Source organism: Sceloporus occidentalis, unplaced genomic scaffold, assembly GCF_023333645.1.
Source record: "Sceloporus occidentalis isolate IW3139 unplaced genomic scaffold, rSceOcc1.0.p SCAF_2, whole genome shotgun sequence".
Taxonomy (NCBI): domain Eukaryota; kingdom Metazoa; phylum Chordata; class Lepidosauria; order Squamata; family Phrynosomatidae; genus Sceloporus; species Sceloporus occidentalis.
Genome location: NW_028316982.1, coordinates 49,325,245 through 49,426,909, shown reverse-complemented (window position 1 = coordinate 49,426,909; position 101,665 = coordinate 49,325,245). Strand labels below are relative to the sequence as shown.

General features: G+C 41.1%; 1 protein-coding gene across 1 annotated transcript; it reads right to left on the bottom strand.

The window, feature by feature from the left end:
- Window positions 1–2,456: 2,456 nt before the first annotated feature.
- Window positions 2,457–95,555, bottom strand: SNED1 (sushi, nidogen and EGF like domains 1). The gene is made up of 33 exons (XM_089509299.1): window positions 95,340–95,555; window positions 58,207–58,494; window positions 56,354–56,494; window positions 53,968–54,130; window positions 51,561–51,686; window positions 50,592–50,705; window positions 47,703–47,816; window positions 45,397–45,510; window positions 45,097–45,213; window positions 43,133–43,258; window positions 40,614–40,718; window positions 37,653–37,766; window positions 36,884–37,003; window positions 35,537–35,653; window positions 35,339–35,455; window positions 34,732–34,845; window positions 33,581–33,754; window positions 33,136–33,249; window positions 28,813–28,926; window positions 24,537–24,650; window positions 24,213–24,389; window positions 22,312–22,608; window positions 18,798–18,981; window positions 16,611–16,723; window positions 15,000–15,278; window positions 13,814–13,958; window positions 13,591–13,673; window positions 13,407–13,505; window positions 10,646–10,762; window positions 8,341–8,428; window positions 6,957–7,040; window positions 5,881–5,911; window positions 2,457–4,740 (listed from the first exon to the last, which is right to left on the bottom strand). Exons 1-32 carry the CDS (start codon window positions 95,553–95,555, stop codon window positions 5,890–5,892), a joined length of 4,410 nt encoding a protein of 1,469 aa, XP_089365425.1. The 3' UTR covers window positions 2,457–4,740; window positions 5,881–5,889.
- Between the last annotated feature and the right edge of the window lie 6,110 nt (window positions 95,556–101,665).

The following is a 101,665-nucleotide window of genomic DNA, read 5'->3' as shown; positions in this document are numbered from 1 at the left end:
ATATATTTTTGATTTTTCCTAAGATCTGTCTTGTCATTTTTTAAAAAAGAACTTGTTGAAATTTTCTTGATTCTTCAACCTTAGAGTTTGAATTACACCTCAACTTAGTAGATATGCTTAGTATTTTGTTTTAATACTACCTGGGTATTTAGAATGTTAAGATTTTTTTAAACTAGCGTGGATGCTACATCAAGTTGGAATTTAATTTTTAATATATTTTTCTTTATGTACCATTTATATATTGCAGTCAAAATCCAGCACCATCGGACATAGCTACAACAACTCTGTCATCATAGCTACTTATGCTGATGCCACCCTGCAAAAACTGACCTCTTAAGTCAGGCAAGACCCCAACAAAAGCATTTTGGAAATGCTGCAGACTGGAGTATTGGGAAATGGTAACTGCAGTGCTTCTCCCAGTCGTGTGTGTAAAGAGGGCAGATGAAGAGGCCCCTTGGGGTGCTGTCATGCCAATGGGGTATGCTAATGGGGTGTATGACAATGTCTACAGGGCCTTGAAACCTTTTGGTTGGAGTACTGCTTGGCTTGAGAGGTAGGTTTTTGGGGGTCACATTTTATCATCAATGATCATAAATATGAATCCCAAAAATTACAAGAGCATAAGTCCAGCTAATGATCTTGTAAACACTGAACATGATGACAGCCATTTACTCTTTGTAAACTTTACTGTTTCAATTAATATTTCATTATTTTCTTTTTGGTTAGTCACTGGGTTAGGTTATTATGTCTTAATCATTGTCATCATCATCACCACTACAATATATTCTGTATTTTCATTTTTTTTTAAGTTCTTTTGCTTTTCACCATTCTGTTTGTTTCAGTACTTGGATGCTGGAATGGAGGGCTTGCTTATCAAATTTGCACATGACACCAAATTAGGAGGGGTACCTAATACCCCAGAGGACAGAGTCAGAACTCAAAATGACCTTAACAGATTAGAGAGCCGGGGCCAAACTAACAAAATGAATGTTAACAGGGACAAATGTAAGGTACACTTAGGTAATAAAAATGAAATGTGTAGATATAGAATGGGTGACACCTGGCTGGACAATAGTACATGCAAAAGGGATGTGCATGTTATAGACCACAAGGCAAACATTAGTCAACATTATGATGCGGCAGCTAAAAGCCAATGCAGTTCTAGGCTACATCAACAGTAGTATATTTATTTAGAGTCATAGACCAATAAATCCTGCATCAATAGGAGTACAGTGTCTAGATCAAGGGAAGTAATAGTAACACTCTATTCTGCTTTGGCCAGACCTCATCTGGAATACTGTGTACAATTCTGGGCACCCCAAATTTAGCAAGGATATTGACAAGCTGGGATGTGTCCAGATGAGGTGACCAAAATGGTAAAAGATTTGGAAACCCTGCCCTATGAAGGGTGGCTTAGGGAGTTGGGTATGCTTGGCATACAGAGGAAAGAGTTAACGGGTATCATTTTGAAGATGGGACAAGCTTGTTTTCTGCTGCTTCATAGACTAAGGACTTTATCATGAGGCTAGAAAAGCAGAACTTTAACAGGATAAAATGAAGTACCTACACTTCATGTCTGCCCTGCTGCCGCCTTGCATTCCATGCATTACTGTAGTGTATCTTTTCATTGATAGGTAAAATCATCAATAGGCTTTCAATCTTGCTGCTATTCCATTATTGGGTTTATGAAATAGGTCCCTTCTACTGCTTCTGAGGCAGTATGTGGTGTGAGTGGGCACGATTATGCTTCTTTCCACCTCTCCATGATCATGGCAGCCACCTTCATGATTGCCAACACCTTCTCAACACATTCACACAGTAGTGGGCTTTCAGGACAATTGGCAGCCAGGATTGTTCACCCTTCCTCCCGGAAGGCAGCATTTGGCAGTGCAGAAAACAGATCATGTGACTATGAATCACCAAAGTACTGTCGGGGGGGGGAAATGTGATAAGAAATTATACCAAACCAGTATTTTTTCTTCCCTAAACCAGCTCAGTTATGGCAGGATAGCAGGCTGGGGTGAAGTCATCCTAGGACTTTTTCCTACAGGAACAGAGAGTCTACCTAAAATTTAGGAAGAACTTCCTGATGGCAAGAACTGTTCAGCAGCGGAATACACTGCCTCAGAGTGTGAAGGAGTCTCCTTTGGAAGTTTTTTAAACAAAAGCTGGATGGCCATCTGATGGGGATGTGTTGTGTATATCTGCATGGTAGGAAATTGAACTGGTATCCCTTGTGGTCTCTTCCAACTCTTATTCTGTGTGTAATTGATTTTATTTTTGTTGTTTTTCTGGTTTTAACCGTCACTCTCCATAAGCTCTCTGGAGCAAAATATATTAGTGGTAAAAAGAACCCATTTTTCAATTTAAGTTTGTGGATAAGAAACTGGCTTTCTGAGCCAGCTCCTGGAACCCCATCAGTCTTAAAGAAACAGGCTGGTTTTAAATACATTGGATTTTTAATCTAAAATGCAAGACAAAATAACGTTGACAGAATAAAATCTTTCTTAGTTTATTGCTGCATTACATATGCCTCATTCTGGCAATAAAATACTGGCTTGATATAGACTCTGTGCTACTTTAGATTGTACTTGGGGAGAAAACCAATATGATTGTGTGACAGACAAACTATTGAAGACCTTCATCTGGTTTTTAAAGCTCATACTGGGCTTGGAAAAGTAGGCTATTTCGCTGACCGTAATTACCACCCTTTTACTCCCTTTTTGCAACTTGGGAGCTCTATCTGTAATAGACATTACCCTGCAAGCCAGTTTACTTTAAGTGCTTGTACGGAGTTTGCAGTATCAGAATTTCAGCAACTTCATTCCATTTCTCCTCCTCCCCCCAACACTCAGTATTGTGTGACAACTGACCATGTTCCTTCCTCATTGAGTTGTTCGTGGTTTTCTCCTCTATATGTTTTTGCTCTCTTCCTAAACATGTTTTATTGTTTTGCAAGACTTCACCTGCTGATGTCTCTTCTTTGTGTGAATGATGGTGTTTTGGCTAAATAAGCAGCAGCACCCACAGTCTGAACCTAAGAAACAGAGGCCGTGATAAATTTTCTCTTCTTGCTAATGGGATGCGACAAGACAGATTTCTCTAACACTTATGCTAATTTGTTTTAACGTGGAGCAGTGGAAGACAGGCTCCTTAGAGAGAGCAGCATACAGTAATTTAAAACAAGTTATAATCTATGTCTAATAGAATATGTGATCCTTGGGGTAGTACCTCTGTCCCATCCCAGCAATTCACCTAAGCTGTCTTTAAAAACTCCTCTTCTTGTTCTTTATCTTTCTCCTGCAATGGGAAATCCACATTTCAGAGCGTTCCATTAAATAATGGTAACTAACAGTGGGGAAAATTCAAAGATTTGGTGTCAATCCTCCTTTATCTTTCCTTCTTCTGTCCCAAGAATAGTCCAATTTTTAGGACTATAGTAAGAGTGCTATAGTAAGAGCACCAAAAGTTTAAAATCCTCAGTAGATACGACTTTCCCAAACATATCAAAAATGTGTAATTAGCACCTAGGAATGAGTCTAAGCATTTTTTATGTTGGCCTTTCAGAATAGGGATATGCAGAACCATTTTGTGCTACTTCTGGAAAGTGAGGGTTGCCATTTTTCCCTGCTGGAAATGATATTCCTTTTGCAAGGAATGCTCCCCACTTCATTGAAGAAACTATATTTACAACTCTCAAAGTCTGCCAGGATACAGGGTTGATTTTCTGCAATAATCAAATGGCCTGTCAGAGCCTCATTGCTACTGAAGGAATAGTAGTTTAAAACTATAAATGAACCCCTGGCTGTATTAATTTATAAAATATACAGTATGTATATTAACACAATCTTATATTTAACTAGTCATACAAACTCAAAAGCTAAGAAACAGTAATGCTCTTTGAGTGGCTGACCATCCTTAGGTACTATAGGCAACAAACATTTGGGAAGAAGAATGGAGAAAAATGTTTTACCCTTTTTCCTCTATTGGCATCACAAGAAGATGCTTTACCCATCAAAGAAGCAGAGGCAGAGTAGAAGGGTTTTAGACATGTCTATTAATCAATGCATGGTATCCTTGCAGTTTTATAAAACAGCATGACTAGAAGCTGTACAACTAAAAGTCTGTTTTGATCTTTTTTAAAAAAGGTAGACATAGACTCACTAGCATAACTTTTGAAATGTTAAAAATCTGCTAGCAATAGCACAACTTGCTTGATTGCTGGCTGTCTTGCAGTTAATGGGAAAGACAATAATAACTACATAATTTTTAAAAGTCACTGTTTGGAAATGGAAATTATTTTAAACCTGAAGTTGGCATTGAACACGAAATATTTGTGGCAGTGAGGTTCTCCTTTTTGGTTTTAATCTAGAACACAGGTGCCTCCCTCCAGACTACTTTTTCATTTAAGGTGGCTCATTAACCTCAGACTACATGATGAGTATCTCAGTTATTGGTAAGCCTGAGCTATATTCTTGTTGCAAGTGGCCCACTAAGCACAGCAGTCCTGAGAAATTTTTCTAACATGTCATTCATCCTGTACAAAAAAACAGGTGCTATGAAGAAAAGGCATCTGAAAAGGCAAGTGAGTCTTCATGATCTTGCCAAAGAGAGGGAGATATGGCTATCTGGTGAACACCTCCTGAACAAGACAAAGGGAAAAGGTCCAGAGCTCATGCTAGTGCAGTCACCCCCCTTCTTTTTCAATCCAGTTTGCAGAAATGCTGAAGATTTTGGTTCCTGTGAAGGAAAAAATGAATCATGAAGACAATCAAGGTGGTATGTATATGTACAAACACCAACATAGCTATTTCTCTGCATTCCAATCCAAAAACATTTTGCTTAGAGGGCAAATCCTACACTGTGCTTGCTCAGCATAAAGTTCTCCCTACATAGATTTCTGTTACTACTCTTTCTATCACCTCCCCCAGAAGGAAGCCATCAATTGCTGAAGCTCCTGCTGCAGCAATACAATGTCCAGGGAAGCCAGAAGGCTCCTAGACAGCCTCCAGCTTCAGAAGCCAGATGAAGTGAGCAGATGCCCCACTCTTGAAACTCTTAAGCATGCTGGCTGACTGTGCACTTAGGAGTTGCCTTACACTGTGGTGTTGCAAAATACCGCCTCCTCCATATCCTCAAAATGGCATACACTGCCATAACCCCAATGTATATTGTGAACATATATGCATATTATGGCATAATCAGCAAGTGGATTAAGCCTGTGCCCTTGCTCACTTACAGTTGAGCCCAACAGATTCCTTTATTCCTGAAGGAAGTAAAATGTTGGCAAAGAATTCTGTTGGTACAACCTTTGAAACCAATCAAATAAGAAATTGAAATGGTGGTGGTAGGGTGCTCCATTTCTGTTATGGACTGAGACAAAGGCTGCTTTCCATGAGTAATATCCAAATAAGCTGCCTGTGGGCATTTCATTTCTCTGCTCAGTGTGTGCAGGGGAAACTAGCTGGAGAACACTGTAATGTTGGAATGGTCAGACATAAGTATATGATACGTATACGGAGAATGGAGATGTGCTCAATAATTTTTGAGACGTTGCTTACGTAGTAATGTCTGACCTTTCTGATACTGGAGATGTCCAATGTCTGCATCTAATAAAAGAATTCTAATGTTTTTCTGTCCCATTGAAGAAGTCTGGGCATTCAATGAACATAACTGTTTTTCTCTTCATACTAGACCAGTCATCTAATCTTTTAATGCCTCCTTCACAAGGGAAATGCAGCTATTATTTCCTCCATGATGAACCCACCATATTCCCAACTGTGAGGAATAACTCATAGAGAGGGTCCTATCTAGATTGTGTATCCAGCATAGTGACTAATGGAACCCTTATCCCATCTACTTTCCCACAGAGATACTTACGACAAGGCTTCAGTGTCTATTACTTTGTTTTCTGAAACAAGAAGAGAAGATTTAACGTGTGAAACAAACAAGACATTGCTGTTTGTTCTGCAACAATTAGTTTTCTTTTATTTTTTAAGAATGTCATTGTTCCGAATATTACTTAGCTCCCACAATAGAACTTGAGTTCCATAGGACTCATGTGGAAGCAACAGTATTGACTGAGGTTCCCAGTAGGAAGTGTTCATATAGTTAGAGTACAATCTATAAGCATTAGGATGTAGGTTTACTCCAGGGTAATTGTGTATAGTTCTGCAACCTTAGAGTGTAATCTTAACCCATGAAGATGACCAAGGATAAGCTGAGCTATCACTAACCCAAATAAAGAAATGTTAATTTCAAGCTTTGCTCAGACTGTGGTAAATTACTTAGGACTACCTTTGCCCTGCCCTAAAGTTATGGTATGATGGGTGCATATGGGTTGGAGGAGGCTTGAATATGATGTAACTGTTTCTCCCTCACCCACCTTTTAGGCTCTTCTACCAGGAGATCAGCAAAAGGGCATTTCTGCCAGCAGCAGAGGGCTGTGTCTAATCCCATCCCCTAAAACTGGGACATCTTTGTGCTAGGATTACACTGTTAAGCACCCAAACTAGGAGAATTCCTCCCAAATTAAAATTCAGTTGGATGGTTTTTTATGAATGAATGAATGAATGAGATTTTATTTATATAGTGCCGTTCCTTCGATCACTGCGGTTTACAAGATACTAATAAAATACCATACAGTACAAAACAAATTACAAATAGAAATTAATACAGCAAAAATCCCCCATATTAAAACCGTGCAATACAATACATCATTAAAAATCCATCATTCATTCCTAATAATTAAAACTAGTTAAAATCAGTAAAACAATCTAATAATACAACACACAATACACAGGAGAAGATGACAGTTAGGACATGTGGGGGAAGGCTTGGTGAAATAGGTGAGTCCTCAAGAGCAAGTTAAATTAGAAATAAGGGGCTGCATTTTGAAGTCTTTAGGATTTTCCCAACAGTGATTGTTTGACATAAAGCCACCAGGGGCACATTACCTGCTGAGTGCCTTATTTGTAACAGTGCTTTCACAGCTCTCCTTGTAGCAGACATCCTGGTGCACTTTGTAGACCCTCTTGTATCTATCACAACAACAAATAGGTGAAGAGAACAGGCATGATTGTGAATATATAGAAACTGCAAATGCATAACTGTAGGTTACATATTTGCAATTGTCCAACAGGATTCTGGCCTACACTTGTGACAAGACCTGGAGAATCTAACAAGCCACACTGTCATTCACAGTTTTTACAAGAGTGTGCTATGACAAAGATGCTGTTGCCTACTAATAAATATTAGATTATGCATGTAATCTGGCCTCTCTCAGTCCCTCTCTTCCCCATACTGCTCAGAAAAGGTTGCTAACTCTAGGATTACACGTTTGAAATCAAGTATGTTAACTTCTGAGGCTACATCTGTACATAAGAACATGACAAAATAGGTTAACAATTATTAGTATTTCATTTTCGTTTCTGGTTGAGGTTACTGCATGCCTACTAACTGATAGGTTGGCAGAAGCTGGGATTAGTGATAGGAGTTCACCCCATCATCCAGCATTTGGGCCTTGAACTGTCAACCTGCCGATCTTCCGATCTTCAGAATTGGCATCTTAACCACTAAGCCACCACATCGCTATATACTAGCTTATAATTAAAGGAAATCACTCCTGAGCGGTGTGCTCATTAAGCCCACATTGGATTGGATGCATTCACTTCTAGGATACAGTAATAAGATGCAATAAGATCTGCTATAATTCTGAGAGTTAGTTGGAGGAGAAAATGTTCCCAGGTGCAACTTCTCATCCTGTAACGGTGAGGTTTAAGAAAAACTGTACATGCCAAATTTCCTACTTCTAGGATTGCTATTTTCTCTAACATCTTGCCTTCTTAGTAGAGTTAAACACAAAACCAACAACTTGCTGCAAGGTCTCTTGAGTAAACAATTTCTTCGAATCATGAGCTTGCATCCTAAAATAAGTTAAAGTGCAATTCTGTATGTAGTTCTAATTCACTAGGACTTACTTTTGAGTAGATCTGTATAGAATTGTACTGTTAAAAAAGTTCAGTGTTGGAACTTCTGTAACAGTATGATTGTGTCTCATTTCATAATGTGAAGGAGGGACTCCTGTCCCTGTAGAGGGAAAGGGGTACAGATAGCTACAGAGCAGAGGAGAGCTCAGAAAATTTCAGGGTCTTTTTAGATGTTAATTTATCTTGGGATCCAAGTCACATTCTCCTGTTATATAAAAATTTTGGATAAGATTAATGGCCCATTAAGGTGTGCTAATCTCAACAATCATTCATATGCAAGCCAATAATCTATCCAAGATGGGCCAAAAGCTAATTTCGGCTATGAAGTAAAGGTCTTCCAGATAGTACTTACAGATAATGACAAACACCTCCTTCCCAGACCGGAAAGGATTTGGTTTCTGAGTAGAGCCGAGTACAAGACTGAGGCACTTTCTTGCAGGCTGAAGAGAGACATTGGGTTGGTAGGGAAGAGAGATTCGACTGTTAAAAGTGCTGTAGTATACCATAGCTCTTCGGATGTCAATTTCAATTTATTATTATTATTATTATTATTATTATTATTAAGCTTTATTTATATAGTGCTGTAAATTTACACAGCACTGTACATACAATCTTTTAATTAGATGGTTCCCTGCCCTCAGGTTTACAATCTAAGAAGGGGAAGGGAGTGGAGGATGGAGCCAGAAGCCTTCTGGGAAGGGCTCAGTTCCTTTGGGGAGGCCTGATGGGATTGGCCCACCCCCTCTCTCCCTCAGAAGCCAAATACATAATTTATATTATGTATTTGTGCAATTTGCTTCCAGGCACTAAGAATATGGTTATGACTCAGAGGAAACTGGACACTAGAGGACCAATGCTTTGTCGGTTCAATATTTCTCAGTTTTTATCCTTCCAGATATTTTGGATGTCAGCTTCTCAAAGCCCCAGATGGCATGAGCAAGGGGAAGAGATTCTGGGAGTTGAAGTCTAAAACATTTGGCGGGACAAAGGCTGAGAACCATTGCTTTAGGGAGTAACACAGTAATGGCTACTGCAATACACATTACTGCTGCCTGCTTCTTGAGGCAAAGTTCATGGAACCTGGAATACAAATAAGCATTTATTTAATGTGTCACAAAAAATAATAATATAGGGTAGCTGGTTCAATACACTGTCATAGCACATACAGCCTCTCAATTAATCTACTCTGAACAGAGACAGCAGTGACTGCTTCAGCCTCTATTTCGTTTTTTAAAAAATATTATTTTTATTAAATATCCGAGAACATATCAAATATACCCATCCAACTGAAAAGTATACAAGCATACATACATACATAGATACACAACAGACTATGTACATTAAAAAAAAAGAAAGAAAACTAATCAAACAAAAAATAATCACTTATCCATGAATCTTCAGCCTCTATTTTCAACTGCAGGACCACCTGTGGGCATTCAACTGAGGAAGCAATTTCTGCCACTGTTTTACTCCTGTTATGCAAACATCCTCCCTATTCTGCCCTGTTTTCACACTATAGTGTGGCTGTTCCACTTAATAAGGTTTGCAATAGTTCAAACCTGGCTCATATTTTATCTTTCTCTTAATGGTACTATAACTATACAAACGAGCAGCTATGAAGTAGAGCTATGCTTTGAATTTGGATGACTCTTGAAACAAGCCAATTTGGAGACATTCCAGACATTTGGAGACATTCAGAGATGTCTGAATTGGAGCATGACTCCTGTGAAGTGCACTGAATTTCAAACCTTCCAAAGCTTTATTAGAAAGCCATAGCTGGAGGGACATGATGAACCAGACTCCTGCCATACTGCAGAATTAATGTAGTTTGACACTATTTTAACTATCATAGCTTCATGCTATGGAATCCTGGATTTGTAGTATGTTGGGTCACCAGATCTCTCTGACAGAGAAGGCTAAATAGCTCACAAAATTACAAATACCAGAATTCCATAGCACTAAGCCATGGCAGTTAAAGCATAGAATCATAGAGTTGGAAGAGACCGCAAGGGCCATCCAGTACAACCCCCTGCCATGCAGGAACTCTCAATCAAAGCATCCCTGACAGATGGCCATCCAGCCTCTGCTTAAAGACCTCCAAAGAAGGAGACTCCACTACACTCCCAGGGAGTGTGTTCCACTGTTGAACAGCCCTCACTGTCAGGAAGTGCTTCCTAATGTTGAGGTGGAATCTCTTTTCCTGTAGTTTCAAGCTGCATTATTTCTGCAGTGTAGTTGCAGCCTCAGAAACTATGCATGCAATAATGGATACATTTCTTTGAAAAGTCTTCATGTAATACCATGACAAGTTGGGGGGGGGGCTAGTTTTATGATTGACAGTTGTAGCTTCTAATCACAGTAGATTTTTTTAAAAGTTCTCTCCAATCCTTGTGCTTGGGGGAGAAGAAAATGTTGAAATAATACAGTATAATATATTATAGGACTGTTTCAGTGCCAGGCTGTGGGAAGATATGTAAACAGATTCCAAGTTACATTGTAATGAAGCAGGCTGAATTTTATTTTTGCTTGTTAAACCTTTCATCCCTCTTAAAAAGGGAAAGCAACAGTTGAATTTACCTCACTGTGTATTTGGATGCTTTTCCGTTAATCGTATGTTTTCCTCATAGATGAGAAAGCCAACATTCCTACTAACTCACCCAGTTCACATTGTCTGCCCTTGAATCCAGGATTACAGTCACAATGGTAAGTATCTGAGCCAGCAACACATGTCCCTCCGTTCTTGCAGTAGTTCACAGAACAGTTCTGCCTGTCACCTGGTGAGGTAAAGGACAAGTGTGAGATACTTTGGGCTTAGCACATACCACACTTAAAATGTTGTTGTTGTCATGTATCTTCATGTTGACTCCAACATATGGTAACCTTAAACGTAAAATATCAGAGATTTATCCAGATGTTTGCCATGGCCTTCTGCTGAGACTTGCCCAAGGTCACCGAGTGGGTTCCCATGCCTGATGAAGGATTCAAATCTTCATCTTCTGTAGTATTCAAATCCCTGCTCAGCTATGGAAATCTATTGGGTAACCTTGGACAAGTCACAATCTCTCAGCTTCAGAAATCCAACACTCAAATGACTACAATTACACTGCATCTCCCCCCAAGGTTTAATGCAAGTATTTCTGTCCTGCATGAGTCTGTAGGATCCTATGGAAAGCTTATTTGATGGCTTATCATAGGGGCATTCATATTTTACACTGTACATATGTTCACATTGTATGTACACAGGTTCACGTGTTTCGGAGAATATCTGTATCTGTGTTCATTCCTGACTTGTAACCAACCACAAGAATACTTTTAAATTCAAAGTACATATCAAACATACAGCTGTATCTGGATAGAACTAACACTTCTATGTTTATATGACTAATATATTCTCACTGTGTAAGCTGTAAGTGTAGGGCCCTTACATTTTGCTTGGAGCACAACTGTGTTTGTCACTAAGCAATTACTACAGAGAGATCTGAGGGGGATACTTTGTGTGAAAAATTCTGGGTGAGAGGCAATTCTGAAAGAGATTCTGAAGATACGAAAGAGAAAAGAGACTAAGGAGAGCATAAGGAGGGTGTGTGTTTTAAAAGTACCAGTTAGAGGACAGAAAATACAGAACCGCAGCTAAACCCTCAGCACTGCAGAATGAACACATGTACATTCCAGTGTATGTGAATAACTGTAGCACTGTACAGATCAGCAGTATTTGTCAACCATATACATATTGAATGTACAAAATTCTCTATCTGTGCACAAATCAACAGACTGTCTTGAATCAAATGCAATATGTGAAGGTCTTTTGTATTAAATTTATAGGCAAGGTGGGGATTGTCAACTGACTGCAGCTGACAACTTCAATGATTAAAATACGATCATGGATTAGACTACTGAGGCAAAGCACAACCTGATGCAGATGTGTTAACAGGATTTCCCTCATATGATGGTTTGAAATAGCCTAAAACAATAACATTTTAGAGTTTGACGTTTGCTCGTACCTATACATTTCTTTTGCCACCTACAGTTTTTCAGACACAGAAACCCTTTGCCAGAGACAAAAGTCAGTGTTTGATCAAACCAATCCTTCATTTAAATTTCCTTCAAACATGTGAAAAAAGCTATTGTCTTCCTCCTCCTAAAAGTTTAGATAAACAATTTAACTTAAGTCCACATTACAGAATGCCCTGAAACACAATTCTCTTGTAGAAAGAAAAAGCTTGCAGCAGCCTAGTATACAAAATGTGCACTCCACCACACCTGTTTCATTACATATGTATCTGTTATAACACAGGGGCCAGTTATTTGAGGCAACACTGACAGAGACCAGAAAGGGAGACTTCTTAGAGCCTTATTGTATGAGAAATTAAAGTTGAAACAGAACCAGAGAGGAGTGGCTTTCTCCTTGCTTGTCCACATGCCATCAAAGCACTTTCTTTCTTTTCCTGAGGGAGATGGTCATAAAAACATGCCTTTTGTCACACTGGAAAAATCCATTTGACAAAAGACATGCTTTTAAGACCATTTCCTTCAGGAAAGAGAACAGAAATACAGTTGTCCCACCACTTTTGTGGGGAATCCATTCCACACCCCCCCCCCCCCCATGAAAATGGAAATTTGCAAATATTCAAGCCCCATTGGCTTGAATAGCCATGTGCTCCCACGGGCACACATGCTATTTTAATAATAATTAATAATTTGTTTTATTTATATACCGCTATTCCAAAGATCATAGCGGTGAACAGCAAGTAAGCTAATTAGCAAGTAAGCTAATTTGCCCCCAACAATCTGGTTACTCATTTTAGCGACCTCGGAAGGATGCAAGCCTGAGTCAAGCTTGGGCCCTTTTGCTGGTCTTGAACTCGCAACCTTGTGGTTTCGAGTGAATGGCTGCAGTACAGGCATTTAACCACTGTGCCACCAGGGCTCCGCTTGCCGGTCCACAAAGGACTGAGACCGCAGACTTGAAGTCCGCAAAAATGGAGGAACGACTGTACTACTACAGCATGTGGTGAGGCACGGAAAAGTAGCTTTTCTCTAACTCCATTTTAGCTTCCTTTTATCATGCAATAAGGCTGTTAGTGGTGGATTTTGGAATATCTTCCTTGTGAGATCCACAGGTTAGAATAATCTCCATGACATATGCAAATCTAAATCCTGGTTGTAAACACACTATGCAGGACTGATGTCAGCTCACCCACAACATATACAACATAATCAGAGTGGCCAGATGCAAAAATGGACAGTTGTAAAAAACCTGCATCTCCTGAAATCCCATTGTCTACAACCCTATCTTTTTCTTCATCTTGTCAAACCAATATCTTTAATCCTGTTTTGGATACCTGAGGGGATCACTTCAAATTAGGGCAACTTATGTACACCCCACAAGGTTACTCTTTATCCTCTCTTCAGACTTACTTTCTTTCTTATTGTTCTCTGATTCTGGTAGCTGCAGTGCCAGGTTGGCCTTGGTTGATTCCTCTGTATGTTCTTCCACTTTCATGGGAGCTTCAGGTTCTAGAAAGAAGCATCAACACTATTAGTCCAAGGTCTTGTGCCATGGTAGTGAACAATACAAGTGTGGAGACTGAAGGGCACCTACGTGTTCTTACAGTGACGGATCTACTTGGTGAGCTGTTGAATTTAGTGGTGATCCTCCCTCTGCCATCCACTAGCTCTGTAAACCTTTAAAAGGAAAACACTAGGATGTTCCTCATTGGTGATGTAATGCCAGCTGAAGTGATGAGTTCAGAGTTCAGTATTTTATGAACAAAGCCTATTCACCTTAGGTTTATTCTTACTGGCAACCAAGCTCCTTTCTTTACCTGGGTGCTAGGGAGGGTTCCTCAGGGGTGTTGTGATCTGCAAGCAGACGCAGTTCTGGCAGGAATGCTGGGGGGACTCTGTTTCTCAGCACGCGAGGATGCCCCGTTTGGCTCCAGCGTCTTTCTGGATTGCCATCCTTCTGCACTGCAGACCAGGGAGGATGAGGTTTAATGGAACTGAGTGAAAGCAACTTATTCCATAAGTTTTAGACAGCTACACTGGCTCTTGGTTTGCTTCTAGGCACAAGTCAAAACCGATATTGAACCATAGAGCTCTGAACATCTTAAAAAATAGGTACCACAGGGATCACCTCCTCCCACACGAACCTTCCTATGAATTAAGATCTGCTTGAAGAAATTGTTAACAGAAACAAGGGGGCCTGATCAGATCTTGGTACTGCAAAGGTTATGGTATTAAACCCTCCTTCAGTGCCATTTCCCCAATGAAAACACCACTACTCAAATAAAAGCATCACTGAATGGGCATTTTTCAATGAGAAAATAGCACTGGGAAAATATTAACTCCTCTGAGGCCACAATTCCCACCAGATTCAGAAATTCTATCCCTGAGCTTGGCTGCTATTAAAGATTTAAAAAGTTATAAGTTAGTTAATGCAACTTCTAAAGATGAGCCTAATATCTTGCAAAGACACATTAAATACAAAGGGATGAACAAGTTGAATACAAAAGGATGTGCTCTAACATGGAGCCCCTTCCAGCTCTATGTTTCTATGAAGATATCTGGCAATAGGGAGGGCCTTTCTGGTTTTATAGTTCCTTGCATCTTGCTGAATTATAATTCCAGAAAAGCAGGAGACAAAAGGTGAAATCTCAGTTCCTGTTAAGAAAATTCCACCCTGCTGTCATCACCATACCTTGGGAAAAGTTATTTATTTGGACTGTAGATCCCCAAATCCATTCAACTTAATGGCTACTGGCCATGTTGGCTGATGGGTTCTGGGAACTGTAATTCAAAAAAAGGATTTTTTTCAAGTCTGCTCCTCCCAAAAAGTGATAGTGGGACAACACATGATGTGTAATAGTTGCGCAATAGACACAGATGTTTCTGTCACTCTCATAACATGTTGAATATGCTGAATATGTCACCCTAAACTGACTTTCCACACACCATATCAGAATACAAAAGAAGGAAGTCACTTTCTAGGAGATAGCAGTCTACACTTACAGGCTGTAATGTAGAGATGCGCAGGTTCGCTAGTCAACTGTCCTTGATCCGTGTTTTGGACAGCCATTACAGATAAGCGATACCTTTGACCTGGGTTCAGGTCACGCACTGTGTAGGAAGACAACCTTCCATTGGGCACATAGCGACTCTTCATATTCTGACTGGTGGTGACATTGATGATGTAACCATCACCAGAACCCACCAGGGGCTGTTCCCAAACCATCTGAATAGAGGTGGCTGTGACTCTGGATGCAGTGAGGTTTCTAGGAGGAAGAGGTCCTGTTAAGAGAAAAGAAGGACAATAAATCAGGAATTTCTCCAAATTATTATCTAACTGCTCCTTCACCTGGAGAATTACTACAAGGGAGAAAGCCTCTCAGGAATGATAGGGAACATTCTTCAAGCCACAGGCAAGCCTTTTATTTTACCTCATTGTTTGGAGGTAAGATACCCTATGGAACTGAGCTGTGCTTTACAGCCAGAAAAGCTGTATCATGGAATAAAGTTGTGCTTTGCAGTCAGGAAAGCTGTGATACTGAATCAGTTTTACCCCTGGATATAATATTTGCACAAAAAACATGCAACATGGTTGTCATTTTGAAAGGAAGTTTCAGAATTTAGCAAGAATCTTGTAAAGTAGTTTTGCAAACTTCAGGGGCAGAGGTTGCTGTTGCAAATATACAACAGAAAATTTTAAAATGGACATACAGTTGGTCCTTGCCATCCATGAGGGATCCATTCCGAGGCATTAACCCCCCCCCCCCATAGCAAAAATGTGGATGTTCAAACTCATTCTTTTCAATGCATTCATAGATATTGAAAAAGCGAGGGCTTGCCGTTCACGGAAGCTCAAATCCATGGATGGCAAGTCTGCGGTTGGCATGGGCACACTGAATACCTCAAGGATGAAGAGGAAGAAAGGATTTCCCTCCCCCCCTTCCCAAGATTTGGAAAATGTATAAATGAAAAGCAATTTGGCTAAGGAAGCTTTGGTTGAGACTGGACTTTTGTAGGGGCTACATAGGTCTTTTCCTTCAGCATCTGGCCTAGGCTCTAAATTTTGAATTGTGTACTTAGACCTATGTACCATATTACATATTGTACATTTAAATAAAAGTTGTTTCAGTTGGTTCATAGAGACTAAAGATGGGAATACAATGTAGGTTACTGGTAATGATGGCAACCTTCTTTGAAAATGGGTTTGCTGCTCCCTTTATGCTAAGACATCAGGTGCTCAAGAAGTGAACATGTTGTGATGGGTCAGAAGTGGATGTTATGCTAGAACACAGTTTCCTTTTCTGTGGAAAACTAAAACTAATCACATTGGATGTGGTTGTAAATAAAGAGTGAGGAGCCCTTGAGACGCAGTGGTTAAATGCCTGTACTGCAGCCACTCACTCACAAACTACCAGCCAGGGGCTCAGGGTCAACTCAGCCTGGCATCCTTCTGAGGTCACTAAAATGAGTACCTAGTTTGTTGCAGGCAGTTAGCTTATATATTGAAAACCACTTAGGAAGTGCTTAAGTGCACTGATAAGCGGTATAGAAATGTACTTGCTATTGCTATTGCTAACACAAGAACCAGGTGGGAAATATTCCTGTCAAACTCACGAGTCCAGACATAGACGGGTGCTGTCACAAAGCTCTCAGTAGGATGGTCTTCTGAGCTGAGGCCACTCAGAGTCCACATGTGGAGAAGATACTTCTGTCCTGGCTGAAGGTCCCTGTTGGAAAAAGGGTTAGAAGTGTTAGGGCAATCTCAGCCAGATGCTATGATTTTGAAACAAAGAACAGGCTATTCCTTATTGACTGTTGCTGAGTCAGACTTGCATAAACTACCCACTCAGAGAGAAATGTGAACAAATATCTACTGCACACAGAGAGCTGTTGAGTAGATGAGGAAAATACCTGAAAGCATGTCAATTCCAAATTCCTTACTGACCTGTCCAAGCCTCAACTTTCTTTCTAATTTGAGGAGTTGCAAACTGTATTTCAGTGGAATTAAGAGAAAGAGGATTTAGACAGTGTGAGGGTGTCAATTTAAAGCTTCCTAAAAAAAAAAGAAAGATACTTGCTGCCTTGCTCTCACTGTCCCAGTTTATCCACCATGTTTCAGAGGTTGGGAGGTATGACCTAAAAATACTGGCTGGAATTCTACATGGGCTGCTTAGTTGTGTTTGCAAACCTCCAAACCACTTTACCAGACATCAACTACACTAAGCTAAGGAGGCCCATTCTGCTGGCATTGGAGATGTGGGTAGATGACATTTTCCCCTCCTACCAGTGAGCCAGGCCACGACAGTCAGAAGCAGACTACTGTCTCATGTTCTGGTTGCATCCTTGCTCACTGGTGGGAAAGGGGTGGAAACATCATCACGTGCACCTCAATCACCAGCAGAATGGACCTCTTTCTCTTGGTGTGACTGATGCCAGTAAAGTAAGTTGGGAGGGGCTCAGTTACAATGGCAATAGTGCCATAGTAGTGACTACATAGGGATTATGAATATGGATCAGTTACAGATGCATAACACAGGATTACATATGCAGAAGTGTGATACTGAAGTTTGGGCACTGTAATAGGCGGAGTACAGACCACCCCGTTGGGACGGCCTGCAGCCACTCCATTGAAGCACGTATTGGGGCCAGGGCAGCCACAGGGACAGCCCAAAGGCCCCAATCCGGCGCTTTTCAGGACCAGGGAGGAGCGGCAAAATGGTCCCAAAAAGGGGTGTCCCTGGGGCTTCATGCCCAAGGACACCCCGGGAGCCACCTGGGAGCGGCAGCCAGGAGAGAAAGGGGCCGTTTGGCCCCTTTCTCCCATCTTCATTCCCGCAGCTGTTTGGTGGCTGCGGGAATGAGGTGTTCCCCCAGAAGGAGCTCTGTTTTGGAGCTCCTTCCAGCACTGTGTCTAGGCTGCCGTAAGCGGCCTGGGACGGCACAAGGGTGTCACATGTGTGCCGCGCCATTTGGAGGCGGCGCGCGTGTGATGTAATCATGGCGGCCCCCATGTGGATGGGAGGCTGCCATGATTGCGCCCTCGTCACATGCTAGGGTTAGGCCTCATGTGGGCGGAGCGCCCCGAGGCAACACTAGCACAGGATGAGGATGTCACCTAAGGCCTGTCTGGAAAGGGCCTACTTGTAACAAATTAACACCCACCCCACCCACAGGCAATGAGGATATAACAATGTCATGTTTCAAAAAAATAGTATAAGGAGTAGGGGTGATTTTCTTTTATTGGTGTAACACCTAAATTTTCTAGTTACTTTTACAGGCATTTTGACAGGAACTGGTGAAGTTTCATGCCTAACTCATATTAATCCAAAAATAACTTTCTTTTTTAAAAAAAATAACAAAAATTAGCAAGTAATTACTCAACAAGTAATGCACCAAAACACTTTTCAAAATGCACCGAATTACCTGATAAACCCTATAATGGGGGATCACTATGCAAAGGGATCTTGCAGTAACTTTGAGACTAACTGAAAGATATAATTTGGTAGCATGAGCTTTTGTAGACTTAAGCCTACTTCTTCAGATGCATTGTAATGGGGAGTGAGAACATTCTTAGACCAGGAAATAACATGTGGGAGAGTAGAAACTACAGATGCCTGGCTTAAGAACAGTCACGTGGTCTGTTCTCTGCTGGTGACAAAGACTCCACAAAACAAGTCTGTTCTCTGCTAGTGACAAAGACGCCACAAAACAAGGCTGACCAGCTAAATAGCAGATGACAAGCTGAGTTTATTTACCATCACTGCCTTTCCATCATCCCCAAGAAATCTTCTTTTTGCTCACCAGAATGTGTATTTTGTTACAGTGTTGTTTAGTTCCACTGCACGATCTTCCACATCCTCCGGCTGCCGGATGGACACACGCACTTTGCTGACTGTGGCGTGCTTCAGCTTATGGAGAACCCACTGCACAGTAATGGTTGTGGCAGTCACATTGGCAATTTCAAATCCTTCCACTGGCTGGGGTCCTGGCAGGATGAGAGGGGTGAAAAGAGGTGGTTACCACTCACCCCACTTGACCGTGGCACACTCACTCCATCATCTTGGTGAGCAATATCCTATTGGAGGTATCCTCCTCATTTTAGTAGTTTCCTACAGAAGAAAAAAAAAGTCAGGCTGGGCTTTTAACAGGACTTCTACAACAGGATATTCCCTTCCTTACTGACAATACAATGTAGGGCTAGGGCATCTTGTTAACCTCACAGGATGTTTCTGACAACTGCATTTTGTTCTATTGTCAAGAGGATCCTATAAGACACTATAGACAAGTCACTTAGCAAACAACTAAGAACAGAGAACATCTGATGAAGATTTGAGTCCGTGAAAGCTTATGCCACAAACATCTTTCTTTCAGTTAGTCTCAAATGTCCCTTTGTAAACCAAGAATACTGTATCATTTCAAAGATTAACATTTTTATTTTGCACAAACCTCCATGTACTGCAACCTATTTCATTAGATCAAGACCACTTACATATTTCACATGGCTGGGGATACCTTGCACACAAGAAAAGTCATTCATGCTTCCCATCTAGCACAGTTCATGTCTGCTAAGAAATTCAAAGCTCAAAATGAGTCTTTTAAAAGCTTACCAAAAAGAATGTGATGTAAAATTACATAAATCCACAGGCATAGGCCAGGATTCATCCAAAGTTTACAGAAACCACAGAGAAGCCTAAGTCCAAGGTAGGCTCTGTCAAGATTACTATGTGTTTAACTAGATGCATGCAATCTCATAGTGATAATGTGGGAGATGAGGGGGTTGCTATATATGAACCATGTAGAGTGTAAATCTTTTTTTCGACAGGAAACAGCAAGTTGCTCCTACAAACATGCTAATGATTTGTCTAAACAAGATCAGCTGATGAGCTGGGACCAGCTAATTGCATAAAAAAGAGCATGATGAATATTAGTGTGTAAGTTATCTACATGGTAGCATGCCCGATACATGAGTCGGAAAGTATCTAAAGGAAAGGGTACTAAAGGACATGGAACTTGTACATATCATGTATGCTCATATTTTCTCCAAGATGTAGGAAGAGTTGGAAATCTACAGAGGAATTCAATCTACAATGCTGATCCTGAAAATACCCATTTACCAGGATATTTAAATCAGCGTTGCTAACCCACAGATCCTGCTACTTCCTGCTCTGCTTCTTGGAACAGGAATAACTACCACATGGATATCTACAGTCCCTATGTGGTTAACCCTTATTAACATGGATTCATTTTTTTCACTGAGTACTATCTGGTGTATTTTCTAACTCCATGGGAATTCTGATGTATTTCAGGGGCTAAAAATACTCAGCTGAATTCTGGTTTCTTTCTTTATTAAATAAAGACCTTTTCTAGGCCTACAATGGTGTAGGAGGGATACACAATGTAGCAAAACTGCCCTAAAGTGTCTATATTGGGGGGTGGGGGTGGTGGTGTATTTTTTGCATCAATTTTTCTTTTAAAATCCAAGAAAAGGCAAGCAAGAATGGGGACAGTTGGTCTTCACAATGGATTTTCAGGGATGGAGCTAATACAGATCTCCAAAACCCTGGCAATTTGCCACATCAGTATCTCTGGACTCCAAACTCAACAGCTCACAGAATACACATATTCTACTGCAATCAGACCTTTAAGTATGACATTAGTCTTGATATTAAGGCTCATGGCCCAGCTGACTGATCCAAAACACAGCACAAGACCAAATGCTTAGGGGAATTGATCAGAGCAATGTCTAACTGGTCCTTTTTCTAAGTGAATATCACCAATGCCTTTGTAGCAAAACAGTAACAGCTATTTACTGTATGTAACAACTGCTCTGAAGGTGGTTCCTTTGGAATTCTTATTTCTTCATACCCTTAATGAAGGAATATTTCTTCTTCTAGCAAAGAAAGTCTGTTGTTCACGGTGTCCTTCAAGGCATTTTCACTACCTAATGCAAAAGCACTGTTTCACCTCTATTCTTGGTTTCAATCATTATCTTTTCCCCCCAGTTAGGATATAATATCCTCTTCTTTCAACCCAGCTGTTACACACTGTCCAGAGGCCATTACTGAGTTGTCCAAAAGGAATGGCTCTTGGTAAGTTTGCCAGATATCAAGGCTTGACCCTGAATCTCCAGTATCCATGGGTCATCTCCAGGCAGGAGATAAGAGTGCAAATTCTCGTTTTGAGAGGGCTCAGTTCCAAGCAAAAGGAAAGGGCTGAATACAAATTTCCAACTCAGGTAGGAGAGCAGCAGTTTGCCACAATTTGCAAGTCTTGATTGATCTGCTGCTGCAACTTGTGAAGATTGTTTGGGAAGGGGTGTCTATGTATTAATTTGGTTAATTTCTTCCATTCCTCCCAGTCATTGTTGCACCAAGCTCAACTTTGACCCTGCTCCACAGCCACCTTCTGGGTAGAAGCAAGGAGGCTAGAAGATTAAATGTTCTTTGTTTCATCTACCTAATGTCCTAATAATTCCCTTATTTCACATTGAATTAGGAACAGCAACTTTAGCTAAGTTTTCTGTCTTAATTTCCATAAGGACAATATGACAAGCTGTGAGCAACTGTGGTTGGTGCTTAATGCATAACATTTAATGACATCAGCATGGGCCATCCATAGGTCTCAGGTTTTGGTCCAAAAACATGAACGTTTGGGATGATCCTGAACTAGCAACCCTAGCTGTAGATTTCTCCTTTTAATTTTCATTTATTACAATTAAAGAAGCTCAGTACTATAATGGATCATGCACTTTAAAAACTTCGGGGGAAGGCATTTCAAAAATAGTCTGAAATCCCAAACAGATTAGCTCTATGAACTCTATCATATCAACATACACAAAAATAAACACATTCCTCCTTCACAATGTTTCTTGAGCGATCATGGCAGCATTTTTGTTTTTGACTTATTCTGCAAACTTAAATTACATCTTATTTACAGTGACATTTCCTTTTCACATTGTTGCTCCAAGGGAATAAGCATTTGGAAACAAAATGAAATTTATGTAGCATACTTCCTTTGGACATCATTTCTGTTTGTTCCTACATTATTTGGTCTATTTCAACTAGCTGTTGGCCCATAGTTCTTGTGATACACTTATAAACATTTAAGTTGTGCTGTGACAGTAACAAGCTTCCATAGGTGTGGAAGAAATCCCTACCATAGATAAAAGAAGCAGTGCTCCACTATTCTCATATTAGATTTGGAAACCTACTATGTGCTCTATAGGTCTGAAAGGCCCCTGCCAAGATGATGGCCTGACTGCTACAGCCAGGCATTTCTGCACCCACAATTCTCTTTCCCTGCAGGAGCTACTCACTAGTACGAGTGACGAGCATGACGGGCCTGCTGATATCATTCTTGTTGTTCGATTTGCGTTTGACTGAAAAGACAGAAATATTGTAGGCTTTGCCGGAGGCTAGTGCCCGCAAATGGTGGGCAGCACGGCTTCGGTCCACATAATCAGTCCAGCGGTAAGAGCCGTCGAAGGATACGTACGTCACGGCGTAGCCATCAATCATATGCCTGGCAGCCTGGTCCTTGGGAGGGTGCCAAGAGATTGACAGCCCAGTCTCTTCCACCTTTTCCACCTTTAATGACGTTGGTGGCAGCAGCTCTTCAAGGTGGCAATGCAAACAAGAAGAAGGAAGCACACAGCATCAGTTTTCATGCAACAGAATTATCTTCCTCCCTTATTCCATTATCAAATCTTTCTACAAGAAGCAGCAGGAAAGCAATGCTGGCATAAAACATACATTCCAAGTATCTAATAGGTATAATTTCTTTTTCTCAATTAGAAAGAAGTTTGTAAAACTAGACACCCCATGGAGCAGCTGGTGATTCTCAGGCCTGCTTCAAATGCTAAGCTGGTCTTAATAACTTGTTCCCATAGAAAAAGAGAGCCTGAGTGTATCCACATCAACTGCACTCATATTACATACGCAGATGCTCTTCAGAAATATCCACATGCACTGAAAGCCAAAGTGAAAGATCACCCTACCCCACAGTCACACACACTTTGTTTGTAGGGTGGAGAATCACACAATTCAGACTGCTGTGGATTTTGATACCTGCACAGAAAATCTACATCATATCAGAACTTGGAAAAGTTATCCTTTTACTCTGCAAGCTCCAGAAGCCTATTGGTTAATGATGGGGGGGGGGGGAGTATTTTTCTTCTTTCAGGCTCTGCATAACATGTTGCATTCTAAACATGGTTTATGGTACCTTTTAAAAATGGGAACAGATCATCAGCTCACACAAACATTTGTACATGGCCTTAACTGAATTCTGTTCAAGACCTTAACATTTGTATACAGCCTTAGCAAGATTCTGTGATACCTCTACTCCTATGAATTCACTGATCAGACTTTGAAAGGCTTAGTTGGTTTCAATCCAACTAATCTGGGCAGATCCCTGCAAGTAACATTACAATAAATATCAATTTTTCATATTTGGGGGAAAAGATTGCTTTAATCTCTGTGTACAGAGTGAAGGGGACTGAAATAACAGAATGGGCACACCTACGTTTGGGATAACTCATGTGGTCATATCTTACAACAAGCCTAAATTCCATTGGAAAAGTAGGTTAGATAATGAAATTATGAACCCCTATTATCTGAGAAGCAACTACATAATCATAGAGGCTGAATGGAAGCACTGGATTGGGGACGGGGCAACCGCACACCACGCCCCCAACCCAGCAGTTCTGTGGTGCAAAAAAAAAAAAAAAAAAAAAAAAAAGCCACAAAAGTGCTCCTTTTTGCACTGTGGAAAGGACACACTAGCCACTGCTGCTGTGGCTCTTCCACATGTAAACGCTGTAGCAAAGACGCAGCATGACGCCTTCCGCCATGTGGTGGGGCGCGTAGCATCACGCCGGTGTGGGACAGAGTTGGGGTGCACGGTGTGAAGTTGCCACGTTCACACTCTGCCCCATGCCGGCATTTATCGCCAGTCTGTTTAGGCCTTTAGTTAATATTTGCGCCAATACACAGGAATGTCCATAAAGACATTTTCTTTAACAACTGCAATCTCTACTTTTATGTGATGAGATCTTGAAAGCGAGTTTTCCCTGTCCCAAGTGTGAAAAAACAAACAAACAAGTTAAAAGGGGAAGCATAGCATTTAGTACCTAGTATGCAGGGGCAGGAAGACCAGCATGGTTAACAGCATCTCTATTCTAGATGATTATGGGAGTGGCTTTTTTGGTCTAGTTACCTTTCTCACAGTTCTTGCCAGTATAGCCCACTTTGCAGGTGCAGATGTGAGATCCGTTACTGGGCAGACAGTAGCCTCTGCTCCCACAGGGGTTGGAGAAACAAGGGTCACTAGCTGAGGAAGATGTGCACAATGAACAGTTCAAAACAGTTGTTCTTAAAGGTGGCACAGGCCTCTCTAGGAAAGCATGGACATTTGTCAAGGAAGACTCAAACTTTCTCCATTAAAATATTTATGTACTTATTTTACTGCATCAGCCTTTCCCAAAAGGCTAACGAGACCTTTTGAACTGACTAAATTCCTTTGCATTTTATCTCAACTTACCTATTTCACAGTGGTAGCCAAGGAAACCTTCTGGACAGACACACAGGTATGAACCACTATAATTTTCACAGTCTCCTCCATTCCGACAAGGATTTGATTCACAGGCATCCACTTCTGGAGGGCAGAAATACACTCACTCAGATATCTGTAGGAGGTGTCACATGGAATTAAGAGGATGACTCTGCATCTGGTGGAGAATCCCTTGCCTACTTTAGATGCTTGACATAGAGCACTGCCTAAGTTCTCTGCCCTTGATCCATCCTCAAAATGTGTTTATCTCCTCAGTAAGCATGAAATCAGTGGATGAAATTAAAGAGAGGGAAGGCCACACTTCCTACAACCTATTCAACTGGGGTGTGCATGTTGCTTATAGCATCTTAGAATCATAGAGTTGGAAGAGACTACAAGGGCTACCAGTCCAACCTCCTGCCATGCAGAAATGCACAATCAAAGCACTCTCAACAGATGGCCATCCACTCTCTGTAGAAAAACCTCCAAAGAAGGAGACTCCAGTACACACTAAGGCAGTGTATTCCACTGCTGAACAGCTCTTACTTTCCAGACATTTTTTCCTAGTGTTTAACCCCTGGATCATCAGAAATCAAATCTGCTCCATTCTCAATATGACATCCCTTCAAATATTTAAACACGGCTATCATGTCATCACTTAATCTTCTTGACCCCAGTGTCATGCCTCCAGAGCATCTTTGATGCTCTTGAGGCATATATTTAGTTGACATTATATTAGCTTTTCTATGTATCAGTTTAGAAGGGGAAATAGAGATCTACAGCTTTAAGAAAGGCAAGGATTGTGGGAAATCCCAGGGTCTTATACTGTCTCCCTCTAGTTATTTTCTGTGTGTAGTAAGATTTCAGCCAAGTCAGACCTGGAGAGAGTATTTTCCTTTGACAAAGAGATAAGTCCACAAAAGAAGAAAGATAGTCCTCAGACAAAAAAAGATAAGTCCACAAAAGAAGAAAGATAGTCCTCAGAAGAAGAAAGATAGAATCCATCAAGAAGAGAGCAAGGTATTTAGGAAGGACTATTGAGAAAGAAGAAATCAGTTTCATGTTATTTGTGTTTATAACCAGTAAAACTTTGGAAACTTAAGAAATTTGTGGTCAAGTCTTTTGTTCTGGCTGTGATCCCAAGAGCCAGAGGCCTTACTACACCCAAAGTCCATAGCATCGCTCTTGGGACAAAACACCCAGTCTAAACACACCTAACTCCCTAAGCTGCTCCTCATAGGGCATGGTTTCCAGGTTTCCTTTGACTCCAGATGAACTGGCTGTTTGAAATGTTGGAGGGGGGAAAAAAGGAAGCATCTCTGCTCAGTTCTTGTTAGGCACATATTCATGTATATTCTTCAGTAAGGAGTGCACTGGAAATAATTTTTCCTTGCACTCATTTTGCAGGAACAATGTGCTTAAAAGAAGCACAAGTGATATGGTTGCTGACGTGCTCCTTCATCATGTCCACATCATGAAGCACATGAGCCTTCTCTGTCATGCTTATTTCAGCAAGACTAAGTGTTTGGATATATATCTTTTAATATCATGAAGATGTGCATCTGTGTGCAGGTTTTTTTAAAAAAGAGGACCAAATCAAGAAATATAAGTTGGCAAGCATGCCAAAGGACTATGCCTTGTGGCCATCATGGAGCATAACTATCGAGATCTCTCTAGTTGTATTGTGGGGTTGGGTGGAGGGAGGAAATCAAATCTATCCCTGTTAAAGCAGAAGGGGGCTAAGTGTAGCCCAAGAGCTGTATGTGGCTTCCCAAGGTTGTGGCTTCATCCATCCAGATGCCCAAAGTGTACTTTTTCTGGCAAAATAACAAAATTAGGGGCATCCATGAACAGTAATTCACTTTTAAATTGGTTATAGGGGGTCCTATACTATTTAACAGGGGAAAAAAACCAATCGATTCCTTAGTGGATGACTCTGGGTTGGGTTTTTTCCTCTCCATTTTTGGTATTTTTGAGCACTCTGGGCAACTCCTAGAGAGTTGACAGAAGCTTAGCCTCAGGCCCTTCTGTAGTTGCCCACCTCTGTGCAGAATAATTTATGGATTATTTACAGAGAGTTCTATGTGCTCTCCTTTCCTCTTCCTCTTACTCATGAAAGTATATTGTCAGGACTGATCAGTATATGAATGCTGCTCAAGTCTAACTCTCATTAGCTATAGCCAGTGTAGTCAAAAGTGAGGTACAATGTGAGTTATAGTCCAGAAACATTAAGAAAGCCACACATTCTCCATCACAGAAGGGGATCATTTTGTATAATTCCAAAATTACTCAGAAGAAATCTAAATTTAACAACAGATGGTTTAAATTTAAAACGTTTTCAGGTGATAACCTGAATTTTGTTGCTTAGTCTCAACAAAAGCAGACCCACTGAATCAACTGATGAAAGGTGTGAAGTTGAAGGCTTTCATGACTGGCATCCATAGTTTTTTGTGGGTTTTTCGGTCTATGTGGCCATGTTCTAGAAGAGTTTCTTCCTGATGTTTCACCAGCATCTGTGGCTGGCATCTTCAGAGAATGAAGATTCTGAAGATGAAGTCTCTGAAGATGCCAGCCACAGATGCTGGTGAAACATCAGGAAGAAACTCTTCTAGAACATGGCCACATAGACCGAAAAACCCACAAAAAACTACTGTTGAAAGATGTTTCAACACATAGGTAGATTCACTGATTCTACTGTGGTCTAGTCTAATGATAGGCTTCACACCACAGTGATTTCATTAATGACAATTTTCTGATCACTTAATTAAAAGTTTGCGTGGTAGAAAAAAAAGGCATTAGAATGCATTGGTCAAAAAAGGAGGATGGCTGAAAATGGAATGTGGTGGGATATTATCAGTCAGAAACAGCTGCTTATAACAGATCGTTCTACTGACCATGTGAAAATTTTATTATTTAAAGTGAGAGGCCTCAAGGCAAAGCCTGCCTTACCAATATATAGCAGCCTAAAACTAATAGCATGTCATTAAACTTGCTGGGACCATAGCTGGCCACTACAGACAAGACCCAGTGTGATGCCTCCCGGAGGGGTTCAGTTTGCAGCTGCTTGCTCTCAGAGTAACAACTCAGAAACCTTCAAGACAAATCTTGTGAGGCCAGCTGCCCCTTGAGAGGTTTTAAGAGAGATCTGTGCAAAATTCACTCCAAATCACAGAGAAGCCTTGCAAAATTTGTGGCGGCACTTCCAGCCCTTAAATAGGCTTGCACATGTGGCTTCTGCCAGTTGAGGCCGGGCCATCAATCATAATTGAATTTATGACCCAATTATGATTGATTTATGTGTATCTTATGATTGATTTATAACAACATTTATGATTGATTTATGATGGCATTCACGATGACATTTATGACCCCTGTATAAGCATTAAAGTTGTGGCCATATTTAACCCAACACACAGTGTCTGGTCCCTGATCTCTCCTGCTGCAACTGCCTTCTATGCCTTCTATTAGTTGATTACTGCAAGGCACTGTGCCACCCAAAACCTCTCTGGTCAGAATGTAATGAGACTGCAGATCAAATAGTATTAAAACTGTTTTTTTAAGGTTCAGAGAAGTGACAATTTTCATTTTACCACTGTAGTTTTTGTGACTTGCACAACCCCATGGCAACTGAATTGGTTACAGAAAGTAACCCCTGCCTTCCAAGCCAAAAATAATAATCTCCATATGTGCTTTTAAACTTTGATAGTAAGCAGCATTAAGAAATCAGTGCCAAAACCAGAGGGGTCAATGAAGGGGATAAAGTAATTTAATGATTACAGTTTCCATGTTAAATATGGACATTATCACATGGGAGGGAAGCACCCAAATCCCATGGATAAATGGGGTTTAAATCTGGGAATATCCCACAAAAGTGGGTTTGTTTTCAGACGATGTCAGGCTAATTGAGCATTAATGTGACATTAACCTGTAGAGAAAGTTGCAAAATCGTGCCACTTTTAATTTTTGGGAAAATCCCCAAACTAAAAAGTGATGTGATTTTGCCCACTGTCTGCACAGGTTAATCTCACATTAATGCTCAATTAGCCCGACATGTCTGAAAACAATCCTGCTTTTGCAGGATATTCCCAGGATCTAAACCCCATTTATCCACGGGATTTTGGTGCTTTGCCTCTTGTGTGATAAGGTCTTATGTTAACCACTTGCAGAAAAATCAACAGAGTCTTGTGGCACCTTAAAGACTCTCTAATTCTTAGCAGGCAGAAATACTAGTGCCCCCAAGAATGGTCTTCATCAATACATTATTTACCCGTTTCACACTGGATTCCAATGAAACCCTCTGGGCAATGACAGATAAAGGATCCTGGGTGATCTTTGCAGGTCCCACCGTTCTTGCAAGGAGCCGATCGACATTCATCAATCTCTACAGAAGCAAAGAAGAAACAAACACTTAAAATGACTTCATCAGCACAACAGCAGTATTGAAAGTAGAAAACTAGCAGCATCAGATTAATAGTTGTTGTATAAAATTGAGTCAGCATGTTATGCCTTTTGGGAACAGTTAAAGGTAGTTAAAAGCTCTTGCTACTATTTCCGTTCTCAAAACTGCACTTTATGGCCACAGCAGCTCTGCTGTATCACCCAGAGCTAACACAGGGTCATTAGAATTAGATGGTACCGTTGGCCCTCCATATCCATGGATTCTGCCTCCATAGATTCAACTATCCAAGGCTTGAAAATATTCTCTCCTTAGACCCCCCCCCCCAAAAAAAAAAAAAATTCCAAAAAGCAAATCTTGATTTTGCAATTTTATATAAGGGACACCATTTCACTACACTATTGTATATAAAGGGAACTGAGCATCCATGGATTTTGGTGTCGATAAGGGGTCCTGGAACCAAACCCCAATGGAAACCAAGATCCCATTGTACATTTGCTATTCACAGTTAATAACATCTATTTGAAATTAGGCTTGTCAATAGTTATTGGCTCACTAAGAGGTACTTTACAGTTAATACCTAATTTAAAGCCTGGTCCATATTCTCTTATGCAGAAGTGAGAGCAGCATATAGGATTGGACCATAGGTTGTACTTTGTTATTGCCTATCAAGACAGGAACCACTCAGGGAGGGGCAGTAATTCAATAGTAGAGCATATAGTAATTTCCTAGGCAGAAAAGAAAAAGAACAGGCCACCACACATTGTAGCACTGTATTCTAAGAAATGCTACTGTATTATGGTTAAAATCATGCTATGGGTTAAATGGTAAAGCAGCATCGCCAACAGGTAGGCCCCTGAAGAAGGCAAGAATGGGCCCTGCTATGAGGTCTGGAAAAAGTTTTTTGCCACCTTGAATAACTACAACACACTATCTGATCAAACTGCAACCTGAAGGAATGTAGGCACAGCTTACTGACCATACATTGCTTCAGTGACACTTTGAGAGACTGCTTGGATTGCTTCTGTAGTGAGATTCCCCTTGTGAACTAAGCATGCATAAGCTCTGTGCACCTTTGCTTGCCTACAGAGAGTCAAGAAAAATATACTATACACATATCAGGTTACGAACTTGGTAAAACTTAAATAATAATGAAGTTCCAGCAACAATTACCTGGAAACAATGACATCACAGACAGTATTTAGTTTTGATGTGGGAAAGCTAAATGCAGATCTGAAGGCCACCTATGAAAGTTGGTTTTAAACAAATCCCTGTCCAAAGAAAGCCTGAAGGCATAGACACTTGTCTACAAGCAATGCCTGAATGGGAGAATACATGGGAAATACATGGAATTCTACTTATAAAGGAAGAAAAGGGCATGAAGTGTAATTAAACATCTGATCTTGCAGCCTAATGTAACTGCAATGAGAAATGAGAATCTGAAAGTATTCTGACACATTACAATTTCTGTAAAATTTATTTATCAACTTGATTGTTTTAAAATAATGAAAGAACTATGTTTTCATTCAGTTAACATAGCTTTGTCTAACTCTAGTGCTCTCCAGATTAGTTGGGCTACAACCCTATCATCTATAGTCAGTAAAGCATGGAGGTTGGGGATAGTGAGAGCTGTAGTCCAACACATCTGCAACATACCATATTGGGAAAAAACTAATTAATGGATTTGCTACTTTCATGTGGCACCTTCCTCTCTATGTTAATAATGGCATTACTCCCAGTCTATATTGTTCCATTCTTTGATAAGCACTCAGCTGTGTGTTCCCTGCAGTTCTTTCCATGTCTCTCAAAGGAAAGAATTTTTGTGTCAATTGTACTAAGGCTTCCTTTTCTTGGTCTTCATTTGTGTTATCTGATAACATCATTTTTTATATCTAAAAATATAAATATAATGGGAAGTTATGCTCCTTCCCCTGTTTCTCAGTTCAGCAAGTTTAAAGAAAACATTCTCATGAAAGAGATCACTGATCATCCAAAGCTTGTTTTTGCCCATTTCTCCTGCCAGTGACACAGACACTCTACAGAGAAAGAAGACAATGCTATTAAGCAATGCAACTGAACAATGGTTACATGACAGATAAACTTCCCAGCTTTATCCAATTGTAGCAGAATAATAGTGCCGTAAGTGTGCAGTGTGAAAAGGCACCTAAAGCAGGCAGAAGACATACCCCACTGGTACCCAGTAAACGTAATCTCCAAATAAATTTGTGTCATTCAAAGAGATTTCTTTTAGTCTCATTTTATTTTGAGATTAATCTTTTTCTTTCAGTTTTTAAAATACAGTTGTCCCTTCCAATTCACGCGGGACCTGTTCCAGACCCCCCACCCCTCATGAATAGGGAAAATTGCCAACACTGGAGCCCCACTGTAATCAATGGGGGCACGTGCCTGTGTGCGGCATGGCACACACACACACACACACACACACCAGTATGTCCCTCCTGGCTTGCTGTCCATGAAAGACCGAGGGACATGAACGGCAAGACCGGGAATCGGGAGGGTGACTGTATATATATAGAGGTTGTTCTTAAATGAGCTGCTCTGTTTAGTACTGTTCTGGATTTACAAGACCAAGGGACTCTTTCAGTGGCTGCAAGTTGAGGTCTTTTCTTTAATACTTATTTTAGAAACAGTCACATGTTTAGAGTGTTTGAAGCATTAACTTCAAACTATCCAAGATCCATATGGAAACACTTAGAACAGATGCCCATTGGCACCCAGATTATCAGAATAGCAGATTTCCACACAGAGTGTATCTATACTACACAGTTATACAGCTAGTGCAGTTTCACAGTTTGTTTAGAATTCTTTCCCAGAGAGTTCTTGTGCTATAGTTCAGGGGAGTCCACTAGAGTTTTGTAGCAACGAATTCTGAGCACCGTATAAAACTGCAAATTCCACATTCTCACAGGATGGAGACATGGGAATTAACAGCGGGACCAAGTTGCTATAATTGTGTGGTGTGGAAACATTCTTAGGCTGCAGAATTAAGGTGGTGTCAAACTGTTAATTCTGCAGTGTGGCAGCAGCCTTAGTTTCCCAGCACACTAACTCTGTATAATTCATAAGTCTGGCAAAATTCAGTGGGCCACCACAACATAAATGCTGCAACCTCAAGAACAAGTAAATAGGTTGCTTTTCTCCCTGCCCCTCTCCTCTACCCCATCCCCTGAGCAGTGCATATTCATGCTTGTTGTTGCTGTGTGCCTTCAAATCATTTCCAACTTATGGCGACTGCAAGGCAACCCTATCATGGGTTTTTCCTGGCAAGATTTGCTCAGAGGGTGCTTGCCTTTGCCTTCTCTGAGGCTGAGAGACTGTGACTTGCCCAAGGTTACCTAGTGGATTTCCATGGCTGAGAGGGGATTTCAACCCTGATCTCCAGAGTTGTAGTCCAGTCCTCAAACCATTATAGCATGCTGTCTCTCATGTTCATGCTACCCACTCAATTAAAAGATTTTCACTGCCAGCATCCCTACTTTGTGGAAAGTGTGGAAAAGGTCACTTGTTATTCCTTTTCTTGTCACCTTCTATTTCCCTGCCTTCATCATTACAGTAGTCCTTGCACATGAGTCATTGAACAGTTGCATTCAGGATTCAGACTCTATTTCTGTCACCTTTTACTTTTGCTTTTTGTCAGTTCTTAACTGCTTGAAGCAACTTCCCTACAGTAGTATTATAAGCATTTCACAACCTCAGAGAGCCCATCCCAAAAGGAAGTAAAGTTGAATTCCATAACTATCCTGCTCATCCCTCATGATCTTGCCCCTCCACTTTGAATGTTCACTTTATCTGTCATATTTTCAAAATTTAGACTGAAAATATCTTGGGATGTGGAGCTACTATTCTCTCCTATCATTTCACCCAGTAGCACACAGTGGCTCAGCTTAGGGGCTCATGCTTAGAAGAAAGAAGTAGCAATAGGGCCTTCCAAGTGATCACCCTCTAGTGCTCCATGAGGTCCTGTTTTAAAGATTTTAAAAGAGTAGCTGTTATGTCTACTCTTCAGTGTTGGCTGTGGTTCCCAAGAATATGTGGGGGCAACTGGTGACATCCTGTGGTGCTCCTGATTCCAGATTGGCCTAGCTCCACTCCTGATAATGCAGATGGTTAATTAAAACCATAGACACACACATCATCTAAATTTCTGCCAAACGTATTTGCATATTCTCTTACCCAACTCACAGTGGTGTCCTGTATAGCCACCTTTGCACAAGCAGAGGAAAGCAGCAATTCGATTCTTACACAAGCCCCCATTCAGACACGGCTGAGACTGGCACTCATCAATTTCTGTAAGTGATGGTGGAAAGACAGACATCATCAATCTGCCATGGAAAAGTCTGAAAACAAGAGCCTTGTTCAGTCATTATTTAAGTGTGTTCACTCAAAAGGCAACATATTACTGCATCACTGTATCCCCTCATATTTCTTGTCATGACAGACCCATAACTTCTGGGTATGACACTGGTACATTTTAGAAACAACCAGTCTCAATTTTCAGCCTTTTCACAACACACAAATTTAGGTGCCAGAGAAGGCCATCCAGTTATGTTTAATGGCAGTACTGGTCCTGATATGTCTGTTCAATTGCCCCCTCCCCCAAGGACATAATATGAATTACCATTACACTGTGGAGGATCACTCCAGGCACCTTTTGCTCTGCACACCCTAGGGTTGTTCTGAGGACTCAAAGCATATCCAAGATCACACTGATATTCAGCCAGAGAGCCTATCTTAGTTGAGTTGAATGTCACATGAGCATGCTTCACCTCATTGGGCTTGCCACAATCTACCTCTAGATGAAAAAAGAGAGGTGAATTAGGAAGAGTTGTGTTGAACTGAATTTATTATATTGTCTATCGGCTGCAAGTTAGTAAAACTGATGTAACTAAAAGCTTTGTACTGATCAGTCCAGTGCAAAGGCTGGGGACCTATTTTCTCCACACAGCCCATAACACAAAGGTACACTCACTTTGGTGCAAGTAACTTGGTGAATTGTCTTTGAAAAGTGATCTTATTCCATTTTTCTTTGATGAGATCTTTGATCAAAAACTGTTGTTCTAGCTCCTAAGATTAAGTAGTTGCACCAAAGCAGTTTAACTGTCTGTGCACATTTGTTTGAGGGACAAGTTTAAGAGACAAGTTGGAAAAACAAGCATTCACAAAGATGAATGTGAATGTGAATTCCTTCTTTCTGAGGAAAGAGCAACTCTGTTGAAAGGTCCTAGTTTGTGAGATCTAGCCTACCTCACTGATTCTTGTGCCAGAACCCAAATAATAATAATAATAATAATAATAATAATAATAATAATAATTTATACCCCGCTCTTCAGCCAAAAGGCTATGAGAGCGGCTTACAGTTTGTTAATTAGACATTTCCCTGTCCTCAGGCTTACAATCTAAAAAGACAAGACACAAAAGGAGAAGGGAATGGCAATAGGGAAGGGGAAACGTCCAGCAGATCTGCTCTCCCTCAGAGGCCTGTTGGAGCTGGGTTGCCTTCCTCTCCCTCAAGATGGTGGATACAGGGATGGAGACAGATGCCTTCTGGGAGGGCGCAAAACATGGATGTTTAAGACAGACTTTTCCTGAGCAACAGTCTTGAAATTACCCTAAGAATGGCCTGTTTTAAAGAGACTGCAAGCCTTGACATCTGCATTAGGAGGGACAACATCTTATGTGATGGTTCACATTTTCCGAGGGCTAAGCAATGTTCCAATAGTTAGCGGCTTTTGTATTTTTACCTGAGTTGCCAGTGTTCTTTATTTTTACCTGCTTCACAGTGCCTTCCAGTGTAACCAGCTGGGCATATGCAGACATAGCTGTGGCCAAGATCTTCACAAGTGGCTCCATTTTCACATGGATGCAAAAGACAAGGAGAAGGAGCTGAGAAATAGACCCCACACCCCACCATAGACAATTATTCCATTATGTATTTTAAACAGTTTCATTTAGAATTTTAAACAGAGCTTACAAAAATACCTGGAAAAGTATAAAAGCATAATCCCACTGTGAGCTATTTTAGGTTACCCACACTGAGAAAAGTTATGCTCAGGGTATTCAGCTATTGTTGAACCTACACAATAGAGCAGTGTTTCTGCTTGTTATCCAGGATAATTCTAGCTCAGAGGTATGCATTTCAAATTATGCCTTCCATCAGTTTTTTTAAACTTCTACAGTGGAAAGCAACCAAATATTTAATACTGTAGCCTCAACTCTGGAATTCTGTTAAACTACAACTCTCATTATGTCTTCCTTACTGGTCAGTGTTTGGGGTTGATGTAATTATATTGCAGCAGTAACTGGAGGGGCAAAGGTCTAAAAGATTAAAAAGGCAATCATTTGGGGTCCAATGAATGGAATCTTTCCCATTCCATACCTATCTCGCAGTGTCGTCCAGCATACCCTGGAAGGCAGTCACACTTGTACTTGCCAATGTAATGGAAGCAGGTGCCTCCATTTTGACAAGGCCCTGAGGCACAGGGATCAGGTTTACCTGGAAAATCAAAAGATCAATAAACAATCAAAAGACATTTCATATAACTTCAACTGCTACAGTGTATGCAGAGAAGGATACCTATCTCGCAGTGCTTTCCTGTAAACCGGTAGGGGCAGGTGCAGTGGTATTCACCATCTGATTCCTTACATGTCCCTCCATTGCGGCAAGGGCTGGAGCTGCACAGCTTTGGCCTTGCTGGGAATAGAAAAGAGTCAATACTTATTACAAGCCCTTTTAAAACAAACCTCTCCTAATTTAGAACCAGACTGGAAGAGTGCTACTCACTGTTCCTTCAGTCCTTTCACCACTTAAATTGCTTCCTCACCCTTCACTGCCCAGTGCAAAGAAACTAATGTACAATTCACCCTGCACAGATAAAAGGCAGGGCACTTTCTGCATCACAAAAAAATTCATTGAATGAATTGCTGTGACAGAATATGGAGATTTCCCCTGGCTTATTTGTGGTCTTTTTTTAAAGGACAGTTTCTTGATCACAGATGGATGGCCATATGTTGGGGATGCTTTGACTGAGATTTCCTGCATGGCAGGGAGCGTTGACTGGATGCCCTTGTGGTCTCTTCCAACTCTACAATTCTATGATTCTGCTGAATCTGCTCTGGGTTTTAGCCTGACCTATAAAGGAGCTTTCCAAGGTGTCATACACTGTCCCCAAAATATGTCTAGTACTTTGGCTAGATCCTTTAAAGTTCACATTAAAGATTGGATTTAATGCATAACTGACTGGATTTACTGCCCTGCCCAATTATTGTCACCATCCACTTCTGCTCAGAAGAAACTGCAAAGGAGGTCTATTGCCACCATGTTCTGCTGGTATGCTCTCTGGAAGCATCTGATGAGTCAGTGTGGAAAGAAGGATGATAGACCAGATAGTAGTTTGATTTAAGCCAGTTGGGTTCTTCTCATACAATCTGTCTTGCAGCTACCAGTACATATACAGATCCAGAGAGGTTTAATTAGAAGCTGATTTTAAAGTTCATTTGTCAACTTATGATGTAAATAGGGCAAAATTGTTTTTAAATCTCATATAACATTATAATTTAAATAACTCATATAATATTATAATTTAAAAATCTATAATTATGATTAAATATAATTATTTTGTTTTAGTATTGTAAAGTCTCTTGGTTTTATAAATACATCTTTGCTTTCGTTTTAGACCTTTGGGTCTAAACTCTGGAGAGAAATTGGGGAATAAGCAATAAACAAAATAAATAAAACAAACGATCTAGCCAATCTCCCACTACTTTGACTGGCTACAGGAGAAACCATTCCTCACTCAGAAATGGGAGAGAATGATATTACTTAACATGAATTAACTCTGCCTGTGCTAGGAGGCAAATATTTCATGTGTATTAAAAAAATAAGTATGAACCCACTGCTCTACCACCAAGGGCTGTCATGTACCTTTCTCACAGTGCCTGCCAATGAAGCCTCGGGTACATTCACAAGTGTAGGAGTCTTCTTGAGCTTCACACGATCCACCATTCAGGCAAGGCTCCGAGTCACAGGGAGAGGGTGGCTCAGCTGCAAAAGCAGACATGGCCTCACATGGGCTGATGCTAAATGAAAATCCCACCTGCCCCATGGAAAGGAGCTCAATTAAATGACATGGGGAAAAATGGAGACATATGTTTGAATTAAGAAACCCAGAGGTCCACAAGCCCACATACTTCATGGGACCATTTACTGCCCAATACTTGATGCTTTTGGCAAAATATGTTAAAAATACATAATTCCCAGCTTACGAAGGGCCTAACTGGATGTGATACAGTCTTTTAAAATCACTAGCAAAGTGGAAGTGGAGTGGGCTGATTACTGGTGGGATGGCAATAGGTAGCAAAGCAGAGTTTAATCCCTTTTCCTCTGCTGTAATCCCAAAGAAAATCCTCCCTTCAAAACTGTTTTTTTTAGGGTAACCCTACACTAGTTTCTTCATTCTTCTGTTCCCACACTTCCTTGTCATATGCAACATATTTCTTGCATTCAAACCAAACGTTCTATCAATAGCATCATGCTTCCTGACCCTGAGTTTCACTGTCCTTTACTTTTAATGACACAGCATCATGTATCATGGGCTGAGAAATAGAAGTTGGTGTTAATATGAGTTTCTCACCACCATGACCTTCTTATCCAAAGCACATTCTGGTGTTTCTGGGCTTCCTGTCTTACTTACTGTGGTTAGTCCCATAATCCGTATGGCACACACAAAGATAACTGCCTCCATATTCCATGCAGTAGCCTCCATCTGGGCACTGGGTGTTCATATTGCAAGGTGTAGCAGTCACTTCTGTGGTAGTGGGGAAAAGTACATATAGACATGACAATGCCCTAGCATAGAGCTCAGTGCCAAAGAAATAAGTTTTATAGAGATGAACAGTGTTATGCACTGAATCAGACATAGACAAATTGTGGCCCTCCAAATTTATTGAAAAGCAATTCACATAAATCTCATTGTTTACTATGTATGTTATGACCATCAGGAGGCTGAATAACACCATCTGGGTCCTATGAGGTGATATCAAACCTCTACCTGACATTGTGTACATAGGAAAGAAAGTAAAAAATGATAATGAATATGAAAACTGCAGTTGGCATTGCTTGCATGTTTGCAAGTTATTGTGGAACAGGCCTCTTCCTTTTCAAGCATAAAGATGAATCTCCTTTGCTTATCCTGGTACAGGGGGTACTTTACTTACATAGTTAACACTTAGCACTTGGTACATGTTTTATTTACCAAAAGAACACTCTTCAATTTAATGCAAGGTTTAATTCAAACATTGCAAGTACACATGGAAGCTGGCATGAAAGCACTTCATCTGAGTGGCAATCCATGGCAAAGCCCACTTTGTAAGATGTTTATCATACCGTTCATCTTTGGTGAGTTTAACACAATTGCTATTGTTGGATTGGCTGTGAGAATTTTAGAAGGAATCACAGTGCTATTGCAGTCTGAGTAATACCACTTCTTAGTGTACAGTTACTAAAACATTATTTTGGACCAGCAGCTGGCAATTTTACATGGAACTTCCATCCAGTTATATAATTGAACAAACTCTACTTATACAGTATCTCACTTTCCTTCCATCAGACAGCATAAAAAGACATGTATAGGTGGTCTATCATCCACACATTGACTAGAGCAATATTTGCTTAGCTTCTGCATCATTTGCCTCTAAATCATGTCCTTGGGAATGAAGTAACTTTATCAAGAATTAAAGGCTATTATTTGGGGGCTCTGAAACCATATCCTTTGTGCATCATGTCATTACTGAAATGCCACACTAAGTGCATAGTCCATTTCAGGGCAGCAATTCACCAATCTTGTTCATCATGGCACTAGCAAAAATTATTTGTGGTGTTGGCAAGCAAAGCACCTTTGCTTATATTCCTTAGTGTTGGAACATGTGATAGTCAGTTGTGTCAAGAATAAAAGAATTTCAGAATCTGATCAATATGAAGCAATATGAAGATTGGTTGTTGATTTGTATGGAAGATGGGAGCTCAGGAGAGTGTTATGACTTCCATAGGTTGCTATTTTAATTGTTATGGTTCCATCCTACAGTCCTAGAATTTGTAGTTCTGTGAGGTATTTACAATTGTCTGCCTGAGAATACTAATGCTATAGTGTAGGGGAGTGCATTACAGGATTTCAAGTGCCTCGTGGAACTACAAATCCTAGAATTCTGAAGAACAGAGCTATGGCAAAATGGTATCAAACTGCTATAACTGTGCAATGGCTCAAAAATAGCTAATCTAGATGTACAGTTCTGGACCTGCCTCCCCCCTCAAAAAAACAGAAATTCACCTATATTCAAGCTCCACTGGCTTGAATGGCAGTACACCCCCCATTTTGTCCCTCTGCTCCCCGCAAAAGGGTGAGGGACGTGGACTTCAAGTCTGCGAAAATGGAGGGGCAACTGTAATTCTAAGGGAATTGGAACAGGCACTCAAGAAATGAGGGACTCTTTGTTCTTGGAATAGAATACCTCCATTTCTATCTGAGCCAGTAAAACATTGGAAATGTATTTTGCTACTGATCTAAAAAGTCATATGGAGTATTTGTATAACTTGAGAAGAACTATGAAATTCATAGGGTCACCATAAGTTGACAGGTGACTTGAAGGCATCTCCATCCATCCTTCCTTTTCCAAAGAAATAATATTATGGGAATTGCCATTTTCTTTATTTGAAAGAGACAGAGACTGGAGATAGACAATAATATGTAGAGAATTAAGTTGATTTGAGACGTACAGTGCTTCACAAGATATACTCGAGATTGTTTTAACATCCCAGTTTTGCATTTGACCTAACAAGTTTATAGATTTCAGAAACAATATGTAAAACTCACTTGCCGTGTATACCTCATAAGCAGCAATCCCTCTTTCAAACAAACAATTTGAAAAAAATGGCCATCAGTCGACCTACCATTCACCAGTGCCTTACTAATCTCCAGAAAGTAGGTAGAAGATCCACCTACAACTATTAAGTACACTACTAGAGCCCCTTACTTTCCTAACTGTGGAAGCTATTTTTAGAATGGGGACCCCCCCCCCCCACCAGAGAACCTTAAAGTTAAATGTATATTAAGACACTCTCAAACAGCTATAATGATAATCAGTAACACATGCAGGCTGAAATCCTATTGAACACAAGCAATGTGAAAAGTGCCACCAGTGTAGTTATGTGGCATCATCCACTGCAGTCATTGCTCAGTGACTGCAAAAACAAAAAATCAACTCCTTGCCTTGAATAATTTAGTCCATAAGTGTTGAGAGCTCCAAGCTATTTGCATTATTGTATGTTGTACTGGATCATGGCTCTCATCTATTACAAGTTCTTGTAACTCAGTAGAGAGCAAAGTTCAGTCCTCTAGATGTTGTTGGACTGCAACTTGCACCATTGACTATGCTGACTGAAGATGATGGGAACTGCAATCCAACAACAGGCAGAGAGCTGTGCTTCCCCCACATGAAGTGGACACATGGTTGATGGTTGTTATTGTTTGCGAGTCTTAACGATTTACAGATTTATGGTGACTTTAGTGGCATTGTATGGTCTTCTTCAGACACACAAGAGAAGTTAAGAGAATATACCAAAAAGGTTCAGGTAGACCAGAAAAAAACTTTATTCCTACCAAATTCACAAAGAAGACCAAAATATCCAGGTGAGCACTGGCATATAGTTACGTTTCCATCGAGACACGTTCCTCCATTTCGACACTCACAGTCCCCAGAGAGCTCTGCATAAAACAGGCAAAGAGAAGAAGTGTGTAGGAAGACTAATTAGGCTCATCTGTCCCAGTAAAGGCTCTACTCCTGAGGCCTTCACCCCCACCTCCACCAATAACCAACACAGTGTTGTTCAAGCTGCTGTAGGGAGGGATCTGGATTAAGTTTGGCTATGAGTGCTATGGTGACAGAATCTTTACTCCCTTTTCTCATGACCTCAGATATTTACCTTAATTAACACCCAAGAGACTGCAAATTATAAACCAGCCACTGCTCCCCTCTGGAGTCATCAAGCTCCACCTATCAAAGGCTCCCTTGTGGCCATATCTGTGCTCCGTTCAGCAACTCTAATGAGCCTTGTTGTTTCTTTTAAAAGCAGTACTCCACACTCAACCCTCCCTCCTCTGCAGAATGACATGAGCCAGTGTTTCCTAGCATGGGTAGGAAGAGTGCAAAAGGACTAAGGGGTGTGTGTGAGCAGGGTTGGAAATAGAGAGAACAAGAGATGAACCTACAGTGAGAAGATGGAGAAAATTGCAGCTCCGTTAGTAACCAAGATGAGGTTTTGCTTAGGAGATTCTGCATTAAAATATTACCTGGGCAGATTTTATGCATTAGCTCATTAAATTGTTGTAACAAAGCAATAAAAGCTGGAAAATCAGTGGGCATTGATTCTCTGTATATTCTGAGGAAGGATTTTTATATACAATAATCTGTATCACCCAAATGAGAGTCTATAATAACATGGCTCTGCTTATTGTTGCCTAGTTTGTTTGGCTCTCTTATGGTGCCCACAGTTTAGAATGAGATTAGGCAGGCTTTCATTGTGTTGTTAATTTATTTGTTTGTCCTGCTGTCTTTCTGATCATTTTCTTAACTCTTAACATTGTTCATTACTTTGATTCTTAATCAATTATTTTATTAGTTTTTTTAAAAAAATATTGGTTTTAATGTATCTTACATCACTTGCACTTCTTAAAATAAAAAATGCACTAAAATTTTCTCCAATGAAAGAACAATTAAAAAAATAACGACAAGTTATAACAAAATAAGTTTGAGAACCACTGTCCCACACGTTGAAGTACAATTTATGCAACAGGAGCCCTGGTGGCACAGTGGCTAAATGCTGGTACTGCAGCCGCTTACTCACAAACCACAAGGTTGTGAGTACAATCCCAGCCAGGGGCTCAGGGTTGACTCAGTCTGGCATCCTTCTGAGGTCGCTAAAATGAGTACCCAGCTTTTGGGGGGGCAATTAACTTACAGTTGTAAAACGCCTGGAGACTGCTTAGTGTAGTATGAAGCGGTACATAAATAATGCTGCTATTGCTATTGCTCTTTTAACATGTTGAAACTCACAGTTCTGCCATTCTTTGTACCAGGCGATACAGTAATCTTGGCACTTATCAACATCTCAGGACTCTTTGTACTAAAATACTGTAAAGCTATAGTCCAAATCATTGTATGGTAAGTAATTATCTTGTTACACATTGAAGATATAACAGTACTGGTAACAATCCTTCCATACACCTAAGTAATGTTGTGGTGTCATCACCATGTCAGAATCACTGCATGCAAATAACCATACAAACCAAATTTTAGGGTGAGCTACATCAATGCTCTGTCATGTGAATGTCTTCAGTGATTGTTTTGGTTGCTTTTCTAAAAGCTAGAAGCTGCTAGGAGAAGCTGAGCATGAGCTGGAAAGCTGCTAGAAGAAGCTGCTAGAAGAAGCTGAGCATGAGCTGGAAATTTGCACAGCGTGAGAGGGAATTTATTCTTTTTCTCAACAAAATAATCTCTCTGAGGTTATGGGTGGTAGTCAAAGATACGAGTACTTCATGCCTCCTAGAGTCAAAACCAGCTTAGGGGGAGCACAATTGTTATGAATTGAGACCCATCAGGATGGAAATGATGATTTCCCCAACTCCATGTGAATTTTTAGAGTGCTCTCTCCCATTAAGAAAGGTAAGGCTCTCACATCAGGTAGCAGTGCATAAATAGTCATGAATTATAGTCCTCCCATATGAAGGAGGCCCACTCCACTGCTCTAGACAGCCTTACTGATTGGTGTGTGGCTCTATAGAGTGAAATAGGCCCCTGCAAACTTTAGTTCTGACAGGTTCTCAGAGCAAGGCATTGTGGATGAGTTATCTTGGGACCACTGTAGCCCTGGCAGACTCCCAGAGCACCTGCCCATAATGGCTGATTCTGAAGGAGCCCTCAGAACAAGATAAGACAGAAAGCAGGGAGCATCATTTTCCCCTTTCAGGCAGCCAGAGCTCAAACAGCTACTGTGAACTTTTTAACCAGCTTGTACCTTCTCATAGCTGCTCTGAATAGGACTGTCACCACACAAAACTTAATGAAAATATCCACATGACTGAGAATTCATATAGTTCTGTCCTTGGAATCTTGTACTTACTATCTCTGCAATCTGTGCCTGTGTATCCTTCAGCACACTCACATACGTAACCTTGGCTGGTTTCAAGGCAAGTGCCCTTATTCTGGCATGGATTGGAGATACATGCACTGGGCATTCTTGGCCCACCTACAAAATATTAGTGAAAGATTTTTGGCATAAGGAAAGAGGGAAAGCGCTATGTTTCTCTAGCACAAACAAACAAGACTGACTGCACTTAATAAAGAGTCTTCAGATACATGAAAGTTAGGATAGGGTTCAATATACAGTTTTTCTTCTCTGTTGTGAACAAGATAATGGATGTAAATGGAGATACAAAGGAATTGGGATACCAGGAGAAACTATAACAAAACACTGTTTGGAAAACACTGGAGAATTTTAAGAGAATTTGTGTGATTTTGATCCAAAATTGCCTGAATGGTTTCATGAAATAACAGCTTTGCATTGAAAATGAGAATAATTTTTTTCCAGCAATGTGCTACAGAAGCTACTGTATATGGTAGGGTTGGGATCTGTGAAGCCCACCATGTACTACTAAATTGCATCTCCCACCATTCCTCCCCATTTTCTATGCTGGCAAAGGTTGCTGGGACTTGCACTCCAAGAACATCTCAACACATATTTTTCAGCCTTTGTCTATGTTATGCAATCTATGAATCTATTCTCCACAAAGAACATAAATTAAGAATTTTATTTTTATAAGGGCAGCCTAACAAATTGAAGCTTGGACCATGATAGCTGAAGAATCTCCATCATGAATTTGCACACACAATTTGTCATCTGAGGCTTTCTACGACATTCTACTACAGAATGCAAACGAATCTTGCAGCGCATTTGAGACTAACTGAAAGACAGAAATTGGTAGTATGAGATTTCAAAAACTTGAGCCAACTTCCTCAGATGCATCTCAGGAAGTAGGCTCAAGTCTATGAAAGCTCATGCTATTATCTTCTGTCCTTCAGTTAGTTTAAAAGGTGCTGCAAGATCCCTTTGCGTACTGATTTTTCAGACTAACATGGCTATGTGTTTGAATTCTACCATAGTGTTACTGGGGGCTGGGATGCAGAGCAAGGCCTTCTCAGTGTGGCACTCAGACTCTGGAACTCTAAGGAGATTCAGTTGGTGGTCTCTTGGTAAAGAATGATGTTTAGTCTTCCTGTTGCTTGAAGATGTTTTAATGGTTCTGCCTTAAATATTCTGATGGTCTAAATTTTTTGCTAGTCGATTATATTTTAATGACTACTTTTATATGCTTTTTCTGTTTTTAACTTTAAATTGTATCTGGATTTTTAATACCTGTAAGCTGCAATAGGCCAAAAGGCAAATTACAAATGACATCATAAACAAGCAAATAACACGTCCCTAGTTATTCAAGTGGCAAGAAGGGCATAAGCCTTCAGGCAAAATGCATAATGTCAAGAAGTAAAACTCAGCCTATGGGGATGAAGGTAAACAACCGCTGTGTTGACAAACAGCTGGATAACTAGGAGAAACATCAAAGTCACATAAAACCTGTCAATGGACGAGGTGAGGAAGTGAAATGCTTTCTAGGACAGGCATAAGTGATCTAAGAATATGGGACCTCCATTGACAGAAGTGATCATATAGACTTATTATTTTTCTCTCTGGGTTGCTGTAGGTTAAGGATGAAGGGATCAGTCTATTTGTGGTTCATGTCATTTCACATGTAGTCAGTTAAAAGTCCATTCTGCCTAGTTTCTGCATCAGTCTGTATTTCCTTTTTTTTAATACATGAAAATTGTCATTTATTTTCATATGCATGTTCTCCTGACATGTGGATTTTTACCATCTGCTGTTCCAATACACACATTTCTGTATCCAGTTTTTGAGCCAAGAATGACATTGCAAAATTCAGAAGTAGGAGCAATCCAAAGGATAACCATATTCCAGAGCCACAAACATATTATTCTTGGAAATGTGAATGGCTGTGTAGTTGTCCATCTTACCATATTGACAGTTGTTCCCATAGTAGCCTGGAGAGCATGTGCAGATGTAGCGCCCAGGGCGAATATAGTTGCATGTCTGCCGGTTCTTGCAGTTCCTGCCCTCACAGGCTGTAGGATCTAAAGCAAGAAGAGTCAGGAGCCTCAGTAGAGCCCAATGCAGCTAAATAATCAGATACAACAGGTACAAGGCTGGGCTGGACTTCCTTGTAGGAAGTCTGAAAGAATTATGAGGAGAGAGAGATAGAGAGTCTAGCTATGTGAGGAGGAAGGTGCTGCCATGCAGTTATGAAATCAAGGCACCTGTTTCACAGCGCTGTCCTGTGAATGGCACCACACACACACAAGTGAAATTGTCCACCAGGTCTATGCATCGCCCACCATTCAGGCATGGGTTGGACTCGCATTCATTTATTTCTGAAAAGCAAATAACAAAAAGATCAAGTCTAAAAAAGGCTGTAGGCCTAGCGAGGGGTAAAACCCACTATTTAGGCACATTTTAAAGGTTGTCATTCCCAAGTATTGAGTTACATGCTTAGACAAAAGGAAATACTTTTTGTACACAGCATATTAAACTGTGGAATTTGTTAGCACAAGATGTAATGAAAGCTATTGACCTGAAACCTTAAAGGTGATTAGGTAAACTCCGCAGCAATTAGTCATGGTGGTTATATATTGGCCTGGATTCAAAGGTGGCATTATGTTTGTGCTACTCCCAGTTGCACAAGGAGACCTCTGATATTTCCTTATGCAAGGAGTTCTCACTGTTGTCCCATAATATATGTCAGGTAATACAGGCAGCCAGCATGGCATAGTGGTTTGAGCATTGGACTAGGGTTCTAGAGACCAGGGTTCAAATCCCAGCTTGGCCATGAAAACCCAGTTGGTGAGCTTAGGCAAGTCAGATACTTCAGAGGGAGGCAAAAACAAATCCCCTCTGAACAAATCTTGCCAAGAAAACCCCATGATAGGCTTGCCTTAGGGCTACCATAAATAGGAAATGACTTGAAGGCACACAAAAACAATGAAGTACAGATTAGGCCAGTTTATATGCTAGTCACTCAGGTACAGTCACACCCACCCCCACAAGCCAGGATGGAACTGATGGGCCCATGTGGGGTGACAGAAGCTTCTAATGGACTATACAGGCACACTAGGTGCCACAGCTTCTGCCATGCTGTTGATACCTGGATACATTATTCCTATCTCTCTAAAGCCAAGCCTCACCAATCTGTGTAAATACACTGTTGGGGCTTTCTACTCTACTACTACTACTACTACTACTAATAATAATAATAAAATTTATTTCTATTTCCCGCCTCACCCTACGGATCGAGGTGGGATTACAGCAGTCAGCATATTTCAACAATAAAAACATAACTACATAGCATAAAAATATACATTACTATCCATACAATACAATTAGTCGACTCTCCATAAAAACATACAATACTAACAGAGGTGAGATGTTTTGGTACAAAGGTAGCCCCATGTAGAGCACGTTGCAGAAATCTAAACGAGAGATTACCAGTGCAAGTACCACTGCTTCAAGGTCCTTTTGGTCCAGGTAAGGGCGCAGTTGGTGTATCAACCGAAGCTGGCACCAAGCACTCCTAGCAGTCCCATCTACTTAAGATGACAACTGTAGAGACGGGTCCAGGAGTACTCTCAAACTGCGAACTTTGTCCTTTCGGGGAAATGTGACCCCGTCCAGGACAGGTTGGCAAAACTCCTTGCCTGGGCCTGGGGGATCCTATCGCTAGTATCTCCGTTTTTTCTGGATTCAACTTGAGTTTGTTTTTCCTCATCCAGCCCATTACCGACTCGAGGCAGGCATTTAGAAGAGAGATGCCATCCTTGGTCACTGCAAGAGTCGGAGGCACAGAGAAATAAATTTGAGTGTCATCAGCCTACTGATAACACCGTGCCCCATGTCTCCAGATGATCTCTCCCAGCGGCTTCATGTAAATGTTAAATAGCATGGGAGACAGGATGGTGCCCTGAGTTACACCAAATGTCAGCTCTCTCTTAGAGGAGCAACTATCCCCCAGCCTCACCATCTGGAATCTGCCTGAGAGGTAGGAACGGAGCCACTGGAGCGCAGTGCCCCTGGCATTTAATTCTCTCAGGCATTCCAGAAGGATACCATGGCCTATGGTATCGAATGCTGCTGAGATGTCCAAGAGCACCAGCAGGGTACTAGTCTTACATTGGATTTCAGGACTTCCACATCAAAGGTGATGCCAATGCCAGTTGTTGAGGAATGTGACTGGGAGGCTGCTGTTTACACCCATGCTGTTGGTATGTTGGCTTCTAATTTGTTTGGCCAAAACAAATGGGGAAAAAATGATGGACTAGACAGGGATTTAATCAGATCTAGAAAAAATATGAATCATCAACCTGGAGCTTCCACACAATATGAGCTGAATATTACCCTATATGCACAAATATAGACATGTATTGGATTTCTGGATTGTGATGATATACGCCACCTGCTAACAGCAACATGTACTAACAGAATCACATTGCTTTGCCTTGAACTATCTTCCAGTTCTGATTTTGGCTCACATTACTAATGATCTTCCTATATATGCTCACTGATTGCTTACCTATCTCACAATCTTCTCCAGTATAACCTGACTGACAAAGGCACACAGCTGTTCTGTTTGTGACCTGGCATTCTCCACCATTATGACATTCTTTGGCTTCACATGGAGACTCCTCTACAATATTTCAGGAAGGAAGGAAGGAAAGATTAAATTAGGACAAAGAGATATTGCTGTTCTGTTGATATAAGCACACATGCTGTATGGTACTTGCAAGCTGCTACATGGGTCCTTCAGATAAGAGATATACATTATCCTTTTTCCAGTCTCTCAACATGCATATCACTCCAGATGCCAGAAATAACTATATATCTTTTCTGTAACACCAAAAGAGAGACAGGGATGGGAAGACATAGCGTCTGAAAAAGGAAAGAATATGGGAATTATGAATGCTCAAAGCCTACCTAGTTGAAGTGCCTTTTGTGGGCACATGCTTTCATTCCAACACTGCAGCAGGAAATGAAATGGAAAGAAGTCAAGTTTTAATTAACTACAACCAGTTACTAGTTTGTCATAGGTCCTCTTAAAGGCTGAAATAGGTCTTGCAAGGCTGGGAAAAAAACACAGTCAAAGTTCTGAAACCAAATATATTTGAATATTTATTTTTATTTTTTGATAATAGGTTGGCAGTGATGATGGATGCAGCAGAGATAGACTCCCCTTTAATTGATCACACATATGCAAAATATATAGGTAGCACACCCTGTCACCCAGTGCACATAATAGTTACAGCAAATAGCACACAATTGGGGGGGGGGGGGTGTTGCATGTTCTCACTATCAAACAGGTGAATGAAACACTGACTTTACTTAAATTTTCCTCTAGGAAAATTTTTTTGGTTATGGAATGGCCAAAGTGAGCAGGAGGCCCTAAACAGGACATTGTGCCTGGATGTTTTGCCAGGAGAGTTATTCAGGAATATTCCATGGTTAATTTAGTCACAAATATAGTTCCTTTTCACAAATCTGATCTCTCCTACCTCACCTCCTTTTCCCAGCATTACTTCCATCCATACTAAAATTTGTATCTTGGCACAGACTCTAGAATTATTATCTTTTTTTCCCTGCGGATTGTGCATTCCTACCTGTCTTGCCCCATTGCAGCACTCTACTCCCTGATAAGAGTCTGCAGCCCTGGGATGACTATCTGAGAGGGGCACTTGCTGGAGAATAACTGAGTAGCATCACCAGCACCATGAGTACATAGTATGCATGGCTCCAAAGAGGACTGACAATCTTGAAGAGATGGAGAAGGGAATAAGAGAGCAAGCACAGATGAGAGATGGGAGGAAGATTTCCATGAGTGGGAGGAATAGGTGCCAACCAGTCTTGGCAGTGTAATTGTGAAGAATCCTACTTTGCCGTCATTGAACAGACATCTATTTCTATTTTTGCCTTAGGTTTTAGTCTTTCTCTCGTTTAGTTCTAAGCTGTTGGAGTAGATTATGCTGTGTTTCAGTTTGTTTTACTTTATGCCCTATGGACTAATTGATATTTTTATCACATAATTATTCTCTGGTTATTTGTAATTGTTTATTTTTGGGGTGAATTATTATATTAATTGTTGCTCATGTGATATACTGGGCAAATTACTGTGACATAAGAAGTCAGAGATCCATGGGAACTTTGCCTTGTTCTGAACAACTACTGTGCTGGAGTATGTTCCTCAGCTACTCTCATGGCCTGAAATTCCCCCTCACTACCAGACAGCACAGTAACCGAACTGCAGGGTGAAGCTCTGTGGTTTACTTATTTAAGTATTTGTTTTAACTGATGTAAACTGCACTGGCCTCATGTTAGGAGAAAGGTGGGATAAAAATAAAATAGCCTGCAGACAGCCTTCCCTACCATCTCAACTAAGACCAGAAACAGAAAATGAAGGCTTATGATGAACATCTTCAATTTTTTTCTCCTGTTTGCCTAATGAAGAAGCCAGTGTGACTTTGAAAGCTTGCAACATGCAATTGTGCATTTTGGTTGGTCCAATAAAGGTATTATTTGAATGTTATAGAAAATGAAATAAAGTACAATACACCCCCTAGCCTGCTAGGGCAAAAGCAACGCTTAAAATAATATTAAAATATTTGTTATAAGCAGACCTAAACATTTTTTTAAAAAAAGATGAACCAGTTTTTTTTAAATATACAATTTAAAAAAACAATAACAACCAAAGCCAATCCTGCTTTAGGACCAAAGGCCAAATTAAATAGTGCAATTTTGACTTCTAGCTAGAAATTTAAAGAGAAGCTACCTTTGGGGCAAGAGGGGTGACTGAGGACAGTGCCCCAGCAAGTTGCTAGCTTGTGACAAACCAGGATTCCCACAGATTTCTGGCTAGTCATGTCATGGGAATGGGATGATTCTGAGTCTCTTTGGGCACAATCTTGGTTAGAAACAACATAACCCCACCACCTCTCCACAGGTGCTGATAGTATTTGTCACAAACTGCTAATATCTGCCATCTGTAGCTTTTGCAGTAAGGCCCTCCACATCTAGAACTTATTTAGGAATGGGTGTGATCACATGCTAGCCTCTCCATTTTCTGTGTTGACAGCAGGAGGGAGCAAATTAAAGGCAAATTGCAAACACTTTTATAAATTGCATGTAACATTTCCTGACACAGAACATTTCAGTAGAGTACTAGTAGGACACCCTTCTTGGAAGCAATTTCTCCTTCTCAATTTCACATGTAAAATGATTATCTGCTACTTGTGGTCCTAGTGGGGAAGATGCCACATTTCATACCATGGTTTGGGCAGGTCATGCATCTTCATTCCTCATTCCTAAAGTAGAACTGTAATGTAGAGGTGCTGATGCAAGTAAACCTTTATAATGACCTAAATTTACCCATAAGTTGACTTTCCTGTGTGTGCCCTTACACAATGCTTCTCACCAATTTCACATGTAGCTCCTTTAAATCCTGGTGGACACTGACAACTGAAGCTGTTGATCCCATCAATACAAGAGGCTCTGTTCCGACATGGGTTGGAAGCACACTCATCCACATCTGCAAGAGGATAAGAAGGAAGCTAGAGAGTGGAGTGTGCCATACACTGAGCACACGGCTTTTTGGGAACCAGTTTGCTCTTCTGGAAAATTTCTGGGGTCCTAATTGGTTTCCAAACATGGTGGGTGCTTTCCATTTGATCTGTTTAATGTGGAAGTGCCTTGTTTAAAGGCAAAAATGACAGGTCTTGCCACTATACCTGCAGCACTGGCAGCAGGGATGCGGGGTAGGATGGGCCACAAAAATGACCAGGAAGGGGCTGCATATGGGGCCTATCATAGCTTTAAATGATTTTCATTATGCTAAACTACTGTGAGTTATATAGCCCATTCATGGCAACAGTTTGAATACTTCTATGGGAAAATATACAGTTGAAAATATCTCCTCAACGCCATCAAAGCTAATTCCCCCAAACTGGTAGGTTGCATTCACTGTGGTAGTAGTCACCAAGATTCTTAAAGAAAGGGCTAGCATGTGCCCCCTTCACCGCATACAAGAAAGTGACTAATTGTAGTGTACCAAAGTCAAATAAAAGGAAGTACTCATAAACATTCAGTTTTTACAGAATGTGGAAGATAGCAGGAAGGATAGTAAAAAAAAAAAGGAAAAAAAAGAAATAAATATATGTAGGAAGCAACTTTATATTTAACAAAACCTCCAGCCTACTTCAAAGTTTCCAGTTAACTGTGGCTCTGAGGGTCCCACACAGAGGTCATTCCTGGCCCTTCTGATCAAGATCCTCAGAACTGAAGATGCTAGAACTAACCTAGAATCTTCTGCACACAACAAAAGCACTCTACTACTTGACTATGGCTCCTCTGTACAAGACCATGAAAAAGTCAGGACAAAACTCACCGATATGACATCGTTTTCCAGTGAAGCCAGCCAGACAAGAACAGGTGTAGGAGGGATTCCCTGTGATGCAGTCTTCAATACACTTTCCTCCATTTAGACAAGGGCGGAGTGTCAGGCAAACTGAAGCTGTAGAAAGAATTAGACCCACTCTTCAGTAGAGGATGGCAAGAACAGCCAACTCTTAAAATACATTGCAGCAACAGTGAAACTGGACTGCCACAACCTTCTTTGTTCCTGTGGCCCTAAACCCATTTGGTCTAGAATTAAAATATTGGGCTTGTAGAAAAAAGTACTGCATTTGGTTTTAAACCATGCAATTCAACTTAGCCGGTCTGCATTTCAGCCGGGCTGAAATTTTGTAGCAAATGAAAAAGAAACAAAACAAAATTAAAATTCTTTTGAAAATAAGAAGCTTCTTGTAAATTTTAAAGCCCAGCTTAAAGGATCAAGACTCCCAGAACAGATGATAAAGGCTTCTGAGTTGCCAATAAACAGTTGGCACCTGGAGAGTAGACTGAGAAGGTACATAGCAGGCATGTTGTAACAGTTCTTCCCATTCTGCTGAAATATATTTCAATTCCATATATAATAATGACTTTCAAAATTTATCTTTTTTTTGTCTTAAAAAAACATTTCCTCTTTTATGACAAAATGTAATTCATATCTTAGATAGGAGGGCTGAAGGCTTAGGAAAGCAAAGGCTTCAGTCCAAGTTCTCTTTCAGAGCCGCCCAGCTGCATATAGATTTTAAGTGAACTCCCAAAATACCCTTCTCCAAAACAAGACATTGTCCACATTGCAAAGCAGAACTCCTGGGGGGAAAATACTGTTTGAATCCAAGCTGTCAGCCAATTAAAGAGCTTTTTCCCTTTTTAATGGATTAATAATATGACTTTTAGATGAATTACTAGTTTGCTGAGCTTTTAAAATAAATTTGAGTATTATTAAACTCCCAATAAAGGTGCATTTGAATATGGAATTTAAATAAATGTTATCATTTACAGTTGTTAAAAAAGTAATATTTCACATATACTCTTTCATTCCATATTATGGTAAGATACAAGAACCGAAATAGCTGCAAAAACAAAACATTTAAGCTTAACTCAATTAAAATTTAACTTAACTGAATTAAAATATGCCCTTATCATTTAAAGGCTGGCTGCAGTCCTATCTATGCACATATATAAATAAGTCCCCACAGATCTTGGTGGGGTTTATTCTGAGTAGACGTGCACAGGATTGTGCTGTTGTTCTCCACAATCAGTCAACTTCATTCAACTGATTACTCTGCTGTTAAGTTTGCAGCCCTATGCCTTAAGGCTCTTTTTAAAAACACAGATATGTGAATCTCATTCATTTCAAAGTGTTCCATGGATGTTTTATTTTAACTTGTTTCAGAATGCATGTACAGTACATTGTAGAAATACTTTAGTTTGACACCACTTTAACTGTCATGGCTCCATCCTACAGATTTTTTTGTAGGACGCAGGGATTATTAGTTTTGTAAGGCACCAACACTCCTTGGCAGAGAAGGCCAAAGACCTTGTTAAAACTCCAGGATTCTATAGGATGGAGCTGCAGCACTTAAAGTGATGTCAAACTGCATTATTTCTACAGTGCAGATGCACCCTTATTTTCAGTGTTTTTTTTTTTAAAATATTAATTAATATTCTTAATATATGCAATACATATCATATTTCTATATATGAATATATTCCTACATCTATTACATTTTAACAAGTTATTTTATATTTCCCCTCAGTGCCCCCCTTCCCTAGAACCTTTTCCATCCTTATATTCCATCCAGAATTTCAGTTCATCTTGTGGAGGTAGTCTTCCATCTTCTTTTCTCAATGCTTTCTCAATGAATTCTTTCCAAATCCTCTCAAAATAATTTCTTTTCCATAGTCCTTTTTTTACTTTCAATTTACATGTCAATTTATTATTAATCACTAATTTCCATACCTCTTTATACCAATCCTCCACTTCTACATTTATTTTCGTTTTCCAACACCTTGCTATTATTCATCTCGCTGCTGTAAGCAAACTTGTTACCAATTTTTTTCTTCTTTTTTCCATTTCTCTTATATAATGATTTTCAGTGTTTTCTAAAGATCCTGCAACTAGCAGTGGCAGAAGAGAACACAGCTCCACAGGCAGAGACTCTCTATTCAGCAGCATAGGCATCCCCTCCACATAATTTGTAGCTTGCATACTGATTCTGCACCCATGTGTTCCATGCCCCCCTCTCTCCATACTTCTCACACTATATTCATGCTCAGGAGCCAAGATTTCAGAGGTTCTGTTGCCACACCCAAACTACACCCGCTGTATAGGCTGCTGCCTTGCACAGGCACTGAGATTGGAAGAATTGGTTTGGTAAAAAACCTAACTGCTGTCCTCTTACTTGTGTTGTTGCAGCCCCCCACTTGCACCTGGGCATCATCGATTCTGAACACCCAGCGCCCGGGGATACCCACATTTGTCGTCATCTCCACGTCGACAATGTCATCTGTACGGGATCCAGGGATGTTAAAATATCGTTTTCCATCACCGGCATTGAAACCTGCCTAGGAAGACAAGGGCAGAGAGTGAAACCTCTCGCTGGGGGAAAAGCAGGGCAGTTGTAAGAAAAGGCAAGGGACTTCTTTCTTTCACCATGCCTCAGTGCCCTGCAGAGGAATGGACTGCAAGAACATAAGCAAGGGAAGCATCAGATTTCACCCACACTAGGCTTAAGGCTGATTAATGTCATCACTTCCCCATTTGAAAGGCTAGTATTTAGGACATGAGATAATGCAACCTCCCTCACCACTGCTCTTCCAGTCCCTGCCTGGGGTAGCAGATTTCACAATGGAGAATAAGAAGACCCTATTTTGCTCTTTTGGAGCCTCTACCCAGACAGATTCATTCCAGGCTCTGGATAGCTTTTCCTACTCACTCTCTACCATTCAGGGTCTGTAGGCATATGACGCAGCAAACGTGCAGGTTCTGTAAAGTTATTTTTAGGGACTTCAACTCAATCCCCATGCTAGCTGGCAGGGAGATATGCGAGCTGCAGCCTAAAAAAGTAACTTTGCCATCTAGATTTGTAGCTTTGCCATCTAGATGGCAAAGAAGAATCAGATATAGTGGGCCCCTCCCATCTGCAGGGCGTTGGTTCCAGGACCTCCTTTGGATGGGACAACTGTGGTAACTCAAGCCCACATTAGCCTATGTGTGGCAATGTGTGTGCCCCCATGTCAGCACACTTGTGGGTGTGCACTGCCACTGGGCAATATGACGGGGAGTGAGGCAATCCATAGGAGCCCCAATTTGCAGATGGCTAGTTTGTTAATATGATGGGCTCACTGTATACACCATCTTGATTTCCACAGGGGGAAAAAAAGAGAGATACAAATGCAATAAACACAATCCGAATGCATTTTCTTCATGCAGCCTTGTAAAATAGTCATCTGCTGGGCCATTTGTAATATCTTTGTTACCACACAATGAAGCATTACAGAAGTTGATTCTTTATTCCTACTAGGCCGCAAATGACTAGTGTTGGCTGACAGCTCATGAATGCATTCATGGACACTAACTTTTGAAGACTTATCTGTAAGGCTGCTTTGGGACAAGCACTTTTATTCCCCTCTAGGATCCCCACTTCAGCTGCTGTAGATACACAAGCAAAACCTGAGTAGTCTTGTATCCTAGAAGGAATATCATAGTGTTTTGCATGACATCTATGATTAAGGGCCTTAGCTATGACCCATACTGAACTATCAGCATTAAAACAAAAAAGGAGGGAGTGAAGGGAAGGAGGGAGATCAGACGGTCTACTTTATTGCAACCCTTCTCTGAAATGGCTCTTGGCACTGCAACGCCTCAGCAGCAATCCCCGCAATATCCATGACTCATTTGCTGGAAAGCACACAGAAATGCTGAGCCTATTTTCATCCCCATTCATCTGCACAGGGTAAATCCAAGAAAATCTTGGACTCTTCCTCACTCCTTTCCGCGAAACGAGTACAGCTCTGCTAAGCTTCAGCCAAGCAGCAGCAGCCTTTGCCATGCTGATCCATGAGATGCTCGTGCCGAACCACTCCACCGCCTTGTGAGTTGCAGCAGCACGTTCTCACAAAAACTTGGTCATAAGCCGATGCCTGGTGAAAAACTTTTCAACTTCCTCCCCCCCCCCCCCCCCTTTGGCTGGACTAGGGCAGGGTGTTCCTGAAGTACTGTACAGTATCCAAACCGTGTGGTTACTGCTCTGTTTACAGTCATAAAACTTTGCACTTCTGAATTTCTGGGGCTGAAAATGTGTCTATTTCCTTTACACCTGCAATTTCCTGCTTACTGGAGACACTCGGATGAGAGGTGGCAGGCAGCCAGGCACAGATCAATTAGTGGTAAATTCACACATCCGAACAGCCACCGGTTAAAAGAAAGAAAACAACCCATCAGGATGAAAGAGAAAACACCAAAGGAAACTGTACTTGCTGCAGTCGCTGCTGGTTGGCTCTCTTTAAAAGGTGTGAGGCAATGAAGGGAAGGACCTGAGAAGCATCAGCCAATGTAAGGAGATTAAAGTTCCACTATAACAAAGCTCCTGTGGGTCTTTTGCTCTGAAGAGACAGAACTACAGGGCCAATATTTAAGAAGATGGAGCTGAGGGAAGGTCATATTATTTTGGAATCCTAGCAAGAATTAATAACAATAATAATAAAAATAAAAAATTACTGTTGGGAAGAAGGTGTGTCATGTATTAGAAAGAAGACTTGCTTGCAAGGTGTGACCATGGAGTCTACCTGGGCCGCAATGCCTCCCAGGCCTGCTGAGTCTCCTCCGCTGCTGGCATGCATGCCAGTGGTCCAGGTGATGGACTCATAGTTGAAGATAGTGAAGGAAAGCATGCCATCTGTGATGAGGACAATCTGGAAGGTATTTACCTAAAAGGAAAACAGAAATAAAAAGAAGAACATGAACACCAAACCATAAGGAATGCCACAGTGAAGTATAGCACTGCTTGTTGGAGCAAAATTCTTTATTCCTAGAACTCTTGCATCAAGGTTTTCTTTCCCCCTTTCTGAGCTCTCAGGACCTGCATTCTAAAGAGTTCAGATAGCAAAGAGACAGAAATCTGACCTAGAATTTTAAACAAGGGTATTGATTTCTGAAAAGGGCATCCTGGCTTTTAACAGTTGAGCCATCTTGTCTGTTTTTGATGCTTCTTGTTGCCTGACTTCTTTCATCTTCTATTATAGTTTTTTAGTTAAGACTTTCATAATTTCTCAAACCATGGGGTATATTACTTGTTATTATTGGGACTGTTTTGTATTTTGTCTTCTAAATATTTAAACGGTGGAAAGATAGAATATAAAAATAAATGGGGGCTGGATGGCCCTGTTAGAATCAAAGAATCATTGAGTTGGAAGAGATCACAAGGGCCATCCAGCCCAACTTCCTGCCGTGCAGGAAGACACAATCAAAGAACTCCTGATAGATGGCCATCCAGCTTCTCTTTAAAAATCTCCAAAGACAGACCATCACACTCCACTTTTGAACAGCCCTTGATGTTAGATTCTTCTTAATGTTTTGGTTTGCTCTCTTTCTCTGTAGTTTGAATCCATTGCTCTGTATACTAGTCCCTGGAGCAACACAAAACAAGCCTTCTCCATCTTCAACATGGCATTCATTCAAATATTTAAACAGGGCTATTATGTCCCCCCTTACTTTTGTCCTCTCCAGGCTGAACATACCCAACTCCCTAAGCTGCCTCTCACAGGGCAGTTTCCAGACCTTTTACTGTTTTGGTTGCCCTCCTCTAGATGTGTTCCCACTTATTAATATTTTTCTTGAATGGTGGTGCCCTGAACTGGGCATAGTATTCCAGGAGAGGTCTGACCAAAACAAAACATTATGGTATTAAAATATGCCTCAATCTTGATACTATATTGATGCAGCCTAGAATCACATTGGCTTTTTTAACTGCCACATCACACCACTGACTCATGTTCAGCTTGTGGTCTGCTAAGACTCCTAGATCTCTTACACATGTACTGTTGTCCAGCCAAGCATTACCCATCCTATATGTGTACCTTTTATTTTTATGCCTAAATGTAGCACCTTACATTTCTGCCTTTTGAAATTCATTTCATTAGTTTGGGCCCAGCTTTCTAATCTGTTAAGGTCATTTTGAGTTCTGATCCTGTCCTCTGGAGTATTAGCTACCCTTCCTAATTGGATGTTATCTGTAAATTTGATAAGCATGCCCTCTATTCCATCATCCAAACCATTGATAAAGATGTTGAACAGCACTGGGTCTGGGGCAGAACCCTGTGGACCCTCACTAGTCACTTCTCTCCAGGATGAAGTGGAGCCATTGGTAAGCATCCTTTGGGTTTGACTGGAGTTCAGCAGCTCATCACACTTTATAGCCTACCTTCCCTCAACCATAAAACATAAAATATGATGTTTCATAAGAGTAAAGCAACCTAGAATCATCCAGATGTTTTGTCCTACAACTCCCATAAGTTCTCAGTCATCTGCTAGGCTATGACTTGTGGGAGTTGTCATTCAATATATTCATGACACTGCATTGCTTAACAGTAAGTCCCTCTTATTTTGCACCCTTCATCAATGCCCTTGCCTAACCACTTACTGGAGACAGGGAATTTCCTCCAAAGAAGGTGACTTGGTACCACGTGGCTATGAATACCCACTGGGCAGAAAAGTCTGGGAATTCTGGAAAATACTGCCAGATGTCCTTAGTGGCTCGTTCCAAGATTGCCTGGTCTTTGGTTTCCCGGTAATACACTTCTCCTGCACGGCGATTATCTACATCAGCCCAGAAAGCTGCAACCACACGCCGGTCATTAGAGATAGGAAATGCTACTGGTGTAAACTGAGACACCTCTTTCAAAAAGGAGATGATTCCGTTGTTGTTTACCTAAGAAGAAGAAAAGAAAAATCGACACATGGTGAAAAATAAAGAAGTGATGCAAAATAAATTAACCTCCTTGGGCCCTGACATTGTGCAAAGAGATGGAAGGCTGCTGTGCCCAAAGGTTGTTCTCTTCCATGCCTTCCATAGATGATTACAAAGGACATGAGACCACAGAGGAATCCAGGAAGAACTTACCCAGAAAGACAAATCTCATACTCATTTCATTTTAAAATACACTTTATTTTAGAAAGTATGTGCTACCCTTCCCTGCCTTTGAAGTGCAAGTGTGCCACTCTCCTCATGTGTAGATGAAAATCTGTGTGCCAAAAAACAGTCAAGAAGGGCTTCTCTTCACAGACATTCCCCCTCCCAGTCTCTCCTCCCTGCCACTTGCACGTTGCATCCGAGGGCTAGAAAGCTATAGCCCAGGGGTCTGAAAAGGAAGGCAGAACAAGCCATGCCCTGTTCTCCTGTCGGAGATGGGCCAAAGGAAGGAGGAACAGCTGAGAAAACTGCAGCACCGATTAGAACAAACAGGGTGCAGTTCATTTGGGTCAGTCTCACCTCAGAAGGCAGCAGAACTTAGAATTCACTTCCTTGCTTTAAAGCGGCAGAAACATTTCTTCTGAAGAGACGAGGAGATGAGGTAGTTTTACGTTACCTCTTGGTCAAAACAGGATTGCTGGGATGCTAACAGGAGTAGCACAGCTGGAGTAAGAGTCATCTTCCTGTTTTAGAAGCAAAACCCTTACAAGTAGAGAAGTCTATACTCTGAGGCATTTCTTTACAGTTTCTATCCGCTAATAAATTCCTGTTGTTCAATAGTGAATCCTTAGGCAAAAGCATGCTCAACACAAAAACAAGAGAAGTAGCAAGGTAATAATACAGATTTGTAGCTCAAATATATTTCACAAACAAAAGACTTTATGTACAGCTACGCCTTCAGAGCATGGCACAGGTGCCCTCATTGGACAGGACACCTCAGAATGCAAGAGAGGATAGCTTCTCAGTGCCTCATGCACCTGTTGAATAGACTCCATTCCATAGTAAAACATGTTAGCCCTGAATATGCTGTAAGATTGTTTGTTGTCCCTTCACTACATTAAAAATTCCCCACATATAGAAAACTATCATAGCAAGGAGCAGGCTGAGACTGAAAGGTACTCTTTAATCTGCCAAGCTTTTAATAATATTTTTCATGTGTGAAAGCATATAGTCATGCCATATCTTGCTTGCATCCTGATACAATTCAATAAAGGCTACATTATGTGTTTTTTCTGGGGTCACAAGACTGGCTGACAGGACATGCACTTTCCCATATCTGACTACCATAATTGGGCTAGAATTTTTTTCCCTCACAGAATCATGCTAGAGTTTCCTGCTCCTATCTTCCCCATACTAGATAATCCACTTACATCACTTGGACTAAGAGTGCATAGTCTCCCTCCCCATATGGCCTGTATTCTCTCAGAGTTGATTTTCTTGAGGCTGTATGCAGATACAGATCTGTTCACAAGACTGAAACACTGAAATGCAGGTATATGTCATAGAATCAGAGCATTGGAAGAGACAAAGGCCATCCACAGGATTGTCATCTTGATGGCCCTACCATAGGGCATGGTAGCCAAAGCATCTTTCTGAAAGATGTTATGTCACTCCAGCTGCTATGTTGTCTCACTGGGCCTCCAAGCTTATATGTGACAGCCTGACAGTCTTTCATTTCCTCTCCTGTGGCAATTGATATGGAAAGGTATAATAGATGGCACTGGGGATCACCTAAAGTAAAGTAAAGGGTTAGCCACCTGTGACCTACAACTATTTGCTTATATGCAAGGCATCTATCTGTGTCTGTGGCCACTACAATCTTCATGGTGCACATTGAACTATGGATGTGCACAGTCCAACCTCATAGCAGGGGCTGGAGATGATGCCCTTTTAACTTCTGTTAACTTCTGTTATTCAGTCCAACATTGCTGTTTTAAATTTGCTTTTTTAATATTTTGCATATTGATGGTTTTGGTGATAATCCAGTAAGTTAAGCATAATATGATATCCATTCAAAAATGACAGGCTCTTACATTGACAACAACATTTCAAGGACAAGGAACAAGTGGACTCCTAAGTTAAACCACAAATTCCATTCACTTTGGGTACGTTGCACTGCTAAGCATTCATTGATGACTCCCTCTCCTCCTGCCACAGCATTTTCCAAAGCAGACAGGGTGTTAGTAAATGAACACCCATGTCTTGCATGCCAACATTTTTCTGAGTGGTGCCTTGCTTACCACCAAAAGGAGCATTTCACAAGATAGACCCAGCCCAAGTTAGTCCTTCCTCCCACCACACCCTATCAAGAAGCCCCCTCTGAGTTAGTGACTATTTCGTATTCCACATCCACACAGAGATCACTCACTTCTCTGGAATGAAAAGAAACCACAAGCCATCTGAACTCTGGCCTGTATAGAAAGCAGCAGGAAAAATTTTGCTGAGGAAAGAAGCTGAGCCCTTGTTTATAGATGGAATGTGGTCTGAGATGCAGGTGTGACATTGGGGGTGGGGGAAGAGGAGGCTGCTTCACCCTGGTGAGCAAACTCAGAACTCAAAAAATGCTTTATGTGTATGCGCAAGTGGCCAGTCCCAAGCTTGGAATCTCAGCAGAGTCTGAAAATCACAGCATCACTGTGTAGCTGAGCACAGCAACGTGAAGTTAAGACCCAGTCACTCTGTAGCCTCAAAACAGATGAGGCAGTTTAGCCCAGACAATGTATGCATTCTACTTTGGAAAAAGTATCGTTTATGGAAGACCTTTTGTATGGAGACAGGCACAGATAAGGGTCAGTCCTAAACAGACAGTTTACACTTGGGTTTTATAGTGGAACAGTAACTGGACACTGCTGAACTTGGGAAGTGCTTCCCATCCCATAGCATCAGTTCCATTTGTCTCCAGTTTTAATTCCATTATTCTTCTCTCACCCATATACTGTAATATATTAATAACCACAATCACAGAACTGCTCTGTTTTGGGGCTTGGGTGGGGCGGTGGAGATAGATGCAAATTGTTAAAATATTTATATCCTGACTTTTAGCTGAATGTCTCAGAGCATCATACAACAAAACCAGTCTGATAAATGTAAAACAGTGTAGATAGTAAGATGGATATTAAAAAGCTAAAAATAGTTTGTGACCAGGTGACTAGTGATAGGTGTGCTCTGGGTGTGTGTTAGGGTGCAGTCACATGGAAACACTTCCAGAACACATCTCACTTGATTTTCCAGGTGCACAATACATTGCAAGTGCAATTATGGCATTAATCCTTCCTTCCAAAAGACCTGGCAGGAACTACCAAACTGCTTTTAAGGAAGGAAAGCACAATGGCAGGCAAGATATTATTAATTTTGCCTACAGTGGACCCTTGTTATACGCTGGGGTTTGGTTCCAAGATTCCCCGTGTATAACAAAATCCGTGTATGCTCAAGTCCCATTAAATATAATGACATAGCAAAATGGTGTCCCTTATAAGAAATGAAAAATCAAGGTAAATTTATACTTTTTTGGGACATTTTCAAACCGTGTATGCTTGAATCCGTGTATAAAAAATCCGTGTATAAGAAGGGCTGACTGTACTTACCAGCACTATTTTTTTAAACTTTGAAAACAGAAACTACTGTATATTGCATTAAAATAATAACCACCACAATTAAAAGGAAGATTCTTAATAGATACAAGACAAGAAGGTATAACAAATTCTAAAACAGAACTAGATGAGATTATCGAAGGAGAAGAAAAGAAGATAATATCAAAACTATATAAATTATGTTTGAAATTACAATTGGAAGCAACAGAAACTATTAAAAATAATATGATACAATGGGCAAAAAATGTAAAACATAACATCCCACTTATAAATTGGGAAAGGGCATGGGGTAAAGATTTGAAATTCACATTATGTACAGATATTAAGGAAAACTTTATCAAAATGTTATATAGATGGTACCTCTCGCCTACGAAACTGGCTAAAATATATAAAAGGAAAGAAAATATATGTTGGAGATGTGAGGAGAAACCCGGAATATTTTCTCACATGTGGTGGACATGCCCCCGAATTAAAAAAAATATTGGATTGAAGTACATAAAATTATTCAAGAAATCTTGCAAATCAAAACAGAGCTGAAACCAGAGGTATGCCTGTTAAATATGGTAGAAGAGATAAATGCAAGGAAATATCTTAAATATATAGTATACCTCGTCACTACAGCAAGAATAGTAATAGCACAAAATTGGAAAGAAAATAAAGCTCCAGAAATTAGCTAATTAAAACCCTGGGAGTTATAGAAATGGACAATCTGACAGAATTAATGAGAGAGGAAGAAATAAAAGAAGATGATTTAGGATGGGAATCCTTTATTAAATATTGTAACAAACGATGGAAAGAGGATGGTTAAACAGAGGAAAAAAGAAAGTAAAAAGATATGTGATATATATCATTGGAATGTGGTTTAATAGAATTGTGTGTGTGTGTGTGTGTGTGTGTGTGTGTGTGTGTATCATCTAAGATTATTACATAGTCTTTCAAAGAATAATAGCATAAAGGATAGTGAGATAAGAGAAAGAAAAAAAGAGGTAGAAAAAGAGGAAGAAACAAGAAGAGCTGGTTTAATGATTAGGTATTGGAAAATATGATAACGGAGAAGTGGAGGAAAGGGGGGATGGGGGAAAGAAATTTCTGAATGTACATTTCATATATCATACAATCTATTGTACAATTTTAAATTTTCTCAATAATAATAATAAAAAAATAATAACCACCATCACGGTGTAACCACCAGGAAAGTAATGGCAAAACTAATAAATGAAATATTACACATTTTAATAAATTTAATAATGAAAAAATAAATACAATTAATATAGGCAAAGGAAACAAATATGTATGACTCTAGTAAGTGAAAACAAAGGTGCCTATAAGGTCTCCTAACATGCTCACACTTCTACTACACAAAGCTGTGTTAAAAGATATAGGATCAGACACAAAATACTCTCAAAAGAAAATACAAAACAGGTATAACTATCAAGATTGTGATACAGAGACTATCTTGATGCAAAACCAGTAGTTAAAGGGATATATGTTAATGGTCAGGTTTGCTGATGCCAAATTCATTAGGGTGATGAGAAGAAAAAGATATTGTAAAATGTTCCAGAAGGATCTCTCTAAAATGAAAGAATGGGCTTTGAAATAGTACATAATGATGATGTTTGGACAAAAACAAAACCCACTTCACATATACGCTGATGGATGTGAGCTGGCATCTCATGACCAAAAGATCTAGGGGTCATAGTCGATATCACTATGAAAATATAAACCCTGTGTGTGGCTGCTGTGTAAAAAAAAGAGGCAAATTCCAATTTGGGCATAACTAGAAATAGAACAAGAAATAAAACTGGCAAAATCATGCTGTTCTTACAGTTCTGGGCACTGCCCTTAAAAAGTATGTTATAGAGATAGAAAGGGTGCAGAAAAGGACAACCAAAATGACTAAAGAATGGAAACAAATCACCTATGAGGACAGACTGATATACTTGGGGCTACTTAAATTAGAAAAAGACCAATAAGAGGAAGCATGATAAAGATATATAAGTTTATGTATTTTTCATAGTCCTAGAATTCAAGGGTATTTGATAAAACTTACTATATATACTGGACTATAAGCCAGCCACATGTATAAGTCGGGGGCAAGTTTGGGGGCCAAAACTATGGATTTTGATACGACCCATGGATAAGATGAGAGTAAAACTTAAAGGGTTGTAACAATAGACGTAAAGGACAAACAAAGAAAAATGATGCCAAAGAACTTACAAAACTCCAGCAGTTATAACTGTTTGTGTTCACCCTAAAAACTGGATGGATGAGGAAAACCCTATGGTAACTGGTGGCTGTGCAATGTGTGGGAAAGGCAACCAAGAGCAGGCAAGGCTGAGAAAATGTATGGAAGGCAAAAAGGATGTAAAGACAAAGCAAAGAAATTAGAGATTACATTAGCAGTGATTACAGTTTTTAACTTTAGTGTCATAACTTTGCTTGATTTGAACCCGGAAAAGATAGCAAACATACATAAGTGTCTTATTTAGATCCTTCAAAACCTGATTCCTGTTGGTGCTTCTTTGAAGAGTAATGCCAAACTGAGGCATTCAAAAAGGTCAGAAGCAGTGTAGCAGTGGAGACAGTACAGGGGATTGGTGCTTCTTTTAGGTGCTTCCGGATGGTCTAAGCTCTTGCCTTTTGCCACAGTACTCAGGGAAGGGAATGGTTCCTTTTGTGATAAGAGTTTTGATCATGTACAGTGCTTACATTGACCCCATGCATAAGTCAACCCAGTTTTTCAGTTTTGTTTTTTTTTAAACTAAAAATGTTAGACATATACTTGAGTATATATAGCAATTGTGGGAGATTCAGGACAGATAAAAGTACAAATAACACAGGTAAAATGTGAAATTTACTGCCACCAGATATAATGATGGACAGCTTGGATGGCTTTAAAATGGGATGGGATTAATTCATTGAGAATGGGTCCATCAATGACTACTAGTCAGGAAAACTACATTTCATCTTTAGTATGAGAGGCAATATACCTCTGTGTATCAGCTGCATGAGAGTACAAGACAGAGGGTGTAGTTACATTTATATTCTGTTAGTGGCTTCCCAAAACACTTGTGTGAAGAGAATACTGGACTAGATGGTTCCTGAATCTAATCCATCATGGCTGTTCTTATGTTCTCAAATCAGCCTATAAGATGAAGAATCAAGATTTTTTTTTTGTGAAGTTCTAAAAGTTCTTTTAAAACTAAATAATAAAAAAAATCAAGACTATAGAAAAATACAATTTCTGAAGATGCACAGTTTAAGAAAGAGTGAAGGCCTCTTCCTAGTCTAGACTATGAGCAGCAAAAGATGCTGTTCCCTCTCCTTTTTGGGAGATGCCCCACATGTTCTAACTACAAACACAAGAAAACCTGTAAACAGGCCAAAAAAAAAAAAAAAAAAAAAAAAAAAGGAAGGCAAGGGGTAGACCTATTTTTGACTTCCTTCCTAATACAAAGTACAGTGGACCCTTCTTATCAGCAGACTAGTAGCGATCCGTGGATTCAGCTGCTTGTGGATCGGCATGGCCCAGATTATTCAATGGTGACACATGCACACAGATGCACATCCACTGTTGCCCACTGAATAAATAATAAGGGGCACGATCATCCATGTGCTGTAAGTTTTGCAGTTCTACTTTCTATACATGGTTAGGGACACAACACAACAGATGAGACTGCAGGAACTACATTGGGCCTTTAGCTCCAAAACATTCAATTGCAGGCATGGGTCTGCCACACTTAAGAAATGCACAGCAAAGAACTACTTGCAGATACAAGCTGAACATGAATGATTAAAATACAAAAAGCATTAAAAATTTGTTCAGCCTCCCATAAACTGGGGACAATGGGAGTTGCTGGATAACTCTCCTCATCCCCAGCCATTTGCCACTGTGATTGGTGGTAATAATCCAAAGATATTTGCACACTTGAGGTTAAGCAAAATTGCCCTGAGCATTCTCTCAAATTTGCAAAGTCATCCTTTCATAATTCAGTTTTAGTTCTTAAGAGTGAACAAAAACCAGGTGATTTTTGCAGTGTGCTACAACTGCTGAGTGGAACCTTTTCAGCAAAAAACAACTGTGGGGGGAGACATAGGGTTGCCATAATTGTCCACTAAAACCCCGGACAAAATGTAGGACAAAATCTAGACCAAACTGTAGACAACTGCAGGACAAAACTCAGCCCAAAATGTAGGACATTTAAGAAAAATGGAGGACCTTACACAACCTACATTTTGGGCTGAGTTTTGTCCTGCAGTTGTCCTACAGTTTGGTTTAGATTTTGTCCTACATTTTGTCCCGGGTTTTTGTGGACAATTATGGCAACCCTAGGCCACCACACTGAGGTTTTTATTTCATTTACCTTGGAGGTCATTTAGTATTATCAGATGCAGTCAGAAAGATTCCTTTTTTGACCCAATGAAAGAGAGCTAGCTTAGGCAAAAGGCGAGAGTGCCAATATCTTGGATGGCACTCTGCATGGACATTATGGGCAGATTTAGGACAATATCTTATGACCCAAACAAAAGCAGAACCCCATTAGAATTAATTCATCAGCCTGACCCTGTTCAATTTATAACTGGAACCAAATTTTGCAAGATCCTGCCAACCAACAAGCTTTCATTGTTTGATTTATATTTTAGATAGAATTCACGATGGGTATGCGGGTGGAGGGTGAACAATGGGCAGGAATGTAGCTGAAGGAAGGAGATCTATTTACAAGGAAAGCAAAGGTTTTTTAAAAGCTCTTATTATTTTATATATTAAAGGTCTGTTTAAATGACCCCACAACGCCCTAATACGGCCTGGTTCCTTCACTCAAATGGAATTACTACCCATACCAGTTATGCATCGCTACATCTGGCAAATTAAACAAGGCAGCTTGAACAATGGGTGTACATGAAAACAATGTTATTTAACTGTAGTTAGACATTATACTTTTAATATCCCAGTCAAAAATGTTTTGATGGAAAGAAGCGCCACTGAAGTACTGCAGAAGAGAAAGCAGAAGTCTGTAAAGTTACTTTGGGGTATTATAACCCCCACGTCCTTCAGTCTATGGAACCAATGGACATGGCATTCTGGGAGTTGTAGTTATTTTTTTAAAACAATGCCACACTTTGGGAAAAAGTGAGAGGATCCTAATAGAATTTAGTTCCAGAAAGTTTTTGCTGAAGGTATGTTAAAGTTAGTAACATTCTAACAGTCTATTAGTAACATACAACACTCTGCGCATGTTATGTATCTAATCCTCAGGGTGCTGAAAGAGTGTTTCACAGTTTTCCCCCATATCAAACCCCACCATCGCTTCATCAGGTTTGTCTCCCATGGAACCATAACAGCTTTTCCCACTCACTCCAAACTGGGATATCAAAATTACACGATCATATTCTGCCTTTTTTCCTTGTCCAGAGCTTGCACAGTGATGAAAAGAATCCTATAGCCAGCATGCTATCTGGAGGAATCTGGGAATTATTTATGAAAATTTGCAATGTTTTCAAGCTCTGTTTTGCTCTACCTGTTCAGAATTCACTCAGTCCCTTGACTGACTTTGTTACTGCCTCACATTTCTCAGTACTGCTGTGTTTGAGGAAAGGCTAAAGAAAAGGCGTTTCTTTGCAAAATTCCCTCATTTTGGGACCTCTCATGTGCTTACTCTAGAAAAGTAAGACACATGGCTGCATGATCTGACTCAGTATCCTCTTTTTATGCCCTGCGTAAAGAGAGTTTAGTCTAACATTCACCTTTTTTTCATTCAGTTTTCATATTAGTTTGGGATCCCAGGTCAAACGATGAGTATTAAACACCATCAAATAGCCAAGAATGGTTTGTGTTAGTATCAGCTTCCACTTCTATGGCATCTTGAGTTCATCATCAGAGAATGACAGGAGTGAAGGTCCTAATTCTCTCTATTATATTTTGCTACATGGCTACCCCTGAATATGTTTCATGGATGTAAAGGTACCCAATTTTGCCACAACAGGGAAAACTTTAACAAGAGGGAAATCTTTAGCAAGATTGGAACTTAACTCTTTGAGATTTCTACATTCAGCAAAAGTAAAACTCTTTCATTTGGATTACAATTAGCAAGTTTTACCTGTACAACACCTGAAAATTTTTCCAGGTGTAACAGTACAGAGACTTTTTGAGAAATTCAAAATTCTCTGCCTAGGAAAGGAGAAGTTAGCCTCACACGGGACAGGATTTGCCTGGATCTCGAAGGAAGTTACTTTGCTACTGCTAATGGATTTGGAAATTTATTGCTTGTCTTTTATTGTCCTTTGTCCCCAGTCCCCGCATGGCCAAGTAGTGCTGGTGCTTATCTGTCTGCCACCGTCATGTCTGTGGAGTTAGTTAGCTAACATTTTATACTGGAGAAGGATTGCATTTGTAGTATAGTGCAGATGCTTGCAGTGTGAATGTCAAGAATGCAAACACATGCATTCTCCATATAGCTCTGCCCTTTAATAGGAGAGCCATGGAAGTGGTTGGCATCATTTTGCAGTATATATTTGGCAAGGAATCATCCATGCATTTTAGTCTTTCAGATACTATATAGACAAACCAGCAGAGAACAGTACCTGAACTTCTCTCCCTCAGTCAAATAATTGATTACTATCTTAATCTAAATATGTCTCCTGCATCTATGGGTCCACAAACTGGTACGATACCAGTTCCATGCACTCCATTCCAGACAAGCAAAAAAGCATTCCTTCCTAAAGACATTCTACATAAAATCCCAAAGTACCATACTTTTTGCAAGCTCTCCTAGCAACCCAAGATAGAACATGCATAACCAGAAGCCAGGCCTGTCATTGAGCTCATATGATTTGCTCTGTGGAAAAAGGGGAGGAGTTCTCCAGATGTTCTGTCATGTTCTGGTAAAATAAAAGCTTTGGAAGGAATTTGATTTTGGAGTCTTCTGGAAAACAGTAATTGGTATAGTTAGTGTTTTCCTAGTTCTGTAGTTCTACTAAACACAATGGTTCAACTATGTAGTAATTTGAAAATATTTAATCAGTCAATCAACAGATTTTTTATTGATCAAATGTCACCCCTCCATATATATAATGGACTCAAAGAGCAGAATTTTTGTGTTCATGAAGATAGCCAAGAGAAGATATGGTTTTGTATAAAACAGTAAGTGATCTAGGGATAGAGCTGAAATATTCTGACAAACAGAAGTCAGGATAAACAAAGTTAATATATTATTTTGAGGCAATGTTCAGTCTACAGAGAGGATGCATGTGGCAACAGTGGCCATTTCTGCTCTCTACCACTTTGTGCCCTCCCTATATGGTGGACTACAATGTTAATGCCTAACCCTCAGCCAGCAAAGCTGTTGTAATCCAGCAGATTGAATGGGCACCAGTGGGGAAAGGCTGGCCTGTTCACATGATTCTGTAATTTAAAAGCAATTAGGATCAGGAAACAAATTTATATAGGTGAATGATCTCATCAACAGACCATTAAGGTTTTGTTCCATACAGTTCCAGAACTCTGGAACTGGGGAAAGATCATCTCAAAAATTAGAAAAATAAAAACAAAACCCACCCTGTTACTAAAATTACCCTTTTTGACTTTTCTACCCAGATAGTTTCATATAAACATATTAATGACTAAGGTTGTTAAGACAATTTTCATATGTTGTGGGTTAGTGTTGCATTGCTTCCCAGCCTGGGAAAAACCAAACCAAACTCTACTAAAAATGAAAATGAAAACCCTGCAAGTTGTGGACATTAGGGCTGCAGTTTACCCGAACATATTGCTGAAGAATTTGGTATAGCAACCCCTCAGGTCAGCATTTTGTATGAGGCAACCCCTTCTGTGTAAACACATGTTGAGTTATTGCCATGACTAAGGGGAATAAGATTACTGTTTCATAAATTCTTAGTAACCTTTTAATGTCCACATGGGAACATTCTTCCTATTATTAAAGCAATATGGGATGAAGCAGGGGCCAAGATTTTCTGAAAGAGCTGCCTAAAACTAGTTGGAATTTTCAAAGCAACCCAGGTTATTTTGATGCCAGGGGAATATCCATAGCACAAACAGGAGGTCATAGCAAACTGCCACTGCAAATCAAAGCATATTTACATGGATGTTAAATATTACTGATTCCAGTGGAGATTTGTTTTGTTTTGTTTTGTTTTTTTGAGATAAGGCCAGCTCAAGACTTTTTGCCATCAGAGACAAAGGACAAGAGGATGCCTCTTCTCTACATTCCGCAAACAGAAGATGGCTGAGCTGGCAGCTGAACCTTATGTCAACACCAGCAATGACATAGAGTCCTACACCATCACAGGGCAGTAGGCCAGGTTAGAGAATGGAGGACAGTGTTGCATGGCGCTCTGTTTTTGAAGAGTTGAAAAACTAAAGTGCTCAGGAGGAACAGGTGGGTGTGCTGACATTGCTGTCCCCCAGCATCTGCCATAGGAGGTGGAAGCCTCACAGCCAGTCCTGCTGGTGCTTACTTGGACTTTCAAGAAAGTTCACTGAAAGTTCCAGAAATTCTGTGATTTTAGTTTGCCATTTAAACTATGCTTAGTTTTACACTGTAAGAGTGTTCTGGCAAGCCTGGCACAATAAAGGTAGGAGACATGTATTTGTCCCTATGCAAGGGATCAGTGACATCTCTGTAATCTTAGCATATGCATATATTTCTTACTGCTAGGTGAGTGCACAAATCTTTTTGATGTGCATACTGTACATACGGGAACTTGAAACACATCTCCTTCATATAAAGACCTTAGGGGAAGCAGTAAAATTCAGAGTAACCTCTTCATTTTTTACAGCATGGACTTACAAATGAAGAACTCTGTCCTGCATAAAGATCCTCACGAATAAGCTCCTATAAGTAGAATCCAGAATCACCCATGGAAACACCCATGGAAACAGACCAGCCTTCTCTAACATGGGTCTCTCCAGAAAGTTAGGACTACAGCACCCAATTGCCTCAGCCATCATGATTTATGACAAGAGATCATAGGGAGTTTAAGAGGACCATTTTGCGGAAGGCTGCCTTAAAGTACTGAGCATCTGGAGAAACAGACCATAGGCTTACTTAGTGAGACTTTAACCCCACATTGCCTAACAGCCTCTAGACTTGAGAGCTTGTAAAAGGTTACTTTTTGGGGCTATATGTGGACTACAGATTGTAGTTTAAAACAGCTGTACTCCAGAAAAGTAACTTTAACAAACTCTACTATACTTATAGTGGGTAATACAAGATGCTACTGAAGAAGTACACCTGGATATATGGCCGTAATAAAGAGCCCATTTTTCTCTTGTTCCTGGTCTGCCTCATGAATATCTTCCTTTGTGGGATGGAATTTTCATTTCCCATTGAGCCAGCAAGATACTCATATTTTAGGACAGGATATAGCCCACTCAACAGTGGGACTCAGCTGGAGATGCACAGTGGGTGCTCTTAATACTTATATTTTATTAGAACTGGCTGAACACTGGCCTAGAGTTTTATTTCCCCCCTCATTCTTTAAGATGTGGCTTCCAGTTTATAAATTACTATTTTTTGAAAATGGCTGCATCCAGGCTCTGTTTCAGAATGCACATTCAAATTAAATGCAGATGCCTTCAATGTATGTATGGGGTAAGCCAATATGAATCACAAGATTCACACTTTGCAGATATTCCAGGAAGGGGTTCACAGGCTTTCCCCCAAGGAGTACCCTGTTTCTGACAGTTGCCTTTTGTCAGAGTTTCAGAGAGCCACCTGTTGACTATATGTGTCACGGACAATGCATTGATGCAGAAACTGTTTTCGGAATCTATAAAAGAAACTAAACAGGAAAATGATAAACACAACATATGAAAGCAGAACAATTAGGATGGGAGGGGGAATCTAAATTAAACCCAGAAACCTCAGAGAGGAAAAAACACTCCCAAGCCAAATAAAACCTAATCCCCAGAGAAGAGAACCAACAAGTAACACATATACACACTGATCATGACACCACCCATATATTCTCATGCAAGAAACACAATCCATTTTAGCAAAATGGCAGCTGGTGTTATTACTGAGTAATAGGCCTCTCCCATTTACAATTAAAAGTTTTCTCTTTATCTGGTAAAGTCACAGACCCCACCACTGGAAAAAAAAGAGCTTTACTTATTCCAGATGAGCTTTTGACATATCCCGGGCCATGCCTTTTAAAGATAAAAATAGAACATTCCCAAGCTTCATACAGTGGTGCAAAGAACAGCACAATCTTCTGGGTGAACCCTGCAGCTGATTAACACTCCCAGTGGGGTGGGGGAGGACAAGGCAAACAAGGAGTAAACATCAGTTTAACGTGCTGGGAAACATGTGGTGCCCTTCTCTGGTGGCTGACATTTAAGAAAAACACACAAAAAACACAGTTGTTTCACTAGCTCAAACAATTGGCAACACTGGATCTATGTGAAAAACACTACATGCCTTTAGACAAGCTTATAACAATTTTCTTTTAGGGGAAAAACAGAAAATGTTGTGACTGCTACACCATCAAGGCTAATGAATGTATGGTGGCAATGCACTGCTTTGACAAATGCATTTTTAGACTTTCAAATGCCATAAGACGCTGCTGTTTTTGAAGCAAAAATCTATAATGGGACATCAACGTTTTTCTCTGCAAGTGCAATGCAATGTACATCTGTTCAAGAAGTAAGTCTCCTTAATTTAAGAGGTCATGCTCCCAGGCAGGGGTGAATGGCGTTACTTCAGGTCGGATGCTGTAATTAAAGACTGATACATTTTGATCTCTGGATGGTCTTAAATAATTCCTAGAGCTTATACTTAAATTCTGGAAAAGCAGGAACGTTAGCTAAGGGATTCAGGGAGCTGCAATCCCAAAAAGTGACTTTTCCAAACTCTGTTCATGCCTCATAGACAAATATGTTTAACTGGGCAGTTACTATGGTCAAAAAGATGGGAGTTTGAGTGATCATATGTCCTATTTTGTTGTTGTTCTGTGTCTTCAAGTTGTTTCCAACTTATGGAGACCCTAAGGTCAACCAGAGATGCCTAAACATCCTAAAGGCACCAGATCCCACCTGATCTTGGAAGCTAAGCAGGGTCAGACCTGGCTAGTATTGTGATGCGAGATGCCCAACAATTATCAGTTGATATTTCAGAGGAAGGAACCGGCAAAACCATCTCTGACTACTCCTTGCCTTAGAAAACCCTATGAAATTCAACAGGTGACTTGAGGATACGTGGCAAACCTGGTGCTTTCTCAGCAAGATTTGTTCAGAGGATGGTTTGCCTTTACCTCCCTCTGAGACTAAGGGCCTATACAGATTGAGAGAAAGGGGTGGACAGAGGCCCTCTGTCTCCCCCAGACTGTGGCTGCACCAACCAAACGGTGCAGCAATGATGCACTGAGCAACACATGATTCTCCAGTTGTTGTTGGATTCCACCTTCCATCATCCCTGATTAGAGCTGGAATTCAGTAACATCTGGAGATCGACAGGCTGCCTACTCATACTTCATGTTAAGAGCGATCAGAGGACAGTCCTTTCTATGAAGGCAATCACTCCTCAAATCAGGCAAAGTCTATTTTAAAGATAACAGGAAAGCTGGGGTTGCCCATCTACAGTTAGCTCCAGGACAGCCAACTCAACGGACTCAAAGGTCACCCGTCACAGCCTTCCCTACTCGGGTGACATCACTGTATTCCTATTTAAATTAAACTATTTCTGAATTTATACTTATACATTGACTCATGCAAATTCAACACAAACTGATGTCCTTTTTAGACACATCCCACTTCTCTTCTGGGAGAGAAGGTGCCATTCTAGTCAGAAGCTTCACCCACCTCCCAAATCTTCAGCATATTCCTTGCAGAACAGCTTTTTTTGCAGAAAGTGAATGGTACCTTGTAGAAGCAAGACTGAAAAATCTTCAGACTTCCAGGAATTCTGGGCTACAACTCTCACAGTCCTTACCATTGGGTATCCAGGTGGGGTTCAGCTGATGGAGTTACAGGCCAAAACATCTTGTGTTGCAAAGTTTTTCTAACCTGGGAAACTATAGAGGATCTTGCTCAGAACTACAACACTGAAAAACAAGAGACTTTTAGAGTTTAGCACTGAAAATCTAGATTTCTACCACACTGGAGGCCAGGGTTGACTACTTCTCCCATACCCAATCTGCATAATTTGAGGGTTTCAACAAGCAGAATTTATAGGAGGGTTTGGTTTATCTCAACAGTATATGTCAAAGTTGTGCCAGATAGGTAGGCTGGCAGGTAGGCCTTCTTCCTTCCTTCCTTCCAGCACACTGAACATGAGGCTTCTGGAGTTTAGCACTGAGACTCTAAATTTTTATCACATTGGAGGCCAGAGTTGAGATGCTACTTCTCCCACACTCCATCCCCATCATTTGAGGGATTCAACAAGCAGAATTTAGAGAAGAGTTTGGTTTTTCTCAACAGTATATATCAAATTGTAGATAAGTCATGCCAAGTAAGTGGACAGGTAGGCGCTCTCTCTCTTTCTCTCTCCCTCCCTCTCCACTAAACATCACAGCACAGAATACATGCAATGGTCCCTCTGTCTAGAGGAGCCCTCTGGCTTCTTCCCCACAGCCCATTACTGCAAAGGTGTCAATCTTGCCTATTGGAAAGGCTAAGCAAAATTTGCAACACACTAATGTCCAAAGCTGGTGAGAAAAGCGAGCCTTTGTACAGCTACTCCCATCACAGCTGTCAGTGAAAACCAGAGCTCAGTATGCTAATGAAGCAAAACCTCCTTTAAAGTTACACCCCTCTCTTCCCGAAGGACCCATGCATCAAACTTTTTCCTTTTAGTGCATCCTAGCTCCCTCGGGTCATCCCCATGTGGTTGCTGCCAAATAAAACATTGCTAAGGAGAACATATGCAATGCAGGCTGCAGGGGTCAACACTGAAATCTCACACTAATGGAAACTGAAGTTTAAACCTTCTGCTGTTAATACCTGTGGAAATGAGAGAAATACATTTATCTCCTGAAGGAGGAGGAGGAGTTGCGGTATTGGTCAGTATCTCATAGTTTTACAATCTGCAGCATTACTCTTAATCCAATATTCAGGATATTCTTAGATATGAGTAGCTAGAGGCTGAAGACACAGACACAGAGTTATGTGAGTTTAGCTCCACAAACACTGAGAGGCTACTTGTCTCCTTCTCTACTTACCTAGGGCACTTTCTTACTGGGAGCTTTGTCCCACAACAAGGGAGGTATGCATACTATATAAGAGAGAAATCCCTCTCTACTTTTGGAAATAAATTGTTACCAATGCTTTTGTTTGAGAGTTTGAGCATTGGATTATGACTCTGGAGTCCAGGATTTGAATCCCCACTCAGCCATGGAACCCCTCTGGGAGAGCTAGGGCAATTCACATTCTCTCAGCCTCAGAGGAAGACAATGGCAAACCTCTTCTGAACAAATCCATATTAAAACCGTGGTAAGTTAAGGCTTTAACTCATTTGCCCTCCATGCAGTCCCAACTTCTGATCTGAATCAGGGAAATCCATATCTATAATTCACATTGCTAAAATATGATCCATTTAATCTGAAGAGTTTTATATATTGTTAACAGAGACTGGTTGCAGGTTTTCCAAACACTCTTATCATGGTCTTCCCTATCACATAAAAACTGGTTGGTCTCTCTCTGTCAAGCACTGAAACCAAGATCTACATGCAAAGTCTGTGTGCTAGCACTGACCTAGGGCCTTTCCCATAATGCAAACTGTAGGGCCAAGAGCCAAAAAAGGAGTCAGTTTTTAAAATACTTTGCCTATGGTAGTACCTCAGGTGTGGGCAACATTTGGATTAAAAATACACACTCATTTCCTCCACCATGTGCAAGCAAATATTGAAAAATGGTCCATATCCCCAACACACACTGGGAGAAAGGAGAGAAAAGGCAGTTTGAGGTTGTTTTCTGCATGCATAGTAATATTGGATTTGTTCCACAGTCTCTTTATGTGAGAGAGTAGAATTGCTCTGAAACGTTACTTTTTTGGACAATGACTCCCCATGATCATTCTGGTGGGGCGGGGGTCTTGGAGCTGTAGTGCCCCATCCCAGTACTAGAAATAAGTCCATATCAACATCAGAGACTAGTCACATGGCCTTGGAGGATAACGTGCCGCTTTTTTGGTAGGATTTATGGGGTTCCAGCTCCTCTGGCAGCCTCTTCCCTGTTCCGAAAGGAGGAAAGGCCTTGTTACACTAAGAAAAATCTATCTAGTACAGACTTTCTTTGCCTGACTCATCTTTGCCTTGTGCTTGGTGTTGCCTTTTACAACACTGCCAAAGGCAACCCACTAAAAGTCTGGCTCAATTACAAAGGATAGGAGCATTTTACAGCTACTCCATACGAACTGGAGTGGAGCCAGTGTGGTCTGGATGGGGGCAGGGGAGCGGCTGGAATATGCAAGAGGGATGTGAGATTATATTGATTTAACTCCTTTTAAAGAAAAAACTCACTTGACAACAAGCAATGAAAAGGGGGGATAGTATACAACTAAGGCATGTTCTCTAAAACCATATGCTGGGCAGGATCTCAGGTGGATTATAAAATTATTACATAATACTATTACAAGCTACAAAACTACACCCCAACACATTAGGGTAACAAAGGGAAAAATTAAAGTGGGAAGCAAAGAAATAAGATGAGAGATGTGAAGGGGTGGGATTCATTTTAGCATTTCCAAGTTTAGGAGGTGCCAAATACAGACTCCACCAGAACCAAGGGCATGTGGGTGTATATGGGTGGTGGTTGGGGAGAAGTTCCTTTTCCACCTAGCACTATTTTGGGCACATGAAATCCTTCTCCCCCTGCACCGAACCCACCGTTTGCTCTGGCATATCCAGGAGTGCTGAGGGTTAGCGATGTCGCCAGTGTGGGAACAACATCGATTCAGCATTCCCCGGTGACATGGGGCAAAGATGCGCATTTGCACATAACCGGTTCCTTAAATGGCGGACACACTGTAAGCCGGTTACCCCTTTGTCATCCCAATAAAGTTGTGGCCTTTTTCTTGCCAAATGGTTGTCTGCTGTGTTATTTGCACCCTCTCCCCTTCCTCAGAAAATGTTATTTTAAATTGACAGTTAAATAGACACATTGCGCTGAACTTTAAAAAATTATCCTTGGGGATATTGTTATATAGGAAATTGTATGTTGAGGGCCGACACTTCAAAGTTTACCAATATACCACTACCTAGGATGCGCCACCATGTTTCTCTAATATTGGTACAACCCCCATCATCCTCATCCTCACCACCACCATCATCTTGATTTGTCTTTTCTTGCTTTACTAAGAGCATGACCTGAAGATGTGTGCAAATTTCTATCATTTTATAATGCAGAGATGGGGACAGGATCATACTCATCTCAGTGAGATGCTATTTGGTCCAACACGTTATGAAAGCTATTTCCTTAAGACCTCAGCCAGAATGGCCAGAAGTATGAGACTGTGTGAGCTACAATACCAAGTGCTGGGAGGGCCAAAATTTCCCCAATTGTTTTAAATTGTTCTTTAATGCCATCATATATACTAGGTACCTTTTAAACCCCTAAAATGTGAATTACATTTTTATTAAATCTATTACTACTTTACTTTTATCCAGCACTAAAAATGATGTTAGGCTCAAACACGCATGTGTGTGACACAATTCCTGTCTGTGGTGCTGCAGTCCAATATAAAAGATCAAGACAAGTCAAGATTTGATTTCAAAAAGTAGCATTAACAAGAGGACAGAGGAACAGGTGAGAAAGAAGTTTTGTAGAGAAACACTTTCATGCAGGCAAGGAAGTAGAGAAGGCCAAGGCTATCCACTCTGCCTCCAAGTGTCTTCTGCATTGCCACGTTTTTCTCTCCCTCTTTTGTTTATGAGCTGTGACTTGAAAGATCATGTGGCACTCATCCAAAGGGCAGGTTTGGCCCCAGAGCAGCCAGTCACTGACCCCTAAGTCTTAAGGCAAAGGTTGGGAAGGCATATGACCCCAGGGGTCAGACTGCTTGCAGGATCCTGCTAATAGGCTGGATGGTGGCCACAGCTGGGGCCACAAAGCACCTGAGGATGGGTAGTCCCCTCTACCTGATGTCACCCCAGCTCCTCCAATAAGGATTCTGCCAGTAAGATGACACTTTCCTTCAGTACCCAAATTTCTAGTATTGCAGACACTGAAAATCATTCATAACTAGAACTTGCTGTGTTTTCATTCCCTTGGAATCTTCACTTTTCCCTTTTCTTTGGATGCATAAACTTTGTTTTTAAATACTCAACTGAAGCTTTAAGTTCCTGCAATGATAGAAATTTGGGGACTTTAGAAAAATGTCATTAAAGAGACAAGCAGTATCACAGAGAAGCACTAACTTTAGGCCCGGAACAGATGGGCCGAATGTGCCATGCTGGCGCCGATTCTATGGTTATGGACTGTGCACCAACCACATGGTCCCTAACCTAGCATGGTGCAGTGGTGGACTAATGGCGGTGTCCCGTGTACATGGGTACCGCCATTTTGATGTAAGCAACATGCAGCATATACACGTAGCTGTGCGTTGCTTATGTTGCAAGTGTGCCATTGGTGCACTCGTGACATCCGCTTGGTGCCATAAAAAGAACCTGTTTTTCCTGGTTTCTTTTACTCCGGAGGGAAGCAGCATGGTTTGGCGGCTGTGGCTTCCCTCCAGACGGAAAAAGGCCGCCGGCAGACCACCTTTTTGGAGTGGTCTGTCCCAGGCCTTAATTATTTTGAATGCAATATACATAATGGAAATATATCTTGTATACAAGTGTAGTAAATACAGTTCATATGCTAGGTGTGCAAAAAACTTTTGAAAAATCTAAAGAACAACAACAACAAGCAGGTTTCTTGACTTTTGGGAAACTCTGATTAGGAGAATCATGGACTAACAAGAATCTTCACTGTTTGGTCTTACTCTGCACACAAAATCACACTTAGGATTTTGTTTTGTTTTTGGCATGGAAAGCAGTGGTTTCTGTGCACAAAGCATAATTTTCTGACCAGAAAGTAATAGTAATATAATAATGTTAATAATGAAAACTAGTGTTTTCTGTGCAGAAATCATATGGGACTTTTACAGAGAATAAGTATTGAACTGAAGTTTTTGAAAAATCTCTCACAGAGAGAAGAAACTTGATGCAACCAGTCACAGAAGATAAAAGTAGTAATCTGATTCAGGATAAGCGAGCTTCCTTTGCTCCAAACACATAACAGGGAATTGCTAGGCCTCTTATTACAAAATAATCTCAACTTTATCATACAGCCTCAACTGCATGGTCCTCAGTCCTCACTATTTTATAATGTAATATTAAACATATAGTACTTATTTTGATGGGTCATCCTTCAGATGAAGTATGCATAGGTTACAGGTGAGACAAACAGGGAATCACATTATATCAAGGTGGGCAACGTGTAGCCCTCCAAATATGGTTGCATTGCATTTCCCAGCATTTCTTACCATTGGCTTTGGTGGCTTGGACTAATGGGAGCTGCAGCCCAACAACATTTGAGGACCATTCTTTGCCCACCTGTAATTTAAACAGAGTGCCTCTGCATTTGAAGGTGATGCATACCAAAATCGGGCTTACCACTGTATCATCTGCAGATGAGAACAAGGCCTGGCTGGGAGTATAAGTAAAGCAATGGCTCCATTAGCTCAGCCCTACTTCCCACAACAGCCAGTGGTGCCTAAAAGCTAAAAGATCAGGCTTTGATGTAAGAAAGGAACATTAAAATGCCCACCCAGCCATGATACTTATTGGGGGTGGGTTCATGTTAAGACAGTGGGTTAGCTTAAACGGATTCAAAGAGTTATTGCAGGAATAAAATAAGAACCTCATGCAGCCACTGCCTCTTCACACATCTGAAAGGGAAGTGTGGGATACAAACAGGACAAACCAATAATACAAAGCATCCCAACCAGATGACTACCCAGTTTTTTCTTGAGATTTTCAAGCAAGACGATTCCAACCCCCCTCTAAATAGTCATAAAATATTTAAACAAGATTTGCCTTTGTATGAAGCCATGGCATCTCTTGGCCTTTTGAACCATAATTTCTCCATGAGACGCACAAAAAAGTGTCACAAGAAAGATAAATTATTTGAAAAACTTGTCAACCTAATCCAATCCACCCTTCTGCAATCCACCCAATCCATTTGATCTTCTTTTCAACAAAGAAATAAGCATGATCATTCATGGCTGTCTCTCCTCATGTCATCCTTGTAGATTCCACATAGTTGGTTTTCTCCAAATTCTTTTGAACTTGTCAACATCTTTCCAGGCATCATAGCTCGGGAACTGAACATCATATTCCGGATGAAGTCTTCCCAATGCTGTGTTGCTCATTAATTATATTCAAATGTGCAAATTAAACACAGCCTTCTTGCTAATTATGTGTAGTATGTGTAGTATAGTCTACTCTAACTAGCATGTTGCTCTCTCCTAGTCTATCTACACATATGGGGTTCTCAGCTGTGAAGGTTTTCTTGTACTGTTGTGGCAAGCCAAAGGCACATTTCTGTGGAAATCCATACAACTAACATTTTCTTATTCCTTCTATGTTTCCTACAAGTAGTTTGTACTGTCCTGGCTTGACCTGCTTTCTCCCACTCAGATGGTTGAATACCATCACTATTGTTTGTAAGGCATTATTTCCAGATCTTGGAAAACAGGTGGGATGGTGGTGGCAATATATATTTGTATTTTCAAAACTGAGAATCAAAATTTATTGCATTTTATTACTTTTCCTGTTCCCTGCTAGCCTAAGGGCCCTTCAGGGTAAAACCTAATACCCAATGAGTACAACTGGAGAGTCTTCGTTGCCGTTACATCTTAAAACAACATGCAGACTACAATATGAGTTTAGGACTGAGCCATCCCTTTTCCTTTTGTTCTTGCTTTTTATAACATTTTGCCCAATAAAGGAGGTGGATGTCTCAAATGTTTGTGTAGATTTTTGTGCCTTTTTGGATAACCTAAGAAAAGAATTGCTGCATGAGGATATAAACCTTTCTTTGGACCTGTACAGACAGGCCAAAATAAAGCTGCTTTGGGTCTCTTCGGAGGTATGCTCTTTAAATGATACATGTGTCTTAAAAGGCCAGAAGTTGCACCAAAGCTGTGCTCCAGTCTTTAGCGCTGGAGCATGGCTTTGGTGCGGCTTCTGACCTCTTAGGACACATGTATCTTTTAAAGAGCATACCTCCAAAAAGACCTGAAGCAGCTTTATTTTGTCTGTTTGGGCCCTTTATTTCATTCTCACACATAAAGACAAAAAATACAGTTTTACTCCATTGAGTGAGATTATGAGAGGGTTTTCAACCATTTTTTCTTATTTCGGGACATTTCTGTGCAAATTGCATAAAGGGATGTTTCCTATAAATACAAGTTTTTTTCTTTAAAAAATATTATTTTAAAATGCACAAACCTTTATTTTTGAAAAAAAAAAAAAAACTCCTGAAAAGCAAAACATAATTTTAAAAAATCTTGCAAATGTTGATATTTTTTCAAATTGAGATAGCCTTTCTTGTCAAGGACCAGAAACCACTCCTGTTAACATATGATTTTGGAAATGTTCTTATAACCAATACCTATTGCTGGGTTTTACATGACAAATCTGTCTGTTTCACTTTCTTTGTTGTTGTTTTTTGTCCCTTCAAATTGTTTCCAAGGTATGACGATCCTAAGAAAATCCATCATGGGGTTTTCTTCACAAGACCTGTTTTTTTTTAAGATGCCTTTGAGTTCCTTTGAGGTTGAGAGAGTGTGACTTGCTCAACATCCCCCAATGGGTTCCCATGGATGAGAGGGGATTCAAACCCTAGCCTCTAGATTCATACACCATGCTGGCTCTCATTATTTTTTAAGACATCAATTTGTTCTCTTATGTTTCTGCATCAGTTTGAAATGCATCTAGCAAAAGTATACACAGAAATACATATGCACTTTTACTAATATTTGCATTTTGTAAGCAACTTCCCCTGATGTATGAATTCTTTTAAAAAACAGAGAATTGCTTTGCAAAATTTCGTGACGTATAAATACACAAGGATAACTGCATTCTATTTGTGTATTAATTTAGCAAGTGTGAATTAGGTCAGTTTGTATTAAAATGTTAAATAAATACATTTCTCCCCATCCTAATTTAGAGCCTAAAATGTATAAGGCCTCATCCAAACTGAGAATCTATTCCATCTATACCAGTGTTTCCCAAACTCTGGTCTTCCAGATGTTTTGGACTCCAGCTCCCAAAGCCTCAGCTATTTTGGCCAATGGTTTGGGATTCTGGGAGCCAAAGTCCAAAACACATGGAAGGCCAGAGTTTGGGAATCACTGACCTACACACTGAGTTTGCTTGGACTGACATCCTTCTAGAAGGGTGTTTCCTAAGCATTGCCTAAGGAATCATGAGCCACATTCCTGGTGTGCCCTGCTGGTAGTATTGGGAGATTTGAAGTTCACAATAGGTTACTCATACATGAGAAACATAATACTGTAAACCCTTGGTATCTACTGGAGTTTGGTTCCAGAACCCCCCCCCCCCCATGGTTACCAAAATCCATGGATGTTCAAATCTCATCAACTACAGTAGATAGTAAAATGGTATCCCTTATATAAAATGGCACAATCAAGGCTTGCTTTTTGTAATATATGTACACATGTTATGTATGTATGGTCGGTTCTTCATGTCTTTGGATTCTTTATCCTCAGATTCAAGAACCCATAACTTGAATATATATATATTCAAGCCATGGATTCTTAAATCTGAGGATAAAGATTCCAAGGATATGAATTGCTGGCTGTACATATGTATCCCATGAGCTGGGAAGTTTCTGGTGTGGAAAGGAAGTTATTGTTGCAGTAATGGGGTGCCTTCAGGTTGTTTCCAACTTATAATGAACCTAAGGCAAACCTATCATGAGATTTTCTTGGAAAGTTTCTTCAGAGAGGCTTTTCTCTGAGATTCAGATAGTGTGACTTGCCCAAGGTCATCCTTATTACAACTCTGTGCAAATCTACAGCGCTATATAAATAAATAAATAAATAAATAAATAAATAAATAAATAAATAATCTTCTGTCACAATTTTCAAAGATCCTCCAAGGCAATTAGGTAGAGCTGTCTTTAAGCCTGAAGCCTCTAAGACTCTAAGAATTAGGTGGGAATATATACAGTGCTCCTGTTTTACATTGTAGCCAGCTCTGCCCTTCACCAGACTACTCTATTCCAGCCCAACACACTAAGAACTTTATCGCACACTTTTTTTTGCCCATTACGGGAACTGGGACTCTCGTGTGCGCACACGACTGGCCAAAAATGGATTTTGTCACATGCCAAAGCATCCTCCAAAAGGCCCCATTCCATTCCCCGGCCCCAAGCCATCCTCGTTCAGTGCTGAGGAGCGCTAAATGTTCTGGTCGGAACTTTTCCGACCAAGGAAAATGGCACCCGTCAGCACTAAACGCTTGGCACCGGGGGATGGAACGGGGCCTTTTGGAGGACGCTTTGGTGTGCGATAAAATCCGTTTTTGGCTGGTCGCGCGCGTACATGAGTGTCCCCTTCCAATTCCCGTAATGGGCAAAAAATGGTGTGCGATAAAGTTCTAAGACAGCATGATCACTGGCCATATTCAGTCTTCATTGAACTGTTTGTAAGGAATCTAAGGCGGGTTACAGACCGCCTATTTGGGGGGGCTGTACCAGCCCCTTTCTCCGGTGTATCGGGGCCTCAGCGGCCAGAACGGCAGCTACTGAGGCCCCGATCCGCCGCTTTTCAGGCTGCGGGGAAGTGGCAAAACGCTGCTTCCCCGCAGCCTAAAAAGGGGTGTCCTTGGGGTTTCAAGCCCCAAGGACACCCCCCGGCGGCGGGGAGGGGGAGAAAGGGGCCGCTTGGCCCCTTTCTCCCTTGCTTCGCTGGGCGCAGCTGTCTGAAGGCTGCGCCCAGCGAAGCAAAGCGGCGCCTCAAACCAGGAAGGAGCTCCGAAACAGAGCTCCTTCCTGGTTCGTGCAAAGGGCGCCCTAGGCGCCCTGGCGCAGAGCAAGGACGTCATGTCCGCGCCACCCTGTGTAGAGGCGGCGCGGCCATGACGTCCTCATGACGGCGGCTGTCTGGAACGGCCGCCGTCATTTTTTACGCGCAGAGCGCGTATTAGGCTTAGGGAGGTGCGGAAGGACCGCACCTCCCTAACCCTAGTACGCGCTCTGCGCGTACTTTAATGGCGGTCTATAACCCGCCTAACTTCTTCAGATATTTTTTTCTTAAGGACTGCCTGTACTTTGGCAAACTCTGGAGTTTTCCCATGCCTCCTGATACTTCCTTCTTGTGTGTAACTGACATTATTTTGAACATATAAGGACCACCACTCTTATGTGGTATTGCAGAATGGACAGCGCACTTCAGACTATAGATGGGGACAGTTCAGCTTTTTTACTGGTGTGTGTTTAACAAAGTCGTAAAGTTAGGGATGCCATAACCTGGTGGCCACCGTGAAAATCACGCTTTTGGGGGCTCCTCCCGGTCACGGTCCGGTTCGGCCCCCAGCAATGCATTGGTCCCGGCCCCACGCACAGGCCTCTGAAGCAGGAGCTCGTCCCCTGCTTTGTTGCCAGCCGGCCATTGGCCAGCTGCCCAAAGGGGATGGGCTCCTCTGCGCGCGCCTCCCGGGCGTCAGCAGGGGCCAGGGGCAGCGGCGCCTTCCTGGCCTTTAAGGAGGCCTGGGACTCCTTAAAGGCCAGGGAAGAAGAAGGAAGCCGGCGGCGATCGCAGCCGGCTCTCCCTCTCTTTCCTGGCTTCTAAGGAGGCCTCGGTCTCCTCAGAGACGAGGAAGGAGGGACACTTTTTTATGTAGGACACTTTTTTATTAAATGGAGGATGCCCCGTGCCCCTTCCTGGCCTTTAAGGAGGTCTCGGTCTCCTTAGAGTCTGGGAAGAGGCGTGGGGTGTCCTCCATTTAAAAAAAAAAATGGGGGGGGGGGAGGGGAGAGTGTCCTACATTTGAAAATGTTGTCCTACATTTGTCCCAGTCTGGCGGTCCTGAGGTATGGCAACCCTACATAAACTAGATGATCCAAAAACAGCAGAACAGGAAGAAATTCCTTGTTGTGCCAATTTACCATGTAGGAACAGATTTAGAAAAAGATAGCAAGCCTCCATCTTCAGTCCATTCAAGCACAAAATCAGAGCTTGGAAAAGTTACTCTTTTGGATTACATCAAGATCTGCCCTTCCCCCCTAGTATGGCTATGGAGAAGCAATCTGAAAATGTAACTTCCCAAACTCTGTCATCTCATCATTCTTTTGCATTGTTTAACCAGGACTGGGTTACTGGATGGAGGTGGGGGGACTGATTTGCTTCCTGATTTTCCACTTTGCCCCAGGCCTTTTGATACTACTGCAATTGGGTCAAGAAAAATAAACCATGGTTCACAGGAAATTGTGTTCTGTTGTCTCCTAGTAGGATGAAAGAAAGTGAATTCCCATCACTGATGGCCCTAGATAACCCCTTACTCATTTGAATATACCAGTTCAAGGGAGTGTGCCCCACCTGCTGCAAATTCTAGGGCTAAGCCAAATGTGTGATCACCATCTTTCAGAAACACTCTCAGCAGTTGCAAGAAGAGTACACTTTTGGTTCAATTGTTCATGATAACCACTGTTAAAGACTAAAGCTGATTATTTTTGAATGAAACACCCAGAATCTTCATTTTCATCTAAAAAAGTAACTTTCCCAACCTCTACCAGAAGTAATGCCCAAGCTTGTTTTGTCTCAGAAGACACCACCAAGCATCTTAGTGATATTTTAATGAATAGATTTATTGTAGCATAAACATTTATGGCACAGAGCCCACCTAACACATTATGTACGTGACTTAGTCCATTAAAGCTTTTGCTATAGTCACAGGCATGACAAGGCTGTCTTATTTCCTAAGTCTTACAGCTTCATGAGCTTACCTATGTGATCCACATCTGGCTTATGATAATGAGACATAGGTAGATTCCATGCATCCCTACCAACTTCTACTTTGCAGTTTTTACATTTCAGTTATTTCTTAGGCACTTCACCACTTTATATGTTACAAAATAATGATTGGGGAGGCAGAATTAGAAAGGCTTCAAGACAAGCCTGAGACAAGCCCAGTATTTACTCCCAGGGCTAAGGAAGATCCCATCACTTCTTTAGCCCCTATCTCTGATGGAATATTATACCTGAAGGTGCCTGGTACTGTGACTACCAGTTGCCTAAAAGTACAGAGACTGCTAGCATGCCTCTTACCACCTCTCAATGGCTCTGAGATGCTGCAGGGAGCGCAACAGTAGCACTTGGTAAATACCTGACTTCATGTATTATTTCAAAATTTCAGCACAAAGAAGTTGGGGGCTCCTCAGTGGGAAGAATGCGCTGAATGAGAGAGAGCCTTCTTTGCTGTGGCACCCCAGTAATGCAATGCCTTCCCTTTGGAGGCCTGATGCTAGTTTCACTCTGGGGCCAAATTAAAACATGGCGTTTTATTAAGGCTTGTTGTTGTGATATTGTGTGCCTCCAAGTCAATTTTTACTTATGGCGACACTAAGTCAAACCTATCATAGGTTTTCTTGCTAAGTTTCTTCAGAGGGGGCTTGTCACTGCCATCCTCTGAGGCTGAGAGAATGTGACTTGCCCAAGGTCACCCCATAGGCTTTTATGCTTGAGCGAGAATCGAACCCTGATCTTGCATTGTAGTCCAACCACTACACCATGCTGGCTCTCTTAGTAAGACAATTGGGCCCTAACGTATTCATACCAAAACATTAAACTGTTTTAACCTTTTAAATCTACTTTGACTTGTTATATTAATATGCTTTTAATATGTTTTATTTATGCTAACTGTCTTAAGTTTCACAGTTTTAAATTGTTAAATGGATTTTACCTGTATGCCACTCTATGATTCTGTAATATACAGCAGAATATAAATATTTTAACAACTGCTATCATTGCTTCCATTCCTACTTCTAGGGCAAAGGTATGTCCTGTTGACCTGCAATGCTTGCTTGGCCAAGAAAGCCATTTCTCAGAGTAGCTGATCTGCAGCCATGCACAAGTGCAGTACTCATTTCTAAACAAAATGAATGGTCCAGGACAACACCCAAGTTTGCTATGTTTTAACAAAAGAAAGCTAGCATGGTGTAGTAGTTGGGAGTGTTGAAGTGGGACACTGAGCACACTGAAACATACAGAGTGAACCTGGGCCAGTCATTCTCTCACTCAGAGTTATAGGGAGGAAAAAATGGAGAGGAGGACAGCCATGTACACTGCCTCGGGACATAAATATAACTACCTAACAAACAAACAAACAGAGCTTGGCATGAGGAGAACTAGAGCCAAGAAAGAGCTCCCAGTCGTATGCAATTTTCAAGAAGGATATATTTCCAAAAATTCTTCTCATAAGCAAACATGTTTATAAAGGAAATGCCAACAAGTAGGTAAGCTGAGCTGGCTTTGGGAGAGCTAACATTTTCATTTTAATGAATTTTAAGGTACATAACCTTGGGGTACAGCCTACAGAAGCTTATATTTGCATACAATTGTTAATCCATATGGGCGAATGCACGTATATTGTCACTTGTATACAGTTTTGTGTAACAGTATTTTGCTCGACATAGATCTGAGGAATGCATGTTTGGCAACTTCTTCCTGGAGAAAGTATACACAACAAGAAGATCCACTTGCTTGTCACAGGTGATGAGAATGGACAGAACTGGAAGCAGCATGGAAGCAATAGAAATGAAAATGGGTCTTAAATACTTAAATCATCAGGACTAATTGCCATCCAAGGGGGTGAAGCTTCAGGTTGGCTCAACTGCAACACTCTCCTCCACTGACTTATTTATGGGCAAAGCAACTGGATTGCGTAACAGATTCTCCAGAGGTAATTTCAACATCCACTATTCTCTTCAGGAAATTAGATTTTGTTTGGTCACCACTGTAAGCAATTTCCTGTCCCGTGCCATGCCAGGGAAATAAAAAATTTCAGTCACCTAGTTCTTACACCTACTTACTTTTTGAAAACATATCTAGATTTCACCCAACCACAGCAGTAGTCCTGTGGCGGTAGTGGCTACCCTACAGTATAAAGCTTGAGCACAAATCATCTTTACAGTGCATAAAAATTCCCTACAGTTACACTGATTCATGGATATAGGTAATAGAATTGCTGGGAGAGGTCAAGGCATACGCAGATTGTCCTTCAGCTTTGAATCTCCCCCCCCCCACCATTCCCTTCTCCTTTTGTGTCGTGTCTTCTTAGATTGTAAGCATGAAGGCAGGGAACTGTCTAATTAAATGCTTTTATGTACAGTGCTGTGTAAATTTACAGCGCTATATAAATAAAGCTTAATAATAATAACAACATTATATCGCCTTGGCTGAAAAGTATAATAGCCTAATATAGCAAAGACTCTCAGATTCTCAACATCCTGTTACAGCTTTGATGGCTTAAATTAAATTAGACTGTTTGACTGTCCCCAAGTAAATCCAGATGGCTTTGGAAGAGTATGAAGAGACTTTTTTAAAAAACGTATATATAAAGTAATTCATTGCTAGTGTGGGACGAAGCAGTACTCATGGAATGAAAGTGGGTCCTTTCACCTTCCAAAGTGGATAGTCAGGCTGGAAAGAGCAAGACTGATCTAAAATCTGAGAATCCATGGATGTTGGAGACAGTGGCTTGGACCCCAAGATAAATTGACTGAAGGAAGCTCATGAAAGCAAGTGTTCAGGTCTCCTCCATTTACTGGGACTCTTAAAAAATGTCTTCTCAGGATCAGCACCCCTCTTGAATAGAGTGGGATGGGGCATCAATAGAGGAAAGCAGGGGGTGTACATGAAACGACAGTACAAATAATCTATATCAGTGTTCCCCTTCAACCATGATTGGTACTAGATTATTTAAAAGATGCTTCAGTGCATTTCAAGGGATCAAGATACTTATAAGCTTTTCCTAGCAATCCCAAAAGTTTAAAGCCAACCTAAGCATAAGGCTGTGTTATCTAACTATCTTGGCTAACAGAAATTGATTCTGGTTGCAAAACATCTGGTTCACTGACTATGTGGTTTCCAAGGCAGTTAGTGGTATACTTATTACAATCTTGAAAATCTGCTTTTGGGGGTACGGAAAAGAGTAGGATTAAAGTTTAAAGATCATGGTTGCATGGGGGGAGCGGGGAAAGGCTTAAAAAATATGACAAAATGTTTTTAAAACCCAGAAGATAAACAGCAAAGATGCTGCTTTTCCAAAATTCATTTTTTAAATTCCCCATATGATTTTGTGGAATACTCTTAAAAGCTCTTCTTTGCAGCTAGTGAATCTTAACCCAGGAATGGGAATCATGCATCCTTCCAGATATTCTTGAACTGTGACTCCCAGCATTTCTCCAACCTTATCTTACTAATTTAGGCCACTGACCTTGTTAGAAAACATCCAGCAAAGAGAGAGGCAGGTTTCATGCAGATATGTAGAAGCAGCAACTTTTATTACATTGAAATTGGCCAAAATGGATACGAACGGTGGTCTTCCTCAACAACAGAAAGCTTTCAGGTGTCTTATAGTGATTTTCACCCTTGGCCCACCCCATGTTTGGGTGTTCAACTCCCAGAATCCCTGACCAACAGGCCTACCAGCTATGGCTTCTAGAAGATGGAATCCAAAGCATCTAGTGGACTAAAGGTTGAGGACCATTATCGTCATATATCAGCAGAAGTAAGATATTCAGTGAACATACTTTCAAGTTGCCACAGCAGGGTCACCAAAAATGGTGCAAAAGCATATTTCTTTGGAGTATTAACAGCTGGGAAGTGGGGATGGAGAGGCACTTTTGTTTGTTATCGTGTGCCTTCAAGTCTTGGCAACATTTGCTCAGAGGGAGTTTGCCCTTGTTTTCCTCTGTGGCTCAGAGAAAGTGACTTGCTCAAGGTCACCCAGTGGTATTCAATGGCTGAGCGGAGATTTGAACCCTGGTCTCCAGAGTTGTAATCCAGCATTCAAACCACTACACCACACTAGCTCAACTGATACATTTAAGCACATTGCTTGTCCAGTGATAATTGATACTTTTCAATTTGTACAGCCCAAGGATGTGGTCAAGATTCTTGGAGAGGTGAGAGCCACCATATATGTGTTATATCCTTGCCCTTCCTTGTTTATTAAAAAGCCAGAGGCTGAGTGGGTGAAGGGAGTGGTCAATGCCTTTCTAAAATAAGGCAGAGTTCCAGCATGCCCAAAGAAGGCAGTTATACGACTAGTGTTGAAAAAGCTCTCTTTGGATCCCACCATATTAGACAACTTTCAACTCATTTCCAACATTCCATTTTTGAGTGAGGTTCAATTTGGTTTCAGGCTTGGCTATGAAACTGAGATAGTGTTGTTCACCGCGGTGGATGAACTATGCTGGGAACTGGATGGGAGAGAGTGTCCCTGTTGGTTCTGCTGGACCTCTTGTGACCACAGTATCATTCTGGTCCTCCTTGCTGGGATGGGATTTGCTTCAGAGTAGCTCTGTTCCTTCCCTGAGGGGCAAACCCAGAAGGTGGTGCTGAGGGACTCCTTTTTAACCTCTTGGCTTGTGCAGTTTCTCAGGGCTTAATTCTGTTTGCCATGCTATTTTATACATGAAACTGCTGGGTGAGTTCTCCAGGTTTTTGGAGTTTGATGCCATCAGCAGGCATATGACACCCAATTCTATTCTTCCTTTCCACATAATAATAATAATTTGTTTTATTTATATACTGCTATTCCAAAGATCATAGCGGTGAACAGCAAGTAAGCTAATTAGCAAGTAAGCTAATTTGCCCCCAACAGTCTGGGTACTCATTTTAGCGACCTTGGAAGGATGCAAGCCTGAGTCGAGCTTGGGCCCTTTTGCTGGTCTTGAACTCGCAACCTTGTGGTTTCGAGTGAATGGCTGCAGTACAGGCATTTAACCACTGCGCCACCAGGACATCATTCCAAGGAAGCTGTCTCAGTCCTAAGCTGGTGTCAGTTGTCAGTAAATAACTGGATGAGGACTAACAAACTGAAACTTAACAGACAAGACAGAAGTGCTTCTCACCAGCTGAAAGGCAGAGCAAGGAATCTGGATTCAGCCTGTGCTGGATGGGGTGGCCCTTCCCCTGAAGATGTAGATCTGCAGCTTGGACATACTCCTGATTCAGCCTTGAGCCTGGAGGCTCAGGTTTCAGTGGTGGTCAGGGGTGCTTTTGCACAGTCAAGGCTTGTGCACCAGTTGCACCTGTTCCTAGAGACGTCGGATATGGCCACAGTGAGGCATGCCTTAGTTACATCCTTTTTTAATTATTGTAATATGCTTTATATGGGATTGCCTTTGAAGAGGGTTCAGAAACATGAGCTGGTCCAAAGAGCTACAGCCAAATTGTGGGGCTGGCTACACGGAGCATGCAACTCCTTTACTGCACCAACTACACTAGCTACCGATCTGTTTCCAGGCATAATTCAAAGTGCTCTTATGACCTATAAAGCCCTATATAATTCAGGACCAGGTTCTCTGAAGGGCTATCTTCTCCCATATAAGCCTGCCCGTGTTTTCAGATCTTCTGGGTTGCTCCATCTCTCTGTCCCGCCACTCTCACAGTACCATCTGGCAGAAACATGTGCAAGGGCCTTTTTAGTGGCAGCTCCCAGGATCTGGGACTCTCTTCCTACAGAGGCCAGTCTTGCTATCTTTTGCAGGCAGGGGAATATTTTTTTTGTTTTGACAAGCTCAAGAGGAACAGGCTTTGCCTAATGTGTTGTATTGTCTATTTGTTGTTAGCTTTTTAATGGTTATGTTTTTAATCGGTTTAAATTTTATTGATAATTGATTATATTTTAAAATGTTTGCATGAGGTGAATTGAATGAGCTATGTCTGTTTTCACTGTTGTAAGTGTTTTGAGTCTCGAATGGGGAAAAATTGGATAGAAACACTAACTGATAGATGATCTTAAGCACCAGGAGTGCAAAGAAGCTCTGTCTAGGCTACCAAGAAAACCTGCTTAGGATTGTGCCTTCCAGCCCTGAAGACCAAGCATCTCCCTGGATGCAGGAGAAAGGACAGATTTGGGCCCAGAACAGGCAACCACTTTTGGGGCAGTCAGTCCAACTAGCTGAGGGCAGGGTGACCAGAGGTCCTTCTTTTCCAGGACCTGCCCTACATTTCAACCTTCTGCCCAGGAGGAATTTCAAAGAGTCCTCCATTTGGAGCAGGGCTAAGAAACATGAATTGTCATTTATATGAGTATTTTTAGCTCAGGGTGACCAGATGTCCTCTTTTTCTAGGACGTGTCCTACATTTCAACCTTCTGTCCAGGAGGCATTCCAAAAGGTCCTCCATTTGGAGCATAGTTAAGAAGCAAGAATTGACAATGATGCGTTTTGAGCTCAGGGTGAGCAGAGGTCATCCTTTTCCAGGTCCTGTCCTACATTTCCATCTTTTGCCCTAGAGGAATTCCAAAAGCTCCTCCATTTTTATCATGGCTAAGAAGCATGAATTGACACTGATAGGAATGTTCTGAGCTCAGGGTGGCCAGGTCCTCCTCCTTTTCTAGGACTTATCCTACATTTCAACCTTCTCTCCTGGAGCAATTTCAAAAAGTCCTTCATTCTGAGCAGGACTAAGAAGCAGGAATTTCCATTTCCATTTATATTTATTTATATGAGCGATTTTAGCTCAGGGTGATCAGAGGTCCTCCTTTTCCAGGATCTGTCCTCCATTTTGACCTTCTGTCAAGGAGAAATTCCAAAAGCTTCCTCCATTTGGAGTGGGACTAAGAAGCAAGCATTTCTATTTCTTTATATTTTTTACTTTTAAAGGGGGTGCTTTGGGCTTTTACTGGGGTGTGTCCTCCAGTTGTCTCCACCGTCCTCCATGTGCCAGTGCCTTGTCCTCCTTTGTGGTGACACCCAAGGTGCGTGCATACCTTCTCTCTTTTTCCTGGAGCCTAAAGAGATGCTAAAAAAGGCATTTGACAGGAGGACCTACTAAAGCAAATGATAGCACTTGCACTTGTCCAAAGGGAAAACCATACTTGCCCATAGAGAATCATTGGACAATACTTGCCCATACGGAAACAATGGGCATTACTTGCCCATAGAGATACATGGGAGAATACTTGCCCATATGGCAGAGGTTCTCAACCTGTGGGTAGCGGCCCCTGTGGGGTTTGAATGACCCTTTCACAGGGCTCACCTAAGACCATCGGCAAACCCATATTTCCAAGGGTCTTAGGAACTGAGACACCACAATTTTATGGTTTGAGGGAGGGGTCACCACAAGATGAGGAACTGTATTAAAGGGTAGTGGCATTAGAAGGTTGAGAACCATTGCTATAGGGAAACATAGAAGAATGCTTACCTATAGGGAAACATTAGGAATTACTTGCCCATAGAGATACATGGGAGAATACTTGCCCATAGGGAAACATAGAAGAGTACTTGTCCGTACGGAATAATTGGAGAATACTTGCCCATAGGGAAACATAGGGGAATGCTTGCCCATAGAGATGCCTAGGCTATCTGCCCATAGAGATACGTGGGAGAATACTTGCCCATAGGGAAACATAGGGGAATGCTTGCCCATAGAGATGCCTAGGCTATCTGCCCATAGAGATACGTGGGAGAATACTTGCCCATAGGGAAACATAGGGGAATGCTTGCCCATAGAGATGCCTAGGCTATCTGCCCATAGAGATACGTGGGAGAATACTTGCCCATAGGGAAACATAGGGGAATGCTTGCCCATAGAGATGCCTAGGCTATCTGCCCATAGAGATACGTGGGAGAATACTTGCCCATAGGGAAACATAGGGGAATGCTTGCCCATAGAGATGCCTAGGCTATCTGCCCATAGAGATACGTGGGAGAATACTTGCCCATAGGGAAACATAGGGGAATGCTTGCCCATAGAGATGCCTAGGCTATCTGCCCATAGAGATACGTGGGAGAATACTTGCCCATAGGGAAACATAGGGGAATGCTTGCCCATAGAGATGCCTAGGCTATCTGCCCATAGAGATACGTGGGAGAATACTTGCCCATAGGGAAACATAGGGGAATGCTTGCCCATAGAGATGCCTAGGCTATCTGCCCATAGAGATACGTGGGAGAATACTTGCCCATAGGGAAACATAGGGGAATGCTTGCCCATAGAGATGCCTAGGCTATCTGCCCATAGAGATACGTGGGAGAATACTTGCCCATAGGGAAACATAGGGGAATGCTTGCCCATAGAGATGCCTAGGCTATCTGCCCATAGAGATACGTGGGAGAATACTTGCCCATAGGGAAACATAGGGGAATGCTTGCCCATAGAGATGCCTAGGCTATCTGCCCATAGAGATACGTGGGAGAATACTTGCCCATAGGGAAACATAGGGGAATGCTTGCCCATAGAGATGCCTAGGCTATCTGCCCATAGAGATACGTGGGAGAATACTTGCCCATAGGGAAACATAGGGGAATGCTTGCCCATAGAGATGCCTAGGCTATCTGCCCATAGAGATACGTGGGAGAATACTTGCCCATAGGGAAACATAGGGGAATGCTTGCCCATAGAGATGCCTAGGCTATCTGCCCATAGAGATACGTGGGAGAATACTTGCCCATAGGGAAACATAGGGGAATGCTTGCCCATAGAGATGCCTAGGCTATCTGCCCATAGAGATACGTGGGAGAATACTTGCCCATAGGGAAACATAGGGGAATGCTTGCCCATAGAGATGCCTAGGCTATCTGCCCATAGAGATACGTGGGAGAATACTTGCCCATAGGGAAACATAGGGGAATGCTTGCCCATAGAGATGCCTAGGCTATCTGCCCATAGAAATACGTGGGAGAATACTTGCCCATAGGAAATCATGGGAGAAGACCTGCCCCCAGGGAAAGAGAGGAGAATGCTCGCCCATAGAGATGCCTAGGCTATCTGTCCGTAGGGAAACCCTGGGGCTCTTCGTGGGCTTCCCTCTGGGCGCCCCTTCTCCCCTGGATCCCTTTGGGCCAGGACTGTCATCATTCTTTGAGGAGCTGGGGCCAGCGGGAGGGAGTCCTGGCCTGGCAGGGCACCCCCTCCTCCTCATCCTCCTGCTGCTGCTGCTGGTGCTGGGGTTGGAGGGTCCCTGGCTGGGGGTCCCGAGGGGCTGTCTCCCCGGAGGGAGGCTGCTACTCACGTAGAGGGCGTTGTGGGCTGCCCCGAAGAAGGGGATCCTGGCGCGGAGGGGGCGTGCTCCGGAGCCGCCGTCGTCCTGCCTCGGGGTGGCTGCGTCTCCGCTGCCGGGGCCGAAGGGGTAGAAGTCCTCCAGGGGCACGGCGCCCTTGGCCCGCAGCCTCAGCCAGCCGCCCAGCACCAGCGCCAGCCCCAGAGGCCAGCAGGAGGGGCCCCGCATCTCCCCCGGAGAAGAAAGCGAGCGAGAGAGCAAGGAAGGACGCAGCCAGGCAGCAGAGGCTCAGGGACCCTCTCTCTCTGAGTCTCTCTGCGCTTCCAGGGAGGAAAGGAAGGGAAGGAGCGGCGCAGCGCAGCGCAGCGCTCATTCACAGAGACAGCTCAAGGCATACATATGCATGGCCCGCTGCTCAGCCAATGGGGAGGGCGCCTGGGGCAGGGGGCGGGGCCTGGGGAGGGGCGGGGCCTGCTCTTAAAGCGCTAAGGGAGGGGAGGCTCCTCAGTCAGTCCCAGCCAGGGAGGAAAGGAGGGCGTGGCTCTGGCAGAAGCCAAGGGAGACCCAGAGAGACACAGGGCAGGAGCCTTGCCAGAGGGAAACTAAGACAGTGCATGCCTACAGAGAGACATAGGAAACTTGCCCATAGGGAAGCACCAGAGAATGCTTGCCCATAGGGAAACATAGGAGAATACGTGCCCATAGGGGAACATTGGGAATGACTTGCCCATAGGGGAACCTAGGAGAACACTTGCCCATAGGGAATAGACTTTATTCTATACATAGAATCAATCCCCATAGGGAAACATTGGGAATGACTTGCCCATACATAAACCTAGGAGAATATTTGCCCATACAGATACATAGGGAATTACTTGCCCATAAAGATACATACAACTCTTGCCCATAGGGAAACACAGAAGAAGAGTATCCACAGGGAAACATAGGAGAATACTCGCCTATAGACATACATAGAAAACATGCCCTCCTGATCTTTATAGGACATAACACCCCCCCCCCCCAGTAACCAGACCCATAGCTGACACTACTCCATCCTTTACTGTATATATTCAAATGAAGGAGGGACACGAGTGCAGACCCTTCTGGCCAAGGAGATAGACCTTCTCACCCCCACAGGAGATATTACTCCCCCCTCCCCACAAGACACATAATGGGCTGGTGAGGCTTGCCATACCACCACGACTGATACTACTCCATCCTTTACTGTATATGCTCAAATGCATCTGAGGAAGCAGACTTTTAAGTCTAGGAAAGCTCATGCTGCCAACTTCTTTTAGATAATCTCAAAGGGGCTACAAGATCTCTCTGCAGACTGGTTTCACAGGCTAACACAGGGCTATCTTTGTATATACCCATAACATTTCCAAGGATAGTTGTGTCAGGCATATAGCAGAGTACAGTATCCTCCAAAACCCACAAGACCAAATAATGTATTCTCCACAATCCACAAGACCAAATTCCAATATCATTCAAAATCCACAAGACCAAAGTACAATATCCTCCAAAATCCGCAAGACCAAAGTACAGTATCTTCCACAAATCCACAATCCTTTACTGGGCCAACCAAAATGCACAATATACATATTACAAGGTTTTTAAGCTCCACTGGCTTCTTCATCAGGCAAAAGGTGGTTAAAAAAATCATACATGAGAAAGAAAAAAATGACGATGTTAGTCATACATATCTTCACAAAGGATTTGAGGCCAAGTACAGTATCTGTATTTCAAAGGCAATATCTTTTTGTCATGCAAATGGAATTTAAACTTTATTCCCAGGACTGAATCTCCCAGCATCCACATGGCCAGAAGGAGAAGGGGCCGACTTGCATGAAAACCCTTCCAGACCATCTGGACTGAGGACAACTGTAACATCTTGACCACATGCAGGGCTATAACCAACATTGCCAATTTTGTCTCCTCCTGTATCATTTTTAACACTGATGAAAAAGCCAGTGTAGCATCAAAAGCTTGCATCGTGTATTTTGCACATTTTGGTTGGTTGGAAGTTAGAGAGAGGTAGAAGAAGAGGAAGACTGCACACCAAATGGAAGGACTCAATTGGAGGTCATGGACATGAATCACTGTCTTGTGGAATTTGGATGTTACTGTACTTTGTGTATACTCATGTATAAGTCTAGAAATTTTAGTCAAACCAACTGACCCCAAAAACTTGGATTGACTTATCCATGAGTCAATGGAAATACTGTACTTTAACTCTTATTTTTTTAAAAAGGGAACCATCCTTTTCTGTGAGTAGAGTGGCAGAAAAGTGAGAGCTTAGTCCATCCTGGGAGCACTTTAAAGAAGCACTGACCCCCTCTATTCTCCCCTCCACCCATCCTTTAGGGTTAACTCAAGAAGTCATACTTGACAGAATTTTGTAAGTTCTTTGGCATCATTTTCCTTTGCTTCATCTTTTACATCCTTTGTTACATGTCCCTAAGTTTTATCCTCAATTTATCCACGGGGCATATCAAAATCTATAATTTTGGTTCTGAAACCTCCGCTCGACTTACACTTGAGGTCAACTTATAGTCGAATATACATGGTAAATAATTTTCATAATTCTCTTCATAATTTGTAGGTTGCCTTGGCCCTGTTAGTCTGTGAGGGGGAGATTCAAGAATGCGATCACTATTTGGATCAACTGGTCAAGTAGAAAATGGGATTGTATTGAAACATTATGGTATTCCCCATCATCGTGAAAAAAGTCGATAAGAAGAAAATCAGCTCATTTGAAATGTGGTGCTGGAGAAGAGTGCTGAGGATACCATGGACAACCAAAATGACAAACAAATAGGTCCTTGAACACATCAGGCTTGAATTCTTCCTGGAAGCAAAGATGACAAAACTGAGGATGTTGTACTTTGGCCACATCATGAGAAGATATGCCTCATTAGAAAAGGCAATGATGCTAGGGAAGGTAGAGAAAGGTAGAAGAAGAGGAAGGCAGCACACCAAATGGATGGACTCAATCGGAGGTCATGGGCATGAATTTACAGGACCTAAGCAGAGCAGTGGAGGATTGGGAGGCTTAGGGCTTTATCATACGGAGGAAAATGGCAATTTAAAAAGGCATTTTCCCAGGACATTCATGTGATTGCAAGAAAGATTTTGTCACGATTAAAAAAGACTTATCCTGGAAAGAACCCAGAATGCTCTAGCAACAAATCATTCATGGGGAAATCCTGTGAATGATTTGTTGTGAAAGCATTCCTGGTTCTTCCCGGGATAAATCTTCTTTAATCGCGATGTGTGGGAAAATCTTTTCCACAATTGCACAAATGCCCGGGGAAATTCTTTTTAAAACCCCTGATTCCCTCCCAATTTCCCCTCATGTGATAAAGTCCCTAGAGATGTCTCATTCACAGGGTCACCATGAGAGGGCAGTTAACAACAACAAAAAAGGGAGCAAATGTCATAGAGTTAATCAAAATTGTTCAGGTCCTTAAACAGAATACGCATCCAGTTCTTACAGAGCTTTGTTGTTGTTGTTGTTGTTGTTAACTGCTGTCAAGTCGACTTTGACTTATGGCAAAATCATGAATGTGAGAATGAAGAGGAGGAGGAGGAGGAGGAATTAGATTTGGAATTGCTGTGGAAATTTAGTCAAAAGGATGGAGCAATTTATTGGAAGATTTTAATACAAAGAGGGCCAAGACTGAAGCACCTTCTTAATGGGAAACATTACTTATTAATGAATAGGAATCATTATTCATTTATTCCTTTTTGCATCTCATGTTACCTGCAAGGAGCTCCAGTATACATGGTTCTTGCTATTTAGAACCCTCTAACTATAAAATAAAACAAAATAAAAAATTAAAATGTAAAATGCTAAAATGAGTTCATTTGCAATATAGTGGTCTAAGCTCCCAGTAAATTTTCTGATCTGAGTGATCCGCATTTGAACCTGAACCTCACCAGTCATAGAGCAAACCTTCTACTACCATAGACCCGCTTACACAAAATGCAGAGTACAGAAGACTAAGCTTGACTTTATCCTCGCATATCTGGGTAGAGTGATCTCAAGCTACCATGAAGAATCAGTATTAAAAAACTCATGAGTTTGTTTGGGAGTGAAAAGATTACACAGATAAAATCAAATCTTAGGAGCCTGAACTAGGCCATATTCTTACAAATTTACACCAGCTGCTCCTTGGATACTGAAACCTCTAAAGGGGGTTTTAACAGAATAAATCTGGAAGGGTGCCAGAAAAGAAAAGTGATAGTATAATGGCCAAATGTGCAAATTAAAAATAGTAGGTTAGCTCCCCCGCACCACTATTGTTCTATCTCAGCTTATCTTCTGGTGTACAAGCATTTGTGTGCATGTGGGAGATGCAGGCATTGGAATGAACACCGCCCTGTTTGCCATCATACAGGCAAAAAGAAAATAGGTCAGAATTCAGCTAGTAAAAAAAATAATCATAATAACAATAAGCAAAATGTTATACAGAAAACCGATGGATAATTTCTTAAACACTGCACAGGGAAGCAAAAAATCCCCAAGCTTTTGAGTGCTATGTTTTCTTTCTTTCTTTGGTGATTCCTGTGATGTATCCTGTGATACATCTTCCCTGTATCATTATACATCCCTTAACGCTACCTGTAAAAGTAGTTTTATTGAAATCAATTGCATGAGGGGTCCAGTAACTAATGGGGAATCTCTGACTCTCACTGCCAATTCGTATAGAACTGGGAAGAGCCAAATTCAAATCCTTTTTCAGTGAACAGATTTACTGCCTGACCATGGAACAGCCACAAACCTTTTGCCTACCCTACCTCTCAAGGTTGTTGTAAACATAGTGTGGGGGTGTGGAAAACTAAATATACTGTAATGGCCATATAATGATCTGTTTGACGTGAAAGTAAGTAACATTTTAGTAGTTAATTTGAATACTTTTGTTATCGAATCGAGTAACAAGGCAATAGTATGCATGGGTGATTCAGTGGTGCTAAAATCTACATATATTATCCAAATGTAATAAAGGAAAATAAAAAGAAATTGCATTGTTTTTGGAAGGAGCAGAGGGAAAGAATGACAGAAAAGTGCGCTCATACTGGTGCAGAGCACTATATTGAAACCTCTTCTTTTAACAGTAATTATGATCTAGAGTACTTCCTAATATGAATATTGTAAATATAGTCAGGTGAGAATCACTGCCTGATTATCAAGTACATTTTTTCTAACTATATATCCTGCATATTCTAATTAAAAATTCTGGTAAAATATTCCCAGACTAATTAATACTCGTAGGAAAGCCAAGGAAGGTTATATCTAGAGACAAATTGAAATGAAATATTAATTCATTTGCCGTGGAGTGAGGTCATAGGAAGAATGATTGAGGTTGCAAACATATGGGAGCAGTCCCTTTGAACACAGAAAGATTTTATTCTGAGTATGTATTACATCATTGTGCTGCAAACATATACATATTTATCTGCTAGTAAACCTTACTGAACTCTGTGGGATTTAATTTTGACCAGCCAGAGGAAAGCAAAGGGAAACCACCTCTGGGTACTCCTTGGTTAAGAAAACCCTATGAAATTCATGATGTTTGCCATAAGTCAAGGGGTATATGGTCACTTAGAATTGCATTATCACTTGTTTGTGTGAATTGTGACTCTTTGACCCTGGGAGGCTGCAGTCCTTTCTTTTGAAATTTCTTAAAATTAAATTTATTGAGCAATAATGCAGAAAATAAAAAGCATTTTAGAGTATAGTGAACAGATTAACAGACAGTTATTATCACCGTAATCAGACAGTTATTATCAGCTTCCAAAAGACACATTTGTAAAGGATTTTAAAAAAAGTTATAAATATTGGCCATAATCTAATACAAGTCCCAGCTAGATGGGACCTATTCAACCAGTGGCTGAATAGTAAACAAACTTTAGTGTAAATCCCATTGGGTCAGTGGGCTCATTTGAGTTGGCAATTGCGTTTAGGTTGCTAATTTTGTTTATGCTCTCACCTGGGATACTGTGTCCAGTTCTGGGCACCACCATTTAAGAAGGATATTGACAAGCTGGGCTGTATCTAAAGGAGAGTGACCAAGATGATCAATAATCTGAAAACCAGCTCCTGTGAGGAATTGTCTATGGAACTAGGTATGTTTAGCTTGGAGAAAAGAAGACAGAGTTGACCTGATACCCATCTTTAAGAACACAAACCAATGGATCCAAACTACTAGAACAGAGGCTCCACCAAAACATTAGGAAAGACATTTTGATTGTAAGAACTATTCTCTGAAGATGCCAGCCATAGATGCTGACAAAACATCAGGAAGAAAATCTTGTAGAACATGGCCACATAG

What these genes read in the sequence shown, in the direction of transcription:
- SNED1 (XM_089509299.1), bottom strand. Translation starts at nt 95,555, where the DNA reads ATGCGGGGCCCCTCCTGCTGGCCTCTGGGGCTGGCGCTGGTGCTGGGC. An exon ending in TGGTCTTCTTTGTGAATTTG is followed by an intron (nt 37,767 to 40,613) that starts GTAGGAATAAAG and finishes CCACTACCACAG; the next exon opens with AAGTGACTGCTACACCTTGC. An exon ending in ACAAATAAGGCACTCAGCAG is followed by an intron (nt 5,912 to 6,956) that starts GTAATGTGCCCC and finishes TTCTTGTTTCAG; the next exon opens with AAAACAAAGTAATAGACACT.